Consider the following 144,179-nt stretch of genomic DNA (forward strand, 5'->3'; position numbering starts at 1 on the left):
CATGGAAATTGAAAAATGTTACAAATAATACCTTCTCCTTCCCCCTGAGAGCCAGTCGTTAAACATTTAGCAGCCCATACCACTTAATAATTTCACAATTAATTGGTATGATGGTGAGACACACACACACAAAGAGAGAGAGAAAGAGACAGAACAGAGCTCTTAAAGTTCTGTGATATATTATTTAATATTTAATATTAATTATGGCAGTGATTTACTCACTTTTCCCATCTCATCCTTTCTCACCTCAAATATAATTATTAGTTATGGATCCTACATTTTCAAGGATATAGATAAATTATAGTGTGTTCAAAAAAGATAGGAGAGTATCCAAAATGAGGAGACTCAAAATCTTGTAAAATGAAGACTAGCTCAAGAGATGTGTAGCATACCGAAGACTTGGGGAGGATGCAGGATTTGTATTAAACCAGTTGCTGAAATAATATGTGAAAGTAATATTATTGTTGGTGGCCCCAAGGCATCCAAACAGGACTAAACAGGTGAACCTTATATGGAGACAAACATCAGTTTTTATAGGAAAGAATCTCAACAGTTGTTAAAAGTTAAAAATGAAAAGCTTTGGAAGTAATATGCTTTCCTTCAAGCACAGGATGTTTTAACATTTGGTAACATCAAATGGGGAGCTGTGTGGATGATCTTATAGGTATTGTCTAACCTGGAATCTTTGAAGTTCAGCACATGCAATGCAAATGATTGAAGTTAAGCAGAGATAAATTTCTGTGAAGCTAATTTTTCAAAGCTTATTAAGAGGGAGCCCATATCCTCATTTTCATTCAGACCATTAAACACATCCACTCTGATGGAGGTCCAAAAGATGACAATTTGCTAACACGAAGGAAAGACACTCCTAATATATCAGATATTAGGAATGAGAATGACAAAACTAATGAGAGACTTCCTTGATTAAAAGAAAAAGTAAAACTTCAGAGTAACTAGTTAGTGGTAGGAAAATAGACAAGAAGATGTTTTTGAGCTCCAACTTCAAAAATTGTAACCTTCCAATGCTGTATAGTCTAAAGAAATGAATTAAAAATATAATTAATGTATGTATAAAATCACCCTCTTATACTTAACATTCATATGTGGATTAGGGAGACTATGGTATGGATCAAAATACAGTTGACCCTTGAACAACATGGGGATTAGGAGTGCTGACCTCCCACCCAGCTGAAAATTCTAGTATAACTTTTGGCTCCCCTAAACCTTAATTGCTAACACCGTGCAGTTGACCAGAAGCTTTATCAATAACATAAACAGTTAATTAACATATATTTTGTATATGTAGTATATATTGTAGTCTTAAAGTAAGTTAGAGAAAAGAAAATGTTATTTAAAAATCTTAAGAAAGAGAAAATATATTTACTTTTCATTAAGTGGAATGAATCATCATTATCCCCATCATCTTCATGTTGAATAGGATGAGGAAGATAAGGAAGAAGGAGCAATAGTCTTGCTCTCTCAGGGTTGGCTGGCAGAGGTGGAAGAAAATCTGTGTAAAGTGAATCTATACAGTTCAAACCCCTGTTGTTCAAGAATCAGCTGTATAGTGCAGTGTAGATAGCTAACATTGTCTTAGAAGTTCAGTGAGGGACCTTTTTTATCAACAAAAAATTTTGAAAGGCCTTAATGGTGACGTGTTTGGTTGAATTTTAGAGAAGTTTGGGATTTTTAGATGAACAAAGGAATAGAGAACTTGACGTAGAGAACTTGGAAGTAAAGAACTGAAAACCAGCAAAATAATTTTGGAGTAACTAATAGATACTAGAAGCAATTTAAAGGAAGATCGAATGAAGATTATTGCAAATGTTTATCCCAGCACTTTAAGGAGAGAAAATGGAGAAGTTTGTTCAAGAAAATTATGTGGATGGGTTACATTAGACATTCTAGGTGTGTTTCTGATACCTCCACTGTGAAGAATTTTAATTTAAAGGAGAAGGGTAGATGGATTTCAGGCATAAAAAGACCAAGGTTGTTAAGTTAAAAAGCTCAGTTTTTGGCTTGACAGAATTATAGAAGGGTGGGAAAAGGGAACAATAACCCAAAGGATTAAATTACAGAACGAACTTCCCTCTTTGAATGAGGGTTGAAATCAGTGAAATGTATCTGTGCCTCAAGGCAAGAAAGCAAATTAAGTAAAATGATGCTATATATCTGAAATTTATTTTACCATACAACGGTAAATTTTGTAATATATGAAACCTCCCAACACTTCCCCAGTCTGTAGAAAATAGTGTATTTTAGAAAGAGGTATCATAAGGTGTTATAGTAAAAGAGGTATCATAAGACAAGAGAAGATAAAAGGTGATGCATTTAGGGATATGGGTTTTGAAGAAAAACACCTCTCTGATACCCTGTGTGATGACAGTTAGCATTTAATGGAACCCAAATGGAGAGCTTCATGTTTAAAGCCCACCAGAAAGGCTGTGTTTTATCATTTCTCCAAACCATGTGTATTCCAGAAGAAAATTTAGAGTGGGACAAATGCAGGATATGAGTGGACATGGTGAGAAATCTAGCCGCGTCTGTGCAGAACAAAATAACAACAGCAGATTGAAACAATTTGGTATTCTGAAAACTAGTGTTTGAAATTTAGCTAAACCAGCCTTCCTCCCTCCTTTTTTTTTTTTTTACCTTATTCTCCAGTTTTCTTCATTATCTCTTCCTTTCTCCCTCTCTCCTGTTTTTCTTTAATAATGAATTGTTTCTTGAAGATTCAATAGCTCTGTATTCAATCCAAGAAGCCAGAATCACATTAACCAAGAAACTAATGTGGCCTAAGCTTCAGAGCTTCTCACTTGAATGGACCATGTGTCCATAGTTCTGCTTTTGTATAATATTTGAAATAGCAAAATATTTTAATAGCAATCCATTAAGACTGCTATCTCTTTCTGTTTAAACTTCCCCTCTGCAATATATCCCCTCAGGTCAGGTTGTGTTGAGTGGCTGTAGGAAATTTAGGAAATCAGCTAAGATGAGGAATTGTATTGGTATTACATGCAGATTGGGTTTAATGGGATATATTTATGTTGCAACTAGGGACTTTTATGTAGAGTTAAGTTATTGCCAGTCATCCTGGTGTAGGAATGGCTTCAAGTAATGCAATATGCCAACTCACTGGGCATTGTGACCAGAAGGGCAGGACCAGAGGTTGAATTACAATATAAGCATGTCATATGTCACCTGGCACCTGAAATGCATAGTAAAGATGAGAATCAAAGTTTGAAATGTATGAAGCCAGAAGCTGGTCTGGGAGAAATTCTTCTGATCATTACCTGTGTCAAATTGTGAGTGGGATAATTCAGTTCTTATCAAAACCTGATAAAAATCAAAGTTATTTTTATCAGAAATAAGTTTGATAATGCTATGTATACAACTATAAACATACATATTTTCCTCTTTCAATAGCAATTGTTTGAAATAGAATTTCTCAGAATTCATGTGTTTTTGTATTACTGCTAGTGCCCTACACAACAAATACATCTGTACATGAAGTCTCCTGTTTTAAGACTCCCAACTCTCAATAGTAAAATCAAATCCAACTATTTTAGAGGAAATACTGGATTATCTTTCCATTCTCCCATAAAAAAATTATATTACAAAGTCATTTTCACATAAAGAGGTTGTTGAAGAGCAGAGAGCTAAAAATGAAAAAAAAAATTATTACAGAGATCTGCCAGGCAGTTATTAGAAAATATTACATTTCTTAATAAGGATCCCTTTCCCCATTACTTGTTTTTGTCAGGTTTGTCAAAGATCAGATAGTTGTAGATGTGTGGTCTTATTTCTGAGATCTCTATTCTGTTCCATTGGTCTATGTGTTTGTTTTTCTACCAGCACCATGCTGTTTTGGTTACTGTAGCTTTGGAGTATAGTTTGAAGTCAGGTAGCATAATGCTCCAGCTTTGTTCTTTTTGCTTAAGGTTGTCTTGACTATGCGGGCTCTTTTTCTGGTTCCATATGAATTTTAAAATAGTTTCTTTTTAATTCTGTGAAAAATGTCAATGGTATTATAATTTAATGGGAATAGCATTGAATCTATAAATTACCTTGGGCAGTATGGCCATTTTACTTTGGGCAGTCTGGCCGTTTTCATCATATTGATTCTTTCTACCCATGAGCATGGAATGTTTTGCATTTGTGTGTCCTCTCTGATTTCCTTGAGCAATGGTTTGTAGCTCTCCTTGAAGAGGTCTTTCACTTCCCTTGTTAGCTGTATTCCTAGGTATTTTATTCTCTTTGTAGCAATTGTGAATGGGAGTTCATTCGTGATTTGGCTCTCTGCTTGTCTATTGTTGCTATATAGAAATGCTAGTGATTTTTGCACATTGATTTTGTATCCTGAGACTTCACTGAAGTTGCTTATCAGCTTAAGAAGCTTTGGGCTGACAGGATGGGGTTTTCTAGATATAGGATCATGTCATTTGCAAACAGAGACAGTTAACAAATGGGGCTGGGAAAACTGGCTAGCCACATGCAGAAAATTGAAACTGGACCCCTTCCTTACACCATATACAAAAATTAACTCAAGACGGATTAAAGACTTAAAGTAAAACTAAAAACTATAAAAACCCTAGAAGATAATCTAAACAATATCATTCAGGATATAGGCACAGGCAAATATTTCATGATGTAATTGCCAAAAGCAATTGTAATAAAAGCAAAAAATTGACAAATGGGATCTAATTAAACTAAAAAGCTGTTACACAGCAAAAGAAACTACCATAAAAGTGGACAGCCAACAGAATGGGAGAAAATGTTTGCAATCTACCCATCTAACAAAGGTCATCCAGAATCTACAAAGAACATAAATACATTCACAAGAAAAAAAAAAAAAAAAACACTAAAAGTGAGCAAAATACATGAACAGACACTTCTCAAAAGAAGACATTTATGTGGCCCACAAACATATGAAGAAAAGCTCAACATCACTGATCATCAGAGAAATACAAATTAAAACCACAATGAGATACCATCACATGCCAGTCAGATTGGTGATTATTAAAAAGTCAAGAGGCTGGGCGTGATTGCTCACACCTGTAATCCTAGCACTTGGGGAGGCCAAGGTGGGCGGATCATGAGGTCAGGAGATTGAGACCATCCTGGCTAACAGGATGAAACCCCGTCTCTAGTAAAAATACAAAAAATTAGCTGGACGTGGTGGCGGGCGCCTGTAGTCCCACCTACTCAGGAGGCTGAGGCAGGAGAATGGCATGAACCCAGGAGGCAGAGCTTGCAGTGAGCCGAGATTATACCACTGTACTCCAGCATGGGCAACAGAGTGAGACTCTAACTCTTAAAAAAAAAAAAAAGTCAAGAAACAACAGATGCTGGTGAGGCTGTGGATAAATCGAAACACTTTTACACTGTTGGTGGGAATGTAAATTAGTTCAATTCAACCATTGTGGAAGACAGTGTGGTGATTCCTCAAAGACCTAGAACCAGAAATATCATTTGACCCAGCAGTCCCATTACTGGGCATATACCCAAAGGAATATAAATCATTCTATTATAAAGATACATGCATGCGTATGTTCATTGCAGCACTATTCACAATAGCAAAAACATGGAATCAACCCAAATGCCCATCAATGATAGACTGGATAGAGAAAACATGATACATATACACTGTGGAATACTATGCGTCCATATAAAGGAACAAGATCATGTCCTTTGCAGGGACCTAGATGGAGCTGGAAGCCATTATCCTCAGCAAACTGATGCAGAAACAGAAAACAAAACACTGCATGTTCTCACTTATAATTTGGAGCTAAACAATGAGAACACATGGAAACAGGAAGGAGAAAACACACACTGGGGCTTGTTGGGAGAAGGGGAGTGGGAAGGAGAGGATCAGGATAAATAGTTAATGCATACGGGCCTTAAAACCTAGGTGATGGATTGATAGGTGCAGCAAACCACCATGGCACACACCTTTACCTATGTAACAAACCTGCACATCCTGCACATGTATCCCAGAATGCAAAATTAAAATAAATTTTAAAAAGAAAATAATACATTTATTTTTCTGAATGTTGTGATGTTTGTGACAGATATCAATGTTTAAAAATATATAACCTGTGATTTCTTTCCTTCTTCTACGTATTAATTTCATACTTAACTCATATTCTTTTTCTTGAAGAAGGACCCCTCCAAATCATATACTCTTTAAGTCCGATAAGATCCATATATATCTCTGCTGGAAACACCAACAAATTGGCGTTTAAATTGTTTAAATTAAAAACAAATGTAAAACAAATTTAAAAATTGAGATGTGGTGCTTGCCATCGAGAAATGTGCATTTTAGGCAGGATACAGGCTTGTAAACAAATTGTCACAATACCGAGAGGGGAATACAAAAGAGGTATGCAAAAAGTTCTGTGGCTACTTCAATGACTAAGTCCAATGGAATGTTTTGATTTCAGCCTGTGATGGTGTGTTGGTGGTGGAAGTTGGTGTAATTTAATGGAATTTTTCACCTTACCTGCTTAATGCACTAGTAAGCCATGAGTTAGATTTGTTCACTCAATCAAACTTCCTCTGGAGCTGAGTGACAGGTTAAGTCTTAACTTATGGGCTACATAGACAAAAATCTTCTCTTCCCATGCCACCAACACAGGGCTCCCTCATTAAGATTTCTTTGTTCTGGAATATTGGCTATTCAGAAATTCAGGCAGCCTCCATGGTGTGCCGGAAGGAGGAACTCTGAAAGGACTTGAGACAAGTCTGGAAAGATGGGTGGAGATTTGGAGGGTCCCCTAAATCAGCCAGATCTTGGCTTCAGAAATCTTGTCTGCCTACAGGAAGCAGGGTGAATCCTGGCAGTGAGGACATACTGAAATGCTATCAACCTAATTAATATGGTGACATCATATCATAGAGGCAAGCCTCTCCTTGGAAACAGATGCAGCCATGTCTGCCTGGAAGCTTTTGGCAAGCTCTGCCTGGCAGCATCATCTCAGAACAACAATCCAGGTCCAGTCGGAAAATGTTTGCTGAGTACCTGTTATGTGCCAGCCACCAGACCAGGTGCTAGGAGTAAAAAGATGAATAAGAGAGGGCCCCTGCAAACAATGAACTTACATCTGAGTGAGGACAGTAAATAATATTAGTGTGGTAAGTGCCAATAAAATACTGTATCCTGCATATTATGGGACCCAGAGGAGGTGAGCAAGTCTCTTCTGGAAGTTCCGTGAAGGCTGCTCAGGGAAATTTACTATTTGTCTGGTTACTGAGTTTTCAAGACTCATATGAAGTGGGTAAATTTTTCTAAGTGTACGGAACAGAATGGCTTCAAGAATGGAAACAAGATGGGGTGTTCATTGAACGATTTCTTCATTACATTATAAAGTGTAAAATGGGGAGAGGTAGAAGTTACTGCCAGAACAGTATCAGGAGTCATGAATTCGAGCTTAAGCTTTGTCCCTCAGACCATTCTTTCTCGAAGTGTGATCCAAATATCACTGTTCTAACCTTATCCCAAAATGATAACTATACACATTGCAGATTCAGAGCACTTCCTCCCATCTACTGAGTCCAATGATCTGTTAAAGAGCTCCAGAGAATCTGCATTTTTAGCAAGTTCCTCAGGCAGTTCTTTTGTGCGCTGAAAGTTTGAGACGGACTAATTATGGCACAGGGATCCACAGAGGGATTTTAGGAAGGGGAAGGGTGTTGTTTGATTTTCATTTTAGATAGATCCATCTGGGTGCAGTGTTGAAGGTAGAACTAAATGGTGGGTAAATACAAAAATAGCAAAACCAATTAGAATGTTATTGCAATAATCTTGGCCAGAAATGCTGAAGGCCTGTGTTAGAGGAATTGAAGAAGAAAGACTTAAAAAAGAATATTTCAGGGATAAAGATGGGCAGAACATTTAGGAGGAAATGAAAAAACTGGTTGGTTGTGGAGTGTGGTTGTCATGGAGAAGGAGGAGGTGATGCTGACTAGGGTGAATGATGAATCATGGGGCGCTTTACTAATACTGGGAATACAGGGAAAGGAACAAGCTGGCAGCCAAGAGGCCAAGTTGAGTTTTAGTTTGAGATTGGGGTATCTATGAGCCATCTGTGTGTATTCACAGCAAGTAGATGAATACCTAGTTCTAAAGTTCCTATCTGAGAGAGATTTTATTTAATGTTGTACCGCTGAATGCCAAGCCATGGAACAGGGCAAACATGAGTAATCCATATTTAGGGTGGTTTGGTGGTAACAGACCTTGAGAAATTGTGCCCCAAACCAAGGTCATCTGATCCCTGAATGCTGTTAAAAAGTATTTAAAAGTCCACAGGAGTATTGAAGATTTCCCAGTACACTCCTAGATATAATTATTGTTGCAGCTTGATTTGTATAGAGCAAGGATCTAATTTTGTGATTTCTGCTGCTGTTGCTTCTTCACCTGGTAAACACACATGAGGCATCTTCTGCTGTAGAAAATGCCCCACTATAACTAAGAAGGTGTGGAAACCAAGTGCTGTATGAATCTCACCACTGAAAAGTAAAGATTTTAATTTGGAGTTTTCTTTGTTTTGTTACTTTTTAGGTAAAAGGATGTTAGTTTAATGTCAGTGCACCTCCACGCTGTCCTACTTTACATCTTGGGTCTTGATGATATATTGTTTTCTGACCAGCTATTGTTATGGTTATGGTTTTTGAATTTCAATATTTCCATTCAGGATGTTTAAAAATAACATCTTGAGACAGCACAATGTAGCACGATCCCTTCCTCTGGAAAGACGTGTGTCATTCCTTGAATAGTTCTCACTATGGATACTTATAAAATCACACCTGGTTTACTTACTTATGCAGGTATTTAAATGACAAGTCAATTGAATTTATAAATGACATTTTAAGAGGATAAAGGCAAGGAACTTTCTCAAGCATTTTTTAGGCTATTGTTACCTCTAGTTTACCCCATGATGGCTTCTTTTCTTGATCCTGTCTTTAAGTTCCTGAATCCTGAACATTTCTCAAAGTTCATTCTTTGGTCCTCTGATTTCTATAGCACACTGTAGCTCACAAAATGAATTCCCTTTGATGGCTCCAACAATGACCCGTAGAAAGACAATTCTGACTCTTGTTTCTTACCATCTGATCCTGTATTACTCTTGAATGTGTCAATGCTTTCATAAAATGAACACTTTCAAGCTTGACTCATCACCTTTCTCACAAAACCAGGTCCCTTTCCGACTTTTTAAATTCTCATTTTCCAGGCTGTCTAGATTCAATCTCTGCACAATTTTTGGTTCTTCCATTCTTCTCTCCCTCCTAGATATTCTCCTGTGAGATAAAAGAAACAAAATACGTAAAGCACAAAATATGTGGTATATGGAACACACTAGGCACTTAATAGGTGACAGTTCACTTTTTCTTCCATGGTTCCTCCCAGATATAGCATTAGAACAATTCTATGTTTTTCTTAACAGGACCCCAGTTTATCTTTCTCACCATTTTATACTATACATTCTTTAAAATGTCCCCATTCATAATCTGAGGTCTAATACCTCGTATTGGGGTGATTTGCGTCTCCCAAAAAGCTATGTCCAAGTCCTAATTCCTGGTACCACTGAATGTGAACTTACTTGGGAAAAAAAAAGTCTTTGCAGGTAATTTGTGATGAAGTTGAGGATCTCAAGATGAGATCATCTTGGATTTAGGGAGGGCCCTAAATTTGATGACAGATGTCTTTGTGAAAAAGGGAAAGATGGGGCTGGGCACAGTGGTTCATGCCTATAATCCAAGCACTTTGGGAGGCCAAAGTGGGTGGATCACCTGAGGTCAGGAGTTTGAGACCAGCCTGGCCAAGATGGCAAAACTAGTACTCTACTAAAAACACAAAAATTAGCCAGCCATTGTGGCACACGTCTGTAGTGTCAGCTACTCAGGAGGCTAGGGCAGGAAAATCACTTGAACCTGGGAAGCAGAAGTTGCAATGAACCAAGATCTCACCATTGTACTCCAGCCCGAGTGACAGAGCAAGACTCTGTCTCAAAAAAAAAAAAAAAAAAAAAAAAAAAAAGAAGAAAAGGGAAAGACACAGGGACCTAGAGAGGGGAAGTTCTTATGAAGATGAAGGCAGAGATTGGAGTGATGTTTCTTCAAAACAAGCAACACCAAAGATTGACCACAGCCACTAGAAGCTAAGAGAAAGATCTGGAAGGTATCCTCCCTCAAAGCCTCCAGAGGGAACAAACCCTGCCAACTGATTTCAGACTTCAGGTTTTCAGAAATGTGAGAAAGTAATTTTCTGCTGTTTTAAGCCACCAAATTTGTTACAGCAGGCCTAGGAAACCAACATATCCCCTTAGCCTGATCTTGAAGATCCCTGTTAATCTGGTTTTAACCTACGTTTTCAACATTGTCTCCTGCCAGTATCCTTTACAGCTTCCCCCACTTCTGTATCCTTCCAGTCCCTTGATCATGCAGTGAATATTTGTGCGTTTTGTCTTTTCTAATGTGATCGCTTTCCCTTGTCTAAAACTCCTATGTCTTCTCTATTCTTTCAAATCCTAATCCTGAAACGAAAGGCCCATCATAGTCTACAGTGATTTGTTTCCTATTTTGAATGCTTATCAAACAATTTGACATTGAATCATATTTTGTGCACACAGTGTTTGGTTTTCTTTTCACATGTGTGTGACTTTCCTTGAGGGCAGAATGATTTTTGCAACATAGAAACTGTAGATTAAATGAGTGAAAACAGCAAGCATGGACAGAGAAAGCAGGTGTTTGGGATGAATTATGTCCCCCTTATTTGCAAATTCATATGTTGAAACCTAACTCCCAGTACCTTAAGATGTGACTGTATTTGGAGATCTTTAATGTGACCCTTTAAAGAGAACATTAAGGTGAAATGAGGCCATAGGTGTGGGCCCTAATCCAATTTGATTGGTGTCCTTATGAAGGAGAGCCTAGGATACACAGGGACAGACAGTAGGGGTGCACATGCACACAGAGGGACAACCATACCATGGGCAGAGGCAGCAGAGGGCAGCCAGCTGCAAGTGCAGGGAAGAGGTTTGGAAAGAACATTCCTTTAGGACTCTCAGAGGAAACCAACTCTGCCAGCAGCCTGATCTTGGACTTCCAACCTTCAGAACTGTGAGAAATTACATTTCTGTTGTTTAGGCCACCCAGTCTGTGCTATTTTGTTACGGCAATGCTAGAAAACTAATGCAGCAAGTAAAAGGCTTAGATTAGGCACTGAAAAAATAAGAGAGGAGGCCGAGGTAAGAGGATTGCTTGAAGCCAGCAGTGTGAGACCAGTCTAGGCAACATAATGAGAACCTGTCTCTGCAAAAATAAAAAATAAAAAATTAGCCCAGAGTGGTGATGTGTACTTTTAGTTCTAGTTACTCAGAAGGCTGAGGTAGAAGATTGCTTGAGCCCAGGATTTCAAGGTTGTGGTGAGCTGTTTGTACCACTGCACTCCAGCCTGGATGACAGAGTGAAAACTTGTCTCAGAATAAAATAAAATTTAAAAAAAGGGAGAAATAAGACTAACATATTTTGTACCTGAATTGATGACATTATCTTCTCTCAAGTACCAGCCATAATCCTAAAATGGTAAACTATTTGACAGAGCCCTTAGTAAAGGCCAGTGACTTCTGGGTTTATTATACAAGCAGTATCACTTTAGTATAAATTACAAAGAGATCTGAGCGTGGAACTGGGACCTGGCCTCTACCACTCTTTATCTTTTTCTAGATTGTTATTATTGTCTAACCTAGAGTCAGGAAGTTAATTGATAGTCTTATGAGTTAATTTACTAATCTAAAATTGTAAAAGGGTTAGTCATGGGGTTTAAGCCCATGCATTTTCTAGGATTAGTTATAAGAGTACAAAGATTAGTAGGTCTATTGTGTTGCTTGGCAAAAATCGGGACATCGGTTATTTTATTTTTTACATATTTTTGCAAAGCTCAGAGCAGTTTATGCTTTCTCTTCCTTATTCTTTTGCCACCCATAACCATCAATGCTTAGAGAAAAAGATGCATTAGAATTGATTCCGTGTTATGCAAATTAAATTTGGAATCTTAGGCTCCCAAATTGGGAAGTAATTTTTAAAGGTTCCTTGATAGAATGTAGTACGTCCAGCAGAAGGCATCAAAAAATGGTGAGAACCTTACACACTGAGATACTTGAGGGTAGTTGAAGGAGCAGACATCTCATCAGAAATACATGGAGGGCTCTCTATTGTATGAAAATATTAGCTTGTTCTCCATGGCTCCAGAGGTAAGAGTCGGCCTAAAAGATGGATCTTGCTGATTTCATTTCAACATTGAATGCTGATTTCATTTCAACATTAAAACTTCCACTATGTAGTTTAATCTCTTAAGGACCAGAAACAATGTAGAGTAGAGGCCTATTGAGTGGTGACTGATGTAGCCTAGTGGTTAAGAGCCTTTTAGAGTCCTAGCTTTACTACTTATTAGTTCTGTGACTTAGTCAAGGCACTTAACTTTCCTTAGCTTTGGCATCCCCATCAAAATGGCGTTACTGCTTGTGCCTACCTCATTTTGAGTATTAGATAAAATAACGCATGTAAACTGATGAGGAAGCTGATCCTGAGCTGGGCGGTTTCACGTATTTAGTCACAAATTTCATCAATGCTTGTGCCCAGTTTTAAGCCCCAGCTTGTTTAACTTCATTATGCCACTTTGTTTCCAAATTTCCTTCACATAAATAAAGGGGAAAAAATATAAATGGGATGGCTGAGGTGAGTACATTGAAAGGGAAAGGAGTTAATCTCACTGTTTAAGTTTAGCCACACAGTTAATGAAATGGCCTTATCAATGAAGTTATCCTGTTTCAACACCAAAAGGAGCAATTTCTTCTCCATCATCCCAAATTCCCACCTTCTCTGCCTCCTCTCTTCATCACTCTTTAGTCACTAGCAGGCTAGGTAGGGTGTTCCTAATCTGCAACTGGAATGTTTCTGGTAGGAGCCATTTCTCACCCACTCTTTGTCCTCTTCTATCACTTAAAATCATGGAAGGCTGTTCTGAAAGCAGCTGGGCTTTCAAAACTGGGCTCATTGCAACATTAAAAAATTATTAAACTCAGAAACTAATTCTGTTTTTTAATCATAAAATATGAAAACTAGGAAGCAAACTGGAAGAATGAAAGACCAAGTCAGCTGGATCTGAAGCGGGCCATTCTCAGGAAGACTACTGAGGAATAATGAAGGCTAATTTGAAGTATCACCTCCTGGGTATCACCATCATCATCCCCAGGTACCTGAGATAGTTCATTTTGAAATAGATACACCTGAAATTATGTTAAAATGTACTAAGCACTTATAGGGCTCAGCAATCCTGAAATATGCCTAATAGTAAGCTGCCTAGTTGCCACTTATTAACTAGGTTTATGTCTAGGAGGGACTGTGGAGAATAAGAGCTGTTTAATTACGGGTACTTGTCATCACTAATGAACAACAAGAAATGGTTTTAAAACTTCTTTGAGATATTCACTTGCAAATGTCACCCGAGTTTCAGAAAAGTACAGTCTCTGGAGTAAATCTCCTACACACTCAGAGAGACTCTGTTGTGCTTTGCATGCGTTACATCATTTAGTCCTCAAAACACATTGGCAAGATGTGCATTATTATCTCCATTTTAAAGATGAGAAAATTAGGTGCAAAGAGCTTCAGTAACACACTCAAACTCATTCAACAATAAATAACTAAAAATTGTGCTATACACACTTTAAGAGTCACGTGTTCCTCCCCCAAAATTATGAAAGGCCATAGAAGGAATTCAAGCAGTAGGCTTCATGACATATCGTTTCTTCTCATCTCAGATGAATTCACTTTAATCTATCATGCCCACATTGTAAAATATCATTTTGATCACCGTCAATATTACACAGACCTGTTTCAATGTGCTCAGGTTTTTCAGTAAAATTAGAAGAAACCACAATTTACAAACAGGTATATGTGCATTAAGAAAAAAAAAAAAAAAACTACCATGTGATTTTAGATATGGATGCCAATTCTTAAACATTATTTATTATTTCTGAGTTCTAGTGCTTAGAATGTTTAAAATGCAATATATTTATGTGGATTTTTTCCAGGATATTGGAACATACATAAAATATGCTTGTGCATAGCTAAGCTTTGTATTTATTTCAGGTTATATGTATACTGAGAAGAATATATAAACAGTGTATGATGGTTACATCTTATTTCATTTTTTGAGGGAAATTAACCTCCACAATTATTAACTATGCATAAAATGTAATGGCAGATATGACTTATATTGTATAGGACTGACTGCAATTCCTCTTTAGAAATAGTTGTTCTTTGCTTTTATAATACTAGGAAAAGAGGAGAAGAGTTCTTAAAGAAATACAAGGATTCCTCAAGCCCCTCTTCCCTAAAACATGCTCTATCATATCTCCTGGATTGACTGGAATATCCTTCTCTGCCCCCACCCCATTACCCTCTCAATGCAGTGGAAAAGTCGGTGGGTAATTGGGTCCAGATTGGAGGTGTTTAAATATTCATGAGGCTGGCAGGGGACTGGGAGGGGGTGACTGTCTAGAATGGGGGTAGGGGCTGGGGGAAGTGATTAGTCACTGAAGGCTAGCGAGCAATTCCGAGAAAGAGACGGAGAGAGAGGGAAGAAAAAGACAGACAGACAGATACTGGGGGGAAGGAGAAAAAAGGAGAAGAGAGGGAAGAGAAGAGAGGACAGCGGAGAGAGAGCACCAGAGAGAGAGAGCGCGCTAGAGAGAGAGAGCGAGCATGTGCGATGAGCAATAGCTGTGGACCTTACAGTTGCTGCTAACTGCCCTGGTGTGTGTGAGGGAGAGAGAGGGAGGGAGGGAGAGAGAGCGCGCTAGCGCGAGAGAGCGAGTGAGCAAGCGAGCAGAAAAGAGGTGGAGAGGGGGGGAATAAGAAAGAGAGAGAAGGAAAGGAGAGAAGGCAGGAAGAAGGCAAGGGACGAGACAACCATGCTGTGCTGTATGAGAAGAACCAAACAGGTAGAGCTAAAGATTTTTACTTCTTGCTGTTGTGGAATAACCAGAGTACAGTATTTCCCTGTAAAGGCAAACAATTTTTTTTACTGCTTCTGCTCTGGCCATGGTGCTCGCGCTTCCTTAGCATATGGTAACTGATGGTTGCATCCCAGCTTTTATTCTTTTCTGTCTTTCATGCTCTGGTTTTGGAATGCTGCTACTAATTAGGGTGAGGGTAGAAAAAACATGCCTGTTTGGCTAGAAATAATTTTTTTTTTTTTTTTTTTTTTTTTTTTTTTTTTTTTTGCTTATTAGTGAATGCTCAGCGTTTGAGGTCTCTGGTCTTGAGGGTGTGGACGTAGAAAGGGGTGTGGGGGAGATGATGTGGGCTCTACCTACAAGATGGGGAGGCAATTCTTTATATTGTTTGCAAAAAGCAGGGTTGAGGAAATAATATGCAGGACTGAGTATTACCTCTCTGTCATACAATTTTCTCACATGTGCTGCGGAAGATGCCTTATTTCGTACATGCATGAGCTTCGAAGGGGCGCAGGTATTTATGGAAAAACGTGCAGGTCTTATTTGTTTATTTATTTATTTTTCAATGAATGAATGAAACTATGATTTGATAGATTTTTTTTTTTTTTTTTTAAGAGAAGCTAAGACAACTGGGGCTGGGGGAGAAATTGGCCATGCAGAAGGGGAAAATCCCCTTCCTTAAGATCAGCAGCCGATTGTGCACCAGCTGGTCGGAGGAGAGGGTGGACCACGCCCCTAGGAGCTCGGATGGGATGGGAAAGACAGCCGGGTGTTACCTGTTGGAAACCAGGTCTTTTCTCTTCTCCCCTTCCCTTGCTTCTTTCCTGGGATTGTCAGTGACCAGAGACAGGCTAACATCCTGGATAATAAGTATGGTGACTCATTTTCATCAGGAAGAGGGACACATCCAAGATTAGGAAGAATCAGAGCCCCTCCTTCCCTCCCCCACTGCCCAGGTTTTACAGCCATTTCAATTGCTCGCTTATTTCTTGAAAGACATTTTAGAAACTTGACTGGGGTGAGAGTGGGAAGGAATGACGAGTGTGGTATTCCGCAGCAACCGACCATGCCATGACAGTCTCCAAAAGAAGCTTTCAAACATTTGTTGGAATGCATTTGAGTGATTTTGGCGAAGGTTAAGGAGAAAAATGGGTGTGGGATATGGGTGAGTGTGTGCGTGTGCTTGACTGTGGTGGGGGTGGGGGTGTGGTGGGAGCAATCTTGGTCAAAGAAGCCCTTTGCAGACTGATTGCCTTAGGGGTGGGGTGCAAGAAATGGAATTTGGGTATAATTTCCAGTGCAGGTATTGGAAATTGGGCAATTTGTAATACTCTCTGAATCCGAAGGGGGTGGAAGAGAGTGGAGAAGCAGCAGCCTGCCAGCTTAGCACATTTAGCCAGCGCCCTGGAAGGAAGGGTGGGGAGTGAGGATGAAGGAGAAGGAGCAGGAAGAGGAAGGGAGACTGAAGCAGAATGAGCAGAATGTCAGAGCAATGGGAGTAGAGGTTTGGCATAAATAAAAAAATAAAGTAGCAGACATCCTGGATTGTGTGGGGCTATTTGGGGGAAATGTCGGATAGTGGGGGATTGAGTGGGGGGCAGTATTTGCAGCATCTCCTGAAACTGCCCTATGGTTACAGAGATTGATGCTTCCATTGGCTCATTTTATCAAACCAGGGCATTTTCTCTCCGTGTCCTCCTTCATTTTAATATATAAATGTAATAAATACAGGTGTCTGGGTTAAGAACACTGTCAAAGAAAAGTCCTGAGGTTATTTCACTGGTGAGCTGGGGAAATAAAATTTAGGAAGGTAGAGCACTAAGTAAGCCAAAGTTATCCACTTAAAAAGCTTTGATTTTGGAAAGAAAAATATTCAGGTTCAAAATTTGTTCTCACCCTATGTGTACGCATGCGAGTATACATACATCTCCTTTAATAGAGGAAATCATGTATGATTTTTAGAAAAGGAATTAGAGCTAAAGGAATTCCCTTCCCAAAATGAAGACAACTGCCTTCCCTGGGGCTCTATTTCAGCAACAGCCTCAAGCATTTACTCTGATGTGCAAAGTGGTGAAGATGAAATTGTGTGTTTAAAGTTGCAGAAATTCTCATGTAAATGCATACAGCATCCACATACTTCATATGCTACAGTTGCATGTGTAAGTGTGGTTTCCACATGCCTCCCTGTGTTTTAGCATCATTTATATTCGAGAGAAAAATAAAGGTATAGAAATTGTCCTGTTTTGCTCATGCATTTTATAAATGTGTACTTCTGTGTGAAATGCTCATGTCTCTTATATACCACTGTTGTGTATCATTCACATTAGCCAGTATTTAGGATACCATTCAATCAGACTACAGGAAATGGTGTATTCAGGGCGTGGGCTCACACTACACTCACTGGCATTTATGTAGCATGAGTACTTAAGTCTCACGCAGGTTGCCAGCTTGTGGATGAAACTCTATATCATTTATGACAAAATCCAGTGGTGTCCATCCTTCTGCTGGCATCTATTCATCATCTTAGTACTTAACAGGGAATAAAACAAGGGCAAAAACCTGCAAAGGTCTAAGCTCTGCCACACCCATAAAATCCAGCAGAAATGTGGGAGGGGGCTGAAGGGCTTGCACTTCCTTCCTCTTCCACTTGAGCGGCATAAAGAAGCAACCTTGGATTTCTAAGTTGGAATACATTGCCAGTGGGTGAGAAGAAAGCATAAATGATCTATATTAGCCATTAGTTATCACTATAGATTAGTATAGCAGGAAGAAGAGAATAAGAATGGGGTCGAGACGAGAATATGGTAAAGGAGTGGGCAAAGGAGGAATAAAATAAAAGAATCCCTAAGATTGTATTGCCTTATGATATTCAAATATCTTGGGGTTTACTTTAAATAGCTTAATTGCCACGTGTATTGCAGATGATTAAAAACTTGGCAAGGTGTGAGCTATGTCTACAAAGCAAGAAAACTATGAGGTGTTTCTTTTGTTGAAAAATAATGACTTTAGTTTGTAATTGAAGTGTAAAGAATTTCATGCAAGCAAGTAGTCCCTCTACTCCCCAGCCCCCCATCCATGCCAACATCTGCTTTTTCCCTTATGCAACAAATAAATCTTATCTCTGAGAGTGTGATCTGTGGTTTAGAATTCCGACCTCTCTGTGCCTTTTCCTTGCAGTGTTGGGAAGGTATGGAAGGATGCTGCCTTGCTGCTTGGTGCAGGCGATTCTTCCTAGTGATAAATTGGATTCCTCCCAAATCTCTCTGAGCCACACCCAGTGTCACCCAGGGACTTAGTGAATTAATTAAACTGAACCATTTTATTTAATATAATTGAAGCTTCTCATTCTTCTTTTTTTTTTTAATAGTGATTTTCACCACAAGTTTCCAAATTTAAACAGAAAAAACATTTGAAGGGCATTTCCTTTCTTTCTTTCTCTCTCTCTCTTTCTTTCTTTCTTCTTCTTCTTCTTTTTTTTTTTTTTTTTTTTTTGCCAAATTATCTGGACTTGCAGAGAACCTTAGAAAATTCATGGTGAGTCTAGAAAGTGTTCATTTCTGGTGACTCTATAATTCCTTCTAACCCAGGCCAGGGTGCATACACAATGAGCCCTGATCTCTCCTGCTGAAAGAGTCTGTGTAACTCTCTTTCCCCACCCCCTCCCCTACCAACCCATGCTGAGGCAACTGGAATAAGAAAATGCAGAGTTAATTTTCTTTCTTGCTGAGCTGGCAAAACTACAGAACCCTCCTTTGATGTTTCACGCTAAAGGGCAGTACTCCTGTTCACTGAGAGGGAGAGTGGTTTGGGGTCTCCTTTGCCTCTGTCAGTGAAATTGCCAGTGTTATGCCTGGGGCTGAATTAATCCACAGACTTCAGACTTTTACCTGGCCCCATGAGGAAGGGTACTGGGTGCTCTTTCAGGCAAGAATAGAGCATACATATTAACCAATCATATTGATAAAGTAAGACAAGTCTTCTTCTATTAATAGTTCAAAGAATGCACATAACCAGGTCATCTCAAGAGAAGGTACAGCAGCATTTAACTCTTCACTTCCCTATTTCTATTAATAAAGGCATTAGGGCAACCAAGCAGTGGCTGTTGCAAACCAAAGAAGTGATTTCATGCAGGAATTCTCCCTTTTGAATTTCTGAAGTGTGGTCAGGTTGCTTTTGTACCTTTGTAATAAATCTTCATAACATTTTCAGAAGTGTTGGGAAGAATATTATACTCTGAGTCCTTAGTGGAAGCCACTTACTGACTATGATTTGAATGAATCACATCACCTTGGGCTTCAGTTTCCTTCTGTAGAATGAAGAGTAAAAATCAAAAACCAAACACACATAAACACCTTGCTTACCTTAAGGATTTTTGTAGGGCTTAAACGTACTTGATGTGAAAACAAAGATCAATATAAGAAATATTTTTCTCCCTAAGTTTTGCAGTGTGAGGCTTGTCTTAGCGCCCCCAGCTTTGCAGGATGATCCAGTGCCTGCTATGTCTACTTTTCTCTGTTAGAGATGAGTTCCTTCTGGTCTTAGTTGAGCCTTCTGCTTGTGCTATTGCTCCTCCCCCGCCCCGCCGTGTTTTCCCTAGAACCCCACTCCTTCATGCCCTGCTCTCTCTTGAGATTTCATCTTCTCATGCTGCACTGGCTCCTTTCCTTATAGCTTATGAATATGCTTTTGCCTCATCTATCTTAAAAGATCCTCTCCTGACTCTATGTCCCCATCTCTATAGTGCTCTCACTCTCCCTTTAGAACAAAGTTCCAAGTACTCTCCACCCTCAGTTTTTCCTCTTGTTCACTCCCCATTCACTATTCCTTCTAGTTTAATTTGGCTTTGGTTTTCATAATTTCACTGAAAAACATATTCTGAAAGGATGCCACATCCAGTGACCCTTCATTGCATATCTTATTTAATGTCTCTTTGTAATTTTGTGTTGTTGGCCATCCCTCTTCCTGAAACTGTCCCATTACTGGGCCTGCATAATATGAATAGCTCTCCTTATTCTCCCTCTCAGATAAGACCCTGCTCAGTCTTCTTATAGGCTTCTCTTGCTCTCTTCACCCACCTCCCCAAATCTATGATCTCCTGGATCATAATCTTGATTCATTCCACTCTTCTCATTTGACTCACTAATCCTAGGTGATCTCATCATGTCATCTATGTCCAAATCTTTAGCCACCTGTGTGATTTCCAGATCTGTAGACCAGATATCTGTTTTTAGCTTCTGATCCATAGTTATCTTGGTCTAAGTGCTTCATTTCAGAGACACTCAAGTTTATTAGGTACAAAACCAAACTCAGTATCTTCTGTTTTGTATCACACTTGATCTTCCTCACTACACTTATTGCTCTGACACTGTCCATCCAGCCTCAGAGCTCTAGGAACCTGAGAGTAATACTGAATGTATTTTATTTCAACTCCTATATCCAGTTTCTAAATCCTTTGATTCTTGTTTAAAAGATTGAATAAATCCTCTGCTTTTCTACCCTGTTTATATAAATAACCTGGCTCAGACTTTTCCTGACTACTCATCTAGACAAAAGCAATAACTTTCTACATGGAGTTATACCACCACATTGTTCTTTAGTTTACCTTGCAAATAACACCGCAGCTATCTTTACATGATGCAAATCTGGTTTTGTTATTTTCCTTGTTAAAATATAAACTCGTCAGCATGAATGACATAATCTAGTTTTGCCTGCTTTTCTAGTGCCAAACTCCAACCCCCACCCCTGCCTTTTTTGTTTTTTCACCTGATGATACCATGCCAAGATTTCAGGCCTTGGTGCCGTCGCTTGTACTCTACTCTCTGCCCACATTACACTTCCCTCTCCGCCTGAAATATTCCCACTTTCCCTGTAAGAGTTAGCTCTTTGAAGCCATTCTTAACCTTCCTAATTAAGTTTTCTTCTACCTTCTCTTTGCTCATGCTGTATTTTGTACTATCTCTATTATCACTTATTGCACTATTTGACATTTTTTTTCACATACTGGGGTCCACACCGTTAGCTTCTTGGGGAAAAGAATGAAAACATAATTATTGTTTGATCTCTACCATAATGCATGGTACATAAAATAGCTCATGTTAACCATGAATAATCTGTTTGCTAAATCAATATGGAACCAGGTTTATAGTATTTTCACAAGCTATAGCATATCTAAATGGACAGAATCACTAGGAGATTTTTTTTTTTAATGTCTTGGCATGAAATTTTAAAGTGGAACTGATCATTAGTGATTCTTGTTATTCACTTATAGACATGACAGCCATCAGTTTTTAATAAAAGCAGCTACAAAATGAACCCATTTATAGACTGTATTTCTTTGAACTCTCATAGCTGGCACTGTCTCCCCTCCATGTCCTCCTCATCCAACAACCAGCATTATAGCCCCACCCTCTCTGGTTACCACAACCCTGGATCTTCACGTGCCCTTCCTTTGAGGCTCCAAGTACTTACACTCACTGCTTTGCTTTACAACTATTACAAATAGACCGTAAATCAATCTGTGTGATCCATGAAATAAATCAACTAAGAGTAGCAAGATTTTTTTTCTTTAAATGCATGTAGTGCTGGCCTGTGCTTAGGTGTGTGTGCTCAAAAATTAATTTTATCTTCATTTGGATTTCTTTTCTTCCCTCTGAAGTATCCACATAATAATATTTCACAAAGAGAAATCATGATTGGAAGTACAGGGAGGGTGAATGGTAAGTAGTCCCTCAAATGACTGTTAAATGAATGTTAATATCAGATGAATTAGATTTTTCTTAGGCTTAAATGGACTGAAGGGACTTGGGTTCTGAAGTAGGCCTATTGTACCCAGCATGGAACATATCGCAACCACTGTTTTCCATGAAAACACTCTTGCCAGACACTAAGTAGTGTATTTTCTCTGACTGAATTGGCATGTCCTTGAGAACAGCAGAAAGACTAAATAATTTGTAAGTGAAGTTTGTCTTCAACTGGTAAGGTTCAGTAGTATTTGTCAATTGCCATACCCTCACTTGATATCTTGCTTACTGCTCCCAATCTCTTTCGCATTGAGTTTTTCTATTATTTTCTCCTCCTGTCAGACCCAGGTAGAGTTTTTCTGATTAAGTAATACCAGTTCATGCTAGTGTTTAGTGGGTGAGGCTATGGAAGGAGAACTTTAAGAAAAAGTGTGTTTCTTCAAACTTTCTAAAAAGTATAGACAAAACAGGCATTTTAAGCTATGTCTGGCACATCTTAGATTCTCAATAAATATTTGTTGAAGGAATAAATATAGGAAGGGTGGGAGCATCATGATGGGTCATTAGGGGAGATATTTTGGGACAGATTACCATTTCTGTTTACCTGTGCAGAGTGGGCTTTGTGTAAATGCAAGTTCAGCTCTATTGGTCCCCCTCACAAGGTGGATGTAGTCAAAGTTCAGTTCCCACTCCTGTTTGCTTAGATCAGAGAGACACACTTGCAGTCATTTCATTCAGGTTTAGCATGGGAATGTGATCTTCCAGATTTCCTATCCTTAATTATTTACAGATCTTATTTTCTTAGATGTTGTTTGTTTAATGTCCTGTTTCATGTCTTTGTAGTGGAATAAACCCTTTCCTTGGGTTCTAGACCTGGTTCTGCCAATTGCTTGTCATGTGATGTTGGGTAAGTAATTCAACCTTTCTGAGACTAGTCTATTCATCTGTGTAGTGGGTACATAAAAAGAACCCTCCAAATCCTGTCTTACCTGTTGTTTTTAAAAAAGTAGGTTGGTGTGAGTCTCAAATGAAGAGATTATAATAAAAGTGTTTTGCAAATGATGTGTTTTTGAAATATAAGCTATTATTAATTAAGGAGTTTCATAGATCGAACACTAAAGTATTCGTGGCTCTAAGGAAACAAGGAGTACTCTTGCTCTCTGTATAGAATACACACATTCCCCATTTCCACCTGACTCCCATACTCTACGGAGTAAATTTTTTTTTTTTTTTTTTTTTTAAGACGGAGTCTTGCTGTCATCCAGACTGGAGTGCAGTGGTGTGATCTCGACTCACTGCAACCTCCACCTCCCAGGTTCAAGCAATTCTCCTGTCTCAGCCTGTCAAGTAGCTGGGACTACAGGTGCATGCCACCACGTCTGGCTTATTTTTGTATTTTTAGTAGAGACAAGGTTTCACCATGTTGCCCAGGCTGGTCTTGAACTCCTGAGCTCAAGTGATCCACCACCTTCGCCTCTCAAAGTGTTGGGATTACAGGCGTGAGCTACCATGCCCAGCTCAGAGTAAATATTAACCACGCTAATGGATGGGAACATAGTATCTCTTTATTATTTTCTTTGAAAACTTCAGTGACAGAATTTAGATAAGCCAATACTCAAAGTGTTATAAGACCCAAGGATTACTTCAAATGATTAGAAATACCCACTGTTTTTCTTTTTATCTTTCTCTGTTTTCATCTTTTCCTCACATTTAGATCTCTTTACTTCTTCATTTGCTAAGTTTGCTGCCTCCCCCTTTATACCCACCCCCACTTCACCTCCACACTGGGTTCTCTGCACTGGATGACCAGCCATGCTGTGCTCATATCCATCACATGAGGGCCCAATCAGGCAGAAGAGTGGAGAGAAAATGCAATGCTGGTTGAGAGACTGAAAACGTAGATACAGTTTGGTTGGGGGAAGCACATATGACTAACATTTAGAAATATTTTAAAGTATAATAACTGGATCAAATTACTCTAAGAGATTCTATTTTTCCTAGAAACCAAAGGTTTAGCATAAAAAATTTAGTATCGTACATATTTTGCCAAAATACTTGTATACAAAGGGCTCATGTAGACTGCAATAGAAAGGTGTGTTAACTAGAAATTTGAAAATAAACCGGTTTCCAGAAGAAAATAATGATTTATTTAATTATACTTATAGTTGGTTAACAGTGAGTATCACCTTTAATCTTTCACTCTAGCTACATCCCTTACTCCCTCTTTCTTTCTTCTTCTGTCTCAGAACACAATACTTCTATTATATATGGGTTTTTTGATTGAGAACAAGTATCCAAAACCAACTTTCAGAGTCTATAAAAGGAATTCATTGGAAAAAAAAAGTAGGGATCATAGGAAATTAATAAGTTGAACAACCATGCCTGTGGGAACCAGGGTAGAATTTCAATAACAGGAATTCATAAACTATTTATAGGGCCCTGCATCAAAAAAAGACTCAGTTATTAACAACCCCCACTATAATTCTAAATTCTAAATGATGAGAGAGAAAAAGGGAGATAAGAAAGAGACAGACAAAGGGAGAGAGAGACAGGGAGAGAGACAGAGAGAGACAGAATCAGGATGAATGAATTTTATTGGTTCTGCTTGGGTCACCTAGTTACTGCCACAGGGCCAATATCTCTGATTGGAAAAAGGGCTGGGTGACATAGGTTAGAGACAATTTTGGTAAGCTCACACTTGTAAATCTAGTGAGAGGGTAAGTTGGTTGAGAATTAGTCTTCTGCATATATACCTCTATGTTCACATAGTCCACATGTGGGTTAGCTACCCGAGTCAGGAGGAACTTATCTCAAATGTGGTGCACTATTCATTTTTCCTTTTAGTTATTTTCAATTTGGTCTGTATTACATATTATTGGTAGGGTTATTGTCACTGATGGCTCTAAAAGGAAGTAGTAACCGCACAGATAACTGAACTCATGAGCTTACACACGTAAAAAAGAAAGGCCAGAGCAAATCTCCCTCCTGGTTTCAGTTATGGAGATGACAGACACTGGGTTTTCACCATCCTCCTGAGGCTTAACTCTGGCAGGTGCCACCTGTCTGGGAGGAATACTAGCTACCATATATTCTTGCTAATTTGAAATGGTGTAAAATCTCTTTTTCAGGTTGTGAGATCTAGTTTCTGCAAAAATATTGGACCATCATGGGTGTAAAACAGCTCAATTGGATTTATATTACAGAAATGCTACTCCTTGACATTAGTCATCTCATTTTGAATGTTCTTGAATTAATTCCAGCAATAATAACCACATTTATCTATTTTTAGCAAATTGGCACTTTGTAAAATATTGAGCTGTTGTCTCCAAATGCACCAGTTTGCTCTAAATGTAGAATATCGGTAATTAGCCTTACATCCTTTATTTATAATTCCAGTTCCAATAACTATTCAAAAATGTTATTTTTAAATGAAAGTTGGAAAGACCCTAATATATATTCATTAATGACTAGATAAAAGAGCTAGATAAGGCAAAGAAAAAAAATAAACAGGCCGGGCGCGGTGGCTCACGGCCTGTAATCCCAGCACTCTGGGAGGCCCAGGTGTGTGGATCATGAGGTCAGGAGATCGAAATCATCCTGGCTAACACAATGAAACCCCATCTCTACTAAAAATACACACACACACACAAAATTAGCCGGGCGCGGTGGCAGGCGCCTGTCGTCCCAGCTACTCTGGAGGCTGAAGCAGGAGAATGGTGTGAACCCGGGAGGCGGAGCTTGCAGTGAGCCGAGATCGCGACACTGCACTCCAGCCTCAGTGACAGAGCAAGACTCCGTCTCAAAATAATAATAATAATAATAATAAATAATACACAAAATGATCTCCAAAGGTTAAGCAAACTCAGAAATCGGTTGCTTTTCTTAAGTGGCTGCAGAACTTCTTAGTCAGCATAACTAGGCTTGACTAGAACCTGTGAGGATGCATATCCTCTTCCTATTCTTACTTAGCTTTGATTCCAGAACCAATTTATCAGGTTGGAATATAAGCTGAGAATTAAATTCCTCTTAATGGCCAAACTAGTTCCGATAACAGCTCTTTCCAAAGGATGTATTCTACAGGTCTACACAAATTTTAATAGAGGCAATTGTCTCATTATTTACCTAAAAAGGAAAGAAAGAAAAAAATTGACTGGATATAGTGGCGCATGCTTGTAATCCCAGAAATTCGGGAGGGTGAGACTGGAAGATTACTCAGGAGTTCGAGACCAGCCTGGGAAACATAGTGAAACCTTGTTTCTGCAAAAAATCAAAGAATTAGCTGGGTGGATGGTGCATACCTGTGGTCCCAACTACTCTAAAGGCTGATGAAGAAGGATCGCTTCAGCCTGGGAGGTATAAGCTGCAGTGAGCTGGGATCACACCACTGCACTCCAGCTTAGGTGACAGAGTGAGACCATGCCTCAAAAATAAATAAATAAAAATAAAAATTCCCCAGTTTCTAAATAATTAACTTGCGTCTAGATTTATAGGTCCATGTTGTACTGAGGGTAGCCTACTTTGGTTGTCCAGACTCTTACTAACATTCCAGTGGGGAAAGGAATAAACATTGAGTTATAATTGCGTGGACATTGCATTTCGGTCTTTTCTCTTTAAATCAATTTTAAAAAGTAATATTTTATTTGAGAGGTGGGAAGGACTAAGAGACTTCATAAGGGAGAATGATATTGTCTTACTTAAAAAATACCAATTCTTTCTTCAGTAAAATCCAAACTGGGAGTTTGATTTATTCAAACATCATTTTTTCCCCCCCCGAAATGCATCATTTGCAATATTTCCTTAACTCTCAGGGACTTGTTTATCCTAATGAAAGAGAAGGAAATTGTTTTCTCTATCACCCGGGAAAGTTACTCTGGAGAACTCAGGTTGGTATTAAATATTCGTTTGAAAAAGTCTTTCACGATAATCCTCTTAATTCAGTGTGCCTCAGGGCTTTGATTGCCTTTGGTTGAAAGACACAGGGTGATAGCTTTTTGATAACTCAGCCAGATTTGTGCATCCCTAATGATGGACAATTAACTGGAGAACTGTATAGAAAACCTAAGGACAAGACTTCCTTGCTTACACATTCTTTCTTACATCTTAAACTTTGTACCTTACACCTCTTGAGTGAAAACAATATGGAGGAGGAAATGAGGATTTCTATAATTGAAAAGGGAGAAGGAGTCTAGAGTTATAAAATAAAATTACTCAGTTTGGAATTGGGCCATAACCTTCTAGTAAAAACTGTCCTGGGATCATTAATGATCACAGATGGTTCAGACCTCACTTCTGAACATCATCTGGAAAACACAATAAGCCCAAGAGAAACAATATTCAGAAAAGAATCCAAGAAATACTCTGCAGGATTAGGAATGAAAAGGAAAAAAAAAAAAAAAGTATGAGCACTAGTATGCTTAAATATGCATTATCAAACTTAGGACCCAATTCAGTTTTTATCTTCACTTAGTGAAAGGAAATTATTGATTCTTAGCTAAAAAGAGAACTGCCAATTTTGTCATCATAGTTATTGCCGTATCTTATGCTATACCAAATCCTTCAGCAATGAATGGTTTTCCTGCAAGCTTCTACCGTTCTCCTGTATTATAATTCCCATGTCATTGGAAACTGATTGGTTTGTGTACATACTTAAGTCTATTTTATTAATCATATCTTACCAAAATTGTTACTTTTGCTCAACTTGGGTATATAGTAAAACTCCATCTGTAAAGAATCAAACCATAAGAACCATAGGAATACCAATAGGAAAATTAACTTTCCCACTATTCGAGGTCTCCAAACATTAAAAATACTATTTTTCCTTTTGCTCTTTGTGGTTCGCTCAAAAAGTGTCATGTTAAACTAATTATCTTCTTTGCAAATTAGACTTTCTACTCCCCTACTCTTAACGATATCTTTTACAGATCCCAGCATATTCTCAGTTTTCCAGCTCATAACAGAAATAACTAATTACTCTCCTTCCCTTATAAAAGTCATACTATCAGTTACCAAATTCTTTTTGTAATGTATTTCACATATGCTCTTTTCATCTTCTGCCAGCCTTTCTTAACCAGCATTCCAGAAGACAGCCAAACGCAACCCTTAAAGCCCTAGGGCCCTAATGTCCATATGTATGTAAAAAATTAATCCCTCTCTTGTACATCTAGATGGGTACCAGTTATATACCATCCTTGGAAGAAGAGAAAATATCACTCATTTTCGTGTTCTATGGTTCAGATGGGAAACTCCAGGTGAAAACAGGGCTGGACAGTTACCAAAATTCTCTATTTTCAGTATCACTTCTACATATCACCTGCTGGCTAATCTTATGTTTAATTCCCCCTTTTCCCAAATTTCAATGCTTTCTCTTTATTTCCGAGGTTAATTCTAATTTATTTACTTACAGTTGTGTTTCAAGGCTCCTTAGGATCTATTACCAATCTCCTATTCTTGTCTTATCTCCTACTGGCTCTGGCATTGACTAGGTTTGTGAATTTAAATAAATTTAGTCTCTCTCAGTTGTCATTTCCTTTTACGTAAAATGAAAGTATTGAATGAAATCATCTCTAAGGCTTTCCAACTTTTAATGAACAGTTCTATAGCAAAATGCATCTTTTACTTGGATATTCTGTCCCACCCAGACTTAGTATAAATTTAAGTATTAATTTTCCTATACTTTTATTCATTGTTACTGCCACTACTTGAAAAGTCCCCTTTTGGGCCTAGCTCAACCTCACCTAAACTCCGGGTCCTGAATCAAGACTTATCTCATTTGTAAGGGCTTTCCTGATTAACACAGTCTTCCATGACCCGTTCTGCCTCTTAGATCTTTTGCAGCACATACTACCTGTCCCCTTGCTTTGACATTCACCAAACAGAGCCTTAGCCATCCGTTTGCGTTTTTATGTACCTGATTCCCCCAACTGGTTTGCAAACTGTTTAAGGGTAAGATATCCAGTATAGTGCATGACTCAATAGACATACTGTATCTACTCTGTGATAAGCTCTGTATTAGACTCTAAGGGAATGTACAAGTCAAATAATTTCTCAGAAAGACAAGTGGAACTATCTTACATTACCTCTCTGGGACATTTGACATCATCAAACACATGAAACATACCTTGCTTCTTGAATCTCTTTATTTTCTTAGCTTTCATAACATTTGTTTCTGCTGGCTTTTCCCATCTACACCTTTGGTTGCACTTTTTTCCCCGCTTGGCTTCTCTTTTCTACCAACCTCTGAAAAGTTGGTGTTATTCAGCGTTTTGTCCTTATACTTGCACTTTCCTACTCAGCACAAGCTCCATGAATAATCTAATTTGTGCCCATAAGTCTCACTTGGACTAGTGAATCTCAAATTCTCCAGGCTCTCCATCCAAACTTACTTCCTCGGCTCTAGAGCTTTATATCTTACTGTCTCTGGGAAATATTTTTCTGACCCACAGGAACCCCAATCTCAACAGGTCTTAAAAGTAAGTCACTATGTCGTGTTCCCAAATCTCTTCCCCTTTCTTATCCAGTCATGTAATTCAGAAACAGAACCCTTCATTCTTCCTTATATCTTCTTTTTTTCATTGGATGCTACTATTCTTTGGTTTCTATAAGTGAAAACCAAATAAATAAAAAACCTTTTTCATTCCTTCCTTTCTTTCCTCCTCTCAAAAATACGTCATTCATGCAAGATGGGAGCATAGTAAAAATATAAATAAACAAAAGAAAGAAATATGTCTTGACTCTATCCACTCCATCTCCAGTCAGCTGTAACACAGCCATTTTTCATGGAGACTAACGCAATATCCTCCCCCTATAATCACCTTCTTCTACCCTAAACCCTTTACAATCCTTCCCTCAGCAGCCAGAGTGGTCTTTTGAAAAGTGTCTATAAGATTGTGTATCTCCCCTATTTAAAAATCTTTGATGGCATCCCATTCCACTTAGAATCAAAACCAAACTCATTACAAGGCCTAAGAAATCCTACATTATCCAGGCTTTGCCTCCCTTTCTAGCTTCTGCTTAACAACCATGCATCTCTTGGTCACAAAGTCTGTTGGCCTCTTTTTAGTTTTTAAAACACATAAAACATGTTCACTCTACAAGGCCTTTACATGTGTTGCTCCCTGTCCACAGAATACTCTTTCTCTGGCTCTTTACTTGAGAAGCCTTCCCATCTGAATGGTGTCCAAGTCTCTCTCTAACACATCACACTTTTTTAAAATCTTTTTGGGATTGCTCTCGATCTGATTTTTTTTTTTTTTTAAAGTATTTACTTTTCAATATTCTGGTCACTGCCTATCTCTTCAAGCTTTAAAACCCACCCCTCTTCACATTCCAGACTCTATTGCAATTGTGTTATTTCATGGAATGGCCCATATTATTTCATCCTTTCTCCCTTTCTAAACACTGTTCCTTTTGTCTGTAATGTCTTCCTTCCTCTCCTTTTCTACATGACACATTCCTGTTTATTTCTATGATGTGGCTGCAGTTGTTTTCTTCTTTATAGAGACTCTCTGATCCTCCAGTCTGATACAATTATCCTTCCTTTCGTGCCTTCATTATGTCTAGTACATACCTCTATTACAACATTCAACAGACTTTATTATATGTATTCATGTATATGTCTATCTCTTCTGCCATACCAGGAGCTCCTTTCAGGGAGGCATTATGTCCATGTATAGATCTAGTTGAATGTTTTACTATGATTTCTCATTAAATTCGAGTTGAATAAATGCAGTCTACAAGAATGAACAAATACCAGTGTCCAGTGAGTAGTATGAGATGGCAAAATTTGGTTAGGACTAAGGCAAAGGTTGACCAGCTTACAATGATCAGTCATGGAAACTGTTCACTTCTGGTACAGCCCATAATTGGGCAGCTAATAGATATTTCACACAGAGCTAAGACCATACAGACTTGGATTTCACTCAACTGATACCAGCTGGTTACTTCAGCAAATAACGGTCACCATTTTATAGAGAGATACTTTAGTAGTCAGAAAGATAGCCATCCTTGACACTCTAAACTTCTTATTATCTAGGCTAAGGATGAGTATTCACTGTAAAATATACAGCTATATCATTTTAGCCAATTATTCTGTTTCCTAAACTTGGTGCTTAGGAAGCTTGGCCTTTCCTCACATTTAAAGCTTGTATCTTCTGGTACTCCTCCCACAGGAATCCTGGTGAGGTTTCAGATCTTCCCCTTTGTCAATAATATGATTTATAGTTGCATGTACCCTGTCTCTTACCTTCTCTAGTTAAAAAAAACTACGTATAATAATGCTTAGTTATTGCTATTTTTTCTTGTCCCCCTTTATTATGGGGGAAGTATCCATCTGTCTGATGTTATTATATCTATCCCCAAACCAATAAACAAAGGATAAATACTAGTAAATTTTCCTATAGGGAAATAAAAGAACAAACGACCAGAAAATCAATGACTTCTCAACACCTAACTTATATCTCCTACACACAAAAATTGAATTACTGGGGGACGGATCTGGGAAGGAATGGGCTTCCCCTTATGACTCTGGTGAGGGAAAAATATCTCCAATTAAGTCTGTTCCCTTTGCAAGAATATTTAAGAGAATCAAGAAGGGAAAAGAATGGTCCATGAACATTAGGTAGCTAGATCTTTTTGAAGTGAAGCTAAACAACATAGGAATTAAATATACCTCTTTGGAGTCTAGATGGGAAACTTAAACACTCTCTTGAATTTTTTTTTTTTCCAGGAAATGTTAGTTTAAGTTTCAAACTGGCATCTTGGAAAATAAACTTTGGAAATACATCTCACTTGTAGGTTGGGATAGTGCTCACTCAAAAATAAAATTTAGGAAGGACCAAAATAATATAATTTTTCTGTTTAGAGAAAGGATGATCATAAGGAAAGCAAGGTGAAGTGCCCTTTAGCTGAAAAAAATATGTCACTTTTTTTCCATTGTACTTTAAAAATTTTAATTATGTCAAAAGTGAAGAAGATGCATAAGTAGTTTGGGTTGCCGAGAAAGCAGGTAAGACAGGCAAGTATTCAATATTGAAGACATTGATTTGATGGGATATGGTAGAATTTTGAGAGACCCATTAGTCATGGGTAAAACCACTTAGAGCCTTTTCTGGAAGATAATTCATTTTCTTTTTTCTTTTCTTTCTTTTTTCTTTTCTTTTTTTTTTTTTTAACCACTGTGCCCGGCCCATTTATTCTTAACTATACTTCTATGAGGGGTGGTATTTTTAGTCTCATGAAGACATTACATTTTAAAGCCTATTTCTTTTCACTATACCAGTAATTTCCAAAATTGTCTGCATGTACCCTTTGGGGTACAGAATTGAGAAAAGAAAATTTTAGAAGCAAACTGTGAATGAGAGAGGTTAAGTAATTTGTCTGAGATCACACACTTTAGCTTTTACATTTTCTATTCCACTTATCTGGTCATACACTCCTTTGCTTCCAGTTTTCACTGGTTTTTCTATTAGGCTGTTTACTCAACAAACTATATGTTGACAGAGTGGAATACAATTTCCACCTGAAGGCTCTGGACTCCTCAATTGATGTATACACAGAGACACTGCAGTGTCAGTCCACTGTAAATTCAAATTGCCAGTAATTATATGACATTCCAAGAATACCCAACAAGTCTGGGTTACTCTGATTAAACCAAATTTCTTCCAAATTCTCTGGAACTAAGAAGGGGGTTTCCCTTGGATTCCAGTGAAGGGTAAGAGGTCAGGTCTATGTTGGCACAAGAAGATCGGAGATTAAGGAATAATGATGTTTACTGGGCCCTCTCTCTATGTATGAACTTTTATCACCACCTAACAATAAAACTGGTACTATTTTCTCCACCTGAAATCCTTGCTTGACTTTTCTTTCTTGCTTGCTTGCTTGCTTGCTCTCTGCTTTCTTGCTGCTTTCTTGCTTTTTTGCTTGCTTTCTTGTCTGCCTGCCTCCCTCCCTCCCTCCCTTCCTCCTTTTCTTCCTTCCTTCCTTCCTTCCTTCCTTCCATTTCTCTTTCTCTCTCTTTCTTGCTTTATTCTGTTTCTTAAAAAAAAAAAAATGAGATTTTACTACATTGCCCAAGCTGGTCTTGAGCTCCTGGGCTCAAGCAATCCTCTTGCCTTGGCCTTCCAAAGTGCTGGGATTACAAGCGAGAGCTACCACACCTGGCCCTGAAATGTTTTTCCTTCCATTCGACCAAACCACGTTCTGCCTTCAAAAATTCTGTTGAAAAATCACCTTCTTCATAAAATCATTTAAAACATTTCCTCATTCCCTACCTGGTTCCATATGGCATTCACTATAGTAACCTCCTTAGCAATTCCCCTTTTCTCATATTGTCTATGTGTGTGCGTGCGTGTGTGTGTGTATGTGTATACATACACACATAGGGGTGTGCATATATATATACACACACACATATAGCTAAAAACACACACACACATATATATAGAGAGAGAAAGAGTGCATTTATATGTTTTGTGCATATATTATATATATACACACACACACACACACACACAGCACTTTCCTGTTTCCCTAGAGACTGCTAAAAGGCTCATTCCTGAGGTTTCCTCTGTTTTAGATTTCACAAGGCACTATGCAATGCTTGCACATACTGGGTCCACAGTTAAAGCTACTAAATTTTTATTCAAGCTCCAAAGGAAAAGTTGTCACCTTCTTTGTCTTTATACCTGATGGTGATAATTATCACTGACTAGTAGAGCTAAAGAAAGCTTAGGAATTACCTAGTTTGTTTTTCTTTTATCTTGTATTTATTTAACCACAGCATCTTTTTGACCCAGATTGAAATGTTTCTCAGAATCCAATAATGTAAAACAGATAAAAAGGTGTTGTTGCCACTAAAGCAGAGTTTGGTGGCCCAGAGATCTGTCTGGTCAGCTCCCTCCTCTCTCCTCTGAAACCCCCTGTTGAAGACTGGGGAGCAGTTTTGAAACACTGATCTACAGCCTGTCCTTCATGGTGCAGATGTTAGGAGGTTCTATGCTCAAGGCCATTCAACTGGAAAGGGCTAAGATGGAATTTCTTCCCATGTCAGTGCTACTCTTTTCAGAGGAGTGAAAGAAGACCATACTCCCAACTCCTAGATGTACATATGCCTAAATTTTCTAAAGTTAACTCAGCATTTATGTGATTCAGCAGTAAACAGGGTTCTTTTACAAATGAAGACTTGGAAGTTATTTTTTTATTTTCTACCTTTTGACTCTTACTCATCTTATTTTTCAATCAGACTGTATCACCAAGACCAATTTTAGAGACAATATCTCCTCTAATATTATATGAAAATCCTTTATTCATTCAAAAAACATTTATTAGTAATCTACCATGAGCCAAGAACTATGCCGGGTACTGGAAATACAGAATTTTTTTTTTTTTTTTTTTTTAAAGAAACACTCTTTACCCTGAATTAGCTCATAGTATAGTGTGGTAGACATATGTATGTCAATTTAAAAGTCTATTCTAGAATGTGCTCTTAAATAATTTTACTTAATCTCAGGTAGTGTTTTCCTAATTGTTCAAGAATATTTCCCAGTATAGGCTTACACTAATGTTTCTTCTTGTGTAGATGTGACTATCAACAAGCCTCAGATGTTTGGGGGATAAATTTTGTAAATAATAGAACATCCATAGATCTAAAGACTTAAGTACCACAACTCCAAAAGATTTTTAAGAATTAAATGTGTTAATACACCTACAATACTTATAATTATGCCTGCCAAATAGTAAGCGCTTAACATTAGTTATTACTCGTTATTGTTGATGCTGTTGTTGAAGATGATATTTTATCTATAATAAGTGAATCATATATCTAAATAGCTTTTTGTGGTGATTCTTAAAGGACTAGTTTCTGGATTTTGGGGGTATATGTGTGTGTTTGTGTGAATGTATGCATACACATCTGAAGTTCAATGAACATACAATTGGTTAACTGACAAATGAGTTATTAATGCCACTGACTTAAACTTTGCATGTCCTATGCTCTCAATACTCTTTAATGCTAATATACGTTGTTTCTTGCAGTCTTAGAACTCAGAGACATAATTAGCCTTATCTTAAAGATGTGGCTGATAAAGGCTGAATAAAATTTACAGGCTGCCTCTACTTAGAAACCAGAGAGGCTCATCATTTTCAAGGAGCTGAAATGTAGACATCTCAATACCTAGGCTCAGCCACTTTGTATCTTCAAGGAATGACGTAAAGATGCAATTGGCAGTTACAAATTATCTTCAGTGATGGTGGTATCCACTGTCTGTGGCTATGGTATCTGTGGACCCATGTTCTAATCAGTTGGTGGTTTTGCCTTGACTGTGTTTCCCGGGTCCACCTTCACTTGGTTCCTGCCTAATTTTTGAGCCTGTTTCTCTAGCCTTGCCATTAATACTGTGAACTCTCTGATATTATCCTAATCCATTTCAAGTTCTATTGCTTGCAATGAAAAATCTTACTGATGTAACCCTGTACTCAGAAATCAGGTGCAAGCTGCTAATATTTTTCACCTGGATTATTGCAATAATCTGGGAGCTTTGTACTCACTGTTCTGCCCGAAATACTTTGTTGCAACATATTCACATGAGTAGCTTCCTTACCTCTTCAGGATTGTATTCAAACTCACCTGTTTAAATCTTATCAAGGAGAAGTTCTCTAATTACCCTATGCAAAATGGCAACCCACCCTAACACTCCTTATCTGTCCTCTTTTGTTCTCTTTCATTTTATTTTCTATAACCCTTGTATCTACTCAAAATACTTATTATAATCTGCTGGCACCAGTGGTGTGTAAACTCCGTGAGAGCTCCATTACTCTTTTGGTGGCTTATATTTCCTGGAACCTAGTACAGTGCCTGGTATATATCAGGTACTCTACAAATATTTATTTTATGAATATATGAATGCACTTAAATTATGTTCAGATGTAATAATAAGAATAAGCTAAACACGTGCTACAGCTAATGCATCCATTTCCACCTGCCTCCACATCCTTCCTGATTTCTGTTCCTTAATCTGAACCAGCAGTAACCCATATATTTCTTTCAGCCTAGCTGTCAGTCTAAGGTGTGTGATGCAGTGGATTTCCTAAGAGTGAGGAAAGAAGAATTTGGTCCTGCTCACCACTACAAAATGCCTATTTGTTTCTCCTTTTGTATTTTAATTGTTTAACTATTTGGGGAGGATTATCCTGCTGTGGTAAATTTATACTCATTAAATTGTCAAGTGTAACTGTATTATTTATTTATTGCAGGCACTGTAGGGGAAATGCTTGCTTTGCCACTGGCACCATCTGGCTTTGAGTGATTATTGTATTTTACCTGATAGTTTTTGGACAGGACTATCAGGGTGATGAATGGGTGAGAGTGGGAGGAGTTCAAACACTGGTTGAAAAAAGGATAAGAAACCTGTAGCAATAAGTCAGTTACCATGAGGCATTCTAAGCACTGAATAAGATAGAACATCCATTCCATGCCCTGTTTGCATTCCCGGTTAATCTTCAGAGTCAACATGGCAAAAAACATTCCAAGATAAAAATAGCAAGATTTTCTAGAAAAGATTTAAGTTTCAATGCAAAAAGAAAAATCCTTTATGGTTACTGAGTATTACTGAGTATGCTGTGAATCCACATAGTTGTGGTTGTAGCTAAAATCCTGCATATTTCTTTTCTCAGCATCAGTGATTTATAAATAGAGAAATTTTAAAAAATGAATCTCTGAAAACATTCCAGAAGAAAATTTGATTTGTGGGAACTGAAGGATAAAATGTATAATGGCAAGTGGCACAATGTCAGACACTGGGTTCTGTGGTTATAACCTGATCTCAAATCAAAACCCAATGCCCCTGGCATTCTCAAAGCTGGATCATCAGAGGTTTTGTTCCAGATAGAAGTGAGGTCATAGCTCTGCTAATGTAAGGTAACTTCAGCATGTCTGAATCCATCTAACAGTCTTGTTGAGGCCAGGAGCCTATTTTTTTTGAGATGGAGTCTCGCTCCGTCACCCAGGCTGGAGTGCAGTGGCACGATCTCGGCTCACCGCCAGCTCTGCCTCCCGGATTCACGCCATTCTCCTGCCTCAGCCTCCCAAGTAGCTGGGACTACAGGCACCTGCCACCACGCCCGGCTAATTTTTTGTATTTTTAGTAGAGACGGGCTTTCACCGTGTTAGCCAGGATGGTCTAGATCTCCTGACCTTGTGATCCACCCGCCTCGGCCTCCCAAAGTGCTGGGATTACAGGCGTAAGCCGGCCGTGGCTGGCCAAAGCTATTCAGTCTTTTATCTTTCTCCAGGGAGAGACGACTTTAAAGTGTATGTATTGTTGGCCCCTATATCACTTTTGTTTATCAACAGATCATCTACTGCTTTCATGGTATCTCAAGATTTAGAAGAAATTCAGAAGGCATCTTATCTATGAGTTATTCATTTATTCATTAGGAAATCTTTATTTAGTGCCTACTATAAATGAAAGGATATAGATAAATATATGAATCAAATATGTCTATTCCCTTTACAGGATTCATTAATTATTTTCCATGACATCCTTGTTAGGTTGGAGTTCAGGCTTTGGTGCAGTATCTCTAATATTTTTTGTGTTGATGCTAATCATTTAATACAACACTTCTGAAGTGAGTAAAAGCAAATTAGCCTTCACTCAAAGTAGTGAGGCCCAACCAACTCTTGTTTACCCCTCATTATTCAAGAAGTCAGATGCAGAGACCAAAGAAGAATCAGAGTGGAAGTGCTTGAACAGTTAACTTAGTGAACTCTTTCACTTTATCTTCTTGTTTTGGTTTCTGTCAGACTTCACTGTACCTGGTCATTCTTTTTGCTATCCAGAGATGGAAGTGAAATACTAAATTTTCATATTTGTAACCCAGTAAATACTAGTATCTTGGTGACAAAAAAAACAAAACAAAAATGATCTAAAAGTCTCCAAACCTCTTAATATATTTTAGAACACTCTTTCTTTTTATTGAATGAAAACTTAACTCAGTTTAGTTTTGTTTGCATACACAAATCAAGCATTGGAATGAATCTTAAGAGTTAAAATGAAATGACTATATCTGTAAAATGCTTAGAAATATCCCCAGAAAAATATTTCTTAAGGCTTTTCAGCATTGTCTGTGGTAAGACGTAAGGCATTTCAAGGTCTCATAAAATAAAAAGTAAAGTAGCATGCAAACATAGGCAGACACAAAACTCTAACTCTGGAATTTTAGGGATTTTTGAGATTTCTAGTTTGGGTTTAAGATAATGGTCAATTGTCACTTATTGGAACTTTGGTTTAATAATAATTTTTAAAAATTAAGTGTTGGACTAACTTTTAAAATTTTTAATTTACTCCTATAACTAAACCATATTGGATTATGCCTCTTGCCAAGATTATTCTTAAACCATGATCTAAGAACCTCCTATTATTCTTTCACTGTCAGGATCCAGAAACTCAGTGCCAAGGGTAAGTCAGCCTTAGATAAACAGATTGTCTGGCCTAGGCCACCAATCTGTCCAACATTTGTGACCTATAAAGATTTTTTTCCTGCAAGCAATTCTGCTTATGCCAACTGTTTATATGCACAGTGGAAACTTCCAAAGCTGTCATTTCCTAGGTTTGCTTTGCTTGTACAACTAATTACTACTGTGTTAGAAATTTTTCTCGATTTATTGGATCCCAGAAAGACTCAATTAACCAGTGCCTTTTGGTCAAGGATAGTAGCTGAAGAATAAGACCTCAAGATTACAGCATTTAAACTTTGCACAGTGCGTCTTGGTGATATGACAAGGATTCAGGGATAAGCCTGATAGGCAATATTGCCTTATAGGATAGGTGGGGGCTCAGAAGGGTTCTAATGAAAGAGAAAAAGAGAGAGAGAACTTCAAATCATACTGAAGAAACAGAGGAAAGCAGAAGTAATCTAAGACAAAAGAGGGAAACCCCTTTGGATATCTTGAATTAAATATAAACCCTCAGAAATATTTGCAGTGCTCTAAGTTAGTAGATTGTCATTTCTTTTGGAGGCGACATAATTAGAATGGACCCCAACCACAAGATACCTCTCCATTAAGACTCATTTGCGATTTGGTACCAGATTGCAAATGAGTCTTAATATAAAATATGTGTCAGAATCCCTCTTCTCACTCCACTTTATATGTTAAGTATCTCTTTTCAGGAAACTAAACAACCAACATGTATTTCCTGAACCCCTACAATGAACCAAAGTCTATTAGAGGTAGCATGGGGCATTGTGTTGGGGGCAGAGGGATACAAATCCCACCAACAAGGAGGGTGCTATGATTTGAATGTTTGTTCCCCTCACATTTCCTCTGTTGAAATCCTCATCCTCAGTGTGATAGTGTTAGGAGGTGGGGACTTTGGAAGGTGATTAGGTCATGAGAGTGAAGCCCTCATGAATGGGATTAGTGCCGTTTTAAAGAGACCCCATAGAGCTTCCTTAACCCTTCTGCCATGTGAGAACATGAGAAGGCTCGGTCTATTATACAGAAGGCAGGCCCTCACTAGACACCGAATCTGTCAGCACTTTGATCTTGGGCTTCCCATCCTCTGGAATGGTGAGAAATAAATTTCTGTCGTTAGCTACTGTTACCCAGTTTATGTTTGTTTTATGTTTTGTTTTTTAATAGCAGTGGGAACTAAAACAGAGAAGGAAGGCTGATATTTAAGAAATAAGTACAAATTAAAGAATAACACTCATAAAAATAACAAAACAAGGCAGTTTGTAATTAAAGTATACAAGTACTATAAAAGCTCAGGATTCACAGGAGGAGGCGGGGGAAAGTGAAAGCTTTAAAGAGGGAAAACACTAGGAGAGTGCCCAGTATGAAGGGAGAGGAGAAGGCATTCCAGAGAAGTGGGATAACATGGGGCATGGTCATGGAGCCTTGAGGAGACCAGCCTAATAAACCATAGCCAAAAAAAGAAAAAAGAAAAAAACAAAACCCAGCATGATAGGGCAAGAAATTTGTGCCATTAGCAGCTTTTGGCTAGGGGAGCAAAGTGATGTAAAAAGCATTTATGGCACCTGTGCATGTAGGACTGCATGGGAGACTGGAGGCAGGAAGCAAGTTAAGAGGTTATCATTTGAAACGTGTATGGAAGAGAAAATGAAACCATGGACTAGAGTGTTCATAATTGAAATATAAATGTGAAATGAATTGCAGATCTTTTGAAGAAAAATGGGTCATTTTCAGTGCCTATGACACATGAAGACAAGTCTCTGCCAATACATGTGGTCCATGACCCTTTCAGTTTGGCTAACCAGTTGTCTTGTAGTCTAGGCTGTATGACAGTGTGACAAGGCTCGTCATGGAAGTAGTCCTTCTTTTACGCAATACACTGGGCCCTTCTGCAGATCTACTTGCATTCCATTTTTATTTCCCTAATTCTTGGACTGCTGACTGTATACCTCAACCTTCTTTTCTGCTTCTGACTCCTTTAGGTAGACCCTATCTGATATGCTGTCCTTGCCTCTGAGACTGGGACTCCTCTATCCACTGGACTCTATCTCCTGCTCTGTTCTCTATCCTTGGACACCATCTTCAGCATTGAATTCCATTGTCCCATTTCCAACCTATTGCACCCTATAAGCCAGGAGAATCCCCCTAACTTGCCCTATGATGGGTGGAGAATTAAATATGATTATAATATTTCTAGCTTAGATTTACTGGAATGGATGGGCTATTGGCAGAACTGATAAAAGAAAGAACTGATTTGGTGAGGAAGACAATGATTTTTATTTCCAGCATGGCCAGCATGAGGAAAACATCCAGAAAGAAATGACTAACTGAAGGTCCAGAAGTGGAGGCAGAGGGTACAGGGGGCAAATGACTCAAAGGCTGATTGAGAGCTTATTCATCTTCATGGCATTAGTTGAGGAAGGGTTAGAAAGAAAAGAGCTGAGTGAAGGGCTTACTCACCCTTCAATAGCAGAAGATACTTCATTAAGAGAAAAAGAAAGAGCAGTTAGTAAAAGCATATGGGATCGGGGAAGCCAACAAAAAGAAAGCTCTAAAATAAATGGTCAGTACTATTAAATCAGAGTGATTAAGAAGGATGAGAATGGAGAATAGACCATTGAATATAGGAATAAAGAGACCATTGATAACCTCCAAGTGGGTAGTTTCGTAGAGTAGTGAGGATGAAAGCCAGATTTTAAAGGCTTAGAAGAGGATTGAAGTAGAAGAAATACAGATAACTGGCATAGACTACAAATCTAGAAATTCGGTATTTCTCTCAGTCAATTCCTGCTGCTACAAAAATAATCACAGATTGGTTATTAGTAATAGAAATTTATTTCTCACAGTTCTGTACGCTGATCCAGGCACCGGCAGGTTTGATGTCTAGTAAAGACCTGGTCTCTGTCTCCAAGATGGTGCTTTACTGCTGCATCCTCACATGGCAGAAGGACAACAAGGAATAAATTCACTTTCTCAATACTTTTAATGAAGACACTTGCTGAGACCTCTTGACCTAATCACCTCCGAAAGGTCCCACCTCTTAATACTATTGCATTAGGGATTAAGTTTCAACTTGAATTTTAAAAAGACACAAACATTGAAACCATATCAGTGTTGAATGGAGAAAGAGAAATGAGATTGTAATGAAAAGGTGCTATTTTTCAAGGTAGGGAGAAACCTGTGTTAAAGCAAAGGGAATAATAGAGAAGGGAAGACTGAAAGGGTAACAGAAGAAATCAATGTGACATTAGACAAGGGATAAGTTCAAATGTTTAGATCTCAGCAGAGTTCCTTGTGGAAAAATGATATAGCTTTGAAACAGAAAGGAAAAAGAAGAGGACAAGAAATGGGATGGTTTATATTCAGGGGATCCTGTCAAAATCCTGAATGTTGATGCTGCATGTGATGACTCCCACCTTTAATCCCAGCTGCTCGGTCGGGTGAAGCAGGAGAATTGCTTGAGGCCAGGAGTTCAAGACCAGTCTGAGCAACATAGTGAGACCCCGTCTCTAAAAAAAAAAAGAAAAAGAAAAAGAAAAGAAAATCCTGAAACCCTCCCCTCTTTTTTCCTTTAGTGAAGAGCCTTGGTTGGCTGTTCAGAGTAAAAATGGGAAAGCAAAAACCTTCAGGGGAGTTTACTAACTGACAGGAATGAATTAGGCAACATTTTCCCAAGTGTTCTGTGGATCACCTGACAGTGTCTCCTGGAGAAGGTTTTTAAAATGATCTCTGGAGGAGACACTTCATTCACAAGGTCCTCAGATGATTATGATGCTTGCAAACGTCCAGGAGTGAGTGCCTTGTTGCAGGTGGAGCCATCTTGAAAACACTGACTAATTTAGGAACCTAGTGGGAAGCTACATTGTCTCTCATCCTGTGGTTATTTTTCTCTTCACATCCCTCACAGGGCTCCCTTCACTGGGTGTTATTTCTATGGTAAAGAGTGCAACTTATCCCAGCATACACCAGCATAAGCTCTTGGTTAGGTCCAAAATATCAGGGAGGGCATTATAGTATACCTACAACCCAAAAGAAAACCTCAGTACTTATTATGTGCACACAGGAAGTTTCAGAAGAATGTAAACCATGTATTTTTTATACTGAAATTACCTTTCAGTCCATTAAGAGTTTATTTGGGGTAGCCATATGGGATCCCCTTCTCTCTGTGAGCCCCGTTTCTTTTCTCTTTCCCTCCCATACCATTTCCTATTCTTCTGTTCCTCCTTCTCCCCAATCCCACTTCCATCTTCGACTTGAGTGGGGACATTAGATCTTAATGGTTCTGCGCATTGCACTGAGCTCTACCCTAGAGACCCAGCACTAGACTCTGCAGACACTAGTCAGCACTAGAATCTGCACATGTGGAAGATCCACAGGTGCTTTCTTGCTAACATAACCATCTCTAGTAGCATAACTTTGATATATAACTATTATTTTTAAAAGTCACCATTTCTTACTCTAGTCTTACTCCTTCTAAAAATTAAAAGGGAAGGAAAAGGTATGTGGAAGAAAGTAAAATCTGGACAGGCATGGTGGCTCTCGCCTATAATCTCAGCACTTTGGCAGGCCAAGGTGGGAGGATTTTTTTTGAGCCCAAGAGTTCCATACCAGCCTCGATAGTGAGACCTTGTCTCTACAAAAAAAAAAAAAAAAAAAAAAAAAAAATCAAAAAATTAGCTGGGCATTGTGGCATGCCTCTGTAGTTCCAGCTACTTGGGAGGCTGAGGTGGGAGGATTGTTTAAACCTAGGAGATGGAGGCCACAGTGAGCTGTGATGGTACCATTGCACTCCACTCTGGGAGAGACCTTGTCTGGAAAAAAAAAAATAACAATAATAATAATAAAGAAAGTAAAATCCAATTCTGTCACACCTAGAAACGTTTTATTGTTTGGAACCCATATGCCAGGAGGCCCTCAGTAAAGCACGGTCATTGGAGGTGGGGTTCTGTAACATTATGAGTTTCTTGCTAAATGAAGTCAAGTCTCCCTCTCTCTCTCTCTCACACACATATGCATGCAAACTCATGCACATATGAAAGACCTGTTGTTTGAAAAGTTAAGTGTTTGAAAAGTATATCATTTGTTTTTAATTTGTTGCATGAATTTTTTTGTTCATTTGGCAGGATAAATTTTACTACCAGTTATCTAGGATGAGAGGGAGTCAACTTTGAACCCTCACTTGTTGCCTAACCTTGGCATCAAGAGAAAAATCTATCCTAAACTCAGTTCATATGTACATTTCTATATTTTTCTTTCCTCTTGCTGCATTCCATTTTATTTACCAACATAGAAATAGAAGGTTGTAGTTTCTCTATTTCCTTTTTCTGATAAACACCTCAAAAGAATATAGTAATTTCCTCCATTTTTATCTGGCCCATGCTTTTCTTAAACACATGTAATCTGTTCTTCCCTCCCTCCCCCACTGTTCGAAAATTGCTTTCCCTGAGGTCCCTGGTGGCCTTGTAATTTGCATTTGCAAATTCTCAGCCTTCACTTAACATTTTTGCATTGACTCTGCTGAACACCCCTTCTTAGGATCCTCTCTACTCTTGGCCCCTGTTCTGGTGCTCTTCAATTGTTACTCCCCTCCTCTAAGCTGGCTTTACTTTCTCCTCTGTCTTCTAAATAGAGGCGATACAAAAACACAATCTTAGTTTTTCTGATCTTTTATTTTTAATTCTCTCCATTAGAATTTTCTTCCACCTCCATAGCTTCAACTATCACCTTCTCATAAGACACTCAAGTTTATATTTCCTGTACTGAGATGCTTCTAGTTGCTTACCAGGTGTCTAGTTCCTTCCAAACCTTCACCATTGAAACTGAGTCCGTCACCTTTCCCCAAAATCCATCTCTCCCCTAATTCTCCACAAATAAACTGTGCCGCTCATTTAATTCTGAAGATACTATCTTTTGTATTATTTATTGAATTCTTTCATTTGTTGTTACCATATGTAAACAGTAATTATTTTGAGGGAAAGAATTGTATTTTCTACATCTCTGTATTCCTGTATTCCTGATGATTCTTATCCAGCACTCTTTTGTGTGTGTGTGTGTGTGTGTGTGTGTGTGTGTGTGAGACAGAGTCTTGCTCTGTTGTCCAGGCTTAAGTGCAGTGGTGGCACCATCATAACTCACTGCAGCCTCAACTTCTGGGATCAAGCAATTCTCCCACTTCAGCTTCCCGAGTGACTGGGACTGCAGGCATGTGCCACCATGCCCAGATAATTTTACAAACTTTTTTGCAGAGACAGGCTCTCGCTCTTGCCCAGGCTGGTCTCAAACTCCTAAGCTCAAGTGATCCTCCCACACCAGCCTCACAAAGCACTGGGATTACAGGCATGAGCCTCTGCACCCAGTCTCCTATGCGGTGTTCAATAAATTATTTTTATTAAGATGTCTCAGCTAAGTTCCTAATATCTTCCATATACTTCTCACTGTGGTAATTTTTGAAAGGCTTGACAGATTTTGATGAAAATGAATAGATATGAAGTGTAATTTTGGTTCAGACCACCATCTTGAGACAAATAGTAGCTACTAAATGTACTGACAGGAGAATTTCTATAACTTATTAACAGTGGATTCTGTACAATTTTATACACTCCTGCAACTGAATGTGTTCTGCTATTCAGAACTTCTGAAAGAGGAAGTTACCAGCCAAAGAAATTTTAAGGCAAGTTGAAGGATCTAGTTAGGTTAGACTAAGCAGACACTCAAATGAGAGGTAAGGCTGAGCTAAAACTTCAAGACTGGGTTTCTATACCTCATCTGGGAGAATACTGACAACAGGGCATATAAATTTTTGTCTTTTTGCCCAAAATATGAGGTACTGGGCTGGGTGCGGTGGCTCATACCTGTAATCCCAGCACTTTGGGAGGCTGAGGGGGGCAGATGACTTGAAGTCAGGAGTTCAAGACCAGCTTGGCCAACATGGTGAAACCCTGTCTCTACTAAAATTACAAAAAAATTAGCCGGGTGTGGTGGTGCATGCCTGTAATCCCAGCTACTCGGGAGGATGAAGCATGAGAATCGCTTGAACCTAGGAGGCGGAGGTTGCAGTGAGTCGAGCTCTTGCCACTGCACTCCAGCCTGGGTGACAGAGTGAGACTCTGTCTTAAAAATAAAATAAAATAAACAAAAGGGTAATTTTTCCAATGTCAAAGGAGACTAGAAAAAGTTTTTGAAGAATGGTGTCTGTCTCCACTTTGTGTGGCACAGTGAAATACCACTATTTCACCAAGGGTAACCTCTGCCTCCTAAACTTTTATTTCTCCCAAGACTAAGTTTATAGATTCTTAGAATTAATGAGTTGAAAAAGACTTGACCATCTGGTTCAAATCCCTTGTTTAGAGACTTGCCACCTGCTTCCTAATCCTGGTTGTATGTTAGGTTTTCTAATCTTGCCTCTGGGCCTTATCTCTGAAGTCCCCACTCTGCACTGGCCCTAGAGTTTGAGTAATTCCATCCAAATGTAGATATTGCTATTATATTAAAAATAACACTTTGCCTTGTTCATCTTTAATGAATTTTCCTATGAAAGACAGATTCATGTATCACTTTTCAGATACTTAACATATGAAATTAAAAAAAAAAAAAATTGAGCCCTAATGAACATTTTCTACAACATGTGGATCAAGAGTAGGGAGGAAATACTGGTCTCCACATCTCCCCTTCCCACTCCCCCAACATCAAATCCACTGTCTATAGGCATTTATGCATTCCTTCTGTGATAGGATGATTTTGCCTCTTTTAAGGCTGAAAAATTCAATTCAGTTGACTCTCACAGATTTGAAGTTTTCTGCTGTGGTGGTCCCAGCTACTCGGGAGGCTGAGGCAGGAGAATGGCGTAAACCTGGGAGGCGGAGCTTGTAGTGAGCCGAGTTCGTGCCACTGCACTCCAGCCTGGGCGACAGAGCAAAGACTCCGTCTCAAAAAAAAAAAAAAAAAAATACATCCATATTTCAATTGTTTTCACTTTATCAGTTGTCCACAATATGTATAAAACAGAATTGTCTGGTGCTCAGAATGAAGTACCAAGTGATTCAAATATTGACTATTCTATTCAATTTCAATATAAACTGAAGCAAGTCACATACTTGTCCACTTATCCAGTAGATGAAACAGCAAAGGAGGAGAGTTTATCTGAAAAGTTCTTCTCTGGAGAAAGATACTTAGAAAATACAAACGGTCCTTACTGAAGAGCCCAGCTCATCCCAGGAAGATCTGAGGAAAAGATGAGCAGACCCAATGCTACTTCAGCTCACCTCTCTTAGCAGTCTTTTTTTGTTAAAGCCCTGTTTTAATTGAACACTATGTTCCTGAGTCAAAAGAGTGCTTCAGTAAATCCGCCTTCCTGGGGCATAACGAATCACACACAGTCACACTTTCAGAAAAGCGAATCCTGCCAAACGTTGGCTGGACAAAAGATGGCTTTTTTTCCCCTCCAGCAAAAATTACTCCAATTGCTTGAGAAAGAAACACAGTATGTTTATCCCTGTTTACAGATGTTTAGCCAGTGTCCCTTCAGAGGGTCATGTTCCTATAAACAGCATCATGATAATTATATCCACTGCTGCAAAGAACAGATGTGTAAATTGGTGGTTTCTTGGGGGAAAATAATACCAAGTCCATTTTCCAGAAATGTACACAGTACAGTGCAGCTGTAACATTCTGTGCAGAGGTCTCATTAGTGTCTATTGCTGAGTGAGGTGACATTTAAAGAATATGGAAATTCATCGGGTGGCATCTAGCAGGGAAGTCCAGAGACACCTAGGAAATGATTCAGATGTTTTGGTATATGTAAAAATTTCTAGTGATATTGGGCAAATCTCCACATCTAAAGAAAGTAGTAAAAATCTTCAATTATAAAGTTTTCCAGGAAAGAAATATGTATTGAGTAGAGGGAAGGATTAGGAAACTTCTCATGCCCCACATACCTCTGAGATCTGTGTAACTTAGATATGAACTAAACTTTAGTGAGGTCAGGTTGCATCAAGGTGGTCAAATTCTTGATCTGTGAACACAAGAATATTTCTGAACTCATTGCTGAAGGGTCTGGCAGGGATCAGGGTTCCTGAAACTAGAGTCAATGGTTCCTTATTCAAAAAGCCAATGTTACCTTGCACACAAGAATTAGATGAAATCCTTTCTACTAATGAATTTATTTTGTTGTAGATACTTGCTTTTCCCCAGAATATATATTTATGTGACTATATGGTAATCAGTATTATCCCTAAAAATTAAGACATAACACTAACGTCAGTTTATTGTATTAGAATAGCTATTGAACAGGTCTGTTATTGCAAATATGCATATCACTATAAGCTTCACTATCTTCTCTCTGTATAATTCTCTTAAATTATGTCAAATATGTGCAGAATATTATATACAGGGATCTAGTGTCTGCCTAAAGGATGGGATTTCTCCTGAACTGGGCTATCAGTACCTTCACATGTACCAAAACTTTGCATAAGACCAATATGTATTTCATAACTTGGTAAATGTGATCAAACACTGAAAGTTAATTTGCATTTACACTGAATATTATAATATTCAATGACATTATGCAAAACTGGGGGATTTTGCTTCTGGGACAGAAAAGCATAATCTAGTTTTTTCAAGCTATGCTTTTATAATTCCACACGAACTACCCAGGAGGACCAAGGCATGTTAGAATGATTGAAATACAACAGGAACAGTCTAGTCTGCGAATCTGGATTTTTCAGGCCTGGGATGGAAGGTTAATAAATTGAGACCTGCCACATGCCTTAGTCCAAAGCATGCCTTTGACACTAATGATCTAATTCAGTTATCTACTTTGTCCAAAATTCAGCCGTCTCATACTCCATGCACTGGGGACTTAAACAAAAACACAGGAGGTGGTGAGGGTAGCCCCAGATCTATCTGGGGCTCTACTGACTCACTCTCTTGGTCTCAGTTTCAATGGCTATGAAATGACATGGTGTGATGGTCTCTTCTAGGCCTTGTGTCTTATGTTCAGTGGGTCTGTGCATGCTGGAATTTAGAATAGCGTTTCTTGGTCATTTGTGTGGGATAGCGGCTGCTGGGTATCCACTTGACTTGAAAGTAAAGAGGTAATAGGGTAGAAATAGAAAATTCTGAACTGTTTGAAATAAAATCAAGGAAGCTGTTTCCAAACAGGACTGTAGTTCAGGTCTAAGGACCATAGATGCAGCCCACTAGCACATTTACTAAAATACAGTTTGGGCTCTTTATACCAGGCTCCCTCAGTCAGCATCTCTGAAAGTTGAACCTATGAATCGGATTTAAACAAGCCTCTTTAGTGTAAATATGTATACTGAGAGTGGGGAACCCCTGATCTAGGTAAAAGAGGACTTTTTCTGCTAATCCAAATCTGGTTGGGAGAAAATTATGTAATCTACCTAAACTTTGATTTTGTAATAATAGTAATGTTATCTTTCCATCATTCTCAGAAAGTAAAAGTGTGAGTCAGTGGAACAGCCCCTTAGAGAAGTTTCTTAGAAAAACAAGCAATTTCCTAGTAAAAAATGGATTGTATTTTAAAAATAAATTGTTAAACCTGAAACATAAAACACTTTCCCCACAGAAATATCCTAAAATTTCCAGACCTGTCTGTAAAACTCAGATTGATCCAAAATGTAACTGAAATTCTATGTGTTTGTAATGGAAACATAGAAGAAAATAATGTTACTGGGCTTTGGAGTGTAATAGAACCATTTCTTCATATATAACTTCATTAAAAATGCAAATATATAAAAAACTATATATACACGTATTTGTGTGTGTATATAATTTCCCTTTTCTAGTCTACAAGTATTGTGCTAGCCCCCCCAACAGTACTGAGAATGAAAATTATAGCAAAACTCTTTTGTATTAGTTACTTTTGTGTCAGAATGAGATTCTCAAGATAAATGAAAAGAGGTATGGATAAAATGATTTCTCATGATGGGCAAAGGTTGGAAGAAACACCATGTGGGGAAAGGACAAAGATAAAACAGATAAAGAGAGAATAAAAGAGGAAATGAGTGGCTTATGTGAGCAGGTGATAAGCTAAAGTGGAAGTGTAGGAGAGGTGAGTTGCTTGGGTCTAAGGAGAAAGACTGCTTGGGTGTGTGTTCACCCACAGGCGAAGAAAGGAACACTGGGTGAGAATGTGTCAACTACCCATAGTTACCACCAGATGGTGAAACTGATCCAGGGCCTCTTGGGTGTTGATCAGTTTATGGGGAGGTGGGGAAAAGACTGTCTTTCACTTGTTAATTCATTAATTTCTTTCGCAAATATTTTTTCAGTACCTACTAAGTCCCACAGACTATGCTAGGAGCTGCTGTTAGAATGACAAACCAGATAAGGTCACTGCCCTCAATCAACTTACAGTTGGGTGAGAAGCTAGTATGGCCCTAGAACAAATTAGTCTTAGATTTCTAGTAAATAATCTTATGTAATGAGATTTGGCCTTGCTCCTTTGGTGACTTACCTCAAGGAGCCCCAGGCAAAACCAAAAGAAAGGCCCAGGAGTTCTTTTTCTCTACCATCCAGCCCATACCTCAGGGCAGCACCTGGCAGGCTTCTCTTCCCTACCCCTTGGTCTTTCATAATCCAATCTTCAGTCTTCCCTTAAATAAAAACGTATTTGCCTTTGGCCTCTTGCCTTCAAAATGTTTATCTTTGCTTGTCTGTTTTTTGAGACAGGGTCTCCACTCTGTTGCCCAGGCTGGAGTGCAGTGGCATCATCATGGCTCACTGCAGTGTTGACCTCTGGGTTCAAGGGATCTTCCAACCTGTCAGCTTCCTGAGTAGATGGGACCACAGGTGTGCAACACCACACCTGGCTTATATATATATATTTATATATACATATATATTTATAACATATAATATATATAATAATATATTTTGTAGACACAATTGCCTTATGTTGTCCAGGTTAGTCTCGAACTGCGGACCTCAAGCAATTCTCCCCACCTCCGCCTCCCAAAGTTCTGGGATTACAGACGTTAGCCACCGTACCCAGCCAAAAACGTTTATTTTGATTGGATGACTGGTATTAATCTGATTAACCAAAGAGACAAGGTATTACTAAATTCCTCATCCTTGGTAACATTTCCATGTTAGCTGTTTTCTATTTGTTTTTTCTTTTCCGTAATGGTGTGGCCTAGTAACAGTTAACCTTCTTTAGGGTATTACGTACCTTCGACATATAGAAAAGCTATGAGAATTCAACACTGAAATAATCATATAAACCAAATATACTGCATACTACTTCAGGGATACTCTGAAGCCCATCCTTAGACCCAGACTCAAACAAAACAAAATACGATTTAAAGAACTGACACAAATCGTGGGAGTTTAGAGAACAATGTGACGGGCAGCAGAGGAGAGGACAGGGTTGAAGCAAACTTTTTTTTTTCCTAAGTAGGGCTGGTTCTGGCTTGTCTTCCTTCTCCCCACTTTGCTTCTTATTCTTGGACTTACAAACTGTCTGGTTTCCCTTCTCCAAGTCAGGGCTTCGTTTCTCTGCCTTGGCCTTCCTGCCCCGCCTTCTGCGTTCTGACTCCATGAGCCCCTCTTCGCGTCTCATTTTCTGCCTTCTTTAGGCGTTCCCTCGGCGGCTCAGCAGTGTGATCTCATCTCTTTGTTTCTCCCCGGCTGCAGTCAGTCAGCGGCTCTCTGCGCCCCCGCCGCGCGGGCTCGGGCCGTGCTGCGGGCGTGGCCTCGGCCGCAGAGACCCTGGGGACCGCAGGGCGTGGCGCGGCCTCCGCCTGCTGCCCGGAGCGACCCCCAGAGGCAGCCACCGGGCGCTCGCCGTCCGCGAGGCCCCTCCTCCAACTCTGCAGAACTCCGGGGAGGCCTCGTGCTCCCCGAACAGCCGGGAGTTCGCTTTCATTTTAACGAATCTCCACAATCTCTTGTTTGGGAGATAATTGCTTCTTGGAAAACAGAAGCGTCAGCCCAGAGCCCCAGGTCTCTCCACGGGAGGAGGGCACTCAGGGGCGATGCACCGGGCTCTCTCCTTCGCCCTTCTTGGCCCGCTGGCCTTCACCTCCCACCCGCAGCAGCAACTGCAGCCGGCTTCCGCGGACTGAGCAGCCCTGGGTCAGCCAAGGTTAAGCAGCGGGTAGGGAAGAGGAGAGAAAGCTGGGTCAATTGGAAGTAACCTTGTCGTCCCGCCCAGTTTTTCCTTGCTTGGAGGCGGCAAAAAGCACTTTAGCATTCCTCGGGCTGTTTGCACCTCTTTCTCTAGCAGGGGCAGGGGAAAGGAAGAGCGACCAGCAGGAAGGTTTCTTTGACAGCAAAAGCGGACCTTTGGAAACTAAACAGCAATACCCTGTCTTTAGAAGGCAGCACAGGAAAGAAAAACAGCTAAGGAGTTAAGGTCAGAGACTCCATTTGGAAAACAATAGCCCTTCATGATTATTACAATTTTTGAAAAGTTTTCTAAGCTTTTTCATTTGAACTTTCCATTTCTCACTATGAAATGTAGGTTCTACAGACAATTACACACAGGTTTCTTTTTCAGGGGAAGAGGGTAAAATGAAACAGGTGGAAAGAAGTGAAATGATTGTAGACGTGGCCAAATTTAGACTTGGTGTGAGATTTCCTCTTCGCTTGGAAACACATGGCACCAGCATGCATTTGTTCATTCATTCAATAATGTGAATGAACATTGAACACCACGATGTGATGGGCTTGTCACAGGCTGTAAGTGGCTTCAGGTCCACATGAAAGGGGAAGCAAAAATTAAAATAAAACATGAGAGAGAGAGAGAAAAGGGAAGAGGGCCAAGGTGTCAGGCAGCAAGCTTCTTAGGGTCAGAATGGGTCGCCATCCCTAAAAGCTGATGACTGAACAACTGAGACCAACGAGTGTAGACGGGCAGTGGAGAGACAATACTGCATCTGCCAGTGATGAGTGTAGGAAGCTCATGAGGGTTAGAACCTTCCCTCTCAGTTTACTGACCTCTTTTCCTTTTTAAATAGGTTGAAGCCAGCTGTGGTAGAGGATAACAGTGATTCGCATATCTTATTTATTTATTTTTAGTAGCCCCCTCCCCCGCAACTAGGACAGTGAGTTCCATTCAGATTTTCAACACAGCTGAAAACTTGGCTTTAAAATTTGTGAAGGAAGGCATTTCTTTAGAATCTTTCACTTTTTCATCGCAGAGGCTTGGGGGAATGTTTAGCTTTTTGCTGAATCATGAAGGGTTTGTTACTGCATTCTGAGAGTGTGGGAATTAGGTGCCTAAAGAAAGGTGTCTGCTTTCCTGTTGAGGTGGTTTATTTAGCAGTTCATCGAAGCATGCGGGTCAAGTCATCCTGGACTGTGCACAGTCAAGGGTCTTGCCGCGTGGGAGGCTGGCCAGCGGAGAAGTTTTGTGCTCTCTCAGTTTGGTGATCCTCATGTTGCATACATATTCCAAAATTTCCAGTAATTATATGCATATAATTACTTATATATATATGTAATTTCACATATATATGTATAATTTTAGAAGATAAGTGACAATACAGGCCAAAGTGTGGGGGAGACACTGTCCATTCCAGATAATAGAATAAGATCACAGATAACTTCTTAGATGTTTCTTTTCTAGGGAAGGAGGGAAATGGAACATATATACATTTGCACACAATTCAAACTTACACTTTGAATGTCTGTCTTAAGTCTCCTAGTCAACTCCCTTAATGTACAGACAAAGAAACAGGCCCAGAGAAGTGAAGAGACTTTTATAAAGTTGGAGTCAGGTTGGGATATGTCAGGCCTGGCCTCCTTGCTGCTAATTATTTCTTGCTCTTAAATATTTCTCTGAATTTTATAATAGAGGCACCTCTGAAACTGTCTGAAGCTTTTCATTCAAAGAAATGTTCAAAAAGAACTGTAGATTTCTCAGAATGGGTGTGTTTAGTCTGAGTGTTGTGGGCCAGTGTATTTCATCTTTGAATGTGCAAAAGATTTATTAAAATGCAGATCTTGGTTCAGTGGGCCTGGGCGCGGCGACAGTCTGCATTGCCAGCCCAAACTGCCCTTAGTGGTGCAGATGTTGCTGGTCCACATGTGGAACGGCTAGGCTGTAGACAGCATCTTTCCTCCTTGCCTTTCCTTCTTGCTGAGGGAACAGCCCTGGGGATTTAAGAAGCCCTTTTTGTTTCTGTTGCCAGGTCACTGTGCTCCCTTAGCTAATCTGGATACCTTTCACTGCCTTGTCTTCATCCAGATCTGAGATATTGTTAGAAATAGTCCCTAGTGACAGGTGTCTTGAGCTGGAGGGTGCGATCCTTTGTCTAGTGACTTAGCACCATTTAACTTGGTTCCACAAAATGTTTCTGTCACACATAAGCAATTTACTGAACTCAGATGGTTAAAAAAGCTCTTTTTACCTCCACAAGTGTCCTCCCAGCTGCAGCTTATTGCACTCCCTTGCAGCTGGGAGTGCAGCTGGCATGCTGCTAGCTCACCGGCCTGGCCCTTCCACTGGAACCCAGCAAGTTTTTTGTGCTTTTTTTTCAACACTATCATCTGTCCTGCACTTCTGCATGTGATGTGTAGATTTAGCTCTAAGTGCCTTTGTGCAGCATCTGAGTTGAACAAGCCACTAAGATATAACTGGGCAGAGGTTCTTCTAAGGCAGGCAAACTTCAGTGTCACCCATTTCTCGGTTTTCTGCAGCTTGCCTGCTTTGGAAGGGTGGTTTGACTTGGCTTTGGTTTGTCAAGCCCACTGGGCTTTGATATGACTTCGAATTGCAAGTTTGGCCTGGGGAGAAGCTAGGGCTTTTTTTTTTTTTTTTTTTTTTTTTTAACCTAGGAGCTGTCAAATTGCAAACCACAGAGCGTGCTCACAAGAGAAGTGGCAAGGGCAGATTGGGACCATTTCATGAATTTCTCAAATGCCAAAGCAATGAATATCTTCTTAGCTTAATAAGCAATGGGAATGTCTAAAGTTTGTTTTTGGTGGGGGTTGGGGGGAAGGGGAAGGGCATATCGTAATGAAACCACAATTCTATTTTAGCTTACTCTGATAAAATATGTTGCACAGAGTGGAAGACAGACTAAGGAGGAGAGCTTCTTAGAGTGAATGTTATAGTGTTAGCTTTTCTTGTCGGTTTTCAACCTTAAAATATGAGAACAGTACTCCTAGGTAGAATTTCTGACATTTGGTAAAAGGAGAATCTTTGTCTAGGTCCTCCCTGCATACCCACTGCACTATCGCCACCAGCTACTTGTGTTATTGCCTTGATTCTCTGCAGTGATTTAAACCTTCTGTTGTATGTTTCTTGGGTGCTTCCATATCATAGCATAGTCACACAGATGCATACTCATTTACCAGAGGCTGCAGAGGTATCAGGCCACTTTGGTTCAGCTTACTGGGCTTTGATATGACTTTGAATTGCAAATTTGGCTTGGGGAGAAATTAGGGAATTTTCCACCTAGGAACTGTCAAATTGCAAACCACAGGGAGAGTTGGCTACTGGATTTTTCTGGGAATCAACTTTCCTAGTCTTGGGTATAATTCTAAGCTGATACAGTAATATGGGGAATCCTTGGTTTCTGATGAGTAAATCAGAATCCCGGTAAGAGTGGTGACATCACCTCTTGAACTCAGGAGAGTCTCCACCATGCAGCAACACATCTGTAAAGTTCCCCATTGTTGGAGTTTCACTAATTTGGTGCTCTGTACATCCCTTTGGGCCATGTGACGTCACTTATGAGAGGGTGATGGCACATCTCATAGTAGTGTATATATCAAGTAGAAAGTTATTTTCGTTGACCTCAAGACCACAGAATTAGACAGTATCTCCCTATTTTTACCCAATTTAGCCAAATTCTTTCATTCAAAGATTAGATTATTATTAATCACTGAATGCAGGTTCATATAAATTAATTCAGGAGTTGTAAAATTTGCTTGCCAGCTTTCCAAACCAAATAAAAGGGAATTTTCTTTCTTTGATGGCTCCAAAAGGTTTGGAAGGTGTGCTGGTGCTTTGTACCATGAACTACACAGTCATCGAACATATACAACATTTTCCCCACAACCTTTGCTGCATAAATAATATGATACTTTTTTAATATCATTCGATTCAGAGCACTTGTTTGTATGGCGAGCATGAAACAGCTCTAAATGGATTTCCTTATATACCTCACTATGATTGTGAAAAAAGGAACAGGAATAGTTGGTTCAAGTAAAAAGCAATGTTTAATTCAGGAACTCAGGCTGAATTTAAATCCTTACACTCAGGAATAAATTGCAGAACCTTCTCTTTACCACCTGCTCAACCCCTTCCTTCTGATAAGAATGCATAAGTCTGACTCTAGTCCATTCATTTGCTTTTCTCATTTATTAAATAGCCATAGTTCCTGACCTGATGCCCTCTCCCTCCCTCTTCTCCCAGTATTGCTTTCCTTGCTCTCTGATATTTTTCTCTCTCGCTTTCAGAATTAAAAGGGAACCTGGTCTCTGGGATGTTTTCAACATCTCAAGTGTGAATTTTCCCTGTCAAAATCTTCACAAGGAAAATGAGTCACAGCATCACGTAGGTGACGAGGTCATAACACCTCAGCCCTTGCTTAAAAAATTTATTTCTACTTTTCTATTGTAAAGAGATCTCAAAACAGGAAGATAAAATTGGAGTGACAACTCTGCAGCCTAGTCTTTTAGACAGTGAACTAGGCCAGCATTGGCAGACACTGACGACGACAAAGTCCTGCTCTGAATTATCCCACCCTGCGCTTCACTTTTTACCTTGCCTGAAAGACTTGAGGAAAAACCTTCAGAGAGCAGATTGACCTAGTCTTCATTCACTTGACTTCTTGACTTTCTGGCTTTCCAGGGTAATTTTACCTCACATGTAACCTATACAAGTATTTTAGGTTCAGACCCTGGCTCTGACACTTACTAGCTGTATGACTTTAAGCAAATTACTTAATTACTTAACTAAAGTCCTTCTACTTAGTCTTTTCATTTATAATAGTACCCATTGCATAGTTTTGTTCTTAGAATTGAATTAGTTAATATGAAAACTATATGTTATAAATATGTTTAGGGGTGTGTCTATATCATATAAAAGTGCTTAGAAGGGTGCTTGACATATAATTTTAAAATTTGTTATTATTTTTATGTTCTCCAAGCATATGAAGGTATTTTATGTCATTACTTTTAAAGGTCACTTTTTTATATGTGTTGGTGGGAGGCATTTATTATTTTTTTAAGTGTGCATATCACTGAAACATCCCTCTATGGAGCTATAAAAGAAAACTATAAAATATTTATTATAAAATATATAAAAACTATAAAATATTTACCATATAATTCACTCACTCCCCAGTCTCCAGAAAGTAGCAGTTTTTACTTCACTTGTATTGTCTTCTTCCCAGCATTTTACAAATACTATTTTCTTTCAGCCTCAAAAAAATTCTGCACAATAGGTACTAGGATTCTAATATGGGGGATGAGAAAACTGAAATTTAGAGAAATTAAGTAATTTATCCCAGGTCATACATTTAAGCAATGAATGAGCCAGGATTCAAACTCTGATCTTTTGACCCCAAAACCATGCCAAGTAACAAGTAATCAATGAGTGTCAATGACTGATCATCGAGAGAGAATTCAGTGCCAAAAATGAAGAGGGTGTCAAGAAAATAAGAACAAGGACAATAGCAACATAAGCAACAAGAACAAACTTAGATCCAAAATTAATAGTTAAAGATTTTTCTAGAAGACTGCGTATTTTTCCTTAAACTGTCCAGCAGCTTGGGGACAGAAATCTAATTAAAATGGAAGTCTATGCATGCTCAAACTACATGCCTTGTACCTGATACAATCCGCTTCCACCCCAGTCCCGAAAAAAAGGCATTCAGTTATTTTCTTCTACAAGTGGAAGAATATAACAACATACCTTCTAGAATCAAGGGAAAATGTAGAAATGTACTTGCTCTTTTTTTTTTTTTTTTTTTTTTTAGATTTCTCAAATACTGTTCTACAAGGATAATCACTCACCTGGTGATTATTATAGAATGTTAAGGTGTGTACAAGTTGCTGCTGATAGATAGCACCGTCCCTGCAAAATCATCCCATGGGCCTCCCTCAAATAAATAGGTATACTTCAAAAAGCAGTATGCTTGCTATACAAGTACAGTTTTAAGAAAAATCACTCAGCTCTCACTTGCAAATGTGTTCTTTCCCCTAATGCCTCCTACACAGAGATTCTGGAGCCACCCCCTTCAGAATATCTGAAATATAGACCAATTTTGCTCATTAAAACTACTTCAAGTAGTCCTAGAGCTGATATTAGGGTTGCTACTTTTTCAATAATACTTTTCAAGTATTTAGTGTTGAATTCTTAGATTGAATTTTCTATTAGTTTCCTTAAAATGTAAGAGAATGGAGGGCTAAGTTTAAGACCCATTCTACTAATTGTGAGACTTTCCACAATCTGTGTTTCCGTATTTTTTTAAAGGGAGTGGCACACTTGTTTAGCCTTCTTCATTATAGTTCTCAGAGGAACCATTTTAAGTTGAAAGTACTTCATAACCTGTAATGCTTAAATTTAAACCACTGTCATTTCCCCCCACCACAGCCTTTGGCAAATGGGGTCTTAAATTCCTTCTATCTCCCACCAGACTTTTAGCATGCATTCTGACACATTTGTGTATCCTTACTAGATATGAGGTACATAATATTCGGGCTTTACTAACTATCCAATGGGGGTGCACTGGATATACTTGGCTTGGCAATTTCAAATTATAATGATCCTCAGTACCAGATGTTCCTAAGCTAGTCCCCTACAAAATGTCTGGCAGTGTCGTTTATAACTTGTATCAGGCTTGAGTATTACCACACATAAGCACATAGAGTAGCTCCCAGAACCTGCAGAGGCAATTGTTTTACTAGATGTGTGAGGGATATAGTTGGATCAATGGGATAGATGCTGTATATGAAATAGTGGCTAAATGAATTTGTGTGTGTGTATCGGGGGGGGATGTCAGGTGAAGCGGACATATTTTGGGAATGAAGAGATTTCTAGTTTCAGCGAATTTCTATCATCAAGCTGCTACACTAGGTGAAGATTTGGGGGATAAGTTAGAGAAGACTGAGAAGGAATCAGTTGGTGTGTGTCAGGTGATAGTGGAGTGGGACTGTGATTTAACTTTGACAATGTAAACAGATCTTCCCCCTTCCCAAGATAAGAAAGAACAGAGTTGAGTATTGTGGCACATTTTACATGGTTTTCTGCTTATCTCTTTGAGAATAGATAGCTCAGTAGTATTGTAGAGTTAAGAAATAGCTTTTCCACTCTCTGAGTGATGATACCTACAACCATCAAGATGGATACAGTCTTGTGACCAAATCTCCTCTGATATTTATCTCATCAACATGCCTTAACTTAGTGTCATGATGATGCAGAAATTACTCTGAGAGAATAATGGTGATGGCAATAATTATGATGAGAATAATAGTAGCAGCCACCCCTTTCTGAGTATGTACAAAGTGTCAGAGACTGTGCTGGGTGCTTTATGTACATTAACTCATTTGATTCTCTTATCAGCCCAATGGGATAGTTTTATTATTCCCCCAGCCTACAGATGAGGAACCTAAAACTGACTTGCCCAAGGTCAGGATCTACCAAGTAACTGGCAGAGCAGGAATTTAAACTTACACATGTCTAACTCCACAGCCTATGCTCTTAAGCACCAGGGAATATTAACTTTTATAGGAGGAGGACTAAGCGTGGGCCTTGTCATTCAGAAGCTGGATGACACTGGGCTCCTTCCTGGTTCCTCATCTGTGTTGATTATAAAACAGGCACAGTGATGTGTTCCTCACATGATCGTGATGAGGATTGAATTGAAATACTAAATGTACATACTGTGCACTTATACATGTAAGAAGAGAAAGGAGAGTGACAGCTGGAGAGTGGCTTGATGAAGGCTCCAGCATGAGTAACCTGGAGCGAGAACACCCAGCCAGTGAGCTGAGTGCTGCCCATTTATACTCTCTGAGCTCCAACGCAGTGTGGCATGTGGTCATGCAGCAACTAAAAATAACTTTTTTTTTTTTTTAGTATCAACTATGTGCCAGTAGTATTTTAGCCACTGAAGCTTAGAAGATTGTGAAAACCAGATAAAGTTCTGCTCTCAGATTGTTTATAGTCCAAGGGAAGATTCAGTTAGTAATAAAATAAAAACATATGGCAGATGATCATAAGAACTAAGAGGGAAAAGACAGAGAAGTGGACCAAGGGTGACAATATTTGAAGAAGGGTGTGTGGTAGAGTGTGTGAGAAAAGTCTCTCACTCATTTGTTCATTGAACAAAATGTCTCAAGTACCTACTGAGTCAGACTGTAACTTGTGAAGGGAGTTTAATTAAGAAAAAATAGATGAACAATCATTATTTGTTATAGTAGGAAGACTATAGTAATTTAAGTAAATACTTATCTTGTTGCATCTCACATTTTTAAGTATCCAACAAAAGACACTTCACAGTGTCTTACCTGGAAAGAAGATTGTTTTATGCTAAGTTCCCTGGGCTCTGGGGCTCTCTTCCTGCTGGTGAGCTCTGACCATCTTCAGGAGCTTGGCCTGTGCTTTGCTCTTGGGGTCTCTCAACTGGGAAAGATTTGCTGCTGGTGGTAGTATAGGAGTTTGTCTGCTGGTAGACTGCTTTTCTGTCTTTTTCTTGATGCATTGGCTTCCTGCAGCTCTTCTTCTGTCTTCAGTTGCTAGCAGAAGAGGCCTCACAGTCCCTCTCATGGACTGGTCTGTAATAGCCTTTTTGCCTGAGTGGTGGGGAGTTCCACCCTTTTGTTTCTAGCTCACAGTGGCTGCTAAAGGCATAGCAACCTCTCTGAGAGCAGAGTCTAGTGTCCCCCTCACTTTGCCAGCCCTTCTGTCCTTTGAGCCTGTCATTTCTTGAGGGAGTCAACATGTGCTTCTGCAATGGGCAGTGTTCATTAGAGGGTTTGCTCCCACTGCTGAAGAGTGGAGATGCTTCCTCCCAGGGCTGACTTCCCATAGTTATTTTCCTGAGTCTCAGTGATTTTGACCCTTGATTCAGTTACATGACTTATACCTATGTCTGCTATACCCCAAAGTTTTCTAGACGAGTTTAGTCAAGTTATTCTGTCTGGCTTGTGCCTTGGTACATGACCAGCATGATTAATGTGCCTCATCACAACACTGGGCCCTTCCAACCCCAGTTTAAGGAAGGAGACTTCCTTTCTTGAATAACTAATGGACTAGTTATTCCCAGCCCACTCCCCTTAAGCCTTGGAGAACAATACACAGATTAAATGTAAATAGAGGGGAGCAGAGATTCTCCAGCAATCTCCCATGAATATTTTCATCAATTTTATTTATTTATTTGAGACAGAGTTTCGCTCTTGTTGCCCAGGCTGGAGAGCAATGGCGTGATCTCAGCTCATAGCAACCTCTACCTCCTGGGTTCAAGCAATTCTCCTGCCTCAGCCTCCCGAGTAGCTGGGATTACAGGCATGCACCACCACACCTGGCTAATTTTGTATGTTTAATAGAGACAGAGTTTCTCCATGTTGGTCAGGCTGGTCTCAAACTCCCAACCTCAGGTGATCTGCCCGCCTTAGCCTCCCAAAGTGCTGAGATTATGGGCATGAGCCACTGCACCCGGCCATTTTCACCAGTTTTGCTAGTGAAAAAGCATATAAGCAGGGAGCAGTGCCTCACACTGTAATCCCTCCCACTGTAATTTGGGAGGCTGAGGCAGGAAGATGGCTTGAGTCCAGGAGTTTGAGACCAGCCTGGGCAACATGGTGAAATGTTGTCCATCTTTACAAAAAATACAAAAATTAGCTGGGCATGGTGGCACATGCCTGTAGTCCCAGCTACTTGAGAGACTGAAGTGGAAGGATTGCTCGAGCTTGGGAGGTCGAGGCTGCAGCAGTCGTCTGAGATAGAGCCACTGCACTCCAGTCTAGGTGACAGAGAGAGACCTTGTCTAAAAAGAAAGAAAGAAAGAAAAAGTACACAGACACACATGAAAAATAGTTTTATTGATATGACTCTAACAAGTCAATAGATAAATATAAATCAGTTGTCTTTATCTTATATGTATTATTATTTTCAAGTGCTTGTTTATTATTATGATCAATGGCATTTCTACAGTTTTGCTATTTCTCTCCTTGTTAAACCTCTGCTTACTAATTTCTGTAATTGGGGAATCATATACCTGTTGTAGTCAGATGCTCTTGAATTCCACCAGAGAAGTGAAGGATTTTAACAAAATTGACAAAATCGAATCCAGATTTCTTCACCTATCATTATCTTTCTGAAATAGCACTAATAGAGATGCTCAGATTTTGGATTCATCCAACAAATATTAATTGAGCATCTACTTTGTGCCAGGCACCATTCTAGAAACTGGGCATTCAGCTGTAAGTAAAACAGGCAAGGTACTTCTCAAAGGCTGAGTTTTTTTCTGTTTGAAGACATAAATTGCAATATGTTATTTGCCTCTTCTGTGTCTTTGTGGGACATAATAGGGTTATAGATATATAAAATAAAATAAAACATAACTTTTCAGAGTGGAAACTGAGTTCTACTCTGATAATGCTTTATACTATGTTGAAGATACAACCTCATATTATTTTGGAAGCAGGTGGATTGTACATGTTGAATAAATAATACATTAAAGTGGACTGAAGACCCAGCTTTTGATCACCAGCTCTTATTTGAAAAGTTAACATTACTACCGCAGTTTCCAATATGAGACATTTTGTTTCCTTTTACAGTTTCACTGCTTCTCTGTGCATCCTGCTCCCCATTCTCCTCATCCCTTAGTTAGGCCTTTAAACCAGACTTCATGTTGAGGGATCCGGTGTATGCCCGCTGTGCCTTTTCATCTTTTTAAAGGACACTTTCTTCCTTACACCTGCACCGAAACCTGCAGTGACATTCCATCTATAGAATTGGAGGAGGCTGGCCCACCGTCCTCTCTCTCCTCCATAAGGGATGTTTTACTGTGTTTTTGATCTTTGTCTAGGTTTAAAGAAAGTACAGAAGCTCCACTGTGAACTACTTTAATACTTGCACATTTTCCCTAAAGTCAATTGCCATGGTATCAATGATGCTTAAAAATAGAGTGAAATTTTGTTATGTGAATTTCACCTCAATAAATTATTAATAAAAAAATAGAGTGAGCCATAAGTAGGTACTTCCTATATTTCATTTATATTTATCAGCACTTTATTCTGGTTCCTTTACAGGCTGTACAAGATTCTGATAGGCATGAAAACTACAGGATGTTTAAAAAAATATTGCTTAGGATATCTCCGGCCTTTCAAGTTTGTTCTCAAAAATAACTTTGCTTGATCAAATGGTTATATTTTGGTTTACTAAAGATGTTCTCAGAAAGAAGAATTTGTGTACATCAATGATTTGTAATACATTTAAAATTCAATCCTGTTTTTTAAAAATTTAAGTATTATAATAGTACTATTTATAGCTAGCAGAAGTATATACAGGGCCAAGTTTTAATTTGCTTGGAAGGTTGAGGCATTCCTATGATAATGGGGAAAAGTGAAATGCATTGAGGTATCCCAGATGAATGGATGATGTTATTTTTAGTTCTGAAAGTTAGCCATTCATGGATTTTTGCCTAGAGCTCTTTTGTAACATGTTGAATGCAAACATTTGGACATTTTAGAATAAATCTTAAGTTGTCCATTCCTCCTTTCCCCAAAGGAAAAGAAGACCAGAGCAACAATGTTGGATATTTAAGTAATTACTTCTTATTTCTGGCTTGCTTATCTGTAATTTTTAAATATCAGTTAAAATTATTGTTTATTCGTCTAATGGATTTAGAAATTTCATTAGTGTCAACAAGTTAGTATAATGGTACTCTTCATTTTCCAACCAATATTCATCTGAGATTTTAATGTTTGTTTAAAAAGTAGGGATGTTCTATACCTTGGTTTCCTTTAAGACATCATAAATTGCAGAGCCCTCAAACAAATCAAAGAACTATTAAGCCATAACAATAAAGATTCCTGAAAAACTTACGGCAGCTCATGACACCCTTCCTACCTCTAATGTACTGCATTGGAATGTCCTCTTTACTTAATTCGTAGATATCAACAATTCTGTGTAAAAATGAAATAACTTTGAAATTCCCTCAGAAACATTTGAGTTCATTACAAAGCTTATTTGTGGTAAGGCTTAGTTTAAAAAATAAATCTATCTTTAGTGACTTTTATGAGCTGACTTTTTAGCCATTTAGATACCAGGATTCTTTTTCTGTACATTTCATCTGTAACTCACAGTTTTAGAGTGTTATCCTCACTTGAAAAGATGAGTGTAAGATCAGGTGTCTACTGCAAATTCCTGGGAAGTAACTGATTGTTAAAGTACTATGGTGTGGTTTAAGTGTATTTTCAAAAGGATTCTATATGGGTAGACACAGTATCCTTCCATTCAGTAGCATTTGTCTAGTGCTTCACAGAGGCACTGAATATTTTTAAATGAATAAATGAATGAAAATGCTGACGTGAAGCCTTATGGATTATCTACTACAAGTAAGTCCAAGCTATTCCAGGTCAGTCATGCAATAAAATTGGACTTGGAGGTAGGTGGGAGGGGAGAAGAGTTGAGGTCGAATACAAGCTGGGCCACTGCCTCCCTCACTTGCTCTGTGAATTTAGGCAAGTCACCTAACTTTTCAGAGCCAGGGCTGCCCCTTTTGGAAAGTGAAAGTATTGTGCTGAATGTGCTCAGTAGTCTGTGGTTTCTCTGGGCTTGAATGTCCTTCATCTTAAGTAAGCTCTTCTATTTCTAGTGGGGAAAGGGTCAAAGTGTTCTCAGAACCTGGGGCTACTCCACATAGCCAGTTTTGGGAAATGTTCTTTTCCTCCTTAACAAAATACACAATAAAATACGCTCCCAGTCCACTTTCCTTTATACTGTACTGTGAAAAGAATTTTACCAGGAAATAACCTGTAATTTAAGGAGTATTAATAGAATCAGTTAGAAATACAAAAGAAAGACACACAAACACAATCCAGTGCTGTCTAGCTTTGAACCCAGTTTTAACTTAAAGTATTTTTATTTATGGATGTCTCTGTTCCGTCACTGAAGTCTGCCCTCTTCTTAGCCTGGTTTCTTTCCTTCCCTTTCCTCCCCCCTCTTCTTTCATTTCTTCATCTCCTCCCCGCTTCCCTTTCTTCCTCTCTCCTGCCTTTCCTTTCCTTTCCCTGTGTCTGTTTCTTTACTGCTATCTGGAAAAACTTCTATTAATTGTCTTTTTTTCCCCCCAACTAATCTGTAAAATTTAGTTTTCCTAAATCTCTAATGACGAAGTCCAGCAGTTTCTCCAGGATGAGCTACCTGCCTGTGGAGTACTTTGCGCATCTTTTTGGGGATAGTCACTTATTTGGGTACCTGGCTGTTATAAGACTGTCTTCCCCTCTCTCTCCTAACTCTTGTTTTTCATGATTCTCCCCCTTTCTGCTCACTCCTGCTTCCCTTGAATTTCTTATACTTCTGGGTTGTTTAGGTGAGGTTTGTCTCACAATCTTGTCACCCTAGTCATAGATTCTGTGTTCAGAAGCTTAAATTCTGATTTTTTTGAAAATCAGAGTTGCAGATGCTTTAAAAAATTGAGAGAGAGAGAGAAAGAGGAGGGAGAGAGAAAATTGAGAGCCCTTTCTTTATCCATGTAGTTTCTTTCTTTATATCATGTAGACTCTCAGCTTCCTTCTCTTTGTGTTTTCCAGATTTTCAAGAGTTTCATCCCCCTGTGCCTTATGTTCATAAAGAAAAGACAGAGCTCTAAAATTTTAGCTTTCTTGAGTCACTAGGGAGCCTTTTGTGGACGCCTGCCCCTTCTGAAACAATTGACTTGTCTACTTTCACAAAGAACAGTATTTGTATTAAAGAACCAGTTGGCGTCAATACCCAAGTGCAGGTGTCCTAACATATAAGATGGTGCTTCATTCAGAAAACTCAAGATAGAGTAAAATAAATTATCAACATCTTGGCTCCATGCTCCATTCACAACTGTTAATTTTACAGGGTTATGCTTCCATCTCTGAGCAGAGAGCTCCTGGCAGGGACAGCTGCTCCCGTGTCTCAGATTGGGCTGTGCTCATCCCAGTAGGAGTCATCAAGAGCAGCAGGGTAGTGAGAAGGTGATAGTACATCAGAGAACTGAGTAGTGGAGGAGGGAGCAGGACGGGCCTCTCCAAAGTGCTTTTCACTTACTCCTTTAATCTTCGTGTGTATACATGCATGGTTAGCTAAGGAAGAAGGAAAAGTTGACTTGAATTTGACTGAGAAAATTATCAAACCTGCTTTTACTCTTACATGTAGCTCATTTTCAAAAATACTTTTGTGTATCCACTGGTATGTTGATGGTCCTATGCAGCAACAGATTTGTATGCTTGTCCAAAGAATGTCTAACAGTCCCACATCATGATTAGCAGGAGCTGGGTCAGTGGGGCAGAGCTGGTTTGACAGATGGAAAACTTGTCCTGAGTTGTTCTGTATTAGCTTACCTCCTAAACTGGAGCAAAGGTCAAGGCCAATCCAAGATTGAGAACAGGCTCTGAACATGTTACATGATAAACACTCTCTTATTAGTGGTCTTTTGAGGGAAAGTTGCTGTGCCGTTCTTTGCTGTTATTTCTGCTAGAACAGTGTTCACAAAAGTGAACAAAAGTTCAATGCTCGAAAGTTAAAGAAATTTAAGACTGGAGACTATCAGTAGGCATGTTGGGGCACCATGGTAAACAATGGAACTGGATAGAATTTTGTGTACTTGCCTACACAATTCTTTCTATGACCATACCTGCTGTTCCTATCCTCTGATTTAATTTTCATGTGGAAAATAGTCATTTGCAGCATATATTAAGCTACAAATGTTGCCATCAAAAGGTAAAATTCTATATGCTAGTCTCTTGTCTTTAGTACTAAGATGGCTCTGTTGATGATAATATGAACACATTTTAGGTTCCCAATTGCTTTGGGAATAAGGAATTGTGACTTAGTGAATATATGTTGCTTTTTCAAAAGGAGAAACAGTGTTTCCCATCATTTTTTAAAATTCAGGAATAATGGTCTTTTTTTATTCAGATTTTGAAGGTTTGGTATGTTTATTATTAATATTGGACCACATGCAAGAGAAAGTTAGATATTATTTTGTGACCAGCATTGTAAGCTGTCACATTCTGAACAAATCCCTTAAAGACCTGGAACTCATTTACATTTTGCATAAAATCCTGATGGGATTTATGGTTTAAACTTTTACTATACTCTTTGTCTTGAATTTATTAATTTCCTTATCAGGCTTAAAACTTGGGGGGAAAGTAGACTTTTGCATACTATTTTTTTAAACCATAAAGTTTTATACAAAGTCCTTCTCAAAAACCCTGAAAACCCTGTATCTTTCAGAGCTCTTTGATATAAACCTGGGGTGAATGTGATTCATGTTTTGTTTTTGTTTCTTGTTTGTTTGCTTTTTGAGACAAGGTCTTACTCTGTTACCAAGGCTGAAGTGCAGTGACACAACAACAGCTCACGCAGCCTCTACCTTGCAGGCTCAAGTGAGCCTCCTGCCTCAGCCTCCTGAGTAGCCAGGACCACTGGTGCATGCCACCACACCCAGCTCTGTAGAGATGGGGTCTCACTATGTTGCCAGGGATGGTCTCGAACTCCTTGGCTCAAGTTCCTCCTGCCTTCACTTCTCAAGGTGCTTGGATTACAAGTATGAACCACTGTACCCAGCCTGTAAATGTGATTTGAGTTGTCAAAGTACATCTAAAAAAAAAGGCTGGTTTAAGTTTGACGTGGAGCAACATTGAGCTGGGGAAAGGAAATACGTAGACAATAATGCCAGTGGCCGGATGCGGTGGCTCACACCTGTAATTCTAGCACTTTGGGAGGCAGAGGTGGGTGGATCACCTGAGGTCAGGAGTTTGAGACCAGCTTGGCCAACATGGTGAAACCCTGTCTCTACGAAATACAAAACTTAGTCGGGTGTGGTGGCACATTCCTGTAATCCCAGCTATTTGGGAGGTCGAGGCAGGATGATTGCTTGAATCTGGGAGGTGGAGGTTGTGGTGAGCCAAGATCATGCCATTGCACTCCAGCCTGGGTGACAGACTGAGACTCTATCTCAAAAAAAAAAAAAAAAAAAAAAGTTGCCGGTGATTCTGAAAGGTTCAAAGGACATTACTTTTCCCATACAATACTGTGGGAGAAAGATGAGGCTTGACTTGAACTTCCAGAGTACTGTTGAATTCTTAACTCCACAAACAGTGCCAGACACAACATAAATCACTTAATAAATATTTGTTGAATGCTGAGATTTAAAGGAGAAGAACATCACTGGAGCCCTCTCCTTTTTTTCCCCTCTTTTCTCCACAAAGGTTGAAAAAAATGATGAGGACCAAAAGATTGAACAAGATGGTATCAAACCAGAAGATAAAGCTCATAAGGCCGCGACCAAAATTCAGGCTAGCTTCCGTGGACACATAACGAGGAAAAAGCTCAAAGGAGAGAAGAAGGATGATGCTCAAGCTGCTGAGGCTGAAGCCAATAAGAAGGATGAAGCCCCTGTTGCCGATGGGGTGGAGAAGAAGGGAGAAGGCACCACTGCTACCGAAGCAGCCCCAGCCACTGGCTCCAAGCCTGATGAACCCGGCAAAGCAGGAGAAACTCCTTCTGAGGAGAAGAAGGGAGAGGGTGATGCTGCCACAGAGCAGGCAGCCCCTCAGGCTCCTGCATCCTCAGAGGAGAAGGCCGGCTCAGCTGAGACAGAAAGTGCCACTAAAGCTTCCACTGATAACTCGCCGTCCTCCAAGGCCGAAGATGCCCCAGCCAAGGAGGAGCCTAAACAAGCCGATGTGCCTGCTGCTGTCACTGCTGCTGCTGCCACCACCCCTGCTGCAGAAGATGCTGCTGCCAAGGCAACAGCCCAGCCTCCAACGGAGACTGGGGAGAGCAGCCAAGCCGAAGAGAACGTAGGTGAGCAACCGCGAGGGTCAGATGCAATGGGTGGATGGGGAGGGGAGTTGCTATTCGGAAGGCCAGGCCACCTGGGTCATCGAGGGAGAGGAAAAAGTCTAGAAGGTGTTTTCCAGAAATCAAGGGAAGCTGTGCTTAATTTCCCAAAGTGGCAGGACTAAGAGCTAAGGTTACATTCCCAAATATCTCCATGCCTGAGAGAGGACTCAGGCAGGTCTATGTAGCAGCCAGTACTAGAAGGATCTGGCAATTATCTTAATTGGATAGACATATGCAGTCAAACTAGATAAATCTGCTTTAAAAAAAGTATTCTGTGTGCTGATAGACTTAGTTTAATAAGTAATTACTGAGGCTACATATATTTTATGGATGGGAATTAGCTAATGTGATTATTTGGCTCCGGAAAATGCCTGGTATAAATACAGCCATCCTCTTCTTGATCCAGATTATCTAGTGTGTGAATTGCTGGCAGCAAAAGTATAATCTCAGACCACCCTTCCCTATCTCACATTATGTTTCTGGGCATGCTCTCCACCATCAGTTGGTGAGTAGTGTGTGTATATGTGGGTATGCTGAGAGAATGTTAATTGTAACATTAATTGGGGTCAAACATAATTGGGAAAATAAGTCTGTCGATGTTGCCAAAAACAAAAGAAAAACCCCAAATACAGACTATGTTGTGAAGTCAAACATAAATAATCATTTTATTATTGAAGACACAACTTTCTACAATATGCATAAATAATTGAGGGTTCCTATGATTACAAAAAGGTACTGGATTCTCTTCAGTTTGGAACTGTAACTTGAAAGTTGGAGTGTTTTCACTATTACTGCTCAATTGTGCAGAATTGGAATAGAATATTCCCAGAGCAAGATAAATTCAACAGAGCTTTGTCCCTGGAGACTAGATCCTTCCCTCACCCCCAACACATCCACAGTGGTAAAGGAGGCCAACAGTTTCTATGATCTTTCTCTAGTCTAATATGACCCATAAATACTTTCCAGCCCCAAAGATCCTCAAAGATAAAGTTTCTTCTGTGTCCATTTAAAAGATTGGGTTTACTCCTTTGGAAGTGCCTCGGTTTAACCAATGATGTTTGTCATCCAACAGTCCAAATACGGACTGAACCACAGTGTGCCCCTTGGGAGAAAAACCATTCCGTGGGAATGGTCTGAGAAATGTTTTGATATGTGACCATCAGATTGAGAAAGTAATGACTGGACATTTACTTTGATACACATTTCTCCAAAATCAGATACGACAATATGGTAGGTGGCATCCTAGATATTTTTAGGTCTACACTTCTTTCATCTTATCCCTAAATTTCTGTGAATAAGATGCCAGATCATATTAATTAACGTTGTTATTAGCATATTCCAGCTCTGGATAAATCATATGCCTCTTTTCATTTTGAATCTTTATTCTAACCACACAACTGTCCCAGGGGCCAGACATCGAGGTTTAGAAGATGGGAATTTTTCCCTGGAAAAGGTAAGGCATGTGATAAAAAGTGGGGTGTGAGTTTTAATTTACTCAGCAAAGCAAAATTTAACTACTTTTCTTTAGATTGAAGCTTTGAGCCTCAGATATAATGTCTGTAAATCACTTTGCATATAGATAAGTTACGTAATGTATCATTTTCATAAATCTTAGAAATTAATCATGCTTTTAAATACAGAACAGATCTGACATGGCACAGGCCATATTTTTTAACTGGGATTTCTAAAGTTGTGAGAAACAGAGACATGATGTGATTTTAGGTATATGCTTATGATTTGGGTTGATAGAAGGATTTCTTGAATCAGTAAGAAGTCTAATATGTATTTTAAAAGAAATTAGGTTTCATTATTTTTCAGGTTATGATAACTCCAAATGAATTAATGAAATATTTTATGTAGTAAGTTGTCAACAAATGTCAAATAGTGAATATAAATTGATGAAATTTAAATTATAGATAATAATTTGTTCACTCATTTATGTATTTCTCTTGCATATTTGCTTATTCTGTTCATTTATTTGATTAAAAATGTGTCTGGCCAGTGAAAGCAAACAGCACTCTTCTCTGCCCTAAATGTTACAGATTCTGACTGAAAAATATCTTAATTAATCAGACTTTATCGTGTGGATTCAAAGGTGATTGAAAAAATAGGTGAAGTTCAACTTGAAGGTAATCACAAAGGGCAATTTTCATTGTTTCTTAGAGGTGGGTAGGTATTGTCCTCTTGGTTAGGTTCAGAAATGCTGCCTGTCATTTCTTTCTGGATTGAGGTATCTGTTAGCCTTGCCTGCTCTATGTGACAAGCACAAATTACCCCGCTGTGATGAATCTCATGGGATCACAGAAGGTAGAGGTGACAAGGATATCTATCACATCATATCAGGTCCAAATTCCCAGGTGCCCTGTACTGCATTTCCTCTTTCTTCCACTGTATTTCATTTTAACCTGTGTTAAAGTAGCAGCATTTTCCACTGGGCTGTACTGTTTGGAAATGTGTGGCTACCATGGGTTACTTTAGGATTCTACAGCTGCCTGGAGGGGCATGGACAGACAGTCTAAGAGGGTGCAATAGGGTAAGGGGCAAAATAGGTACAAAGAGAGAATTCAAGAAAATAATTTCTGTCAGTATCAGGCTTAAACATTTTAGATCAGATATGGTTATTACTTTAATACCTATGGAAACGTTGCAGGAATTACAAATGTTATTTAGTTTACTTCTTTTACTACTTACTACCAACCTGTTTGTTATGGGGGGGATGTCATTTGTATTTTGATCTTTGAAGTTGGTTGATTATTGTCATTGTTTTAAATTCTCCAAGTATGTCCCCCTCGCCCTACTTTGCCACTCTGCCTGCCCGGCTCTTTATGTGCCTTGAACCAAAACATTTCAGTGCACCTCTGATAATGATTCCTTCAGAGGGAGAGGAGGATTTAAAACATCTGTGGGACACTGCCCCATTCAGTCATGAGTAGAGAACTTTCAAGCCCCCTTTAATGATTATGTCCTTGGGGTCTCCTGCCGAGCCATGTCACTGTGCTCACTGGCTCTCAGTGAAGGAATTCTCTGTTATGTCTCCTCTTCTCCATGGTAGCCTATTGATTTTCCCCAACAGAGGACTCTACTGTGGTCATATTCAGTGATGTGGTACTACCAAGGTAACCTATCCAGAAGGCTATCAATCAGTGATATTGATTGGGTGACTGCCACAGCGTCCTTGACTGATGCTAGTTGGAAGTGGAGTTCTGAGTGACTTCAGATGTTCTGTATGTTGATCTTGGCTGCATTGTATTTTCTTTTTTTTTTTTTTTTTGAGACGGAGTGTCGCTCTGTCGCCCAGGCTGGAGTGCAGTGGCCAGATCTCAGCTCACTGCAAGTTCCGCCTGCCGGGTTTACACCGTTCTCCTGCCTCAGCCTCCCGAGTAGCTGGGACTACAGGCGCCCGCCACCTCGCCCGGCTAGTTTTTTTATTTTTTATTTATTTATTTTTTATTTTTTTCGTAGAGACGGGGTTTCACCGGGTTAGCCAGGATGGTCTCAATCTCCTGACGTCGTGATCCGCCCGTCTCGGCCTCCCAAAGTGCTGGGATTACAGGCTTGAGCCACCGCGCCCGGCATGCATTGTATTTTCATGGTCTCAGTACATCTTGCAAATTGATGCCATCAGTAATGATCAAGAAAAGAGGGAGGAATTTCCTTTTGCCATTCCCTGAATAGAAAAATTAACTTAGTGTCTCCCTACCTCTCTTCCTCCTCTTTTTTATCCTTCCTTCATCCCTCCTTCCTTCCTATTCTCTCTCCTTTTATTCTATTCTTCCTTTCTTTTTCCCTTCTCTTTCTATTAACTTTCTTCTGTGCTAGGTATTCGAGTCACCAAGATGAGTAAGATATGATCCTTTGGCCTCATGCGGTGACTCATGCCTGTAATCCTAGCACTTTGGGAGACCGAGGCAGGAGGACTTGAGTCCAGGAGTTTGAGACCAGCCTGGGCAACAGAAGGAGACCCCATCTCTACAGATGATAGAAAAAATTAGCAGAGTGTGGTGGTGTGGTCCAAGCTACTCTGGAGGCTAAGGTAGGAAGATCACCAGAGCCCAGGAGATCAAGGCTGCAGTGAGCCATGATTGTGTGCCACTGCACTCCAACCTGGGTGACGGAGTGAGACCCTGTCTCAGAAAAACCAAACCAAAACAAAACAAAAACAAGATATAGTCTTTTGACCTTAATGAATTCTTACTTGGTAGTAGAGGTAGTATGAAATTCAGGGAATGACATTGAAAACAATCATATTTATAATATCAGTTAAATTCTGCAATTGGTATGGGGTATTCTCTCTACCAATGCACTTTGGACAAAATATGAATGAAGCAGTGCTTCAGGGGCCAAGATGCAGTCTACTACTTACTATAAAAATGTTTTATAGAATGTGTGTCCTGATACTCAAATGATTAACAAAGAGAATAGAAGCAAAATTTATAATTTCTAGAATGATAATTATTTGTAAGTAAATGAAATACCCAGTGCATATTTCTGGATTAAAAATTATTTATGTTTTCCAGAACAATAGTTTCCCTAAGGTCCAAGGTAACCATCTATTTTTCAGCTTTCCAAAAGATAGGTCCACTTCTACCAAGCTGTGTGTCAGATGTGAGACTTTCCAAGGATATTTACACTTATTTGGCAGGGTGCCTCATGAGCAGTGTTGATTTGAAATGTGGTTTCAACCACTTCCTGAATTTATACACAGCTCACAAAGAATGAAAATTTTGGTTGTGGAAGTCCATAAATGCTGTTTATAAAACATGGCACCCTGTCAGATACTCAGTGGTATACCTCTTAAATACTGTTGATTATTAAGCTTTCATGGAGCACTTTCATATTGCTAGAGTAATCATTTTTATTGGCTTTTCTTGACAACAGCCCAATGTCATTTGATAACATTTTTCTTTCTATTTTTATATTCCAAGAATAGGGACAAAGTAAATGGGTATTCTGGCCACACATACAGCCAGTGACAAAACAAGGATCAAACTGATAGAACTCTAAATCCTCACCATAGCTGTAGCCCTACAGTTCTTTCTCTCTATTAAGGTGTTATGTTTATCTCAGTTTCTTCATTTTCTTTTTTTCTTAGCTGTTGTGATGATCTGATGCTATTGGGAAATACCAACAAGGACCTTACTAGGACATTCTCTGTCCTACCTGCCCTGTAATATAATGAGGGGAAAAGATCTTTGAACTGAAATAAAGAGACCAGGGTTCTAGTCTCAATATTTCTACCAACAAGATGAGAGATTTTAGGAGAGTTATTGCTTCTCTGGACCTCATGTGTATCATCCTCAGGAAAAGGGACTACTATAGTTGGTTTTTAAGGTTTTCTTTCAAGAGTTAAAATATAAAAGTCTAATAATAGGTGGCACTTAATGAGCATTTATTAACTGCCAGGCACTGTGCTGAGTGCTATGTGGGGATTATTCCATTTAATCATCATAACCTCTCTGTGGTAGTAACGTAATAGTGTAATTTTCCCTTTCCTTTTTACAAGGAGAAATCTTAGCTTTAGAGAGACTATGGCACTTAATCATTGTTGACAGCTAGCAATGTTGAACTAGAAGCCTAACTCTGAGAGTCTGAGAGGTCACATGCTGAATGCTGACACTTATCCAAGTGATATTCTGGAAGAAACAAAGAGAAGAGAAATGTCTAAGGACCCCAGCAATGTGTTATAATATAAGAACATCTCTCTTCTTTGGATAATTGGATACTCCAGACTCTTGTCTGGGAATTATTAGGGATAGCATTTACAGATGGGTATCTAGTAACTACCAAAATTCCTGATCATAATTCCCTCACAGCCCTATCACCCCAGAATTATTGGGGATATTAAACTAGTTCTGAGTCTTAGATTCTTATTTCAAAAACACTCCAAGTACTGTTTTATTAGACCTGAGAGAGCTATAAAGATCAGTTGGAATTGATTGTTCTTAACAGGTGTATTACTGACTCCATCAAATACATCAGTTATTCCAGGAGGATCTGAAAATTAAAAATTGAAATTTTAATATCTTAATCAGGTGAAAGTCATTTTATTTATTGTAGGCAATTGATACCCTAAGTTTAGCTTATCAGAATTAGTATCATTTTTATATTCTTGTTTAGGTCTGCCCCCCTTTGCAAGAGCATTTCCAAAGGATCTGGTACCTTTATAACTAAAAGATTAAAGAATTTAATAGAAGAGATAAATTAGAGAGCAATCATTAACTTTTTTTTCTTTTTTTTTTTTTTCTTTTGAGACAGAGTCTCGCTCTGTTGCCCAGGCTGGAGTACAGTGGCACGATCTTGGCTCACTGTAACCTCTGTCTCCTGGGTTCTAGTGATTCTCCTGCCTCAGCCTCCCTAGTAGCTGGGATTACAGGCGCCTGCCACCATGCCCGGCTAATTTTTGTATTTTTAGTAGAGACAGGATTTCGCCATGTTGGCCAGGCTGGTCTCTAAACTCCTGACCTCAGGTGATCTGCCTGCCTAGGCCTCGCTGGGATTACAGGTGTGAGCCACTGCGCCTGGCCTTTTCATTAACTCTTTAGTTAAAAAGAGTAAGTAGAAAAAAGACAAGATGAAGGAATGTGTTACAGAGTCACAGGACTCAAATTATTGAGGCCATTCATTCATTCTTTCATAGCTTATATTAAATTATTACTATCACCTCATAAAAGAAGCTGAAAAACAGAAAGACATGTTCCTCCTCCAATTTTAAAGTTGTGAAACTATATTTGGAACTAAAAATTAATATTTCTTAAAATATAGACTATTATTCAGATATTAATACACATTCATAAAATATTTTTCATTTTTCTCTACATACATGTGCACACAAACACACACACACACACACACGACAATCTTGCAATGGTAGACCAGGGAGGCATCTTTAAAGTGGGGGACATATGGCTTCTTAGCCAACCATCCTCACTTTTCCATAGTCCTTTATTTTCTTAACTATTAGATAATGGGCCTAAGGGATGGGGTTGATAGTAGAGAAGTTTAGATAGAGAGGCAAAGAATCTAGGAAGAGTCAATTCTAAGAAAGTTTATTATTAGACTAGGGACCCAGAAGACAGCAAGAATATCTCAGTAAAGGTTTGTAACCCCATCTTACACTTGAGATTGAATATAAAGAGTTGAAAATGATGTTTTCTGATATGACTGGACTGCTGATTTATAATCCTCCTAACCCTGTCTCTGGATGGAAAACTCTAGCTGTAATAGCTACAGTGGCTATAGCCTATAGACAGCCATCATTTGCTATCAGCAGTTTCACTTCCATCTTACACTTAATTCAATATCAGTGTATTTCTATATGCTTTTATTTCATTAAAGTAATTAAACAGCTTCAAGGGTTAATAAAACCTTGGATGCTTATGTAGAGCAGTGGATACATCTGATAGACATCTGATAAGCTTTTTAAAATTTCGTCAGTAGACTGTCATTAAAACATAAAGTATTATGTGGATAAGCTCATACAAGCCTCTTCCAATTCTTTTTTTTTTTTTAACTCTACGTTCACAGTAGTTGGATCTTTGACGATTAGTGAAATTGGCTAACAGGCCTAAGTGTCTGAATTGAGCTATCGAATGTCCTGAGAAAAGGTAGTATGGAAGATATACAAGTTAGATGTGATTACTCAGCAATCCTCACACTAATCTGTAATCTCCAAATCACAAATTAGAGGATTATGAGAATTAAAATATTTCAGGGTGATCATCTCACACCCCTGTACTTGGAAGGGAAATTGTAGTCCTTAACGTATCTTCAGGGGAAGAAAGGATTCTAGGAAGGCTTTTCGCCTTTCTTTGTAAATCATACTCAACATAAATGTTCTATCCTGGTGGCACATACACGTGAAATAACTTTTGAAGGCTACCCTGTTTTATTTTGTTTTTCCAGTATGAGTGAGTAGAATCTTTTGGAATTTGGAATAGAAACAAGAAGCCATTTACCTAAAATGGTCCCTCCTTACTGGGGCATGATGAATGTGTGTGTCTCTCAGATAAAGTGGAGATGAACATTTCTGTAGCCTTGGAAGAAATGTTCTCTTCTATGGTGTATGACAAAATGAAGAATATAATTTAGATATGTTTAAGCACTGTATCCATGCCTGTAGTATACCCTTCTGCCAATTTCCAGGCACATACGTATACACTCACATTCAATGTGTAGGGAAAGGGCTGCCCAGGAATTTAGACTGTAGGGAAAATCTGGGAGAATGGTAAGTTCCACATTTTTTTCACCCTTCAGGCCCAAAAGAAATAGAGAATGGCTCCAGGAACACCACTCGTCTCTCTGAGGGTGTGTGGGAAGAGTAATGGTCCTTTCTTGGCTGGTCATGTAATCAGGGTATGTTTGTGAACCTACAGTGGGTTGGGGAGAGCTAGGAGTTGGGACTAAAGTTATCTAAGATGAAATTTATAGTGCCTAAAAATTAAAACCCTGGTTTGGCTAATTAGGGGAACATTATCCAGGAAGAATTCTTGGTGTAGAGGTTGCCTCAGCTGAATCTTAAAGGATAAAATACATCCAGTGAAAAGGGATATCATTTATTTAAAAACTTCAGAACCCACCTTTCATTCAAATTAACACACACATATAAATAAATTGATTCAGGTCATAATTTTGCAGCAGCTTTTTAACCTTCAGTGGAAAAAGTAGCTTCATGTCTGTGTTGTTTATTGCATTTCCTGTTGTTTATTATTGCATTATGACAATAATTTGAATGAATAATATTATGCCGTAGAGAAAATCCTAAACTGACCCAGGAAAATGAATACAGAAGCTCACTGGAAAGTTCCATTGTTACTCAGGCCCATGTCATCCCTGAGGTTGCCAGATTTCAAACCATTTAGGGCTTCATAGACCAGTGTGAGCGTTTTGCATTATATTCAGAAACATATTGAGAACTAGAGGAAGTCAAGGCTGCTTCCTACTGAAAGCAGGTGATTAATTTCACTCCAGCCACATGAATGACCTGTGGGTGGCCCTTGCCAGTGTGTGACAGGAACACCCAGGGAAGAAATGATCTGCCAGGTTCCTTGGCTTCTTTTCCTCATCTGACACAATTAAGTAATCTTTGCAAGGTGTGTAAGAGTCTACTGAACCTGCTGTTGCTCCACTGTAGGGTGAATTGTTAATGTGTTCCCAAACCAACAATGTTGGGACGCAGACCAGTAAGCAGGCTTTCCCACTCCTTAGTGCAAACGTAATTTGTGTACAGCCTGTGGGCTATTCAGATTACAGACCATGAGGGACATTGCCGTGGGAGGCTGAAAGGATTCTTCCCCACACAAAAACTGCAACTTAAAGTCACCCTCATGTATCTGGTAAAAAGACAGAAAGTGCCCCACTTTGTGAAATTCTATTCCAGTTTAAAGGGCTAAGAAAGCACAGAGTTCAGTAATGTGGTTTCAGCATTCTCCCCATTGATGTAATCAAATCCTTTTAGAAGGAAAACCAGTGGTGGAAGATTTTTGATTTCCTCCTTCCTCTTCCTTTGATACTGGTGGTTTAATTATAATAGATTCATAAGAGAACCTGGCCTCTATGGGAAGATACGTTAGTTTTATTTTTCTTGCCACCAAGGTGTAAACCATTCATTATGATTTTATCAGATATCTGCAGCGGTGTGCTGGTAAACTGGCTCTCCAAAAAATAAAACAAAACTCTAAAAGCTTTGATTTGTAGTTTTTGCCAATTTCTATGGTATAAATACTCCCATCCTAGCTGATTTCAGGCTACCAATGTGTTATTTCCAAATAAGCAGTTGGGAAGAGGTGCTAATATCTTGCTCTCAGCAGCCAATGTTAGTCAGCTCCAGCATACCCCAAATAATTATATTTTAGCAATTTGATTAATTTTATTTTGATAATTCTAAAATACTAGGAATAGTAATTATCAACTTCCAAATAATGTATCAGTATAAAAGCATATAAATATCCATTGGTAAAACCACATAGTTATGTACATATATATGTGATCGCATGAGAAGTATTTTCAACATTCAGTCTTTTCTGTTGAGCATTGTACATTTGTTAAAGGTTAAGGAAAAAAAGTAAAGTTTAGAATTGGTATTCTTATATTCAATTAGAAAAACAATTGCTACTGAAGGAATTCGTACATTGTCCTCAAAATTTGATCTGAGCTGTATCTTTTTAATGCATTGAAAGGATTTTTATGTTTTTTAAAGGAAAGTGCATAATTTATTACATCTATGAGGTTATAATAAAATGGATACTTAGGAACTTTAAACATGAGTTAAAAGTAATCATCAGATATAAAATTCTCAAATCTTGGAACCCAAAATATTAAATTTTAGAATTTTCCTACAACCTCTTTCTCATGATTAACATAGTTTGAAAATTATTATGTTCTTTCATGAGAAAAGAAGGAAAATTTAAAAATAGACATGTTGATGGAGGCAATAGTTCTTCTCAGCTGGTTTCTCAGAGATGATTTCAGGGTTCAGATTGATTTACAACCATTTCACATTTAATGCAGAGGAAGAGTTGACTATTTCCTTCCCTCATACTAATTTTTAGTGAGAAAGATGCTTTTAGTGCTAGGAGGAACATTGTGAAACAATGCCTTCCCAGAGGTAGAATCAGATGAGTGAGTAACTGCTGAAGGCAGACATTTTCAAAATTGTTAGCCTAGGCACTCTTTGCTCAAATGAGTTTAAAATATATACACTAAACCCCAAAGGAGAGCTGCTTTGGTTGAGAATGATAGGGGAAAGTGGAGATGACGGAAAATGCCCAGAAATCCCTATTTTTTTTTTTTTTTTTTTTGCATCTGTCCCTACCCTCTAAGTGGATCGTTTCTGAGCCCTGAAGTACAGTTTGAAAAATGCACATTTAAGAAATTTCTCAGCTATTTATTATCTACATGTGGACAGAAACAAAATAGTGCCAGTCGATCTCATTTACTGTACTGTAAGCTGATCTTTACAATGAGTATGGATAACTGCACCCATATTGATGATATAGTAGATTACATGTATTACTTATAAGGTCAACAGAAAATTGATTCATATTACAGTCCTATTTTTTAGTCGCAGATAGGACTGGTCTGAGTAACTTCTAAACATGGTTTTAGGTAACTAAGCACTGTTCCATTTAATTTTAGTTCTATTGGTATTAAAACCATGCAGAATTTATTCTCTAAATGATATTTTACAAATAGTAATCCCAAAGAAAATTTATTTTCTAGAATCCTCAATCAGTGAACTTTGAGCTGTGTTGCTGGAGCCTGGAGTTCCATGGAGCAGCATCTCTGCAGTCGTTTCTGGGAATTGGGGTTGTTTTGCAGAGGCTAGGTTAACAAGGATTGGAGTCCTATCTCACAATCCCCTACACCTCTACCACACTATTTCTTGATCTTGGTTAAACTTTGATTTGACATTCTAACTAATAATAATTTAAAATTACTGTTTTAAGCTTAAGGCCAAATTCAAAAGGTCTTCAATCTTGGCAAGATTAAGACTCAACATAATTCCAAACTCATCTTTTCAGGCAGTTGCCCACTCTGTACTTAGCTTGAATTGTTTATTTTATAAACAGATACTGCTCAAATTCTAAAATTTGACTTGTAGTGTAAATCATAAACAAGTGGAATTTGAATGACTCACCCAGGGTTACTAACCAAATTATTTTATTATTTATTTATTTATTTTTGAGATGGAGTCTCACTCTATCACCCAGACTGGAGTGCAGTGGCGCAATCTTGGCTCACCGCAACCTCCGCCTCCTGGGTTCAACCGATTCTCCTGCCTCAGCCTTCCGAGTAGCTGGGATTACAGGGATATGCCACCATGCCCAGCTAATTTTTTGGATTTTTGGTAGAGACGGGGTTTCGCCATGTTGGTTTCGCCAGGTCTGAAACTCCTGGCCTCAAGTGATCCACCCTCCTCGGCCTCCCAAAGTGCTGGGATTATAGGCATAAGCCACTGCACCTGGCCCCAAATTATTAAAATTATTATATCCATGGGTACTGGGTCTTTAACTTAAAAAATAGGCTAATAATGCAGTAATATTTTTTAGTTCTACTCCAGTGTGCAACATAATTGTATAAATAATGCATTCCTTCTGATGAGATACAACTTAAAAAATTCTATCTATACAATTTTGAAATACCCACAAAAATAAGATTTCTAGAAGGTTAAAGGCCAAAATCAGTCTCAAAAATTCTAAAAAATCTATCGCCTTTCTTTCTCCCACTCCTTAGCCCTAGTGGACGACAGCTGTTGGTGCCTCTGTTGAAGCAAGTGCCCCAAAGGGAAACATGCATGGGCAATGGGGCCAATTCTTATTTAACTCCACAGACTGACATCCTCAGTGCCTCTTCAGTGATTAACATCACAAGTGACGCAACTTAACTGGGTAAAAGGGATAGGTCCCATGGTGCCATGCTCACTGTAGGCTTAGGGTTTGAGGGGACTACTTGAAAAACCACTCATACAAAGCTATGAGTTTATACCTGTCCATATCAAAGCCCCACATAAAACCTCCCAATGCTTGCCTGCTTTTTGCAGCCTGAATACAATCTAACTTATTTCCACAGCCTAGGAGGCCTCATGTGATCTCATGTGTTAGCTTTCTGATCAGATGTCCTTCTACTCTGCCCTTCTTCCCCATTCTCTAGCCCTGATAGCTTTCTTAAGGTCTCTTGAATGCATACAGCCTACTCCTGTCCCAGGGCCTTTGCACTCGCTTTCTCCCTTGAGCTTCCCACGGTCACCTCTTAGCCCTTGCCTCTTGGCACTCAGGTCTCCATTTGAATGTCCCTTACTCAGAGAAGACTTCCCTGATCATTTGGTCAGAACAGCACTACCCCTACCAGTGCCAACGGTTATATCACATTACACAATTTATTTTCTCCATGGCATTCTTAGTGCCTAAGATGACTGTGTTTATCTGTGTTGTCCTCAGTTTCTCTCCCTCTCAGTAGACTTCATTTCTTGAAGGCTGCGTGGTAGCCCCAGTGCTCAGAATAGAGCACAGCACATAGAAGGCTCTCAATAGACATCCACTGACTGGCCAATAATATGGATTGCACCTATGGAGAGATTTCTTTTCATAAACAGCTTGAAAAGGAAAGAACCATTTAATTTTTAAAATTTGAAGTCCCACAAGAAAAGCTAAGAGTTTTTCAGGCAAGTGTCCATTTTTATTGCTTGCAGCCCAGTTCTTTGGAATTTTATACATCAGCAACTTCTTTTCCATGACCCATTTCTAAATATTTCCCAGGCACCCAGACACTCTGAGTTTAAATGAGGGTATTTGATTCAGAAGGAAAATTGGTCAGAGTGTGAAAAAGGAAGATGGGCCCTTAGGAGGAACAAGGTGGGGATGTGGATAGAAATTCTTCATTTCCTATAGAGAAAAGGGAGAATAAGAGGGAAGAGTAATGGGATAGAAAATGGAGAAAAAAGTAGGAGGAAAAAAAGCAGAAGGGGACCAGAAATCGATCAGGGGAGGCAGAAAGAATAAGCAAGGGCAAAGTGGAGAAAGAATAGAGGGTAGAAAAGAGAAAGAAGGGGTAATAGGCGAGAAAGCAAGAGGCGTGGAAGAAACAGGACTAGAGGGGCGCTGAAGAGCAGGGGACGGCACTGATTGAGCTGAGTACCAAGAGGTGGCCATGGTTTTCTTGTAGCTCTGTTTCTGAGAAGCTCTCTGGCCATGGCCAAGGCCAATTTACCTTCCTTGCTGGTAAAAGAAGATGGTTTTACAGGATCTTCCAGCACTAGCGCTCTCTGTTCTTGGCTTCACAAACAGCAGGCCCTAAAGGGTTCCTTGGCAAATGGATTTTCTGTCTTTGAGCAGATCTAAGTGGCAGATGGGGCACAGCTCCCCTAGGAGAGACCCCCTCCACCCCCTGCCCATCATCGTCTGAGCCCTTCTGCAGCTTCAGTCCCTAGCCAGCGCTGCCTCAACAAACCAGGAGATGTTGTCTCTGCTTGCTTCCAGAGAGGAAAAGAAAATGTCACGATTTTAAATGTCGGCCTATTTCGATGCGAAGTTTCAGATTACAAGGCATGTTTCAGAAACATTTTTGACTTTGAACACCTCATAGAGAAACAGTCTTGGAACTGGACAGTTCTGAGTTTAACCCCAGCTTCCTCACTGCATGGTTTTAATGATTTGTATAACCTTGAATGTCTTCATCTATAAGATGGAGATTAAAATGTTACCCTTAAACAGTTGTGGTGAGGATTTAATGAGGTAACATATTTAAAGAATCAGGTATAGAGTAGGTCCTCAATTAATATCATTTTGCCTTAGTTTTTTTCTGATAATCTGAAATAATCACTTCTCATCTTCATACTCTCCTCTGCCCATATGAAGATCCTCTGGGCAAATCTTAAAATTGAAGATGGTAAAAGCATGGATAATCTGTCATCTTCCTACAGGTAGAATAGTGGAAGAAAGTATTTCATCCAGCAAATAAAGAGAACAATGGTTTCTTGGTGACCCAAAGTAAAGTATTTCAAAGTATTATTTTGTAGTCAAAGTAATACAAAAGACAAATGTATTATCCAATGGATACTGTAACAATAGACAAAATTGCAACAACCATGAATTTAGCCAATTCTCTTGCTTGGAGGCCTGCAGTGCAGGAAAAATATCAGAGATGTCTTGGAATCAGACCTATCTATGTTTGAATCAAAGGTCCAGTCCCTAACCAACTCTATGCCATTAACTCAACATCAGCTTTGTCATTGTGTCATATCTTCATTGCTGAACTTGGTGGTTGTCAGTATTAAATAGATCATGCATAAAAAGTGTCTATTATGGTATTTTATTGAACACATAGTAAGTGCCTAATAGAAAGTCACCATTGTTCCTGTTCCTTTCAGCTGAAGTTATTGGGAAACTTTTTTTTTCTTTGGTACTACACTTGGTTTTATGAAGGAAATTAATGTGCAAATAGGAAGTGATTTATGGCCAGCAAGAGAGACACATAATGATTTGCAGTCTCCTCTGGGAGTCAGAGACTATTCTATTTGGCCTACCTTGTAGCTCAGCAACACTACCAAGTTCTTACATTATCAGTAATGATTGAGCCTGGAAGTCAGCCAAGGCCACCAGGTAGTGATGTTGGGTTTAATTTGGGCTTCATGTAATTGGTCCCTCAGAAACTGCAATCTAGGAATTCAATAGAAAACGTTGGGATACCTTAAGGGAAATAGCTAACACACTCTTTCCAGGTAGATACCAGCTATAACTTGTCACATCTTGGATTTCAATCCTACAGTCTTAGACCTAAAAGGAAACTTAAAAATTGCCTACGCCTGGGAACTGGGTGGGCTTCCGGAGGGTTCTTTAATCTCCTAAGATTATTTGCAAAATATTATACTGTGTGTGCATATGGATGATATTCTTGGCGAAATGACCTTGTCTTTCGTCAGATACTCTACTGGGACCACTGCACAAAAATATGATCCACTATGCTCGAACAACCTCCAGGAGAAGTTGTGTGTGCCTGTGTTCTAATGAACAATGAAGCATGTTCTGGGATTCAGTTGCATGATCTGGCCATAGTCCCACAATAAGTTAACATCAGAATAGAGGAGATAAATAAACCCAGATGTCTCAAGGACTGTATTCTACTGTCATTCAATTAATTTGTACTTATTAATACGTATAAATTCCACACAGGCATTGTGAGGGATGTAGATTATAAAAGTGAATATCTGTTGTCATGAAAGTTACAGTCTGGATGGGGAGAAAAGTAAGGCTCGTAAAAGAAAACAAAAAAGACTCTGGACCAGTACAGAACAAAATAAGTTTGTGAGTGCTTGCAAACTGCAGTCTGTAGTTGTGGCAAAGGAATTCAGAGGCTACGATAGTGGGTAGGGTCTGAAGAAAAGAAGTGAGCATTATGATGAAGCATTGGTAAGGATACCAGCGGTAGTAGTTTGTGCCAGTGAGGAGAAGGTAGGGCATGTTAGACCTTGAAGTGGTCAGAAGTTTTCAGTCTTGGTCCAACAGCAAATAGAAGGTGGTTAAAGTTTTTACTTCACCATATTGTTTTTGCTCCCAGAATGACCCTGATGTCTCTATGAAGCGTACACAAAGCACAATGCACACTTAATGAATTCAGTTCAAAGACTATTAATATTATTTCAATTTATTTATTAAAATGACTTTATCTACTTCTAGACTGAGTTTTTGGTCATATATGAAGGACCAAAAAATCAAAATTGATGTAGGATTAACTTCAAAATAGGACCCAATCACAATAGTTGTTCCTATTGCACTGCTATGCAGTTTGCCTGAGGTCATTTCTTTCCGGAGAGTGACGCCTGACGTGCCTGCCTTCCACTCAGCCTCCACAGCTGGGAACAGAATTACACTGGTGCCCTCTGCTGGGATGAAATGGGAAGCTCATCAGGAAACAATGGTGTCCATTCGTATTTACAACGTAGAGACTGAGGTGGAGATTCCGGGTCCACCGCAGCCTCCAGGCTGGATTCATTTAGTGTTCTCTCCAGGCCTCCCTGTCAGGTGTCTTCTTTGCATCATGCCTGAATTTATTAACCAAAAGGAGTAATTGGATTTTTATTGTAAGAAGGTTGTCAGCTAATTTTTAAAAGTAGTCCAAGAAAATGCCTCCCCCCTTCCTCCCACGGTTTGAGAGCTGGGCCCTGCTTTCAACACACACGGTGGCTCTTCTTGGGTGGTGGCTTGACCGTCTTGCTACAGAACAATACATAGTAGGAGCCACGGGAGACTCTGGGGCCATTTAAAAAATCCTGTTGAATTATTATTATTATTATTATTATTATTTTTTTAATGGTGAGGAAAGCACATTGATATTCATTGCTGATTTTCTTGGCTCAAATAAACAGCGTTAATGCTATGGTGTTAAATTCGATTTAGAGTGTCTATTCTGGTGTGCCTTTGGTACCCTGCTCAGCTGATTTTTCTGCTAGAGGTGAAAAAACATTCAGTTGTTATTAAGAAAGGGGTTGGGGAGTGCTGAGAAGGAAACCAAAAGAGAGAAGAGTTGTGAATTCTCATGTGTGCAAATTGGTAGTGAACTTCTAAAATAAAATGGTGGGGGCTGGGGCGGGGCAGGGGAGAGGATGGATTGAGACGATCCTTTCCAACTCCTCACTTTTATTTTATTTTGTTTAGGATCAATAATATGGACATGAAGGTCTGCCTTTGGTTTCCATAACAACCTGGCTTATTGAAAGACTGCAGGCTCCACGAATCCCCAATTATCAGCCTTCCAGGGCGTATTAATGGAGCTGAGCATCCCAGTGAGGCAGGCAGCTCATTGTTGGCACGTGCCCGGTGGGCTGGCGGAGGGTGGAGGAGATGGGAAGAGGAGATGTGTGGTGAGACAGCAGCCATTTGTCCCCCTGTCACTTGCAGGGGGGCGGGGGGAGCAGTCATTCAGGAGGCTGTGAGAGCGTCTCTTGAAGCCCTGAGTGGCTGCGGCTGCTGTTACAGGCAGCTTAGAAATCGAAGCAAAGCTTGTTTTTCCAGCTCCACCCCGAAGCCATCTATCTGGAATAAATCCATATGAATATATCACACACCCTGTATGTTTATTGAGCTTCTATAATTAATCGGGGCTTCCTCACAAAGACAATGGTGACTCTATATTTCTAATATTAACTCAAGCCTTAATTAAAATGTGAAGCCAACCTAATGCATATTTGATAGCTTTGAATTACTCAGTCTTTGGTTTGGCTTCACTTATTAGGCCCTCACCATAGAATAATCACAATAGCAACAATAATACCGATGATGATCAAAATACAGATAACATTTACTTATCTCGTGCCAGGCTTTCTGCTAAAAGCTCCACATGGAGTTTCTTGTTTAAGCTTCACAATGATCCTGTGATGAGGGGTATCACTGCTCCTTTTTTACAAATGAGGAAACAGAAGCAAGAGAACTTAAATGACTTATCTTAGGCCACGGGGCTAGTGAGTATATCAGTCTTATTTCTGCTCCCTTTATGTAATTATTTTTTATTATTCAACATGGGTATCCTCAAGATGGAAAAGGAACAGCACATTTACAGTAAATTTTGTGCTATCTGATGTTAACTGGGGAATGAAACATTCTGGTTTATCAAATATTTTGATTAATAATTGCTGTCCATGTCATGATTGGATTTCCAATGGGAAAGATCTGGGATATAATAAAACATACACAACATTAAAAGTATAGTAATCACAGTCATAAAATGCTTCAGGATCATTATACAAATGTGAATTTTTATTGTAGTGCAGAAGTGTTCATTGATAAAGACTTCTGTTTGACAAAATGCCAGTTGAACTGTTTTTATAGCATGGAAATATCAGTGCCTTAACACTTTTGAATATTGTAGATTTCAAAGTGCTTTACATAAACTACCGCAGAAGTTCAATGTGATCAGAAAAGAAAAATTTTAGAATCTTTCAGAGTTAAAGAATATTAGTGCTTGGAAAACCTTAAATGCATTAAATACTCCGGATCCTTAAACTATGCTTTGTACAACTGGAACCTTAGACTAACTGGAAAGTGGAATGTGACACACCCTTGAGGTGGTTCAATGCAAGTCTGTCATAAAGCACTGTTAAAATAGAACAACATTTCCAGAAGTTTCATCACAGTTTCTCAAATAACATTTTTTATTATTTTAGTCTCCAGAAGTGAAAATAGAACTTGTTTCTAAGGACCCCCAACTTTTTAAGAATTAAGAGAAGTGACAATATGGATTGCTTTATTTAATACTTAGCGAGCATATAATCTAAGCATTTTACATGTGTCATCCATACACAGCAACCCTATGAGGTAAGTACACCACAGTTTATAGATGGAGAACTCAAAGTACAGAGAACACATAACATGCCTGAGGTATCACATTTGGGAAACACATTCAAACTCAGGCAGTCTAGCTCCTGAGTCCGTGTTCACAACCAGAGTTGTCTATACTCCCTCCAATTTGTTTCTTCCTATTCTGCTTTTAATCCACAACAATCACATCTACCTCGTACCCACTTCCCCCACTCCCCATCCAGTGAAACAACTTTAGCCAAACTCACATATGACCTCCACATTGCCAAAACCTAATGGCCAATTCTAAGGCCTCATCTTTGACCTACTAACAGCATCGCATAGTTGATCACTTTCCACTCTTTGAAACACTTTCATGACTGCTCTTCCAGGATTTTACCTATTCTGATTATTTTTGCCAACCCACTGGCTAGTCCCATTCAGTTTCCTTTGCCCTTCCTTCTTTATTTCCCTGATTTCTAAATGTTGAGTTACCCCACAGCTTAGTTCTTGGATGTCCTCTCCTCCTCTCTTCTACATTCTCTTTTTTTTTTCATTTACATTTATGTCTTTGGTGATCTCCCCGAGCTCATGGGTTTAAATACTGTCTACCATGTGATAAGCCCCAGTCTCCCATCTATAGCCCAGACCTCTCTCCCCACTCGAGACAACTGCTTACTCTAACCTCAACTTGTATATCTAATCGATACCTCAAACTGAATCCTTGAAAACCAAACTTCTATCTTTTTCTCTGAACTTACTCCTTCTCCAGTCTTTCCCATCTCAGGAAATGACAAGTCCATCATTTCCTGATACTTAGGCCATATGTCTTAAAATTATTCCTTTATTTTCCCTTGACAACATTAAATCTATGAGCAAGTCTTATTGACTCCACCTGCAACATATATCCAGAATCTCAGCACATCTCACTTTTTCTAGCACCCATCTCACTTCAGTAAAAGTCAAGTCCTTAAAGTGGCCTCAAAGCTCCGTGTCCAGGTCACCACTTGGATTTCCTCTCCTGTTACTCTCCATTTCTTCGTCTTTTCTAGCAATACTGATTTCCTTGCTGCCCCCCACCCCCACCCCAACAAACAGGTATGCTCATGTCTAGGGAATTTGCAACTTACTGTTCCCTCTGCCTCAAAACCTCCCTACTCTAGAAATTTGTAGAGTTCACCCTCTAACCATCTTCAGCTATCTGTTCAGATATCACCTTCTCAAAGCAACTTTCTCTTCGTTTAATATTGTCACCCCACCCTCATCCCAGCATTTGCCCTTCTCTTCCCCAATGTTGTTATTTTCAGGAATTTTTTGTTTGTTGGTTGGTTTTCGTTTTTTTTTTTGTTTGTTTGTTTTGTTTTTTTTTTTTAGACAGAGTCTCACCCTTGTTGCCCAGGCTAGAGTGTAGTGGTGCAATCTCAGCTCACTGCAGCCTCCACCTCCTGGGTTCAAGTGATTCTCCTGCCTCACCCTCCTGAGTAGCTGGGACTGCAGGCACCCACCACACCCGGCTAATTTTTGTATTTTTAGTGGAGACGGGGTTCCACCATATTTGTCAGGATGGTCTCAAACTCCTGACCTCAAGTGATCCACCCACCTCAGCCTCCCAAAGTGCTGGGTGAGCCACCACACCCAGTCAATTTTGTTATTTTCATAGCGCTTACTGCCATCTAATATATTATACATTATATTTATTTATTTATAATAATAATATAAGCTTCATGAAGACAGGGTATTTTTGGTTTTATTATTTCGTACACTATGGTATTCTCAGCAACTAGAACAAGCAGTAAATGCTCAATAAATATCAATTCTTTCGATGAGTGAAGATACCAAGCACATGTATTAAACAGGCAGTTCTGAAGGAACTTCCTCTCCACCACTTAAGCACGTGTTTCCTCACCTTCCTTTGTCCCTGTACATTCTTTGGTGACTCATAGAGTTCTTACATGTAATGCCATCCTCCTAATGACTGCAAGATAGTGGTCGCTGGACAGCAGCTATAACTGGGTTGTGTCTGTGGCATCAGGGCACCAGTCCCTTGTTGTAGCCTCACTGCTTCACAAGCGCTCCCTACACGGAGTCCAGGCCACAGGGAGGAAATTGTTTTATCTTTCAATGCAAAGGATATATCTCTAAAAGCAGAGAACCATTTTAGCAAATTCAAAACCACTGGGAATTCTGCCCAGACTGGAAATAGATAGCAAAATACACTTTTGCTTAGCAGTGAGCTGCCTTTCTTTTATGTTGAATCATCAAATCAAAATCATAGAAACTTTAATGTCTAACAAAGAGTCTCTGGCAGATTAAAATTTTCCACGTATAAATTATAGTTAACTCAGCATTTACCTATTAGTAACCCTTTTTTAGTATGCTAAATTTGCTTACATATTGATTATAACTCAATGTGATTGGAGTGTTTTTCCATACTGGAGCATTTCTTCAAAGGAACCACTGCATAAAAATTCACAGAATACGTGTGTGTGTGTGTGTGTGTGTGTGTGTATATATATATATATAACCAGTTCTGATGGTCATGATCAGAGTCCAAGGATTAAGTCCCATATCATCCATTAGCTTTGCACCATTAGAAAATAATTTTCTGACTCAGATTACTCCAGTAAAACCAGTAGGTCTTCTCTTAGATTCTAACTGTAGTTGGTAAGAATAAAGGCAGAAGACTGTGAGACAAACAAATTCAGTTCATATAGCTGTAGACAATCTTTGGTGAGAAAAGACTGCTTCTTATGTCTTTGGGGCTATGTTTGTATGTGGTGGAATTTAGAAAGTGGAGTGGAAAAGTGTGGGTAGAGGGAGGAAATGAACACGTAATTAGGTGACGAGAGAGGTGAGGGTGTGAGAGTGTCCGTGCTACCTGAAAAATCCCAATCCCAAAGGAAAGTGGGAAGGGACCAGGGTGACAGCAAGCAACTATAAAACTTTAAAATCTACGGACCAGAACCCCTGATAATAGGAATCTGTTTATAAGTAAGAGAACAAAATATGTTTGTACACATAATGATTTGGCCCTGAACTGGTAATCCTTCATTTCTTGCTCATAGCCTCAACATTCCCACCACCATCCTCCATTGTTGGAACAGCTGCCCAACCCTTACCTATGACAAGAGAAAATGGGAGGAGCAGGAAGGCAGGACACCTTAGGCATAAAAGGCTGCGTTTCATCTTTACTGCTGAGTCCTTGTAAAAGTGGCAGCCATTCTCATGGATTGGAATTCCCTGCTCCTGATCTTAGGTGGACAATTGTTGATTGTGTCTGTCTACCGTGGAAAGATTTGGTTTACTGAGGAAGTACTTTGGCATTGGCAGGAGGTTGATGAGAATACAATCATTCTACCTCCGCTATTCATCTTCAGCATGCTGCATCCTGACACCTGCTGAGTAAGACAGATTTGTACCTTGTCACCACATGTGTGATGTGCATGGGAGAAACAGTAACAGGGTTAATGCCACTCTCTCACAAAGAGAATTTTGTTTTTACTTGTTCTCTCCCATATTGCTCTAACACCCTGTGTGCCATCCCTCCCAACCTTCCTTCCTCTTCCCGTACCACTATGCGCCCACCCAGATCTCCTGAGAGTCGTTACTACTCAGCCCATCAGCCAAAGTTAGTGGGTTTCCATGGTAACCAGGCAGCTGGTGTCTAGACACTCTGAGAGATGCCTTGCAATTGAGCTGCAAATCTACTTTCTATCAAACACCCCCTCTCTTCCCTCCTCCTCTTTCCTCCCATCTCCTTTTTATTTACAGCAGGCATTAATGCCAACACTGGATGGAGTTTCCTTTTGACAGGCCATTAAAGGAAGGAGGGGATGAGAGAGAGGGTGAAAACCCCCAACTTACTGTCTTGTCATATCAGTGCAGTGAGAAGACAACCGAGGTGACAGACTCTGATCTGGTTTGCTCTTTCTCCTTTAAGAAGGATTTTATTTAATTAAAATATTTTAAATTAGGAAACAGTGCCACTAGTCCATGGGGAGTCATATGTATCTTTAAGAGCCAGTAAAAGCATTTTCAGGATAGAACTTGAGCTGATGGCCCTGGGTTGAGGTAAAATTTTTTTCACTGTGTCTGGGCAATCAATGTAATTTCTCTTTCTATGATGCTCAGGGGAATTACATGCCTGTAGTATTACTATATGGGAAACTATGCAATGGGATACAGGCAAGTATAAGAAAGGGCCTTAAATGACACCTCAGATCTGGAAAAGTCAAGTTTAACTGTTCCTAATTTGTCTCAAGAAAGAGAAAAGCAGCCTCCGACAGCCAGGAGCTGTCCTGGAGCTCACAAGTTAGCCTTAGTGTTCTCCTGTTAATATAAACAATTTTGCAGAACACCAGCATCAGACAAGGGCACTTTGTGTGATGGATCAGGACAAAACAAGACCACCATAGTAATCATGTCTGAACGCAGACTAAATATGCACATTGTCCAAACCATAAAATGTCTGAATATTTCCTCAGCCTGGCCAATATGAATAATGATGCTTACTTCATTCCTGCCTCTTCCTAGATGATATTTACTGAGATGCCTAAAAATAAAATTACTCCTGTTTTGTGACAGAATTCCAATCCAGAGCAAAGTTCTTTTTCCCTAAAACTACCTCCAAATCACCTAACACCTGCCCAAATAAAGCCCTTTCTAATCCCTTCTTGTGAGACACCTCATGATTCTCCATGGCATAGAGTCTTCCTAGCTGTAACATGTAAGGCCCACCTTTGCTCAACTATATGTGTGTTCCTTTTAGTCTTGGCTGTAAGTGGTTGATGCTCCATAGAATTTCTCTCTGTATTATTATGTACACTGAAGTTAACTTTGAAAAGGTCTTTGTCTCATTTTCTTCCACATCTAAATATTTTCTATACCATCTTTACCCCAAATTTATTGCTACACCTTCCTGAATTCACTAATTCTTCCTCTGAAATCTCATGAAAACCTAACACAGAAAACAAAATTAACTCTATTTTTTCTCTCTCTAATATTTTCCCATTTTTGATCTCAATAATTACACAGGATGCCTCAGGGCACAGATGAGTTTATAATTATCTTTACTACTCATTGAGAAATTTATTACCTGAATCAGCAGTGATGACAAGGACATGTAGATCAGACTGACGGCAGACATCAAATATGACCCAGTCAAATGACAGTAAGACTATGACAAAATGTTTAAATTTAGTACACTTTTCCTTAAATCCCAAGGAAAGTTATGTTCCCTGTTTCAGACTCAAGGGTGTCAGATAATTTGTTGGGGGAGCAACCATCTCCTCTCCCTTTCATATTATGATCTGTCAGCTTTAGGTGACTATTTTAGCTACCACTATCCACAACAGAGAAGAAGTTTGGAAGAAGTCCACCTTGGGAACAGAATGACATGTTAAGATATGACTCTACTTGTTCTGATATTAGTATCTTCTCTGCCACCCCCTGAAATGCCAGTTTGGTGTACTGTTATATATCCTCTCGGCCCCTCTGTGAGATCACTCACCACTCACCATCTCTTTCAGGTGAGTTCTTTACCTGGCTTTGGAATCAGTATCATTGTTATTCCTGGGGTAGGATCAGTTAAAGAGCCCTACACACAATTGGCTCAACACCAAGTCAAATGGTACACACCAATAATTGGTTTCTTACTTGGGAACAGTTCCATTAACTAGACTTCTGCTTGGTTTACATTACCTACATTCCTATCTTATCTCTTTTAGTTTCTGGTTTCTCCAAGACTAAGGCCTAGTCTTATTCTCATCCATTCTCTTGGAGATGGTAATCTTGTTCTTGGACCTGTAATTAGGAGGCTCTATTGTTGGCTGACAGATTTCCCCAAATGTCCATGGTTGATTTACATTGGACTTTTTTAGTTGCTGTGTTGTACCAACCTCTAATGTATGTTGACTACTTCTGCTGTTGACCTTCTATTTTACTATTTCCCATAATCATAAACCTCAGACATTCCCCACCCCACACCTGTCCTTCCTTCCATTGGCTATTACTGGTTCCGTCCCCAAATTGTAGTAGTATTGCTAGACTCAATTCTCTTTGAGTCTGATATATTTAACATCAATTGTATTAGTGCAGTTCTTATTTTTAAATCTTTTCTTTCCATTTCTTGGCCTCAGTTAGAGAGATGTGCCTCTGACAAAGAAGAATCAACAGATATAGGTGCATTTGGGAGAGAGGGTTTTAAATTTGGACCACTGAGAGAATGTTAAGGCCAATCTGGTTACATTTGTACTGTTAATAGTCAGGTGATGTCTCAAATAAAGATACAGGATTGGAGCCAGGAGTGGAGTCAAGATTGTACATAAATATTTGGAAGTAGAATTTGGAATTTGATGGATATGAGACAAGGAGTTAAGATTTCATGATAAAGAAAGTAATATGCTTATAGTGATGTTTAAGGATTAATGATAAGACAGTGGTAATATAAATCAGGTGGTTACCTGGATAGAGGTCAGGATTGAAGTCATTAGAGGGAATGAGTTTTCTGGTACAGAGTCTACAAGGATAATGTAGACTTGAATCTTGGATTGCGGTCATGTTAGGGGACAGAAAGAAAAAAACTAGACCCAGAATGGCAAAAGAAAATCTAGAAAACAGCAGAAATAAATCCAGAATATAGTGCTCATTGAAGTTTAAAAAAAGGAATATTTTAAGAAGGTGTCAAAGCCAAAATGCACCAACAGTTAAGGAGATGATTTTACTTAATCTTTTGCAAGAGACTCCGGGTCTCAAGATCATGTCTTGGCAGGGTGGTTTTCCATTAGACTTTTATAGGAAGGAGTAGGCAAGTTATAGGTGAGGTGATTTTGTGTTGTTTTGCAATCAAGGGAAGTCTAGTCAACTAAACAGGATTTGTTTCTCTCTCTGTGTAGCTTATTTCAAAGGAAAAAGCAATTCTAATCTCAGCTAAACATCCATGAGACAAAGAATGGAAAGTTAGAGTATCTGTATCTATTTTTGTCATCAGGTTCAGGCAAAAGGGGAAAGGTCTATATTTGCACTTGTTACAGGGAAAGAAGGGGATCATCCTTGAGTCTTACAGGAGTCCTGAGAAAGAGCTAACGCAAGTCATATGGAGAAGAGTGTTCTTCAAGGTTAACCATTTCCTAGAGTACAAAAAGATGTGGGAGATTTAAGAAAGCAAAAGGCTAAGGGACTTTCCTAATTGTTCCTGTTTTCTGGAGTACAGTGCTCAGGTAAAGGTCAACAGTCAAAATAAAGAGTACTTAAGGAAAGATAAAGAATAATGGTAAATGAGAAAAGGCCTTAGGATTGGGAATATATATATTTATGAAATCAAGGAGAACACTGTTATTAAAAACAGTAAAGCTAAAATTCAGTTCACAGAGAAATAAGGAAGGAGAGGTAAGGAAAAGATGGCAAATTCCAGTTTATTATTTAGTGAAGTTTGATGATTGAAGAGGAAAATAAGATGTTTGTAACTTTATAAGGAAAGAGGCTGTTTTTGCCTTTTTGAAGGGCTGTCATGTTCAAGAGAATATATTTGAGATATATTTGTTCTGTGTTATTCCAGATGACATAACCCCATAGAAACTTAGAGGGAGTAGATTTCAGCTGTGTATCTGAATAATTTACAGAAAAGCTGGAATGCCTGTTAAAGCAGAGGCTGTCCATCTGCCTGGGGTATCATAGGGGATTCCTGCATTAGCTGGGGAAATGCTAGAGGATCTCCACAACCTCTTTCTACTCTGAAGTTTCTGTATGTATTCTGATTGCTTTCAAATAAATAGGATTTTTAAATAAGGTAGATAATAGGAGGCAGTTTCTAGATGTAAAGTATGTCTTGGAAAATGGCTTTATTGGAGAGGGAATAAACATTGGCTTGAGAAAAGTGAGGGATGATTTTTCAAATGGCTGTATTATATGATAGGCAGAGCATACATGACTCTATAGTGCTATCCTCTAAAAACATGGACTGTCCATGACTCTTTGTTCTTTAATTGTTTATTGTTTCAGTTTTCCAAATAGTCAAATCTGTAACATTCTTTGCCACTAAAAATAAGTAAAGAGCTTGGAGATCTTTGACTAAAGAATGAAAAATCAGTACAAATACTAATATCACTTTTTCAATATAGTTCTGGTTGTGTTCCAGTGAGTGCTATTGATTCCTAAAGTGATTTTTTACTCAAAAGCAGCACCATAATTTGACAGGCCCCAGGAAGCCAAGGCACACAATGACTGCAAAATGAATTGTCCCAGTAAGAGATGGAGATTGCATTTATTTACACACATGCAAGCATATAATACAAGGCTTTTTTGTTATCATCGTATTTTAAAAATTAACTCCCAAACTGAGTTAAACCTTCACAGTTGGCTTTTTAACATTCTGCTGGCACTGGAGGTGAAGGGGGTGGTAGATGGGAAGAATTATCTATACTTTTATCTCCTCTTTCTCAGGATAGTGAAATGATCTCTTAAATTCTTAGATATGACAGCATTTGTAGTAATTTTAGCTATCTCTGGATTTTCATTCTCCAGTAACTCTTAAGCCATTTAGTCTATGAAGCCTACCCTAATCAAATACTAACTATTCAACCTAAGTTACTAATTTTAGAGGTCTCCACTTATTTTCTTTCTGCATAAAATATCCACTTCACCTCCCACAATTTGAACATAACATGTTAGAATTTGATAAAACAGTAATCCTCAGCCATGATTCTGCAAGCCTCCAGAGTATCTAAAATTACTTTTGGTAGGCCTTAAAGCAAAATTATATTGAATTACCTTGCATTTTTCAAATGAAAATAGGAATGGAGGGAAGGAAGAAAGACAGGAGAGAGGAGTAGAGTAATACAGTACATTTAGGACTCTGGGAAGAGATGCAAGTTAAAATCAAGCCGTGTAATATACTCATTCCCCAAGGCTATGAAAGGCAATATGATCTAATGGAGGATCGCTGAATTCTAATTAGCTGTGTGTCTTTGGACAAGTCACAAAAACTCTTCATCTTTAGCTTTTCTCATAGAGAATAAGGAACTGAAATCAGATAATCTCTAAGGTCTCCTTCAGCTTCCGTTACTTTGTAATTTCATGAACAACTACAAGCTGAGTCTGTGAAAGTATATACAGATTTTGTATTTTTGTCCTGATTTATGTGGCTTAACCATTTGCTTTGATAAAATTAACAAGACAACTGCCAAGTCTCTAGTTTGCTTTGTGCTGTGTAGATACAGCCATAAGGGAAAATTAAACAACAAAGATAAATAATTGTCTGGCTAATCTCAAGTACTACCCAAACACATCATGCCGAACTATGGCAAGGCATGAGCTGAATGAATATGACTCATAAATGCAGTGCTTTTATTTAAAAATTTAAATGTTACCCAAGCAATAGATATAAATAGGAAATATTTTTAGGCAACTGTAGTCACTATTGGTGTCATTCTTACAGAGCTAAAATTATGTCTGGCTTTAGTTTCTGTATTTTAACCCTGGTGTCAGATAATTAAATCATTTAATCAAATACCAGATCATGGGATTTGGCAAACCTAGGTCTGCTTTTGCTTTTAAAGGTAAATATTGGAAATACCAACTTTATAATAAAGAATATTAACTCATCATATATTAAAACATTTAAAATAATTTATTGAATTTTAAAATGGAAATCAGTATAACTGAAAGATAGTTCATTAACTTTCTCAAAGTCTGGCAGACACGAATTACAACAGTAACACTTTTATGACTGATCTCATTAGATGAGATCTAGGGTGACATTGTGGGAAACAATGGATATAATAGAAATACCTAAACATTAAAAACCCAAATTTTTGAAAAGACTGGTACAATGCCTAAGCAATCATTCAATGAATGTGAAAAACTGTGAGAAGGAAAAGCTAAGAAAGTGGATTCAATAAAAAATTACCAACAAACATGATTAGCCTGTTTAATTTTTCCTCACTTCTCAAGAATGGACCTAAATAATTAACATCAAATACAGGAGGTATAATTTTTTGAAAATTATTAACTTCCTCCAGAATGCAGCAGAAGGAATTATAGAAAATCCTTTGTGGAGGGTGGGGGTCAGTGCTAACTTCAATCATGTTTGAACAAGATTCCAAAAGAAGTACGACATCTCTTTGCCTAGAAATCTTTCAAGAGAACAGCCACTTCCTATCCCATTCGGATTCTTTATTCTTCAAAGTCTGCTGGGATTCCCTATTTGAGAAGGTCCAGAAACGAGAGAGTGTTTTGCATAAGTAGAAAGATTAACTCCATCAGTGCAGTCTTCTCAAAGGATTTCTCCTTCATCATATGCCTGTCCCCAAATAACTTCAGTACTTCCTGGAAATGAGAAGAACTTTCTCACAAAAAAGCCGAAAAATCTCATTGCATCTTACCATTTTCCTGAAACTTAAGGGATCAATTATTAAAAAGAAATCTTAGGGTCCTTTTCAAGTATAGGATTCCAGCATTATGATTGAACAAGGGAATTTTTCTTGAAGTTGGATGGAATGTCTTAAGCCTGGAGAATTGCCATTCTCTCTGTAACTTGCCTATTGGATGCAAGATTTACTACCTAGCTGGGGGTAGGCTGTGACTTGGCCTCTTACTCATTCAGTATGGTAAACATAGTTTTTTCTACAAATGAAGCTAAGCTCAAAGATAAGGTTTTTGTTTGTTTAATCAACTGGCTGCTATTCTTTATATGTGAAATAGAGAAAGCTGTTCTGCTTTTAAATACCATCGATATCAGAAAAGTCTTTGCCCTTGAAGGCATTACTGCTTAGTAGCTTTAATTCTTGTATCACTGAATCATGACTTTCTTCTTTGCTGCCCTTCAAGTTTGGCCAATGGTCACCTTTGCTTTTGTGATCATTTTTGGACTTTGGTCCCTGACTTCAAAGCCTTTTTCAAAAAACTATTTTTTTTTTTCACTCCACAAGCAGAAACTTTACAAGTCAGAGAGACTCTTCTCTTTCTTTGTCAGGATATTTGAAGACAGTTTCTCTTTGGCTGTGAGTTATGATTGGATAAGCATAAATTAGAGGGGAAAATGTTGAAGATAACTCATTTATTAGGCATTCATGTGAGCAAAGAAGTGGCATTTTAAAAATTTTATTGTCATTTAATGTTCATCACAAGTTTATGAGGTAGATATTTTTTTTCCTATTTTACTTGTGAAGAAATGGGAAAGCAGCGAAGATGCATATTGATTACCTATATGTGAAACCTCTTAGCGCAATGCTTGGCACATAGTAAACATTAACCAATGTTAGATTCCTTCTAGTCATATTATAATGGCCAACACTTAGAAGCACTTACTTAAATATGTCATTTATTTATATGGAGTTTAAATGAACATGTTTAATTATCATAACAACCCCATGTGAGGTGGGTACCAATATTATGAAAACTTAGGCAGTGAGAGGTTAAGTAATTTACTCAAGGTCATAGTGTCAGAAGTAGACTTTATTTATTTATTTGTTATTTATTTGTTTTTATTTGAGACAGGTTCTTACTCTGTCACCAAGGCTGGAGTGCAGTGGCTCACTGCAGCCTTGACTGCCCAGGCTCAAGTGATCCTCTCACCTCAGCCTCCCAAATAGCTGGGACCACAGATACATGCCCAGCTAATTTTTAAATTATTTGTAGAGGCTGGGTGTCCTTATGTTGTCTAGGCTGGTCTTGAACTCCTGGGCTCAAGTGATCCTCTTGCCTCAACCTCCCAAAGTGCTGAGATTACAGGCATGAGCCACTGCACTCAGCCTGAGAGACAGAATTTAAATGTAAACACGCTGGCTCTAGAATCAACTCTCTTAACTACTACTCTGTACATCTAAAAATAGTTATGCTTATAGTAGATATCTATTTCTTATTTTGTTTTTATATATGAATACTTGGTTATAAAATTAGAAGATAGGTATAAAATTAAAGTTAGCAAAAAAATGGAGAATGATGGGATAATGATTTTCATGGCTATGAAACAGAATAGCATTGGGTTTCCTTTTTATAATCCAATATTTTTAAATTTACAAACTTTTGCTATTTCCTTTGATCATGGTAACATTGTAGGACCACAGGTGTTCTGCCTGAGGTAATTGAGGTTACTTCAATTACTTTGGTGACATCTACATGTCACAAAGCATTCAAGATATATATCTATATCTCTATCTGTCTATCTGTCTATCTACATACACACACACACACACACACACACACACACACACACACACATATCCCAAGTACCTGGAAACATACTCTCCAGGCATGTTTCCAGGTACTTGTTATTCATTGGTGAACAAAATAAAAAAAAATCTCTGCTTTTGTGGAGTTAAAACACCAACAAATGTATACTTTTCTTTTGAGAATTTAGTCCACAGTCAACTGAAGACTAAAAAGATAATGCGAACTGTGATATAGCGCAAGGCATACAACTTCCATATGAGAATGAAGTGATGAAATCTGTTTAGTGTAAGCTTGGAGGTTGAAAATGTAGTTGAGCTGGGTCATAGGAATTATAAGCAGTATATCCAAATGAGTCAACCTTGAAGATTTACTACATCCTTCTCTGAAATCATTGGCTGGTCTGCCTCCCAACTCCAGTTTTTAATTTTTGGTTAAAGAGATATCTTTGGTCCAGTTCTCCATAATCAAAGTCCAAGAAGGGAATTCTTGTGAATGTAATTTATTGGTGGTAACTTATAAGAGAGTGAGAAAAGAAGACAGGGCAGAGGAAGACACCAGGCAAAGATGAGAGTTCGGGGGAAATGTGGTCTCAGCCTGATCCAACAGAGAGCTCTGAAGCACAAATTGCACCACAGCTGTTGTTTTGTCCAAAAGCAAGGGTACTGGAGTGGAGTCACAGTAGGCAGAGGGGCATGAACCCTCAGGAACAAGGTTGAGGTGGCTCCTATTTTCTATCCCTTACCCACGTGTTAGGTGGGGCTGTTAGCAGCCAATACCTCTGGCAGCTGGGAGATGAGAGCATGGACCTGGTAAAGAAGATCTGGGAGGGGTATCAACAGCATCTACTACAAGGAATGTAGAACATCTGAAAGGCATGTGGAGGGATGTAGAGTTGTAGAATATTTGAGTGGCAAGTGAGGGGACAGATGATATTGACAACTGGCTTTTTTTTTTTTTTTTCTATTTCTTTTTGCTTGGTGGGACATCTATAAAATCTGAAACAGGCCAGGCGCTGTGGCTCAAGCCTGTAATCCCAGCACTTTGGGAGGCCGAGACGGGCGGATCACGAGGTCAGGAGATCGAGACCATCCTGGCTAACACGGTGAAACCCCGTCTCTACTAAAAATACGAAAAATTAGTCGGGCGAGGTGGTGGGTGCCTGTAGTCCCAGCTACTCAGGAGGCTGAGGCAGGAGAATGGCATAAACCCGGGAGGCGGAGCTTGCAGTGAGCTGAGATCCGGCCACTGCACTCCAGCCTGGGCGACAGAGCGAGACTCCATCTCAAAATAAAAATAAAAATAAAATCTGAAACAGGTATTATTTATTTTTACTTCACTGAAAAATCTTAAATGCCAGTAGTTTAAATTTAGTAAAATAGAAAAAGCAGCACTGTCATTCAGAACCCCAGATTTGCGGTTAGTTATTGTAGGCAAGTATGAGACTGTCTTTTATTTTGATTAACGGGAACCTCTTTCATTTTAAGTCAGTCCACAAATTTACATGTCTTACTCCAGACACCCTGCCTCCTCTTGCTTTTCCAGCGAGAGTTATTTAGCATTTTTTCATGCCTTTAGGCAAAACCTGCACTCTCCAGTTCCCCACAGACCCCACTGCCAATTTTACCCTTGGCCAGATTTTCACATTAATGTTGTTTGCCTGGCCTCTTAGGCAATTGAGTTTGTGAAGGCTGGAGACTGAAATCCCAGCTCAGATTTTTGCCTAGCTGGGATTCTTCTTAACTGGGATCCGGTGGAGTAAAACAGGGAGATGTAGAGTTGAAATTACTGATGTGTTTCTTGTAAACTTCTTTTCAGAGTGTTAAACACATTTAAGTACATACAATTAACATTGATCTCCTAGAATTAAAGGTTGGTAAATTGATCATGTTCTAAAACAATAACATAAATGTGCTTATTTCACTCTAAGGCCTATGTCAAAGAATATATGCTAATGAACCAAATCATAAATCACTTTTTCATTTTCAAGGTGATGTACAGACATTGACTAAGTAGCTTTTTAAAATGCTAATATGAAAAAAGGTTATTACTGGATAATCAGTTATATTGTAACTGTCCTTTATAGCAGATTAAAGTCTCAAACAGAATTCTCAATTTTTACTGCATTTTTCAAGTATACATGAACATATACATATATATATATGGGCAATTGATTTTAATGTTAATTTTAAACAGATGTTTTCAAACTTTTTCAGTTTATGGGTCGATAACTTTTTCACGGCACCCCTAAACCTCTGCTTATTAGGTAGTTAGGTTCAAGGAGCTTAATAATAGTATATTGCACAGTACCCAACAGATAGTTTCTCTCAAATTTAAAACTATATATTGGCACTCCTGTGAGTTCACTGTAGCGCCCACGGATTCATGTGTATGGTTTGAGAACTACAATTTAAAATGCTGATTCACTATAATGTGCCAAGCAATGTAGATAACTTATGGTTACCATATAAAATAAAAGTTTCCCAAAAGTTTGCTTTCTAGGAAATCACATTCTAAGTCAACCTAGAAAAATTATTCACCTACTCTTTTTTTTTCTGTAGATATCATAGGCTATACCTTGACCCAGTTTTTGCTGTGAAAATTGAGAAGTTTGAACTGAGTGAAATAAGTGTTAAATTCAAATTTTGTTTGAAAATAATTTAGATATTTTAACTCAAATATTTAAAACATATTTGTTGGCTTTAAACCTGATTTAAACTGATTTGTGGAGTATTTAAAGAAAGAGAATAACAAAATCTTCTTCTGAGTCATTGATCAATATAAAAAAGCACTTCTATAGTTGAATTTCAGTGAGATGGTTCTGCTTATTCCAGTCTTTGTTTTATAATTTGGTTTAGTTCAAATCTCTGAAAAATTCATTAAAAATTGTTTTGAACCAAATTTCTAGGATATATAAACTCTTTTTATTGAGACCAATTAGCTCTTCAACCTCTTGCTTGTGTCCATGGTTACAGTTCATAGCAAAAAATTTTCATTATTTAATGTCCCTTCATAGTGAAAACTGGGTAAAAAAAAACATAGTTAATAATAAAATTCTGTTAAAAATAAACCCTCCCAAAATGAAACCTAGGTTCTACGATTTATGTCTACTCAAATTATTTAAGAATATAGCCTATGTTTGTTTTTTGTTGGTTTTTTTTTCCTTCTTTTCCATTTTTATGTTTGGTAAAATAATTAAACCAAACTATCAGCTTCATTGTCTCAGTGAATCCAGCCTGTCAAAGCATAAAGATAAAGCAGCACGTTTTTGGGTTTTGAATGTCATCTGCACCAGTCCCCTAGAAAAGTATCGTAAGATAAAGGAAAGAATGCTGGGCTATGAGTCAGGAGTCCTGGATTACAGTGCTGCCTTTTTCAATTTTATGACCATAGAGAAATTACCTAATCTCCTACAGCTTCAATTTTCTTATCAAGAAATTGAGTGTTAAAGTATCTCTTACGTTCCTTCAAGCTTTAGGGTTCTGTGATTATACCATATATCAAACTTCTTAAATAAAGCTATAAATTCTTCATGGTCGTGTGTGTGTGTGTGTGTGCACTCGCACGCATGTATTTGGAATTCCCCTGGGAGAATAGAATAGTCCTTATTTCAAAAAGAATTCAGGAAATTATTTGAAGGGAAAGTGCTGTAAGCCAACACTGCAACTGTGATAATGGCCACTTGCAATCAATTTATGACAAGCTCATAAGAACTTGAAAATGCTGAGAGAACAGAGCTCCTGAAACTCAGGTCTTTAGAAGTCCATGATAAAGTTTGGGCACACATGGGATTTTTCAGTTCTAAATACACACACACACACACACACACACACACACACACACACTCTCTCTCTCTCTCTCTCTTCTACAGAAAGGAGGAAAACAAAAAATCCTAGGTTGAAATGTCTCTAATCATCACTATTAGTTAACAACACTCACTATCACATTACTTTTCTATTCTTGACATGGCATTTCTCATAATTTCTCAGTGCCATCGGAGCCATCAGTGTTTATCTTTAGGCTGACTCTGCATTCTACCTCATCCCTCCAACCCCCAAACAAACTGAAGCAATGCCTCAATAGACCCACAGATTCCACTGCCAGCTCAGCATGTAATTTAGCTGGGAGCAGAAATGAAGGAGTGATTTTGACTGTTATACTAAAGTGAAAATATCCCTAATTTCTTGTTTTCATTTTCAACCTTTAGAAGTTGACTTATTCGTTGTAATGGTAAGAAATAAAGTTAACATCATTTAACTTAACATCTTTACTTCATCTTATTCCAAAAACTGTTGAGGGCAAGTAAGCAAGCCATGTAAATTATTGATGTTTCTGCATATTTCTAGCTGGGGAAGAAGAGAGAACACTAATTTTTGATGATTTGGTAGACATTCTTTGTAAATAATATTTTAAGAAGTTTTCAAGGCTAGTCAACTTGTACCTTCTTTGGCTTTAGTTTTAATTTTTAAAAAAATATCTCTGAGTTTTTTCTCCATTCACATAAAAACACTGTCTTTTGTTCTGTAGACTAGAAATATTATATTCTGTCGTAGCTTTTATAGGAATAGCTGTCTTTAATTAATAGTCACTCATATCTTTATTTTCTGAGTACTGCTCTCTAATTAATTAGTCACTCCTATCTTTGTTTTCTCATCAGAGTCAGACTTTATGGAAACATTCTAGGGGAGAAAGTATCTTAATCATCTGTCTGGGAAAGAAGTTTTTTTGGGGGAAGGGGAAGAATTGCTTTTTTCCTCTCAAGACTTGGCAGCTAGAATTAGGTTGAGTCAATTTCCCAAATCCTTCATTTCCTGAAGGTTGGATTAAAATTCAGCAAATCTCAAACCCCATAAATTGGATTAAAATCTCGACAAACTACATTGTGCACTTTAGATTTTATAAAGCACTTTCAAATATCTCCCTTTAAGCTCCAAACAACCTACGATAAGGTAGGGTAGGCATTATTATTCACATTATATGTAGATTAAGAAACTGAGACAAAGAAAGGGAAAGCATTCTTCTCTGAGGTCATATGATTACTTAGTGGCAAAGTCTAGGCTAGAATAGCAATCAGCTTGGTCTTAGGCCTAAACTTGAGGGAAAAAGTAGACATGTAGATGACATATGGCAGATATCGCTGGGACCCCATCATGCTGCCTCTGATTTTTCTTCTTGGTTACTCTTTGAAATCCTTAAGTATATAGTGTTATTAGCAAAAAGGTTATTCTCTCTTTCAAGTGCTTGGAAAGTAAGGAAGGAATGGGGGCAGAGGTGTTATTTACATAATTCTCTTGTACATCAAAATGAGATATACTGGTTCAGTGTTTTGAAAGAAACTTAAAATGTGAAACATGGTGATGAAATGAGCAAAATGTGGATTACAGTGACCACTGAAAGCCATGATCCAGGCTCCAGATGGACATCTGGTATATAGCTAAAGAAAAAGACTATGTGAGCAACAAAAGGGCCATATGTGAGTTAGCTGCCAAATATTTTTTTATTATTATTACTTTCCTTTGGCTTTTGAGGTGATGATGCTTAATATTCAAGAAAGATGAAAAAAGAAAGGGAAAGGAAGCAAACACCCAGCCCATTGGTGATTGGTAGAGTAATTGTGGGCATGGCCCCAGGATGATAGCAGCTTCTATTTAATCAATGTTGACAAGGCTGGGGAGAGCTGGGCAGGTCCCAAGAGGTAATGTTTTACTCGGAAATCCACTCAACCTAATTTCAGTAATGTAGGGCTGTGGAGGGGCCTGGACTGGAGCCAGAAAACAGGGCCATTAGAGTTCAGCGTAGGCAATGGCAGCTGGGAACATCGCCATCCCTCCAGCAGCATTGCAACCAGGCTGCCTGGCTGAGCACACAAGCAGCCGCTGCTGCATATGCTTCTGGTATTTGCTCACCAACAGAATGCATCGACATGCTATTCTCACCCTTTCGAGGAAATGAATGGAATGCATAAAGGCAAGAACTGCTTCCAGACTCTATTTTAGCAAGAATCAGAGAGCAAGTCTGGCATATATCTTTCCAGGACCACTGTGAAATTGTCCACCTAATCCGCTGAGTCTTTTAAGGCTACCATTACATTGTTGCAAACACATGCAGAGGTAACTCAGATCTTTATTGCTGTCTTAGTGTGGTTTTGATCTTTCTTAGGAATTGTGGTGTGGATCAAGAATATGGAAACTACTATGGTTTTTTCATTTTTCAAAACTTCTGAGATTCATTCAAGTTAGTCAGCTTTGCAAATCCAAGAGAAGTGACCCAGGACAAATTATGCTCCTTTGGACTGAGTGCTTCTTATCTAGCTATTCTTTCCTTTACCATTCTTTCTCCAATAAACAACACATTGTTACAGTAATTTGCTAGCATATAAATTCCAAGAACGTAGAGGTTTTTGCTTTGTGTTTTCATTCCTGTGTCACCACTGCTATATTTGCAGTTCATGGAGCAGTGTGTGAACATAGTAAGACTCAATTTCTTTCACTGGATGAATAAATGAATGAACGAAAACATTTTCTTTCTTCCCTTCTGAAGGATCCTTGAACTACGATGCATCCATAATGTATGAATTTACTTTCTGTGATGTTAACTTTCTCTTTTTAAGTTAACACAGAAATGACAAAATTCATGGAGGCTGCCAGTGAATGTGGTGGTAATCTCTAAGCAGTCTTTGGGCTTGGAAGAGCAATGTTTTTGTCAAGGCTAAAATGCCATTGCATGAGCAGGTTACAGCTTTCTATCAGATTCTAACATTATCCGTCCAAATGACTGAATATAATTTTTGAGACTAAATCATGGTACAGCAAGAGTATTTAATCAACTTAATTAAATAATTTAATCAAGTTTTTGAGCCTCTAGCTTAAGCCTCTCATATAAATAAGGTTATTTACTACCGAAAATAGGACCATGTTCCATTTGAAAAATTTATGTCTTGACAAAATTTTTTCCCCTAAAAGGAAAAAAAGCCTAAACTAATAAAACTAAATCTAAAACTAAAACACATCAGTTTTTGTTTATTGTTTTTGTTTTAGACACATTCTGTTTTATAACAGAACTGGATTTGGGGGATTGATTTTGTCCTGGTAAAGACAGATTTGGGGAGAAGCCATCACTAAGTATATAATAGTAATAGTCTTAGGAAATTCATTCAGTGGTCACTATATACATACACGCACGCGCGCGCGCACACACACACACACACATATAGCCCAAGTGTCTTTGGCTGCTATAATAAAATACCATAAACTAGGTGGCTTATAACCAACAGACAAATTCTGCTAAGGGCCAGCTTTCTCTGTACCTTGCTGTGTCCTCACATGGTGGAAGAGACTAGCTAGTTCTCTGTTGTGTTTTTCATAAAGACACTAATCCCAATCATGAGTCCTCTACCCTCATGATTTAACTACCTCCCAAAGATTCCTACTCCTAATGCCATCACCTTAGGGGGTTAGAATTTCAACATACAAAGTTTGAAGGAACACAAACATTTAGTCCATAATACTGTGACTCATTTTTGGTTTTCCTGTAATGTGTTTTTTTTTTTTTTTTGAGACGGAGTCTCGCTCTGTCGCCCAGGCTGGAGTGTAGTGGCTGGATCTCAGCTCACTGCAAGCTCTGCCTCCCGGGTTTACGCCATTCTCCTGCCTCAGCCTCCTGAGTAGCTGGGACTACAGGCACCCACCACCTCGCCCGACTAGTTTTTTTTTTTTTTGTATTTTTTAGTAGAGACGGGGTTTCACCGTGTTAGCCAGGATGGTTTTGATCTCCTGACCTCATGATCCGCCCGTCTCGGCCTCCCAAAGTGCTAGGATTACAGGCTTGAGCCACCTCGCCCAGCCCCTGTAATGTCTTAAACAAAATAACAGTAATAATATTAGGTTTTCACGTTTAATACAAGTAAAAGTACTATTTAGAGGCAAACTGAAAAAGAACAAGCATATTCTATGCTTCACCTTGCTGGATTTCAGCCCTCACGCTAGCACTTCCAGGCTTTCATTTGCCAGCTCCAGGTCATTGCTTCTACTCACTTGTTCTGTGTCACTTGGTGTTGAAAATCACACTGCAGTCTTTCAGCCTCTATAGCCTCTTCCTAAGTAATAACTGTCTCAGAGGGAGGTTGATCTGCTAGATGAGGAATGTGACTATTTACTCTAATTGGATCATGGTAATTGGAGTGACCAGCTGGCCTCAGTCATTCATTTGTCTTTGACATTCACCATGATGATCAAAGATTTTGCACAAAATACTAAAGATTACATATTAACTCATCTCTAGCATTTACAAATCATGTAATTAGTGCTGGAAAGTGCCAAGACCAGATTTTATATTACAGAAGACTAAACAGGATTCTTCCTTTCATTTTTAGCTGCTTTTAATGGGACAATTTTTAAACATTGTGGGCTTCAGGCCTGCATAGCTGTGGACTGGACTCCCTGCTTTAGTTACCACTCTGAACTCACCCATTCTTTCTGGGCAAAGGTAAAACCAGGGAAAGCAACTAAAGTAAGAGCTGCTGCGATAACTGTGTCCTAGGTTGGAATTTACAGTGCGGCCTTAGGTAAACCCTTCAGTCTCCCTCTGTCTCAGTTTCCCCAGCTGTGAAATGGGGTGATTAAAGTAGATGTGAGAATTAAATGCAATGATACAAGTATACTTCGCACTATTCTAAGCACATAGTAAGAGCTCGAAAATGTTAACTATAGCTAAATACTTTATACAAAGGACCAGGTAAGTCATAATTCATAATTCTTTCCAGGCAGTTTTTTTTTTAAGCTGCTGAATAGAACAGGTAAGAAAATGTAGATGTAAACTAAACAGTCAACATGATTTATCACTGCAATGATTTATCTAGGGTTGACATCAGTGGGAGAATAAGTTAGCAATATCAAAATGTTCCCTCCAGTATTCAGGCTTAAATGGACCTATTTTATACAAAAGTTGGATTCTGTTTATAATAAGTTCTGCCTTGTCAGAGGCTAAAACCTTTCCCAAACTCATATGCAGTCTCCTACCAAAGTAGAGCTAGCTAGAGCAGACATATTGTCCATATCTGGCTATTGTTCCCACATTTGGATGTAGAATTTTAAAAAAATGTTATCATGAGTTCTTAGTTTATCTCACTTTGGAAGTTGTAACAGATTATTTCTTTACATTGTTTCCTCCGTCCATGTTTTATTTTCCTCCCCATAATTTCTTGGTGGTCTATAAAATTTTCACTGCATCCATTGACTTGATCCACTTTGTTTTCTGCCAACTAGTCATCCCTTCACTTAAAACAAAGCAAATATTTTGCTTAATATTCAATAATATCAAGTAAAAAATTACTTTAATCTCAGACAAATATAGATAGATAGATAGATAGATGATAGATAGAGAGTTTTATGTGTTCCAGCTAACTAACATTTCCTTTTGTAGCCATCTAATCGAGCTTCATCAATTTTAATTTTACGGTTTTTATTTTATACTTTGGAGCCAACCATTTTTTAATCTCTGAAGTTTTATAGGTCACTAAAACCCTATGGACCCTAGCTGCTTAGTTTCTAGTGCCGAATTGGGAAAATGAGTTTGGCCACCTGATATAATCAGAAAACCTGAACAAATAGACCTGAGTTTTAGTTCTGGCTTGGTCATAAGCAAGTCATATGATTTAGGGAAAGTTCCTTTATGCACCTAGACTTCAGTGTCATCACCTGTAAAATGAGGCTGTCCAGTCATTCCTTCACTCAACAAATATTTACTGAGGGTCTTTCCTGAATTAGGTTCTATGCTGGACATGGGATTCAAGGTTGAGCTGAAGTAGGTACTGCTGTTACCCTTGAAGAGTTCATGGTTTGGTGACTGGATGATCTTAAAGGGTCCATTCATTTGTAACATTCTATTATTATACATTTTATTGTCTTTTTTTGTTTATTTGTTTTTTTGATAGAGTTACGCTCTTGTTCCCCAGGCTAGAGTGCAAAGACGGGATCTCTGCTCACTGCAACCTCCGCCTCCCAAGTTCAAGCTATTCTCCTGCTTCAACCTTCCTACTAGCTGAGATTACAGGCATGTGCCACTATGCCCAGCTACTTTTATATTTTTAGTAGAGACAGAGTTTCACCATTTTGGCCAGGCTGGCCTCGAACTCCTGACCTCAGGTGATCCACCCATCTCAGCCTCCCAAAGTGCTGGGATTACAGGTGTGAGCCACCACACCCAGCCCAAATTTTATTGTCTTTTAAAGGTATGTTATGAAAGGCTTTAAGGAGAACAAGGATTTTGCTGTTTTTTTTTTTTTTTTTTTTCTCAGTACCTAGAAGAATGACTGGCACAATGCAGGTGTCCAGTAAGAACTTATTGAACAAATAAATTAATAAATACTTACATTTAAAATACTTTGAAGGATTTGAGAAAATGAATATGTATTGAAGCTCTCTCAATAGGGAACAGACAGCAATAATTTCCTGTCATGATAAACAGATTTGTGCCAAATTTCATCTTTTGTCCTAGGACCAGGCAACGGATGACAAGAGAAAGTGGGAGAATTGGGAGGATTTAACTTGATTGTATTCCAACAAGGGAACAGAAAGTCTCAGAACCATCTGAATGTTCAGGTTTCTGTTTCTGCATTTTTTGAGTTTTGTTCCCTTTATTCAACAAACATGCATTTCTCACCTTTCCCGGTCTACTTCCCTTTTTCTCTCATTTCCTGATCTCCCTCTAAGCATACAGAATAGCTCCCATATCTTTATTTTGGTAGGAGAGATTTGAAGTCTTCTCTTGCTCGTAGAGCTACTATCTTTCTATATGTTTCTGGGTTGTGTAAACCAATATTATGTTTATTTTGCAGTTTGAAAAGGGCACTAAAAACATTGCTTCTTGGAACTGATAAGGATGGTAAACTACCTTGGGCATACTTGTGATACCAAATGTTTGAGCAGGATTAGGGAAATAAGCAAAAGAATTCCTGATTGTTTTAGAAGAACTTCGCTGAAATAAATCTGGAATCTTTCTTCTGGTAGAAAATTAAATAACTCATTAGCACACCAAAATTTTTATAATTCCTGAGGAATACTGCTAATGCATAGAGTATTAGAATGATCAGAATTGAGTTAGTTTCATGCAAAACTTATATGGGTGCACTGTTGTTCAAGAGGTAATCATAGTCACTTTGGAAAGCTGTAGCCTTAAAAAAACCTTATGAGTAGTAGTAGGTAGCATCACTAGAATAACTATATTTTATGAATAGCTTATAGTGAGTTATGAACTCTATAAAATAAGTCAGACTTTAAAACCTTGGTCAAAAGTGAGTATTATAAGGTAAAGTTACCTATCGTAGCTGCTTACTTTATTTACCAGACTAGTCTAGTTAGATTTTAAAAGTCTAACCTATTTTCAAAAAATAAGCATTTCTCCTACTGAAGAGCTTTAAAAGAACGTTTTTTGATAGCTGTTTCAGAGAAGAAATTCCAGAAATGTGTTTAATAATGGTGGGTATAAACGTTCAGCTTTATCTGAATGTAAATATGTAGCTGGCTGATTTAAAAGAGACATACATTTTGATGAGTTCTTTTAATGGTCTCCTTAATGACCCCATTTATCTAATCTCAACATCTACATACAGCAAAACTATTTTATTTAATATTCCTAGTTTAATCTCCTCAAAGCATAGCTGTATTATATTCCTTGCTCAAGGGCTTTCAAACTGTCTATTGTCTTCTAATTAAACACAAATTTGTTAGCCTAACAAAATTCCATGGACTTCAGTTTGGCTTTCCAAGAATAATTAGCACCTAATAGCTGTTAAGAGGAGGACAAGCAATAACAATAGCTTCATTTTAAGACACAGGCATCGCCAATATAAGGGATTGAGGTGAAAAAAAAAAAAAACAGTTAATATAGTAGGCCTGGGACTGCTGTCCTTAGAAAAGCTTGTTTGTAAAGTTGACCGTTGGCTGGCATCTGGGAACTTGGATTTTGAGAAGATTCTCATCATTCCTTAACTGATAAGAGTGGTTCCAGGTGCCTAAAACCATAGTACAAACAATGTGGTTTATGCCGAACATCTATTTTTCTTCTGGGAGTCTGAATTTTGTACCTGCTAGGTGGAGGGTACCTACATGACCAATTACCAATGCAAACTCAGGTAAACTTCCCTAATAGATGACATCTTCCATGTGTTATGGTAATTTATTGCTGAAAGAATTAAGCACATACTGGATGACTCCATGGGGAGAAGACTCTTAGAAACTTGTTTGGTTTTCTCCAAACTTTGCCCATGAGCAACTTTTTGCTTTGCTTATTTTGCTTTGTGTTCTTTCACTGCAATAAATTTTAGTTATGAAGCAGACTGCATGCTGAGTCCCATGAGTCCTCCTAGCAAATCACTGAACCTAGGGGTGGTCTTGGGGGATCCTGACACAGGGAGTTGATTGTTTGGCAACACAAGTTGTTTCAAAGCAAATGAATTCTTTTTCTACAAGCTAGCATATTAGTAAACTATCAGGTAGCGTAAACTCGTTGACTGAGTTCTGTCGGGAAACCAAGGGAACATTTTTCTTCAGAAATACTTGATATCCTCCTTGTTAAGCAAAGCAGTACTTTCCCTATGGATAAGTGTATTCAGTTGGAATGTGCTTGGCTGCAAGAAACTGAAAACTATTATATTACAATGCTTTAAAGAGGCTAGTGACTTGTCTCTGAGGGAAGGTATCTAGGAGTAGTACAGTCACTCAGTGATGAGTTTTTCTTTTTGCTCCACCATCCTTAGTGTGTAGTTTTTGTCTTCATGGTCACAAGGCAGCTGCTACAGTGCCATGTATTGTTTGAGGTCCAAGTGATCAGGAATAGGAGAATGTGAATGGCAAAACCCAACTCTGCCCTCTCCAGGGACTTCTATAATTGACCAGCACTGTCCCACAGGAGCTGAAAATTCAACTACTTCACTTTCCAATACTGGAAATGAGTGGTAAGAAATTTGGAATGGATGCTCGATGGTCCACATAAACTATCTGTCACAATTCTTCTGACACTAATAGAAGAGCAATACAAGATTGTCGTTGATTCCCTATGTGAAGATCCTGTATGTGGATACCTTGATTGTAAGGCTGAGAGATTAAAGACTACAGTACCTTCTGTTAAGTGGGCTCCTTGTCACTCACATACCTTTGCTCCTGAGTTCTTCCATAGGTGCCACTGAACAGCTTCTTTGAGGTAAACTCTTCTGAACTTGGAACTTATATTAACTGGGATATTAATAATCTTTTAATCTTAATGCTGTTATGAAATGACATAAAAAGAAGAAATGCATTGCACCATTGTATGAACAGATAAGACAAAATACTAACTCTCTCCTTTTCCCCCCACCCTATCTTGTTTTCTTTCTCAGAAGCTGTAGATGAAACCAAACCTAAGGAAAGTGCCCGGCAGGATGAGGGTAAAGAAGAGGAACCCGAGGCTGACCAAGAACATGCCTGAACTCTAAGAAATGGCTTTCCACATCCCCACCCTCCCCTCTCCTGAGCCTGTCTCTCCCTACCCTCTTCTCAGCTCCTCTCTGAAGTCCCTTCCTGTCCTGCTCACGTCTGTGAGTCTGTCCTTTCCCACCCACTAGCCCTCTTTCTCTCTGTGTGGCAAACATTTAAAAAAAAAAAAAAAAAAAAAAAAAAAAAAGCAGGAAAGATCCCAAGTCAAACAGTGTGGCTTAAACATTTTTTGTTTCTTGGTGTTGTTATGGCGAGTTTTTGGTAATGATGATTCAATCATTTTGGGAAATTCTTGCACTGTATCCAAGTTATTTGATCTGGTGCGTGTGGCCCTGTGGGAGTCCACTTTCCTCTCTCTCTCTCTCTCTGTTCCAAGTGTGTGTGCAATGTTCCGTTCATCTGAGGAGTCCAAAATATCGAGTGAATTCAAAACCATTTTTGTTTTCCTCCTTTTCAATGTGATGGAATGAACAAAAAGGAAAAAATTCAAAAAACCCAGTTTGTTTTAAAAATAAATAAATAAAGCAAATGTGCCAATTAGCGTAAACTTGCGGCTCTAAGGCTCCTTTTTCAACCTGAATATTAATAAATCATGAGAGTAATCAAGGTCCAATGGCTCTGTGTTTCTGTTCTACCTTCTCATTAGTTGGTTGGACATGCTAGGGTCTTACATTTCATCTTTTTCCTCTCCTCTCAGTTTGAGACCAACAACCCTGATAAAGGAAACACAGATGAAGCCTAAGGCTCTTGTCAGGACCAATAGCTCCGGCCCTCGAGGGAGACATCTGTTGCAGGCCTGTCTCCCTGGCTTGTGTGTCTGGCTATCTTTTAACTGTGCCTCTTCACAGCTTCCCTTTATGCCTCTCTTTGTGTCCAAATTTCCCCACTTTATAAAGATACTAGTGATACAAAATTGGGCCCACCCTAATGACCTCACTTGAACTTAACTGCCTCTGTCAAGGCCTCATTTTTAAACGAGGTACTGGGGCTTAAGGCTTCAACATATCACTTTGGGCGACAGGGCACAATTCAGCCCACAAGAGACACTAATATATGACCAGCCTATCCAACGTGGTGAAACCCCATCTCTACAAAAAAATACAAAAACTTAGCCTGGCATGGTGGCGGGTGCCTGTAATCCCAGCCACTCAGCAGGCTGAGGCTGACATTGCACCATTGCACCCCAGACTGGGCCACAGAGTGAGACTCCATCTGGGAAAAAAAAAAAAAAAAAAAGGACACTGAGACTCACTCTTACTAAAATAACCTCAGAGCATTTTCATTATGTAAGAGAAGTTTAGTTTATCCAATGAAAAGTTATTCTAGGTTTTACTAAGATAAATATTACAAAGAGGACCTGGGCAAGGTGGCACATGCCTGTAGTCCCAGCTACTTGGGAGGCTGAGGTGGGAAGATAACTTGAGCTCAGGAGTTAAAGTCCAGCCTAGGCAACCTAAAGTGACCCTGTCTATAAAAAATACGTTCATTATAGAAATGTCTACAACTTTTGGAAACCCCCAGGCTTTTGTTTTAATTAATTGATTTTAACCCAAGTATTGAGCCAGTCCATTGCATCTTTATCAGCTTACAAATTTATGTTGAATTTACAATTCCTACACAGGGCAGCTATGAGATTCTTGATTAGTTATAATCATTGTTGATATCACTGCTGATGTTGATAGTATATAAAGAAAAGGTACACATTTTGCACATCCATTTCAAATTTCTTTCCAGTTTCAGTTTTTAAAATGCCTTCTATTAGAAGGTAAGTAGTTCTTATAAGAAACAAAGCAATATCTGAAGTATCTATGCTCTGTATTCCTACATTTTCTAAATCAATTCTGGTGGAGATTCCGAACATGTCATGTTCTGCTCTGGCCTTGAGTCTCCTCTCATAGACGTGCATGGCCAGGGGGTTCCCTTCAGCTTTCTACCCTCATCTGCAGATAGAACCTCCTAGCTAGGAAGAGAAAACTAAGTCAAAGAGAAAGTCCTCATACTAATGAAGATCAATGAAATAAGTCATCCTCGGAGTTTCAACCTGTACCTTGGTAACTATGCTCAGCTTTGTGTAGAGCTAGTGCTTAATTAATCAAAGAAAGGTGAAGCCATATGAAAAATGAGTCCTCACTGAATCAACAGGGTCTTTCCTTGGTCACTGACACTAAGTTGAATTTTCATTGGGAGAAACAACTCTAAAGAAAAAAGTTAGAAAGTATCAATAACATATATTAAAATAGTTTAAGAGTTTGATTTCATTCTGAGTTGGTCTGAATTTCATGGAAGACTTGGAAGCAAGAATGTCTGGGGCTCAGTCATGATCTGCTTAGAGTCTCATCAGATGTGGAATAAGTTATTGAAAAGATCATTTTCATAGATTGAAGTTATATCACATAGCATATCTGTCTACATACTGCTTTAAAAATTCTATTTTACCTCGAAGGTTTTTGTTTTGTTTTTGTGTTTTGGTAAGAAATGCTATAATCTCTTTCTCAAATCTACACCTGAAAGCAACATTCCTGTGGCTTGGAAAAATTCAGCTTCTTCAAAACACAATTCTAAACAACTTCTGCTGAATCCACATTTATACTGAAAACAGTAGTGTATGATCTTTTTGGCATATATTAATATATACTGTTTAGTGGTCTTATTACTTGTGTTAGGGTTGGGAATTTTTTTTAACTTATTAACATCTAAATTTATTTCATTTATAAACTTTTGATTCCTTAATAGAATTGTAAAGGTGGAGGAATACGCATTAGAGAGACTCATAATAGAGCCTCTAAGACACGATAGAGAGGCTCCCAAAAGACATACCAAGAATCATTGCAGCCCTAACACTGCAAAACAACGTGACTCACACTTACAGACAACACACAAAGTCAGGGAGCAATTGGGATGCATAGGCCATTCAAGACACAGAAACATATGGGTTCTAAATTCTGTTCAGAAAGCAACCTAAGTTGTTGATTCCGAAACACCTAAATCTGGATTACTTTGAAAAATAAAAAATAGGTTGAGGACAAGTAAAAAAGACCTCAACACTGACAGGTGATTTTTTTCAAATAGTAATAAGGTCATACAGTGTGCTCCAGACCCATCATCTCATTGATAGCAAAACCATCACATTGTCTGTATGAAATAAGGTCTTTTGACTGAGCTGTATTATTTGGGTCTAAAATGTTCAGTTATGATGTAATACAATTTAAGTCTCTTTGAAGATAAAAGGATTTCTAAAATAGAACTCTTTGTCTCCATCACCCAATCCACATTTGGCTGATTTTCCTGTCTTTTACACCATCATCTACCCAGTGGCTTAGGTCAGAAATCTAGAAAGAAACTTGATTCCTCTTTTTCTTTTCACATAACATTTAATTCATGAGAGCAAATCTGCTGCTGTGGATTTCAAAAGAGAATAAAGATAAAATTTGTGCCTCTTGCTCTGACCAATCCTGCACTTTTCTTGGTCAGTTTGTGGTGATCTAAGGGTTCTTTTACAATGATTCCACCCCATACTCAGTTCAAAAGAAAAATCACAGAAGAATTAGAAAACTCTGTGTCAGTAACCTGGGTTAGAGGCACTTGGCGTCTCGAAAATGCATTATTCCCAATGTCAGACAGCCCCAGAGAAGCCAGTTAGTTCTGCAGTGGCATGGAAGCCCAGACAATAGGAAAACCAGATTAATGAATAAGTTCCATACAGCATTATTAAGATCACCACAAGTTCCATTAATTTCTTTTTTTTTTTTTTTTTACCTTTCCAACATTGACTGTTGTCATGGAAACACAGCTTCTGTTAAGCTGGTTATAAAAATAACTCAATGATTGGTGATCCTCCTAGATAAATGTCAGCTAATGAGCATTAGAAACATGAGCGTCTTTAATTCTAGATAGAACTCTTGCCTAATTTTTCTTCCTGAGGGGTCAAAGCCTATGTCTGCCTGTCATGTAGGCAAGGCCTGCATCCATGTCTGCCACCATTTTCAGCCACATATTTACCCTGGTATAACCTCATTTTTTCCCTTTCTTCATGGATAAAAATTCCACCATCAGGAATGAGTACAACATTGAGCTATGAGTATGATGAGTTATTAAATCCTCTTGGAGAACATTATCAAGGTGGCAGAGATATTTTGAATGTACATTTTCCAGCAGATTGGTTACCTGATTTGTTTTCTTATTTATTTATTTATTTATTTATTTATTATTATTATACTTTAAGTTCTAGGGTACATGTGCATAACGTGCAGGTTTGTTACATATGTATACTTGTGCCATGTTGCTGTGTTGTACCCATCAACTCGTCAAGACCCATCAACTCGTCATTTACATCAGGTATAGCTCCCAATGCAATCCCTCCCCCTTCCCCTATCCCCATGATAGGCCCCGGTGTGTGATGTTCCCCTTCCCGAGTCCAAGTTATCTCATTGTACAGTTCCCACCTATGAGTGAGAACATGCGGTGTTTGGTTTTCTGTTCTTGTGATAGTTTGCTAAGAATGATGGTTTCCAGCTGCATCCATGTCCCTACAAAGGACACAAACTCATCCTTTTTTATGGCTGCATAGTATTCCATGGTGTATATGTGCCACATTTTCTTAATCCAATCTGTCACTGATGGACATTTGGGTTGATTCCAAGTCTTTGCTATTGTGAATAGTGCTGCAATAAACATACGTGTGCATGTGTCTTTATAGCAGCATGATTTATAATCCTTTGGGTATATACCCAGTAATGGGATGGCTGGGTCATATGGTACTTATACTTCTAGATCCTTGAGGAATCGCCATACTGTTTTCCATAATGGTGGAACTAGTTCACAATCCCACCAACAGTGTAAAAGTGTTCCTATTTCTCCACATCCTCTCCAGCACCTGTTGTTTCCTGACTTTTTAATGATTGCCATTCTAACTGGTGTGAGATGGTATCTCATTGTGGTTTTGATTTGCATTTCTCTGATGGCCGGTGATGATGAGCATTTTTTCATGTGTCTGTTGGCTGTATGAATGTCTTTTTTTGAGAAATGTCTATTCATATCCTTTGCCCACTTTTTGATGGGGTTGTTTGTTTTTTTCTTGTAAATTTGTTTGAGTTCTCTGTAGGTTCTGGATATTAGCCCTTTGTCAGATGAGTAGATTGCAAAAATTTTCTCCCATTCTGTAGGTTGCCTGTTCACTCTGATGGTAGTTTCTTTTGCTGTGCAGAAGCTCTTTAGTTTAATGAGATCCCATTTGTCAATTTTGGCTTTTGCTGCCATTGCTTTTGGTGTTTTAGACATGAAGTCTTTGCCCATGCCTATGTCCTGAACGGTACTACCTAGGTTTTCTTCTAGGGTTTTTATGGTATTAGGTCTAACATTTAAGTCTCTAATCCATCTTGAATTAATTTTCGTATAAGGAGTAAGGAAAGGATCCAGTTTCAGCTTTCTACTTATGGCTAGCCAATTGTCCCAGCACCATTTATTAAATAGGGAATCCTTTCCCCATTTCTTGTTTCTCTCAGGTTTGTCAAAGATCAGATGGCTGTGGATGTGTGGCATTATTTCTGAGGACTCTGTTCTGTTCCATTGGTCTATATCTCTGTTTTGGTACCAGTACCATGATGTTTTGGTTACTGTAGCCTTGTAGTATAGTTTGAAGTCAGGCAGTGTAATGCCTCCAGCTTTGTTCTTTTGACTTAGGATTGTCTTGGAGATGCGGGCTCTTTTTTGGTTCCATATGAACTTTAAAGCAGTTTTTTCCCATTCTATGAAGAAACTCGTTGGTAGCTTGATGGGGATGGCATTGAATCTATAAATAACCTTGGGCAGTATGGCCATTTTCACGATATTGATTCTTCCTCTCCATGAGCATGGTATGTTCTTCCATTTGTTTGTGTCCTCTTTTATTTCACTGAGCAGTGGTTTGTAGTTCTCCTTGAAGAGGTCCTTTACATCCCTTGTAAGTTGGATTCCTAGGTATTTTATTCTCTTTGAAGCAATTGGGAATGGAAGTTCATTCATGATTTGGCTCTCTGTTTGTCTATTACTGGTGTATAAGAATGCTTGTGATTTTTGCACATTAATTTTGTATCCTGAGACTTTGCTGAAGTTTCTTATCAGCTTAAGGAGATTTTGGGCTGAGACAATGGGGTTTTCTAAATATACAATCATGTCATCTGCAAACAGGGACAATTTGACTTCTTCTTTTCCTAACTGAATACTCTTGATTTCTTTCTCTTGCCTGATTGCCCTAGCCAGAACTTCCAACACTATGTTGAATAGGAGTGGTGAGAGAGGGCATCCTGGTCTTGTGCCAGTTTTCAAAGGGAATTTTTCCAGTTTTTGCCCATTCAGTATGATATTGGCTGTGGGTTTGTCATAAATAGCTCTTATGATTTTGAGGTACGTTCCATCAATACCGAATTTATTGAGTGTTTTTAGCATGAAGGGCTGTTGAATTTTGTCAAAGGCCTTTTCTGCATCTATTGAGATAATGATGTGGTTCTTGTCTTTGGTTCTGTTTATATGCTGGATTATGTTTATTGATTTGCGAATGTTGAACCAGCCTTGCATCCCAGGGATGAAGCCCACTTGATCATGGTGGATAAGCTTTTTGATGTGCTGCTGAATCCGGTTTGCCAGTATTTTATTGAGGATTTTTGCATCGATGTTCATCAGGGATATTGGTCTAAAATTCTCTTTTTTTGTTGTGTCTCTGCCAGGCTTTGGTATCAGGATGATGTTGGCCTCATAAAATGAGTTAGGGAGGATTCCCTCTTTTTCTATTGATTGGAATAGTTTCAGAAGGAATGGTACCAGCTCCTCCTTGTACCTCTGGTAGAATTCAGCTGTGAATCCATCTGGTCCTGGACTTTTTTTGGTTGGTAGGCTATTAATTATTGCCTCAATTTCAGAGCCTGCTATTGGTCTATTCAGGGATTCAACTTCTTCCTGGTTTAGTCTTGGGAGAGTGTAAGTGTCCAGGAAATTATCCATTTCTTCTAGATAATCTACTTTATTTGCATAGAGGTATTTATAGTATTCTCTGATGGTAGTTTGTATTTCTGTGGGATCGGTGGTGATATCCCCTTTATCATTTTTTATTGTGTCTATTTGATTCTTCTCTCTTTTCCTCTTTATTTGTCTTGCTAGCAGTCTGTCAATTTTGTTGATCTTTTCAAAAAACCAACTCCTGGATTCATTGATTTTTTGGAGGGTTTTTTGTGTCTCTATCTCCTTCAGTTCTGCTCTGATCTTAGTTATTTCTTGCCTTCTGCTAGCTTTCGAATGTGTTTGCTCTTGCTTCTCTAGTTCTTTTAATTGTGATGTTAGAGTGTCAATTTTAGATCTTTCCTGCTTTCTCTTGTGGGCATTTAGTGCTATAAATTTCCCTCTACACACTGCTTTAAATGTGTCCCAGAGATTCTGATATGTTGTATCTTTGTTCTCATTGGTTTCAAAGAACATCTTTATTTCTGCCTTCATTTCGTTATGTACCCAGTAGTCATTCAGGAGCAGGTTGTTCAGTTTCCATGTAGTTGAGCGGTTTTGATTGAGTTTCTTAGTCCTGAGTTCTAGTTTGATTGCACTGTGGTCTGAGAGACAGTTTGTTACAATTTCTGTTCTTGTACATTTGCTGAGGAGTGCTTTACCTCCAATTATGTGGTCAATTTTGGAATAAGTGTGATGTGGTGCTGAGAATAATGTATATTCTGTTGATTTGGGGTGGAGAGTTCTATAGATGTCTATTAAGTCTGCTTGCTGCAGAGATGAGTTCAATTCCTGGATATCCTTGTTAACTTTCTGTCTCGTTGATCTGTCTAATGTTGACAGTGGAGTGTTGAAGTCTCCCATTATTATTGTATGGGAGTCTAAGTCTCTTTGTAAGTCCCTAAGGACTTGCTTTATGAATCTGGGTGCTCCTGTATTGGGTGCATATATATTTAGGATAGTTAGCTCTTCCTGTTGAATTGATCCTTTTACCATTATGTAATGGCCTTCTTTGTCTCTTTTGATCTTTGATGGTTTAAAGTCTGTTTTATCAGAGACTAGTATTGCAACCCCTGCTTTTTTTTGTTCTCCATTTGCTTGGTAAATCTTCCTCCATCCCTTTATTTTGAGCCTATGTATGTCTCTGCGTGTGAGATGGGTCTCCTGAATACAGCAGACTGATGGGTCTTGACTCTTTATCCAGTTTGCCAGTCTGTGTCTTTTAATTGGAGCATTTAGTCCATTTACATTTAAGGTTAATATTGTTATGTGTGAACTTGATCCTGCCATTATGATATTAACTGGTTATTTTGCTCGTTAGTTGATGCAGTTTCTTCCTAGCCTAAATGGTCTTTACATTTTGTCATGTTTTTGCAATGGCTGGTACCGGTTGTTCCTTTCCATGTTTAGTGCTTCCTTCAGGGTCTCTTGTAAGGCAGGCCTAGTGGTGACAAAATCTCTAAGCATTTGCTTATCTGTAAAGGATTTTATTTCTCCTTCACTTATGAAACTTAGTTTGGCTGGATATGAAATTCTGGGTTTAAAATTCTTTTCTTTAAGAATGTTGAATATTGGCCCCCACTCTCTTCTGGCTTGTAGAGTTTCTGCTGAGAGATCTGCTGTTAGTCTGATGGGCTTCCCTTTGTGGGTAACCCGACCTTTCTCTCTGGCTGCCCTTAAGATTTTTTCCTTCATTTCAACTTTGGTGAATCTGGCAATTATGTGTCTTGGAGTTGCTCTTCTTGAGGAGTATCTTTGTGGCATTCTCTGTATTTCCTGGATTTGATTGTTGGCCTGCCCTACTAGGTTGGGGAAGTTCTCCTGGATGATATCCTGAAGAGTGTTTTCCAACTTGGTTCCATTTTCCCCCTCACTTTCAGGCACCCCAATCAGACGTAGATTTGGTCTTTTTACATAATCCCATACTTCTTGCAGGCTTTGTTCATTTCTTTTTCTTCTTTTTTCTTTTGGTTTCTCTTCTCGCTTCATTTCGTTCATTTGATCCTCAATCGCTGATACTCTTTCTTCCAGTTGATCGAGTCAGTTACTGAAGCTTGTGCATTTGTCATGTATTTCTCGTGTCATGGTTTTCATCTCTTTCATTTCATTTATGACCTTCTCTGCATTAATTACCCTAGCCATCAATTCTTCCACTTTTTTTTTCAAGATTTTTAGTTTCTTTGTGCTGGGTACGTAATTCCTCCTTTAGCTCTGAGAAGTTTGATGGACTGAAGCCTTCTTCTCTCATCTCATCAAAGTCATTCTCCATCAAGCTTTGATCCGTTGCTGGCGATGAGCTGCGCTCCTTTGCCGGGGGAGATGTGCTCTTATTTTTTGAATTTCCAGCTTTTCTGCCCTGCTTTTTCCCCATCTTTGTGGTTTTATCTGCCTCTGGTCTTTGATGATGATGGTGAGGTACTGATGGGGTTTTGGTGTAGGTGTCCTTCCTGTTTGATAGTTTTCCTTCTAACAGTCAGGACCCTCAGCTGTAGGTCTGTTAGAGATTGCTTGAGGTCCACTCCAGACCCTGTTTGCCTGGGTGTCAGCAGCAGAGGCTGCAGAAGATAGAATATTGCTGAACCGCAAGTGTACCTGTCTGATTCTTGTTTTGGAGGCTTCCTCTCAGGGGTGTACTCCACCCTGTGAGGTGTGGGGTGTCAGACTGCCCCTAGTGGGGGATATCTCCCAGTTAGGCTACTCAGGGGTCAGGGACCCACTTGAGCAGGCAGTCTGTCCCTTCTCAGATCTCAACCTCCGTGTTGGGAGATCCACTGCTCTCTTCAAAGCTGTCAGACAGAGTCGTTTGTGTCTGCAGAGGTTTCTGCCACTTTTGTTTACTGTGCCCTGTCCCCAGAGGTGGAGTCTACAGAGACAGGCAGGTTTCCTTGAGCTGCTGTGAGCTCCACCCAGTTCGAGCTTCCCAGCAGCTTTGTTTACCTACTTAAGCCTCAACAATGGCAGGCGCCCCTCCCCCAGCCTCGCTGCTGCCTCGAGATCGCAAACTGCTGTGTTAGCAATGAGGGAGGCTCCGTGGGCGTGGGAGCCTCCCGGCCAGGTGTGGGGTATAATCTCCTGGTGTGCCTGTTCGCTTAAAGCCAGTATTGGGGTGGGAGTTACCTGATTTTCCAGGTGTTGTGTGTCTCAGTTCCCCTGGCTAGGAAAAGGGATTCCCTTTCCCCTTGCGCTTCCCAGGTGAGGCGATGCCTTGCCCTGCTTCAGCTCTAGCTGGTCGGGCTGCAGCAGTTGACCAGCACCGATTGTCCGGCACTCCCTAGTGAGATGAACCCAGTACCTCAGTTGAAAATGCAGAAATCACCGGTCTTCTGTGTCGCTGGCACTGGGAGTTGGAGACTGGAGCTGTTCCTGTTCGGTCATCTTGCACCTAATTTGTTTTCTTACAGGTATGTGTCATGGTTGGTAATTACAGCATGTTTAGTGTTACAGATGTACCTTACTAAGTACATTTTCAATGAAGTGAGATGCCTCTCCATAGAAGCGAAAAATTTCAGTTAATCTCATATTATATAAGATCTGGCTATGGAAGTACATAAATTGTAATGAAATTTTAAGTTAATTTGTTTGTTTAATTATCCAAGCAATACTGTTTTATTACAGAAAGGTAAAAAATACACATAATGAAAAAGATAAAAATAATCCAAGGTTTACTATGCAGAATTAAGTCGTATTTATATTTAAAGATTCAGCCTTAGATTATATGTCTACCTGCCTAACTGCCTCCTCTCTTCCCATATATCATCCACTTATCTATTTAAGACAAACATGGACTCATGTTATACATATAGTTTTATAAATAACTTTAGACATTCAACTGCAAATTTTTAATAATGTGTTTACAATATAATTTCATTAGCCAGATCCGTAAAAATGGAAAAATTAGGTCAAAGGACATGAGTACTTTAAACGCTTTTTATATAGATTGCCATGTTAGAGACAGAGGACTTTAAATCTTGTGGTTTCCATTGTGACTTTCCAGTGTCATGCCAAGCCTCAGAAGCCTGAGACAAAAGGAAAAATGTGCAACTTTATACAAATGCTCTTTAACTTATGATTGGTTGATTGCTTTATGTCCCAATAAACCCACTGTAAAACTGAAAAATCGTAAGTCAACCTATTGCAAGTTGAAGACCTTTTGCATACACTTACCAAAGGATTGTCCCATAGTTTGAACAAAGTGAGAAAGTTAAAAATAGATCTACAAACAAAAAAGATTATATATAAAACCCTGTGTTGCCCAAACTGTTGATGTGCTGTTGTCAACCCTCATAAACATGCTTCCTGGTTGACTGGTGGACTGTATTGCTTTGCCAGACCAGAAAACTGAGGGCTGAGTGGAAGGGACTTATTCTATTGCACAATAATATCATCATAAAGCAAATAGTCTGCCTCTATTTAAAATTTTGGTATTTTGTTTTTCCATAGGTATTAATTTTGAATTTTGAAATATTATATTCAAATCCTTTTCTTTTGTTGTTCTGGTGAGACATTCTCACTCTGTCACCCAGGCTGGAGTGAAGTGGCACGTTCTCGCTTTACTGCAACCTCCATCTCATGGGTTCAAGCGATTCTCCTGCCTCAGCCTCCCGAGTAGCTGAGATTACAGGTGCTCACCACCACACCCAGCTATTTTTTGTAATTTTTGGTAGAGATGGGGTTTCACCAGTTGGTCAGGCTGGTCTCGAATTCCTGACCTCAAGTGCCACCTGCCTCAGCTTCCCAAAGTGCTAGGATTACAGGTGTAAGCCATCGTGCCCGGCCCCAATACTATCTTGATTACTAATTTTTTGGTGTAACCTTACATTTTGCACTTAAGGCAAGTAACCTTAACTTGCCTCACCCCAATCCTGGCCCTGCTGCTCCCAAAGGGAATAGTAGAATCATTGGTTCCCAAACATTTTCTGAGGACCATTAGGCAGCTGTGATTATGTGAGGTCTTATTGATACCCATGGACTGTAATGTTTGAGAACAGATGGGGCATGCGGACCTGGGAATTAAATATCTAATATTCCTAGAAAGTTAACAAAATAACTAAGAAATTTCCCTGCTTTTTAGAGAAGGCATTGCTATGAACTGACTGTTAGTGTCCCCTTAAAATTCGTATGTTGAAGCCTAATTCCCAATGTGATGGTATGTAGAGGTGGAGCATTTGGTAGTAATTACACCACGAGGGTAGACCACCCCCCAACCCTGATGGAATTAGTGCCCTTATTAAATGAGGAAGGGGCATGAGATTTCTCTCTCTTTCTTCCATGTGGAGATACAGCAAGATGTGGCCTCTGCAACCTGAAAGAGGGCCCTTACCAGAACTTGACCATGCTAGCACCCTGATCTTAGACTTCCAGCCTCCAGAATTGTGAAAAATAAATTTCTATTGTTTATATGCCACCTGATCTGAGGCACTTTTGTTATTGCAGCCCAAACTGACTTAGAAGGTATAGATTATAAAACAGCTGGATACAGACAACAAGGAGTGGTTAGAAACTGGTTTGGGCTATGGAGAAATGAGCATTGATAACCTATCTAAACCCTCTGAAAATACATTAAAAACCAAACAAGAATAAAACTGGGTCTATCAAATCAAAGCACCAATTTATAACGCCAATCACTCTTCAGGGTTGCACTTGGGAAGAGTACAGTTATGAAACTAGACATGATCATTTGAAAAATTGTGTTCTTACTATGAAGCCATAAAAAAGAATAAGATCATGTCTTCATAGGGACATGAATGGAGCTGGAGGCCATTATTCTTAGCAAACTAACACAGGAACAGAAAAACAGATACCACAAGTTTTCACTAATAAGTGGGAGCTAAATGTGAGAACACACGGATACATAGAGGGGAACACACACTGGGGCCTTTCGGAGGGTACACTGTGGGAGGAGAAAGAGGATCCGGAAAACATAACTAATGGATGTTAGGCTTAATACCTGGGTAATGAAATAATCTGTACAACAAATCTCCACGACACAAGTTTACCTATGTAACAAACCTGCATTTGTACACCTGAACTTAAAGTAAAAGTTTAAAAGAAAAAGGAAAATTGTACTCCTGAAGAAGTTGATCAAGTAGGACCTTTTATAAATTGGAGTGTTGTGGGAAACAAGTACTAATTAATTAACTTGCCATGGGTGCAAATTTATGTTTAAGCTATAGATAAGAATATGGCTATTTCATTTTACATTTAGAAGTAAAAAGAATATAACTCTCTCTTGGAATTAGAAAAGAAGCATGGGAGGAAAAATATGCTTTAAAAATTTTTTTTCTGCCACATTGGAGAAATAGAACAAGCATAGAAATGAAAGGAAGAACAATGGCATCTGTTTTTCTTTTTCTACCTTCCCCTATGCTTTCTCCTTTCTTCCTAGAGTAAGTAAAATGAGCACAGGATCTCCAGCCTAGGGACACTGGAGTGTTCACCAAGTAAGGGGAAATGGAGAGATAGCATGAGGGAGGCAGCACCCCTGTTCCAGCTTTAGCAGTCTCAAGATTCAGTGAAGGTTGTAACCATTACCTCCACCTGAAGGGCAACAGCAGCCTTTGCCTTAGCATCAGAGGCCACCAATAGGATTCTACAGTGCTGCCTTTGCCTACTTTCTGACCTCCTGCCTCTGAACCACACTGCCAGCCTAGACTTGTGAATCCTGCCTTCTTCTCCTTGATTTAACCCACCCTGTCTGCTTAGATGATTCCTGCTGGACATGGCATGGGATATTTTGTCCTATTTGGTTCTGTACTCCAGAAGCATCTGAAAATAGCAGGCCAAATTCAATAAATGGATGAATGAATAAATGACTTCTAATTCTTGTCTGTCAGTCTCTATCCTCATTTTCCCTTCCTGTGGCTTCACAAACTTTTCATAGGAGTACCAAGATACAACTCAGGCCCCTTGTCCAAGAGGGTGAAGTATTTCCCTGAGAACTCAGCGCTTTCACATATCATATCTGATGATGAACTTGGGGCAACAAACAACCACATGAATCTAAGTTGTATTCATTCACTAAATGACCAGCCGAGAGATTCAGCCACAATGACCTCATTGTTATCTTTGTCTGTTCCACTCCTGACTTTGTATTTTTGGCTTTCCATTACTTCATCCCTGCCTTTGCCTTTCTGCTGTTTTTTTTTTTTTTTTTTTTTCTTTTTCTGGTTGGAATGCTCTTCCACAGATATTCACATGGCACTTTCCAGGTCATTTCTCAAATACTACCTTTCCATTGAAGCCTTCAAAGACCACCCCATTAGTATTTTCTACTACCCTTCCTATAAAAATATTTCAAATAGATGTAGACCTTAATTCTATTTAAAATACTATATCCTTTACTCAATTATTTTATTTACCTATCTTCCATTACTAGAATATAAGCTTTACAAAAGTAAGAACTTTCCCTGTTTTGTTTATATCTCTAGCTTTTAAGACACTTCCTGACATCCAGTAGGATCTCAATAAATCGGAAATGAACAATTTTTATTTTAAGTATTTTACTTGCTCCTTAAAACTCGTTCTTTCTAACTGTAGATTCATCCATGGAGTACCGTCTTGTTACATTCCTTAGCAGGAGGCATCTGTGTTCGGGCCAACTCAGCATCTTTTCACATTCCTCTGATGATAAGTTACCTCTTCCTATTCTATTTAGCTTCAGTGGAGCCGACTCTGATTCTTCTCCTCATCCTCAACATAGAAGAGATACAAGAACCAGGTCTGGCCAATCAGACCATCACATCTCCTGGTGCAATGATTGATTTAAGCACAGACACATGACTTGAGACATGCTCTCCCTTGGAACTTTCTGCCAAAGCTAACAAAACAAACAAACAAACAAAACAAAACCCCCCTTTCATTTTGGTAGGATTTCTAAACAAGGGAATGTGAGTCGTCCATAGAGAATGGCTGTTTGCTCACCACATGGAGAGAGCCTTTCCAAGAAAAGGAAAAAGACAGTCCTGGTAACATTTGTCCTCTAGATGTAACAATGCCTGAAGTAAGTACCATTCTTGGACTCTTAGTAATGTGTGTTGATACCCTTTTTGGCTTAAGCTTGCTTAAGTTGTATTTCCGTCATTTACAACTTAAAAGATTCATGATATATTAGCCTTTCCATGTTTGCCCCAGCCCCAGTAAACCTCCAAGCATAAGTGACTCTCCAGGGAAGCTCCCACCCAGCTGGTCCTGACTTCTTGGCTCCTGGACATTTTCACAATATTTGTAGGATAAGAATAATATTTGTTGTCTAATGCAATGAGCATAGCATATCATCATTTCTCCCCCATTAGGTTGATAATATATTTTCTTTTTTTGCTATTATTTATATTTTATTTTATTTTAAGTTCTGGAATACATGTGCAGGATGTGCAGTTTTGTTACATAGATAAACGTGTGCCATGGTAAGTGTGTTGCTGCACCTATCAGCCCATCACCTAGGTATTAGCCCAGCATGCTTTAGCTATTTTTCCTGATTCTGTCTCTCCCCTTGCTCCCCCGACCCCTGCAAAAGGCCACAGTGTGTGGTGTTCTCCTCCCTGTGTCCATGTGTTCTCATTGTTCAGCTTCCACTTGTAAGTGACAACATGTGGTGTTTGGTTTTCTGTTCCTTTGTTAGTTTACTGCGGATAACGGCTTCCAGTTCCATCTATGTCCCTGAAAAGGACATGATCTTGTTCCTTTTTTATGGCTGCATAGTATTCCATGGTATATTTGTACCACATTTTCTTTATCCAGTCTATCATTGATGGACATTTGGGTTGATTCCATGTCTTTGCTATTGTGAATACTGCTGCAATGAACATACATGTACATGTATTTTTATAATAGAATAATTTATATTCCTTTGGTTATATACCCAGTAATGGGATTGCTGGGTCAAATGGTATTTCTGGGTCTAGGTCTTTGAGGAATTGCCACACTGTCTTCTACAATAGTTGAACTAATTTACATTCCCACCAACAGTGTAAAAGTGTTCCTATTTCTCCACAGCCTTACTAGCATCTGTTGTTTCTGGACTTTTTAATAATTGCCATTCTGACTGGTATGAGACAGTATTTCATCGTGGCTTTGATGGGCATTTCTCTAATGGTCAATGATGTTGAGCTTTTCTTCATATGTTTGTTAGCTCCATAAATGTCTTCTTTTGAGAAGTATCTGTTCATGTCCTTTGCCTGTTCATGTACTTTTAAATGGTATTGTTTGCTTTTTTTTCTTGTAATTTTTTTTAAGTTCCTTATAGATTCTGGATATTAGACCTTTATCAGATGGAGAGATTGCAAAAATTTTCTCCCATTCTGGAGGTTGTCTGTTAGATCCCATTTGTCAATTTTTGCTTGACAAAAGCAACAAGCAATTGCTTTTGAAGTTTTCATCATGAAATCTTTGCCAGTGTCTATGTTCTGAATTATATTGCCTAGATTTTCTTCTAGGGTTTTATAGTTCTGGGTTTTATATTTAAGTCTTTAATCCATCATGAGTTAATTTTTGTATAAGGTGTAAAGAAGGGGTCCAGTTTCAATTTTCTGCAATGGCTAGTCATTTCTTCCAGTACCATTTATTAAATAGGGAATTCTTTCCCCATGGCTTGATTTTGACAGGTTTGTTGAAAATCAGATAGTTATAGACGTGTGGTCTTATTTCTGAGTTCTTTATTCTGTTCCATTGGTCTATGTGTTTGTTTTTCTACCAGTACCATGTTGTTTTGGTTTCTGTAGGCTCATAATGTAGTTTGAAGTCAGGTAGCGTGATGCCTCTAGCTTTGTTCCTTTTGCTTAGGATTATCTTGGCGGTTCAGGCTCTTTTTCAGTTCCATATGAATTTTAAAGTAGTTTTTTTTTTTCTAATTCTGTGAAGAATGTCAGTGGTAATTTAATGGGAATAGCGTTGAATCTATAAACTACTTTGGGCAGTATGGCCTTTATCACAATATTGATTCTTTCTTTCCATGAGCATAGAATGTTTTCCATTTGTTTGGGTCCTCTCTGATTTCCTTGGGCAGTGGTTTGTACTTCTTGAAGAGGTCCTTCATTTCCCTTGTTAGCTATATTCCTAGTTACTTTATTCTCTTTGGAACAATTGTAAATGGGAGTTCATTCATGATTTAGTTCTCTGCTTGTCTATTGTTGATATATAGGAATACTTATGATTTTTGCACACTGATATTTTATTTCAAGACTTTGCTGAAGTTGCTCATCAGCTTAAGAAGCTTTTTGGCTGAAAGGATGGAGTTTTGTAGATATAGGATGATGTCATCTGCAAATAGAGACAGTTTGACTTCCTTTCTTCTTATATGAATACCCTTTATTTCTTTCTCTTGACTGACTGCTCTTGCCAGAACTTCCAATATTATGCTGAATTGGAGTGGTAAGAGAGGGCATCTTTGTCTTATGCCAGTTTTCAAGGGGAATGCTTCCAGGTTTTGCTCATTTGGTGTGATATTGGATGTGGGTTTGTTATAAATAGTTCTTATTAGTTTGAGGTATGTTCCATCAGTACCTAGTTTATTGAGAGTTTTTAACATGAAGGTATTTTTAATTCTATTGAAGTCGCTTTTTTGCATCTAATGAGATAATCACATGTTTTTTCCCCCTTTTTTTAAAATTATACTTTAAGTTCTAGGGTACATGCGCACAACGTACAGGTTGTTACACAGGTATACATGTGCCATGTTGGTTTGCTGCACCCATTAACTCGTCATTTACGTTAGGTATTTCTCCTAATACTATCCCTCCCCCTGCCCCCCACCCCATGACAGGCCCTGGGGTGTGATGTTCCCCACCCTGTGTCCAGGTGTTCTCTTGGTTCAATTCCAACCTATGGGTGAGAACATGTGGTGTTTGGTTTTCTGTCCTTTTGATAGTTTGCTGAGAATGAGGGTTTCCAGCTGCATCCATGTCCCTGCAAAGGAGATGAACTCATCCTTTTTATGACTGCATAGTATTCCATGGTGTATATGTGCCACATTTTCTTAATCCAGTCTATCATTGATGGAAATTTGGGTTGGTTCCAAGTCTGCTATTGTGAATAGTGCCGCAATAAACATACGTGTGCATGTGTCTTTAGAGTAGAATGGGAATGGTTTACAATCCTTTGGGTATATACCCAGTAATGGGATTGCTGGGTCAAATGGTGTTTCTAGTTCTAGATCCTTGAGGAATCACCCACTGTCTTCCACAATGGTTGAACTAGTTTCATCAACAGTGTAAAGGCATTCCTCTTTCTCTACATCCTCTCCAGCATCTGTCATTTCCTGACTTTTTAATGATCACCATTCTAACTGGTGTGAGATGGTATCTCATTGTGGCTTTGATTTGCGTTTCTCTGATGACCAGTGTGATGAGCATTTTTTTCAAGTGTCTGTTGGCTGCATAAATGTCTTATTTTGAGGAGTGTCTGTTCATATACTTTGCCCACATTTTGATGGGGTTGTTTTTTTCTTGTAAATTTGTTTAAGTTCTTCATAGATTCTGGAAATTAACCCTTTGTCAGATGGGTGGATTGCAAAAAATTTCTCCCATTCTGGGGGTTGTCTGTTCACTCTGATGGTCATTTCTTTTGTTGTGCAGAAACTCTTTAGTTTAATTAGATTCAATTTGTCTATTTTGGCTTTTGTTGTCATTTGCTTTTGGTGTTTTAGTTATGAAGTCCTTGCCCATGCCTATGTCCTGAATGGTATTGCCTAGGTTTTCTTATAGGGATTTTTATGGTTTTATGTCAAACATATAAGTCTTTAATCCATCTTGAATTAATTTTTGTATAAGGTGTAAGGAAGGGATCCAGTTTCAGCTTTCTACATATGGCTAGCCAGTTTTCCCAGCACCATTTATTAAACAGGAAATCCTTTCCCTATTGCTTGTTTTTGTCAGGTTTGTCAAAGATCAGATGGTTGTAGATGTGTGGTGTTATTTCTGAGGCCTCTGTTCTGTTCCATTGGTCTATATCTCTGTTTTGGTACCAGTACCATGCTGTTTTGGTTACTGTAGCCTTGTAGTATAGTTTGAAGTCAGGCAGTGTGATGCCTCCAGCTTTGTTCTTTTGGCTTAGGATTGTCTTGGCAATGCTAAGACTTATGAACTTTAAAGCAGTTTTTCCCAATTCTATGAAGAAAGTCGTTGGTAGCTTGATGGAGATAGCATTGAATCTATAAATTACCTTGGGCAATATGGCCATTTTCATGATATTGATTCTTGCTAACCATGAGCATGGAATGTTCTTCCATTTGTTTGTGTCCTCTTTTATTTCACTGAGCAGTGGTTTGTAGTTCTCCTTGAAGAGTTCCTTCACATCCCTTGTAGTTGGATTCCTAGGTATTTTATTCTCTTTGTAGCAATTGTGAATGGGAGTTCACTCAGGATTTGGCTCTCTGTTTGCCTGTTATTGGTGTATAGGAATGTTTGTGATTTTTGCACTTTGATTTTATATCCTGAGACTTTTCTGAAGTTGCATATCAGCTTAAGGAGATTCTGGGCTGAGATGATGGGTTTTCTAAATATACCATCATGTCATATACAAACAGGGACAGTTTGACTTCCTCTTTTCCTAATTGAATACCCTTTATTTCTTTCTCTTGCCTGATTGCCCTGGCCAGAACTTCCAACACTATGTTGAGACAGGGCATCCCTGTCTTGTGCCAGTTTTCAAAGAGAATGCTTCCAGTTTTTGCCCCATTCAGAATGATATTGGCTATGGGTTTGTCATATATAGCTCTTATTATTTTGAGATACGTTCCATCAATACCTAGTTTATTTGAGAGTTTTTAGCATGAAGGACTGTTGAATTTTGTTGAAGGCCTTTTCTGCATCTATTGAGATAATCATGTGGCTTTTGTCATTGGTTCTGTTTATGTGATGGATTACGTTTATTGATTTGCATGTGTTGAATCAGCCTCGCAACCCAGTAATAAAGCCAACTTGATTGTGGTGGATAAGCTTTTTGATGTGCTCAAATTTGGTTTGCCAGTATTTTGTTGAGAATTGGATTTGGTTAGCCAGTATTTTATTGAGAATTTTTGCATTGATGTTCATCAGGGATATTGGTCTAAAATTCTCTTTTTTTGCTGTGTCTCTGCTAGGCTTTGGTATCAGGATGATGCTGGCCTCATAAAATGAGTTAGGGAGGATTCCCTCTTTTTCTATTGATTGGAATAGTTTCAGAAGGAATGAATGGTACCAGCTCCTCTTTGTACCTCTGGCAGAATTCGGCTGTGAATCCATCTGGTCTTGGCCTTTTTTTGGTTGGTAGGCTATTAATTATTGCCTCAATTTCAGAATGTGTTATTGGTTTATTCAGATATTCAACTTCTTCCTGGTTTAGTCTCGGGAGGGTGTATGTGTCCAGGAATTTATCCATTTCTTCTAGATTTTCTAGTTTATTTGCATAGAGGTGTTTATAGTATTCTCTGATGGTAGTTTGTATTTCTGTGGGATCGGTGGTGATATCCCCTTTATCATTTTTTATTGCCTCTATTTGATTCTTATCTCTTGGCTTCTTTATTAGACTTGCTAGAGGTCTACCAATTTTGTTGAACTTTACGAAAAAATAGCTCCTGGATTCATTGATTTTTTGAAAGGTTTTTTGTGTCTCTATCTCCTTCAGTTCTACTCTGATCTTGGTTATTTCTTGCCTTCTGCTAGTTTTTGATTTTGTTTGCTCTTGCTTCTCTAGTTCTTTTAATTGTGACATTAGGGTGTTGATTTTAGATCTTTCTTGCTTTCTCTTGTGGGCATTTAGTGCTATAAATTTCCCTCTAAACACTGCTTTAAATGTGTCCAGACATTCTGGTACGTTGTGTCTTTGTTCTCACTGGTTTCAAAGAACATCTTTATTTCTGCCTTCCTTTCGTTAATTACCCAGTAGTCATTCAGGAGCAGGTTATTCAGTTTCCATGTAGTTGAGCAGTTTTGAGTGAGTTTCTTAATCCTTAGTTCTAACTTGATTGCACTATGGTCTGAGAGACTGTTTTGATTTCTTTTGTTTTACATTTGCTGAGGAGTGCTTTACTTCCAAATATGTGGTCAATTTTGGAATAAGTGTGATGTGGTGTTGAGAAGAATGTATATTCTGTTGAATCTGTTGTTTGATGCATTGATTTTTTGAAGAGTCTTTTATATCTCTATCTCCTTCAGTTCTGCTCTCATCTTGGATATTTTTTGTCTTCTGCTAGCTTTGGGGTTTGTTTGCTCTTGGTTCTCCAGTTCTTTTAGTTGTGATGTTAGGGTGCAGATTGGAGACCTTTTTAGCTTTTTGATGTGGGCATTTAGTGCAATAAATTTTCCTCTTAACACTGCTTTATCTGCATCTCAGAGATTCTGGTACATTGTTTCTTTGCTCTCATTGATTTTGAAGAACTTCTTGATTTCTGCTTTAATTTCATGATTTACTCAGGAGATCTGTTGGAGTTTGCTGGAGGTCCAGTCTAGACCCTTTTTGCCTGGGTATCACCAGCGGATATCATTCAGGAGAAGGTTGTTTAAATTCCATATAGTTGTATGGTTTTGAGTGAGTTTCTTAATCTTCTTCTAATTTGATTGCTCCATGGTCTGAGAGACTGTTTGTTATTATTTCAGTTCTTTTGCATTTGCTGAAAAATGTTTTACTTCCAATTATGTGATCAATTTTAGAGTAAGTGCCATGTGGCACTGAGAAAAAGGTATATTCTATTGTTTTTGGGTGGAGAGTTCTGTAGATATCTGTCAAGTCCACTTGACTAAGCTGAGTTCAATCCTGAATATCTTTGTTAATTTTCTGCCTTGATGATTTGTCTACTATTGACAGGGGAGTGTTAAATCCTTCACCATTAATGTGTGGGAGTCTAAATCTCTTTGAAGGTCTCTAAGAGTTTGTTTTATGAATCTGGGTGCTCTTATATTGGGTGTATATATATTTAGGATAGTTAGCTCTTCTTGTTGAATTGAACCCCTTACCATTATATAATGTCCTTCTTTGTCCTTTTTGATCTTTCTTGGTTTAAAATCTGTTTTGTAAGAAACTAGGATTGCAACCCCTGTTTTTTTTTTCTGCTTTCCATTTGCGTAGTAGATTTTCCTCCATCCCTTTATTTTGAGCCTATGTGTGTCTTTCCATGTGAGATGGGTGTCTTGAATACAGCACACCAATGAGTCTTGACTCTTTATCCAACTTGCCATTGTGTGTCTTTTAACTGGGGCATTTAGCCCATTTACATTTAAGGTTAATATTGTTACGTGTGAATTTGATCCTGTCATCATGATGCTAGCTGGTTATTTTATAGTCTTGTTTATGTAGTTACTTCATAGTGATGTTGGTCTGTGTACTTCAGTTTGTTTTTGTAGTGGCTGGTAATGCTTTTTCCTTTCTACATTTAGTGTTTCCTTCAGGAGCTCTTGCAAGGCAGGCCTGGTGGTGTGAAAGTCCCTCAACATTTGCTTGCCTGAAGAGGACTTTATTTCTCCTTCACTTATGAAGCATAGTTTGGCTGGGTATGAAATCCTGGGCTGGAAATTATTTTCTTTAAGAATGTTGAATACTGGCCCCTAATCTCTTCTGGCCTGTAGGGTTTCTATTGCAAGGTCTGCTGTTAGTCTGATGGACTTCAATTTGTAGGTGACTTGGCTTTTCTCTCTGGCTGCCCTTAACATTTTTTTTTTCATTTGACCTTGGAGAATCTGATGATTATGTGTCTTGGGGTTGATCTTCTCTTGGAGCACCTTACTGGGGTTCTCTGAGTTTCCTGAATTTGAAGGTTGACCTGCCTTGCTAGGTTGGGAAAGTTCTCCTAGATGATATCCCGCAGTATGTTTTCTAACTTGGTTCCATTTTCCCTGTCTCTTTCAGGTACCCTAATCAGTTATAGGTTCAGTCTTTTTACATAATCCCATAGTTCTTGGAGGTTTTGTTCATTCCTTTTCATTCTTTTTTCTCTAATCTTGTCTGCCTATCTTATTTTAGCAAGATAGTCTCCAAGCTCTGATATTCTTTCCTCTGCTTGGTCTATTTGGCTATTGCTACTTGTGATTGCATTGTGAAGTTCTCATGTTGTGTTTTTCAGCTCTGTCAGGTCATTTATGTTCCTCTAATATTTTATCATGGTTCTTAACTTCTTTGCACTGGGATAGAACATACTCTATTAGCTCATCAAAGTTCATTATTACCCACATTTTGAAGCCTACTTCTGCCAGTTCATCCATCTCAGCCTCAGCCCAATTCTGGACCCTTGCTGGAAAGGTGTTGTCATCATCTGGAAGAGAAGAGGAACTCTGGCTTTTGAGTTTTCAGTTTGTTTTTTCATTGATTCTTCATATTTTCACAAGTTTATCTACCTTTGATCTTTGAGGCTGCTGACCTTTGGATGGAGTTTTCATGGGTACTTTTTTATTGCTGGTATTGTTTTTGTTGCCTTCTGTTTGTTTGTTTTTCTTTTAACAGTCTGGCCCCTCTTCTGTAGGGCTGCTGTGATTTGCTGGGGGGACCACTCTAGATCTTATTTGCCTGAGTCCCTCCCACACCTGGAAGTGTCACCAGTGGAGGTTGCAGAGCAGCAAAGATGGCTGCCTGCTCCTTCCCCTGGGAACTCCATCCCAGAGAGGCACCAGCTTGATGCCAGCAGGAATGCTGCTGTATAAGGTGTCTGGCAACCCCTGATGGGGGGTCTCACCCAGTCAGGAGGCACAAGATCAGGGACCTGCTCAATGAAGCTCTCTGGCTGCCCCTTGGTGGAGGGGGAGCTCTGCACTTAGGAGAATCCCACTTGTCTAGACTGCCTGGATTCCTCAGAGCCAGCAAGGGAAAAGACTAAGTCCACTTATCTGTGAAGACTCTAGTTGTCTCTCCCCACAAGGCCTGCATCCCAGGGAGATTAGAGTTCTGTCCCTAAACCCCTGGCTGTCGTTGATGAAATTCCCAGGCCTTGTCTGATGAGGAGGGATGGGTCCTGGTACAGCTTAAAGAGGCAGTCTGGCCAATCTGCCACATCTGCTGTGCTGTGCTGTGGGAAATTTCTCCTGGGGCCAAACCGCCCAGTCTCCCCAGCACTGGCAGGGGAAAATGGCCAACTGGAGCTACAGTGATGGCTGCTGTCCCTCCCCTCGGGAGCTCAGTCATCTTAGGCAGCAGGCAACCACAGTGATGACAGCCACCCATCTCCCCAGGAACTGGGTAGTCTTAGGCAGTCTCCAGCCAAGCAGCTACCAAGAATCTGCACTGCTCTGTGCTTAGGACCCAAAGTCCTAGTGGCATGAGGTCACAAGGGGATCTCCTGATGCACAGGTTGCACAAATCCATGCAAAAAACATGGTTTCCTGGGTGAGGCAGCACAATTACTCAACACCTCCCTTGGTTGGGGGTGGGATGTCCCCTTGCCCCATTCGGCTCCTGCATGGGCCGTCGCTCTACCCTGCTTTTCCCTGCTCTCCTTGGGTTGTGCCAATCTCCTAGTCAGTCCCAGTGAGAGAACCTAGATACCTTAGTTGCTGATGCAGGATTCACTCACCGTTTTCATTCTTCTCAGTGGGAGCCTCCAACTGCAGCTGATTGTAGTCCAATATTTTTTCAAGATTGAATCCACAAACTAAAAATGCTGAAGGACAGCAGCATTATGTCTACAGAAGAGGGAACATGTAATAATATACAACTAAAGTTGGAACTGAGGTTAGGTGTTACCAATAACACTTCTCCCCCTCTCCAGACTTTCAGTGAAAGTCATAAAGCACATTTTATGCTTAGAAGAACAGGATAGTCTATGCAATCTAATTTCGAAGCCATAGGTGTCTCTTTAAAAACTCTAAGTTTATTTTACATCAGAAGAGCATATGGTGTAAAAGTAATTATACATTTTAATGAACATGAATTCTTTCCTATTAGCAAACTATGTTGAACAAATATTTTTAAATATTTACTCTGGATCTATTTATGTTATGCCACAATAGAGTGGGTGTTTAATGAAATGAAAATTGGTATGGTTTTGTTGCTTGGAGTAGAAAACACTATGTATCTATGTACATATATACACATATATGAGTATATGCATGCAGGTACATATATAAAAATGTATATATACATAATATATACGTGTATAATTTGATAAGATACAGAAAAATGAGATGAGAAATACAAACTTGAAAACAAAATAAAGCCATCGAAGCTTCAAGCTTCACATCAACATTTATAACATAGAATTAAGTCTCACTTGTACTTATGTTGAATCTTTTTCAAAGGAATTAGGATACAGGAAGAGCTCATTTTACTAGAGAATTTTTTAAAATAGGGATCATTAACCGACATCAATGATTGCCCTGGAAAGGGGTTTTATTATGTTTCTGAAGAGGCGAAGTCATGTTGTTGTTGTCCCCACCTACCTTTGCTCCTTTTCTCCAGATAACCCTTGTGAGCACTAAAGTGGAGCTATCACATCATGCTGTGTTACTAAGTTCAAGTTTTCATCTGCTGCTTTAAAGCTATGATCTGGGCAACTTGGATGGACTCACTTCTCCAATTTATACATATCTGTTTCCTTTTCTTTCTTTCTTCTTTTTCTTTTTTTTTTCTGAGACAGGGTTCTGCTCTGCCACCCAGGCTGGAGTACAGTGGCATGATCATGGCTCACTGAAGTCTCAAATTCCTCGGCTCAAGTGATCATTTTGGCTGAGTCTTCTGAATAGCTGGGGCTACAGTCATACATTACCACACCCAGCTAATTTTTTCAATTTTCAGTAGAGATGAGGTCTCTCTATGTTGCTCAGGCAGGCCTCAAACTCCTGAGCTCATGCCATTGTCCTGCCTTGGCCTCCTAAAATGCTGAGATTACAAGCATGAGCCACTACACCTGGCCTCAATTTTTGTTTTATAGGTACTCCACAGGAGCCTAGAAACTACTACTAGTTCAAGACATCATCAATTGAATCCACAAAAGCCTATTAAACATTTGTACTACCTTAGATGCAAGAGATAAAGGAAGATAAGATAAGGAAGTCATGGCCCTCAGGCAAGCAGACTTTGGAGGCTCTGGAAAAGGGAAAGACTGGGTAAATTGAATGCCTAATAGGGCTTGCTTTCAGTGTGGTCTACAAGAACACTTTAAAAAAGATTGTCTGGATAGAAATAAGCTGCCCCCTTGTCCATGCCCCTTATGTCAAAGGAATCACTGGAATCACCATTCCCTTACATAAAGGAATCCCACTGCCCCAGGGGAAGAAGGTCCTCGGAGTCAGAAGCTACTAACCAGATGATCCAGCAGGAGGACTGAGGGAGCCCAGGGCAAGCACCAGCCCATGCCATCATCCTCACAGAGCCTCTGGTATGCTTGACCATTGAGGGCCAGGAGGTTAACTGTCTCCTGGACACTGGCACAGCCTTCTCTGTCTTACTCTCCTGTGCTGGACAACTGTTTTCCAGATCTGTCACTATCTGAGGGATCCTAGGACAGACAGTCACTAGATACTTCTCCCAGCCACTAAGTTGTGACTGGGGAACTTTACCCTTTTCACATGCCTTTCTAAGTATGCCAGAAAGTACCACTCCTTTGTTAGAGGGAGACTCCTAGCAAAAGCAGGGGCTATTATATACCTGAACATAGGAGAAGGAACACATGTTTGTTGTCCCCTACTTGAGGAAGGAATTAATCCTGAAGTCTGGGCAACAGAAGGACAATATGGATGAGAGAAGAATGCCTGTCCCGTTCAAGTTAAACTAAAGGATTTTGCCTTCTTTCCCTAACAAAGGCAGTACCCCCTTAGACCTGGCGCCCACCAAGAACTCCAAAAGAGTATTAAGGACCTAAAAGCCCAAGGACTAGTAAAACCATGCAATAGCCCCTGCAATACTCCAATTTTAGGAGTACAGAAACCCAAAGGACAGTGGAGGTTAGTGCAAGATCTCAGGATTATCAATGAGGCCATTGTCCCTCTATACCTAGCTGCACCTAACCCTTACAACTCTGCTTTCCCAAATACCAGAGGAAGCAGAATGGTTTACAGTCCTGGATCTTAAGGATGCCTTTTTCTGCATCCCTGTACATCCTGACTGTCAATTCTTGTTTGCCTTTGAAGATCCTTTGAACTCAATGTCTCAACTCACTGGGACTGTTTTACCCCAAGGGTTCAGGCCATCTATTTGGCCTGGCATTAGCCCAAGACTTGAGCCAGTTCTCATACTTGGACACTCTTGTCCTTTGGTATGTGGATGATTTACTATTAGCCTCCTGTTCAGAAACTTTGTGCCATCAAGCCACCCAAGTGCTCTTAAACTTCCTCGCCACCAGTGGCTACAAGGTTTCCAAACCAAAGGCTCAGCTCTGTTCACAGCAGTTTAGATAGTTAGGGCTAAAATTACCCAAAGGAACCAAGGCCCTCAAGGAGGAATGTTTCCAGCCTATATTGGCTTATCCTCATCCCAAAACCCTGGATACTGCCAAAGGAACCCAAAAATGCAGGAGACAATGCTAGCTATTCCTGTGAACATCTAGAGGATCTGCGCCTGCTCTTCACATGGCAATCATAAGGAAAGTAACTAGAATCGTAGATCCCCATGGCCCTCTCTTGTCATATTTGTCTCCTTACTGTTTTCTTACCCCCTTTCACTGTCACTGCACCTCCTCCATGCTGCTGTACTACCAGTAGTTCCTCTTACCAAGAGCTTCTATGGAGAATGTGGCTTCCCAGAAATATTGATGCCCCATCGTATAGGAGTTTTTCTAAAGGAAACCCCACTTTCACCCTCCATACCCATACTCTCCTGGTAAGCCCATTTAATAGCACCTTCACTGGACTCCATGAAGCCTCAGTCCCAAATCCTACTAACAGTTGGATGTGCCTCCCTCTGCACTTAGGCCATACATTTCAATCCCTGTATCTTTAATCTCCTTGTTAAGTTTGTCTTCCAGAATTGAAGCTGTAAGACTATAAATCATTCTTCAAATGGAGCCCCAGATGCAGTCCATGACTAACATCTACTGTGGACCCCTGGACTGGTCTGCTAGCCCATGCTCCAATGTTGATGACATCAAACACACCCCTCCTGAGGAAATCTCTACTGCATGACCCCTACTATGCCCCAATACAGCAGGAGGCAGTTAGAGCAGTCATCAGCCAACCTCCCCAATAGCAATTGGGTTTTCCTGTTGAGAGGGGGAACTGACAGACAGGACTAGCTGGATTTAAGAATTCCTAAGCCTAGCTAGGGAAGGTGACCACACCCACCTTTAAACACGGTGCTTGTAACTCAGCTCACACCTGATCAATCAAGTTGTAAAGAGAACTCACCAAAATACCAATTAAGCTAAAAGCAGGAGGTAAAGAAATAGTCAAGTCATCTATTGCCTGAGAGCACAGGGGTAGGGACAATGATTGGGATATATAAACCCAGGCATTCAAGCTGGTGCTGGCAACCCCCTTTGGGTACTCTCCTATTGTGTGGGGGCTCTGTTTTCACTTTATTAAATCTTGCAACTGCAAAAAAAAAAAAAAAAAAAAAAGAATGAAAACATATGTTAACACAAGAAACTGTACATAGCAATTTAATTTGTGATAGACTCAAACTGCAAACAGTGAGAAAGTTCAAAAAGTAAGTGGATGAATAAATTAGAGTGTACCCCAAAACCAGAAGGTATTCTGCAATAGAAAGGTATAAACTACTGGTACATTAAACAACATGAATGAATCTCCAAAACATACTGCTCGTGAGAAGCCAGACACAAAAGAGTATATGCCGTATTATCTCACTTATATGAAAATGTGGAAAAGACAATGCAAATGTACAGTGATAAAGTCTCAGTGGTTGCCTGAGAGTCGGGGTACAAATGAGGATTGACCAGAAAGAAGCAAAGAAAGTAACCTTTGGAGTTAATGGAAATATTCTATATCTTGACTACAATGAGAGTTACATCTGTGTATATATTTGTCAAAAGTTATTCAACAGTAAATTTAAAATATGTGCATTTACCTTCTTACACTGTATTGTAAGATACACACACATAAAATCTGATATATCTATATATTCTAGATACATATATATCTATATATTATGTGACATATATAGATATAGATATAATCTGATATCCCAGAACTAAGTTCTGTATCCCAGAACTTAAAGTATTAACAAAAAATTCTTTTAAAAAATAGAACAAAAAGAACATTATCACATTAGGTATATATATTTTTTGAAGATGAATCCCATTTTAGAATGATATTATTATATCAGTTTAGGAATTCAGGAAATGAATAATGTATAAACATACACACTATATTAATGTATTATATATTGTTATAAATATGTATATTTATAATATAAATGTATAACATAGATAGGCAAGGGCCTGTTTTCCCACTTTCAATTCCTCATTGTCCTGTCACTCAGGAAGACCCTGATTCTCAGTTCCTCTAAACATCTTTCTTAGATATATTGGAGAGCACCTGTTTGTTCTCATTGTCTATGTGGATTCAGAGCCAGCACTGTTCCCATCACTGAAGGCCTCCAAAAATCTGTCATTGGAGACTGTTTTAAATATTGCCAACCTAGTTTAAAGGCCACCTTCCAGGTTCCTTGCAACTACCTACCATACATGCAATTGCTTAGAAAACGGATAAATCCAATGCTACCTGCAAAATAGCACCACTCTCCGTGTCTTTAACATGGGTCAGCTCTTAATTGAGAACATTCCAAAGTAATGCAAAGTAATAGCAAGTGGAATTGTTCATTATTGATGAAATTTCCAGATTATTTCTAATTGTTTGGTCTTTATTTCATACTTCATTACCAGCAAATGAATGGATACATTTTTCACTAATGGATAAAATGTATAATGTTGATCACTGGAGAAAATAAAAGAACATGTTCTGATAGGAATGATCAAGTTGAATTGTTAAGAGAGTGAACAGAGCATAAATCCAGAGTTTCCAAAATATGTATCAATATTTTATATTTATTCTTTTTTAAATCTCTTTTTATAAGTTAAATTGGCTCATTTAGCAAAGGGAAATGGAAATTTTTTAAAAAGGACAAAAATCTCTTCTATTTCTGTAAGGAGCTAAAAGAAGGAAGCGTCTGCAGGGAAGTACTAAAGCAACATTATTATAAATAGCGTTACCTTTACAATTATTCCAGCTTCAGGCTTACACCTTTAGAAACAATTCATCACATTGCATCCTTTCTTCTTCCTTTGCCAGAACCAGCCAGAGATAAGCTTCCAGTTGCTAAAGCTGTGTGAGAAAAATAGAATTTCTCTATTCCCTCGATATGACTTCAGCTCTGCTGATGTTGTAAAAGCCATAAGCAGATAGAAGGTCCATGATTACACCAGGCAACATTGCTCTCCTCCAGACATCCACCCTCTGGGATCTGGTCATGTAGTGGAGTTCTGAGAAACAATGCAGAGAAGAATTCGTCCAAATTTGGTAATAGATTCACAATGGTATGTAAAGGTGAAAGAGAAAGGTATTGAGGGTTGCTGTGAGGTTATGAGTTTGAGATTTTAGAAGGATGTTGGTGGCAAGGAAGCCAGATGGAAATATGTGATTGCAGGGATATTTGACATTAGATAAACAACTTGGTTGTTTGCCTCTTTAAGCCCCATTTATTACTACTTAGACTGAATTGATTTCTGCATGGCAAATATTGACTCAGCTTTCAGAAGCCCCAGCTAAAATGTCACCTCCATGGAGAAGCTTTTCAGATACTCCCCAGGCATTTAGTTGCATCTCCAGGGTATTGTGAAAGTACACAATACATAAACTGTTCATATTGCTATCATAATATTTCTCATGCTGTAATTTGCTGCTTATATATTTTCTCTATTTGACCAAGGGATCAGTATGACATGATGAAAAGAGCACAGCTCATGAAGTAAGTAGACAGACCTGGTTCCATTTTCAGCTCTGTCACCATAACATTGTGACCTTAGAAATGACTAGGGTACATATGACATAAGGAGAACAGTGGCACTTATGGAGGATAGTGGTAGAGACCAAATCAGAAAGATACCCCAGAGTTTGACACTTAGTGGCACTCAATTCATGCTCTTCTCTGTTTCTACATCTTGTTAAGACCATGTGCTCCTTGAAGGTAGGGATTAGTTTCTTGGGATCCCTGGTTCCTGGTACTATGCAGGTACTCAATAAATGTTTCTTGCATTAATGAATTGGTCCACTATCTGTTTCCCTTATTTCATGAAGTCGCCCCTTGCTATACTCATTGTGCAGTCTTTGTCCATCTCCTTCACTTTGCTGAGGGCTGTTCAAAGGCAGTAGATCATTCACATACAGGCTTCAGAACATTCTTCCTTTTCACCAAATCTTTATGGCTTTCTACCTTCTGGGTACACAGTGAGATTTTACTTCTTGTTCTCCTTGTGACTGTATGAGGTTATGGGACTAGTTTTAGTCATTGAAATGTGAGTAGCAGTGACTTCCTGGCATGAGCAAATATGTGAACATGTGAGACCCTCAAATTCTCTTTCTGTCATTCCATCTGGCAATACTCAAAATTGTGGTTGGCCAATAGTTTGTGTTTCTGAGTGACTGCAATGAGCAGAGTTCCCATTCTCTACCCACAATCTGGAAGGGACAAGTTAAAT

The 144,179-nt window shown here is 38.9% G+C and overlaps 1 protein-coding gene, 1 long non-coding RNA gene and 1 pseudogene across 2 annotated transcripts; 2 read left to right on the plus strand and 1 right to left on the minus strand.

Moving 5' to 3' along the window:
* Nucleotides 1-8,230: 8,230 nt before the first annotated feature.
* Nucleotides 8,231-51,381, minus strand: LOC140709818 (uncharacterized). Its single transcript, XR_012090533.1, has 3 exons — nt 50,700-51,381; nt 41,642-41,734; nt 8,231-9,297 (listed from the first exon to the last, which is right to left on the minus strand). It is a non-coding gene; the product is annotated as an uncharacterized lncRNA (long non-coding RNA).
* On the plus strand, nt 14,626-113,267 carry GAP43 (growth associated protein 43). Its single transcript, XM_007985735.3, has 3 exons — nt 14,626-15,002; nt 67,614-68,211; nt 112,573-113,267. Exons 1-3 carry the CDS (start codon nt 14,973-14,975, stop codon nt 112,659-112,661), a joined length of 717 nt encoding a protein of 238 aa, XP_007983926.1. The 5' UTR covers nt 14,626-14,972; the 3' UTR covers nt 112,662-113,267.
* Nucleotides 113,268-127,182: 13,915 nt separating this feature from the next.
* Nucleotides 127,183-140,685, plus strand: LOC140709748 (uncharacterized; annotated as a pseudogene).
* Nucleotides 140,686-144,179: the final 3,494 nt, after the last annotated feature.

The sequence above is a fragment of the Chlorocebus sabaeus genome, chromosome 22 (genome assembly GCF_047675955.1).
Source record: "Chlorocebus sabaeus isolate Y175 chromosome 22, mChlSab1.0.hap1, whole genome shotgun sequence".
NCBI lineage: Eukaryota > Metazoa > Chordata > Mammalia > Primates > Cercopithecidae > Chlorocebus > Chlorocebus sabaeus.

Excerpts from the sequence above, each read along its gene's own strand:
- GAP43 (XM_007985735.3), top strand. The coding sequence starts at position 14,973 with ATGCTGTGCTGTATGAGAAGAACCAAACAG. Across the intron at positions 15,003-67,613 it reads GTATGAGAAGAACCAAACAG|GTTGAAAAAAATGATGAGGA; the intron begins GTAGAGCTAAAG and ends TTCTCCACAAAG. Across the intron at positions 68,212-112,572 it reads CCAAGCCGAAGAGAACGTAG|AAGCTGTAGATGAAACCAAA; the intron begins GTGAGCAACCGC and ends TTTCTTTCTCAG.